At 31.0% G+C, this 139,386-nt stretch overlaps 3 protein-coding genes across 5 annotated transcripts; 1 reads left to right on the top strand and 2 right to left on the bottom strand.

The window, feature by feature from the left end:
• Window positions 1-3,636: 3,636 nt before the first annotated feature.
• LOC130891823 (DE-cadherin) lies at window positions 3,637-63,637 on the bottom strand. Its single transcript, XM_057796848.1, has 11 exons — window positions 63,222-63,637; window positions 14,442-14,596; window positions 14,026-14,301; window positions 13,689-13,880; window positions 13,414-13,628; window positions 11,153-13,052; window positions 10,655-10,855; window positions 9,990-10,431; window positions 9,652-9,791; window positions 9,169-9,517; window positions 3,637-8,927 (listed from the first exon to the last, which is right to left on the bottom strand). Exons 1-11 carry the CDS (start codon window positions 63,295-63,297, stop codon window positions 8,461-8,463), a joined length of 4,413 nt encoding a protein of 1,470 aa, XP_057652831.1. The 5' UTR covers window positions 63,298-63,637; the 3' UTR covers window positions 3,637-8,460.
• A 1,661-nt stretch (window positions 63,638-65,298) lies between these two features.
• LOC130891872 (dentin sialophosphoprotein-like) lies at window positions 65,299-90,347 on the bottom strand. 3 transcript variants are annotated; one of them, XM_057796951.1, is made up of 7 exons: window positions 89,992-90,347; window positions 80,047-80,086; window positions 77,136-78,853; window positions 74,305-74,639; window positions 74,044-74,172; window positions 73,831-73,980; window positions 65,299-70,809 (listed from the first exon to the last, which is right to left on the bottom strand). In XM_057796951.1, exons 1-7 carry the CDS (start codon window positions 89,992-89,994, stop codon window positions 70,629-70,631), a joined length of 2,556 nt encoding a protein of 851 aa, XP_057652934.1. In that variant the 5' UTR covers window positions 89,995-90,347; the 3' UTR covers window positions 65,299-70,628. The 3 variants fall into 3 exon arrangements, with proteins under 3 accessions (XP_057652934.1, XP_057652926.1, XP_057652918.1); XM_057796943.1 differs by lacking the exon at window positions 89,992-90,347 and adding an exon at window positions 86,326-86,670; XM_057796935.1 differs by lacking the exon at window positions 89,992-90,347 and adding an exon at window positions 86,183-86,576.
• Window positions 90,348-91,917: 1,570 nt separating this feature from the next.
• On the top strand, window positions 91,918-131,863 carry LOC130894731 (uncharacterized). Its single transcript, XM_057801702.1, has 6 exons — window positions 91,918-91,939; window positions 127,695-127,872; window positions 128,396-128,656; window positions 128,725-128,808; window positions 130,842-131,146; window positions 131,522-131,863. Coding segments are annotated over exons 1-6 (1,011 nt in total). The 5' UTR covers window positions 91,918-91,937; the 3' UTR covers window positions 131,703-131,863.
• The last annotated feature ends 7,523 nt before the right edge of the window (window positions 131,864-139,386 follow it).

Here is a 139,386-nt window from a genome sequence, read left to right as displayed (position 1 = left end):
AGCCCTAATAAGTACTATACGAAGGCTTGTTTCTTCACGTTGAAGAAACCGGCAAAAGTTATTTAGACAGTTCTGGTTAAATATTAAATTCTCAAGGAACCCAAATCGATTGAGCAAATTTAGTTACAGATTTTTGAAGAGTATTAAAATTAAGTTTGGCACCTTTGTTTGTAAAATCGGGAATCTATTATTTGAGAGTTTGGAGATCTTTGGAAACCAATTTGAAAAATTAGCTGTAGAAGGAATAAAGTGAACAATACATAGGGATAATCTCAGTTTATTGATCATTGAAACCAAAAATCAGCTGGATTCAAGTATTTTTGAGAATGAGCACTGGATATTATAGAAAATGATGATGGGTCACTAGGTACTGCAATGAAGGAATAATGCGATCAACATTAATTTTAGTTGTAAATATTGAGTAAATTTAGTTTAGTTATTTTACTTAGTCGTTATGCAACCTTTGATTTTCTATCGATTAATTCTGTCTTGTTACTCAAATATACAAAATTTTCAAATTATATACCAAGAAAGGAAAATACTACTTATAATGGATTGTATTCGTATGGCACTGGCAGCCTTATTCTTCTGAGTTGTGGAACGTTTGAAGACAATTCTATTTGCTGTTTTATCAAAGACTTACATGTCTCAACCTTTTACAACTTGCCAAAAAAGTTATTTGCATGGAAAATTTAATGTTTAAAATATAAAGTAACCCTGTTTTGTTGATGTTTTCAAATGTAGATGCTAGTTTTTCTGCTGACACTTTATATATTCCTATGGAAACGACGCATACACTTTTTTCTCACACTAAAGTTGACACAATGAAGCTCTGACGATACAATATTAACACCACTAAAATCTTGAAATGTTAAAAAAAATATTATTTTAATATATTTGAAGAAGTTCTAAATTTTTGATAACGTTTTCATAAAACAATTGCTATTGGAAGAATATTTTATAAAAATGTAGTAGGACTTTTACTCCTACTGTACTAAATAAAAATCATATTTCTAAAATCCAACGATAACTCTTCAGTGACTGAATCCAAAAAATTGTTGTTGTAGATTAGAACCTTAGATAAAGAAAATTCTGTACCAATCCAAATAAATATTATGAACAATGGGCTAATTTAAATTGAAATACCTAATTATAAAAAAATAAAACCAAACTCCATTACAAAATTTTTCATAAAGTTTTACCAATAATAAAAAAATTTGTAATTCCAGATCTGCAAAAGGTTGATGATTTCAAAATATATTGTTACAAACTGGTATAATATGCAAATTTATATAATTTCATAATAATGTATAGAGTTTCAGCTGAAATATGGAAAATTGTTTAATCTCGTCATTCGACATGCTATAGATGTATCATAATTGTGTGAAATTAATACATACCAGATATTTGCCGGTTTTCGTTGTGTTTTATATTACCTTTCAAACACATCCAAAAAAATGTATTTAAAACATTCCAGTGGTTCTCTATTCAAATCATAATTTACTCATAGGGATGGACACTGAAATGAGGGTAACAAAGATGAAAAGTGATAAAATACCTGCATCTCAAATATTTTTGCTGAAAATTTTAAAATACTTATTAATAATAACAATAAAATTATTGATGAGCAGATGTTCATCCCTTCTTGTTATGATAACCGCAAATGAGAAATTTATTCAATTTCATTTTCATAATTCTATTAGATACAAGAAAATTCATATTTATTTTAATGAAAGATATCACTGCATCTTTGTTGATATTGCTTCTGTGTAGATTATCAAGTAAGTATAATATATGCAGTTCATGGTTTTAATTAGTTTCCTCAGGATATTTGTAAGGCTTCCACAATATGTATCCTTCCAAACAAGTCTTCCTTTTCCAAAAATGTTACTCCTGATTTTTTAATCATATTGTACTATTAGTGAAAATATAAAATTGGAATTATTACCAGAGCCTGCAATATACATGTTTGTTGATTTTGTATCACTACTTTCTAGTTTGAATCATTATATTAACTGTGTTTACTCATTACATAATTTTTAGAATATCAGTTTAATGTTATAATTAACATTTTACCAGAATTTTAATAGTTTTCAGTTTTTTTCTAGTATGTTATTTGATTCTAAATAGTGTTGTTTCATACTTGCAATTTTGAACCTTGGTTTTGAGTCCGAGCGCTACAGCCTTACAAGGGAGCCTCGACTTTCCATCTTTGTAGCATCTTCAGAGGCCCAGTGTCTCCATCCTAGCCTTGATCTCCCTCTGCCTTTACTGCCCGTTTGTATGACTTTAAGTTCTTTTTTGTGGGCACGCTGTTGTCGATGTAAATTCAATTTATATTTACATCACTAATTTTTATTCACGTTAATCTGCATTTTCTTACTATAGAGGGTTAGCACAACACATATATTTCCTATATGAAAAGAAGCCAGTATTTTTAAAGTTTGTTTCCTTTTTTGGCATCAGAAACTTTTTTAGTTTAGAAGTTTACTGTGTTGAATTTTTAATTGACATCAAATATTCAGGTGCAGTAAAGGCAAAGTTATTATTTAATTGATTGCACTTCAATTTTATTCGTAATATCGACAGATATGCAGGATGTTGAGTTTAGCCTGTAATATAAAAAGGAGCAATATATATTCATATCAATATACCCCTAACTATTTTTATTCATAGTCTATGAAGTATATATTTACTCTCTATTTCGATATTAGTTTTTATTACTCTTTCTCAGACTATAATAAAGTTGCAATATAAAAATTTTATGAATTGTTAAAATATGTGTATAAAAGTATGTAATATAATTGTAAATAAAAAAATGCTTAATTTTGCATATGTTTTTAAGACCGTTAATTTCACTAAAATTTATTAGTAGAAAAAATTAAACTCTCCTTTGGACAGTGTTGTATAATATAAAACACACTTAACCTCGTTGAAAATGTACTTATTTATATCTGGTTCATGACAATACTTTAGATATAAAATTATATTAAGAAAACATTTAATAATAATGTATAAGTCGTATGTAATATAATGTTTTCATTGTATCCATATTAGTGAAAAATATGTTAACAGAACAGAATATTTTAATGGTCATGCGCGTCTTTTACAATTAATTACATATTATTACCAAACTGAAACATTGGACTGCCTGGTATATCTGAAAAATTTATAAATTTAAAAGGTTATAACAATTATCTATGAAGAGTGTAAAAAACATATTTGATGTTTTACACTTTAAAAATATTCAATATTCTCTTGATCTATCATTTTAGTAGTTTTAGAAGTAATAAATTATTTCTTTATCGTATTTTCTTGCATTAAAATAATCTGTACCGGCTTACCTTTTGATGTCTTTTTAATTTAAAGCCTTGTTCACGGTCGGGGCGACAATTTTACGTTAAAATGTAATTTTAATTACATCTCCAGAATTTAAAATTTTATTGAGCCATGTTTTTGTAGCAAGTTACCATTTAAAATAATGTTAATATAAATGTATACAATTTAAATGTTACCTACTGTATTTGTGCATTAATAAAAAATGTGTCACATTAATTATTATCTTTCATTTCATCCTTTGGACCTAAAATATATGTTGGAATAAGGAAATAAGATGAAATGGGCAACAAAATATCATTTTCTTCCATGTTGTTTATTAAAAATCGAAGTTACACATTTTAACAAATGGCAGTGAGCAAAAATTCTATGTCTATAATTCTAAACTATCTTTTATTGGAGCTCAGTTAAAGGCACATTTAAAAAATTATACTGAATACTCAAACTGATCCATGAAATATATATTTACATTGGAAAGTGTTTAGTTTTGCTAATACTTTTTCAAGAATATATCTAAATTAATCAGTACTTTCATACAATGCAAAACAACTACCCTAAAATATTGGATCCATAACTAATAAATAAGTTTTAAATGCAGAGATAAAAATACTGATCAATAAAAAAAAAGGAATGACAAAAATTTTAATAGATTATCAAAATAAAAATTTCATCTATGGCTGCCATATAGATCACAAATTATTAAAGGAATGTTCCATATATCGAATACTATAAAATAGTTTTTTTAATAATATTTATTTGTATAAAATAAACGAAACAAATTCAGATGGAGATCACATTTCTAGTAGTGGCCTTCCCAGTGACATTGTATCAACTTTTTAATTGAGAAAATATTTCAATTGTCATTAAAAATTTGGCACAACACTAAAATGGTTTAAACAGATTCTGATAACTGTCAGAATAACCTATAATTTCACAAAAATTCTTCATGTACAGATATTCACCATTTTGAATGTTACCTCATAAATACCATTTTAGACACTGTTCAATGTGAGCCATTGAAAAATTAGCACTAAATTAATTTTTTAATACCCATCAAAGATCTACTTTTCCTCACAGTATTAACCATTAGATAGTAATAATCATCGGTTATCTATAAATGACCACCGAAATGAAACAAGTAATTTCTCAGAAAAAATTTAAAAAGTTGAAAAAGCGAAAAATAGATGACACTTGTCAAAATGAATTAGTAAGATTTAAAGTTATATTTTATGAAAAATATATGTTTTAATACCTTAATAAAAATGAATCACATTGATTATTTTGATTTTTACCACAGCCGTATTATCTCCATCATATTCTGTTTGTAAACTGTTTCAAGCACAACCCAGTACAAATAGTGAAAATAAAATATATCCATCTAGAATAGAAATTGCATCATAAGACAGTCTGTACAGATCAATATGTTGCTCAAAATTTACTATTATGGCAATATCTCAATGACATATATTAAGAAGTTATCACGTCAACATGCCAAAACATATGGAAAATATAACTTATAGTACAAGTAGATAAATTGTTATGTACTAATATCATCCAAAGCAAACAATATTTGAGGCAATATTTAATATCGATTTTACTTTACCAATTTTGGGACTCTCAGCATTCAAAATTTGTAGACTAGCCCACAGAAAGAAAATGTTAATCTAATATTAAAAACGAACATTACCCAAGTCACCTTATTACTACCCAGATCAACGCCCAGGTTCTAAAATGGTATGGAGAGTGAATCATTGAAGTTTACTTAAACACACATAAGGAAAATACGAAGTTTTGTAAAGTATTAAATAAATCTCTTTCAAGAGAACAATGTGTGAATTATTTAACAATTAGTGCATATTACTCAATTAAAATTATCTACAAATTCGAAACATTTCAAAATAAACTTAGTTTTTGAACAATTAAATCATACTTTTCAAGTTCTCTCTACAGACTGTATTTTGTGACACAAGCTATATAATGAAAACCAGGAAATCCTTCTGACATGAAGATAAACTCTAACTATAGTATTTCCTGATTTTCAGAGAAAAATTGCGATAATAAATATTAAATAGTCAATGAAATGAAATATATACTATGAAAACCGAGTCAATATTTGAGGAAAAAAATCAATTTTAATACTGAAAAAATTGTAGACGGTTTGTCATTTCAACTAATCCAAACGTAAAATAGCGACAGTGAACATTTTATGTCCATTCACAATATATTTTCCCAAAAATTATTTATCTCATTATAAATCACTAGTTTTCAAATTAGTTAACAAGAACTATCTTTGATCAAGCTAATAAAACAACACGACAATTATCACATTGCTCTTTATTAAGAGATTTGTCAATTTTCAAATGATATTTTATTATAGGTCGTAAAATTTTTACAAATTCTAAATAATTAATACTGAGATAATGTTTTAACTAATTCTTTTGTACCACTAAAAAACATGACATTTTTGGTAAAAATATAAACTGTAGAAACCTGTACCTATCAATAGTATAACAATTGTTTTAAAGGAACTTGATTTCAACATAACTTCAACTAAGTTACTGAAGCAGTCTGATGAAAATACGAGATGATTTCGTTAAGTAAATTGACGCAATTTTGAGCTTGTTTATTTTGTGCACATATAATTAAATGGTTGTGGATTAGAAATCCCGTCGTTTATGATATACAAGATACATTAAGCTTAATGATCATCGACAAATCTGTGAAGTATACAAAGAATCCGCGATTTTATGTAGAGAAGACTCCACAAGATTTAAGCTGGAATGTTTTCGAGCATCCTCCATACAGACCCAAATTCTTTCGGAGCAACTTCAAGTTTTTTGGCGTACGCAGTCTTTCCTTGGATATCAGAGATACAAACAGCGTTAAAAAATACGGTATAACAAATTTCCGGTAAAGATTATTTTTGTGCAAAAAATTTCTTCACTGTATTTATACATGCTTTTTTTATTTTAACATGAAATTCACTTCACGAACATCCTTTGTAGTACAACTAGTAATAATATCTACTATGTTATGTTACAACCTTACTTTTTATAGAAAGTTTTCGTAACATATTTTTTGTACAATAATCGATTCTAGCCTGGATGATCATAGCTTTGTAAGATTGGTTTCAAAATAAATTAATGCCGAATATACCACCGAATAGTGTATTGTGATGGATAATGCATCCTACCATAGTTGCCAAAAGAATAAGATACCAGGTTACATTAAAAGAAAAAGTTAAATACTAGACTTTTTATGCGAATGTGACATATTTTGTTAGTGACAAAATTTCAAAAAAAGCAGATCACGAAGTAATTCTGCTTCCACCATATTATTGTATTTTCAATCTAATCGAGTTGATATAGTATGAATTAAAGTCTAATGTACGTGCTAACAATAATATATCTACTTTAAACAGTTGTAGGATCGAGTTGATAAACACGAAAATTAAAAATATAACTGCTGAAAGATGGAGAAACTGTATTCAATATGTGAAAATAATTGAGAACCCATATTGATGTATGGACACAAACATATAGATAACAGATAAATGCATATTATTTATTCTATTAGTGTAAAATAGTGCTAAATAGATGCCGCAGCAATACTGATTCAGTTTTCAAGTGCGATTATAGAATATATGTATAATATATTTATATAACCTAAATACATGCCAAATTACAACATAACTAACAAAAAAACTTAGTAAAAAATAGAAAAAATATATATATAAAAAATGGTTTCTTATTGTATTGCTGAACCACGCTATTTTGATATTGGTATTTGTGCCTAACCTGATAAGGCAACTCTATACAAGGCCTCTAGAATTCCCAATAACAATATTATTTTGTGGAGAAATAATATCCACAATTTAAGCATTTTTATAAACTTCATTGGTTGATGTACAACTCAAGATCAATCTTATTATACATTAATTTAACAATTGTACAATAATAATTTTGACCTAGAAGTACAAAGCAGCATAATGATATTCGAACTAATAATTGTAAAAATAACGAAATTAGAAAATTCCAAATATGTATACATTATATACAGGTATAATGTATACATATGTGATACTCCAAACTTGAAATAATAATTGAAACAAAATTTAAGATTCAAAAAATTAAATTAACCAACTTTATTGAAGTACTAGACCTGAAAACCTAAGGTTGTGCTAAGAGCTAAATAATTTGGAAGTTTTTTTTATATCACTTGTTTAATCCACTAAGAAAAAATATTTGATATAATAAAAATAGTTCTGAACAAAGTTTTGCAGAAAACTTTGAAGTCCTATGTATGGAGTTGATAAAGACAATTAGAAGTACCTTCAAAAGTTTTTGCTATCTTTTAATTATATGAATATCAAATGCTTATTTAAAAATTATACAAGTAATATGAAAATTCATCCAAATACAAACTATATTACTATTCCCAATAACAATGCATCTAAGAAGACATTATATAATATATAAAATCAAAAGAATTTGTGTACCTCAGAAACTAATGATAGTTCTGAACACACTATTTACACTAACAATTACTACGCGTGTTTTGATAACTTGGTTATCGAAGCGCCCGTCGGACAGTGTAATTGTTGGTGTTGGTAAAGTGGTATTGTAAACAGTGTGTTCAATGCGAATATCACCAGCGGTTCCAGAAATCCCAACTTAGAAATGGTCGTTCATTTGTTCCCCACCTACCATGTGTTTATTCAAATCCGAAACAAGTAGTCCTAGCTGACAGAATTTAAAAATTCCAAAAAAAAAACAGAACGAACATCAATATGCTGTATGAAACATAGTCAATGTGAAGTTTCTTATTCTAACTTTGTTCAAATCACAGTAGCCTAGTAAAAGGCCATTAAAAACTAACCATCAAATATAACTTATGACGGAAAAGTTTAGTTATTCTTAAAGCAAACTGCCTGTCACTTCTTGAAAAAATAGCATTAGCTATGTATCAGTCTAAAGACATCTATCATAGTCTAAATATTTACAAATTTTATTCAGTTCTTTCCAAAAACTTTTGCAATCTTTGGTTAACAATATTAAAAGTTTTAAGTACAAATTAGAAATCAGTTTCTAAAGTTATTTCAAAGGAGTCAGGAAATCGAATTCATCACCAGGATTGTTCTCCTCCGTCGTGGGAATCCTCATCACTCGGATCCTCTCCATACATATCTGCTAACTTCCTGAATCTAGGTCCGAAGCTTGACAAATAGTTGAATTTTAAGTCTCCTTCGTCAGTACACGAAGCAAGAGAGGATAAAGATCCTGTACTATTTCCATCTCCTTCATATGCATAATGGCGGACATCGTCATAGGGTAAATTATCTGGGTCCTTGTCACAATTATCCTTTTTGTTATCAAGGAATCCACTTATATCTGCAGGCACGTCAGGATTGTCTCTCATTAGAGGTTTTTCATCAACAATGTTGGGTCGGAAAACGGAGAGATCGTAGTTCGTATCGCATTCGCCGCCACCTTCGTCTTCATAGTTAATTATATTTGCGCGAGTATCGTCTATTTCTTTTTCATTGAAATTGTCTTGCTTTCTTCTGTGAACCACAACAGCCAGAAGAAGTACTGAAATTACAAAGTCCTTATTAGTTAAATTTGAAATTAATGTGAAAAAAATACTTATTCAATCTATTATACCAAGAATTTCCTATAGAAAAAGGTTTTAAGAGGTAGAAATATGTTGAGAAAAATAAACATCAACTTTAGAGTGCTCTAAGTTTAATTATACTGGGGCATATAACATTAACAGAGAGTATATTTGTAGCAGAGCTAGTAGAATTATAATGACTTCAGGATTTTAACTTACTTATTAATATTGCCACACAGACAAGAATGGCAACCAAGAAATTGGAATCAATTCCAAAAGTAACAGCTTGCATCATACCATAATTACAGTCAGGAAATGCTTGGTACCAATCTGATGGAGCACCTAAATTATAGAAGTAATCATTGTATGTCAAGTTTCTTATACAACCAGTGAAACTGACGTCTGTTGGTGGTAGACGATTCCAAATGGTTTGGAATTCCTGATTAGTGAATTTATTTTTCATGCCTCCAAGTTGTAGAGGACCGTTGGGTCTGAGAACACCTTTAACAGTTTTACTAGTCCAAATTGAACAAGTCGTTCCACAATCGTCAACTTCTAAGGATATATCCTAAAACAAAATTATTAGGGTTTTATATAATGAGAGATACATAAAAAATGGAAATAAACATTTTCTTTGTAGATTTTCGTTATTTATTTCTAAAATTGTAACTATTAATGATAATGATTAATGATAATACTCACATCAATTCCATATCCTATTTTAATTTTGTGCAATGCACCATCATTTAGTTTACGTTGAGTTAAATATATTTCTTGTGGTGTCGAATGTGTACATATTTGTAGAAAAGGATATCCATCTTTGAGTTCCAAAGAAATATAATCTGAAATATATGATAAACAAGTAAATAATGATAGTGAAAAAATTAGTATGTTGATAACTTCTATAACAGTTTATTCTTTTTTCTTAGTCTTTCTTTTACTTGTTCGTTCGTTCTCAAAAGTGAAAAAAGAAGGGATAGTTGTTTTATATTTCCTTACAATAAAAGCCTTTTTCAATTAAAGGATGTACTAATTATTACCTTTGGACAAAGCAGTTTGTCTAACTGTCAAAGGCCCGTTATAAAATATTAATCCATTGTCAGTTTGCGACAAAACATGCAAGATGATTTCAGTTCTATTGGAAGCATCAAATGATGGATACATAGCCCAACCAGTGCCTCTAAATCCTATAGCGAGAATTTCGCAATGTGGTCCTTCAAAACCAGCTGGACAGCTACAAGCAACATCTTCTATAGGAATACCACCATTGAAACATTCAATAATTTCTCTTGGTAATGCAGCACAAACAGGATCAACAACCGCACTTACTCCAACAAAGGATGTTCGATTTGTAAACACCACTGCAGGTTCTCTTGATATGTTCAATTGATTTGTACAGGAATTATCACTACCACAAATTGTTTCGTTGAGACATTCGTTTATATTTATCATAACAAAATCCACATCCAATTTTTTTTCAAGCTAAAACAAAAATTTTATTTATATTAACACAAAAAAATTAATGTAGGTAGGATTAATATTGTTTAATTGTTAGCTTTATTTATTATCCTCACACATAAATAAAGAGGATAGATAATACAGAATTAAAATTACTTATGAACGTTTTAATTACAAACATTGTTTTTCTTAGATTTCTTTTTAAATACACATTAGTTAATGTTAGAAGAAAATAAAATATGCAAACCTCTGTTTGGTGATCCGTTACTTTATTCTGAAGTTTTTCAGGAGCATAATAAGGAGAACCATGAGCAGAAAACCTAACATCAACGTAATTTGAATCTTGGTGTGGTGAATGCAGAACAGTAAATACATCAACATTTGTCATCGATGTATTCAAAATCTTCGATAATTCTTGATGTAGTATATCCTTTTTACTCTTTTCATTCTGAAAATAATTAAACACTTCAAATGTGGTAGCTTCAAAATTTTAAACCAATGCACATTTCAATCATCGAACATGTCAGGTAAATGAAGAATGTAAATTTCTTTGAATAATTACATATAAAGGACAAAAGTTTGTTGCTATGTGTATTAAGAGCATATATATATATATATATATATATATATATATATATATATATATATATATATATATATAATCATAAAATTGACCTGTAAGTCTTATAAATATTTTTATCTGGTTGCATCGATTTTGGATATAGAATTTTTAACATATACTTACGTGAACAGTTTCTACAAATGCTTCCTTAGTGGTTCCATTTATTCTAATTGATCCAGATTTCACTACAGCCTCTTCTGGTAGTTCTTTAACAGTAATAGTTACTATGGCGTTAACAGTGTGTTCCTGTATTTCAGGGTCATGCGTTTCAGTAACTCTGTAATGTAAAACGTAGACATTTTCTTGTGTTGATGGCCGCATTAGAATCATTCCATTATCAGTTAGGTTAAGAGTAAATTCTTCAAAATAATCCTGTTGAACAAAAACTTTGTCGTTAATGTCCCAATCATCAAGATCATCTACAAAGACACGTCCAATTTGAATATCAGTGTCTGGTCCATTGACATATTTATAAACAAAGATTGTGCTGTTCCCATCTTTTGCTTCATTATCATTTACATCACCAATTATAACTCTTAGAGTACTAACTCCATGTTGGGTGGGTTGACCACTGTCTGTAATGTCAATTGGAATATCATAATATTTCTGTTCTTCTCTATCAAATGAAACTAAAGCATATAGTCGATCTCCTTCAATGGAAAATTTTTCGCGAATGTCTTGTTGAGCAGAATCGTCCAGGCGGAAGGAAAATGGTGGACCATTATCCGGGCCATCATAATCATCTGCACTCAGAACACTTATAAAACCAGCAGCTTGATTTTCATACCAAACAATTTCAGTCACATTTAAAAACGGTGCGTTATCGTTAATGTCATTCAAATGGATTGCTATTTCAGCTGTACCTAACAAGGAATTAGTGCCTCCATCATTATCACGGGCATAAATAAAAGCTTGACGAATCGGGCTTCCATATGGTGGATCTCTGTCTAAGGGTTTAATTATTTTCACACATCCATCAGAAGAAACTGTGAGAAAACTTTTTTGTTCTTTTGCTACATCATATACTATATGCTGATCAGCACTTCTATCTTTGATGTCTGGGTCATATGCTTTTACCGTAATTATACAATTCGAATCAACTCTTTCTTCATCAATATATATATCATCAGGATACTGCTCAAAAACTGGTCTTTCATCATTTTCATTTGTTATTAGAATAACAACAATTGCAAAATCTTCATACGCCCCATCATAGGCTCTAACTGTTAAATTATAGTTTTCCTTCCACTCAAAGTCTAGTTTTCTATTTACTTTTATTCTACCAGTTGTATTTTCAATCGTAAATGACTCATTATCATTTCCAGATATAATACTATAACTTATAAGTGAAGCTGTATCATTATCTAGAGCTTTGACTTCTCCAACATTACTTAACATATCAGCAAGTTCAGTAATATTACTGAAGGTATAAATTGGATGTGTAAATACAGGTCTATTGTCATTTTGATCTTCTATACTTATCTGGAAAGTTTGTTTCACATTATTGGGTTCCGAAGTATTGAACAGAGCTGATGGGGAATTATCATAAGCTTTAACATTTACATGGTATAGTGGTACTGTTTCACGGTCAAAAGCAATTTTAGACGTTATGATACCAGTTGATTTATCTATAGCAAAAATATCTGTGTTGTCTAAAAGTTCGTAGCTAACAATATTATTAGCAGCAGTGCCATCTTTGTCGATAGCTCTAACTTGTATTGCTTGAACACCAGGATTATCATTTTCAACAACACTTCCTTTCAAAAATTCTAGGAAATTTGGGATTTCATCGTTAACATCCAAAACTTTAATTGGAATATTTATGGAGGCATCCATAGAATCTTTATTATTCACCCTAATTGTCAAAGTATACTCAGTTACAGTTTCATAATCAAGAGGACGAACTAATTTTATATAAGCTTTGTTCCCATCTGCTTCAAGTAGAAAAGTTTGATCCTTATTTGTCTGGAATGTCTTGCCTTTTACCAACTCAAACGCAAGTTGCGGGTCCTTTAAATTTGATCTAAAATATAAATTTTCATAGATTGATTAATGCTATGCTACTTTATATAGTTATGTATAAGAGATTACATATAAATTGACATTTATCTTATTAACAAATTTTACAATGTGTCACTTTCAAAACATATATTTTAAAAGAAAGAAAAATAATCTAACTGTGTGGTTCTTTTCCTCATTAAGACACTGTTTCACTTAAGATACTACCAAATAAGTAAAGCAAAATTTCTTTAGTGAAACCATGATAAATTTAAAAACTTGGAGGTAAAGATCAAACAGGAATTGTCTTAGGAAAGAGATAAACTCAAAAAAAGACAAAAAAATTGTTAGTGATTATTTTAATTTAAAGTATTATTAATACTTACACAGCTTCAACTGTAACTATGTGTTTTGTAAAATCATTAAAATTTTCTGGAATTTCTAAAACGCCTTCAGGATCTCTTCTTGTAAATCTAGGAGGTTGTTTATCAGATCCAACTACTGTTATAGAAATATTAGCGGATGATTCTTTTTGGCCTTCTTGATCAGCATAACCGTTATCAGATACATACACTACACTGGTAAATCTTGTATTCTTTTTCTAAAAGGAAAATCTCAAGTAATCTAGTCTCAGAAAGTTTCAATGTATAATAACACTTACATCAGTTAAAGGAGTTTTTAAATAAACAACACCTGTGTCTCGGTCTATCGTGAAGTACTGATTAAACTGACTATTCTGATTTGAAAAATTATATGAAAGTCTTGAATTTTCACCATCATCAATATCATAGGCGAATACTCTCATTACTTCACTGTTTATTTTTAAATCTTCAGATACCTGAGTATCGTATTGCTAAAAATTTGTTGAAAAATCTCTTTTAAAAAACAAAAGTAGAATTTTTGATTGTTTATTTGACAAGATTTTTGGTTTTAGAAATAATGTCAAATAGTTTATGGATATATAATAAAAAATTTTTCAAATATATCATTTAACTTACAAGTTTATCAAGTTGGGGTGCATTATCGTTAATGTCAGTTATAGTGACTGTAAATGTACAAACATCTGCCAACGGAGGTCTTCCATTGTCCACAGCTTGTACAGTTACATACAGTTCCTTTTGTCGAACAGGTTCATCACGATCAAATCCTTGGATTGTCGTTAGCTCGCCAGTTCTGTTATTTATTTCAAATAAAACTCGTTCTCCATCTCTGTGGATGAGGGAGTAAGTGATTATTCCCCCTGCATCTTTGGGATCTTCATCATGAGCTTCAACCTAAAATATATATCTCTTTTAAATGGTAAACGTAATTGTTTTCTGAATTCAAGTAGAATACTCACGTTTTCAAATGAATTAAGAAATATTAAATAGGCAAACAAAGATACAAATATTCTTAATAATTTAATAGTACTTACAGTCATAACATATGTCCCACTTCGTTGTTCTTCCTTTACAGACGGTTTATAATCTTGACAACCTATGAATTTTGGTTTGTGGTTATCCACTACCATATTTGCTGCCTTTTCATGTGGTTGTGAAAACGTATCTACTAATAATACATCATTAATTCCTGTAACAGACAAAAAAATAGAATCAAAATACATGATAAATGATATTTTTATGTTCAAAATATATTTTAATTCTGCAACGTTTAGGTAATTATAGAAGGCGTTCAGATAATCGAACAGTGATTTTGAAAAAAATTATTGAAATATATTTTTGAGATAATACAAAATGTTGAATTTGATATGAGAAAATTTATCTAAAGAACCCTCTACAGGAAGAGTCTAAAGAAAGCAGTATAAATGTTAAGTCATCGATCTGATGAGCTTACACTAATTATTATTTATATGAATATGTTGTATTATATGCATTTTAATTCGATTTTTAGAATACTTTTATAATGCATTATTATAACTTAATAATATTTGTTTCCTTTACTCATCTGTGACTTGTTACTAATTTTATTATATGATATTCATCAGTCACTGATAGCGTTTTACATGGTCAATCAACTCGGATGAGAAACCGTAAAATTTATTCAATTAGCTTTTTATTTATTGTATAAATTATGGATGATAACCATAACATTTTATTATTACGTAATATTGTTTATATTGACAGAAGAATAAAACTAATTAGATTATGATAGAAGTTTTGTCATGGGTTCTAAATAAATATTATTGTCTTTATGACCTTTGAATTATATTGTTTTTAAACAATACATCGCCAATAGATATAGGTATAAAATTGACTTAAAATCTAATTTTCGAAAATTTTTTGTGGAGTTAAATATACTGATCATCCTTTTTATTCCCTATAAAATTGTTAAGCAGTGAACTCTGTCAAATGAGCAGATTAGAAACTTTCTCAATTTTTTTTCAATAAAAAGTTTTTGGGTTACTTAGAGAAGAAATATTAAACCATAAGGTGATAAAATAAAAAAAATATATTTATCATAAAAAAGTAATTTTTTCAATTTGTACGTTTGAGGTAGTATGTATAATATATTTTTATCGATTACTACTATGTAAAAAATCTCATACTGTTGTTCAATATCAAATGCATGATATCTAATCTACCCTTTTATTTGTTGAGATAATAATTTTCACAGAACTTTTTAAAAAAATTTGGTAGTACTTGCCATTTCCGAGAATTTGTGATAAAAATAACAAAAAATATAAGTTCGTTTTTAAGTAATACACTGGCCTACAGGATTTTTGTAACACAGTTTCATAGATTATTTTTATAATGCTAATACCTTCCAAGTATTCACAATACGTATCATTTTTCGATGATATTTAGAATCCTTGTTTTTCTCAAGTAGTCACTTTTATTAAATTAGCTTGTCCTAATAAGCGCGCGATTTTATTGTGTAAGTTTTTCATTCTCTTAATTAGTTTATATTTCAGTTTGGAAGTAAATGGTTTTGTGTAGTTTAGAAATTTGTCAACGACCAAAATGGTTTTGTTATATTTGTGACGAATTGATGGTGTAAGTCGTAAGTCATACCATTTACTAAAAACGTCGAAGTCTTGTTTTATGAGTTTGGTGTTGTTATCGGAGATCAAGGCTCCCTATGTATGGTGTGTCAGCTGTAGCGTGTTATTAGTTCAGTGGCTGAGTGAAAAGAAAAGAAAAGTATGCCTTTTGCATTTCCAAAGGTATAGCATGGTATGGTATAATTGGTATATAATATAGTATATAATATAAGTAATGTAATATAATATAATATGGTATAATTTTGTATGACAAAGACTAAAGGTTATTCCAAAAAAGAAAAGTTTTAGATGGAATATTCAAATTTGCAATCTGCCGTAAGACCAGTTCCTCACATTTCAGAATTACCAGTACCGATGAAAAGATATTGTTTGGGGGAATAATGAAGATAATAACAATTGTTCCAGTTGCGGCAAGCCATATTTGATTGTTAAAAAATAGTTAAATGATTTAGAACGTGATTTTGGGTTTTAAATCAACAGTCAGAATTTGGTTACCGTCTTAAGAAGTGGAACTTACTTGTCAAAGAAACGTAAACTTACAACTTTTAGAAAAAGAAATGCCGCGTTTTCCATATTTTAAAATATGAAAAATTCGGTATGTCCCTGTATTTATACCGATGGTTTAATGCAGTAACTGAATATCAAGCATTCTTACTTGTGAATGACGATTGTTCATAGATTTATCAAAATAGATAGTTTAGAAGCTATGTTATTCCACAATACAAATAACCTACGAAAAAATGCGACTCCGTTTAGATAAAATAGTTTACAACCATTTCAAGTGGGAGATATGTGGTGATTTGAAATTTACAGTGATTTTGGTGGGATTTCAAGTAGGATTTACGTAACTCTGCCGTTTTTTGGTCTAAAGACTCGAATTTCAATCGATTTCTCAAAATCCCAGGTATGTAACTCAGAAATGGACCCAAAAATGTCCTTTCACATCTACTTCACATTAAACTTGTCATGAGAAGTTAGATTATAGAGAAACTTACCACGCAAGAACTTAAGAGCTTAGAACTTATTCTTAAGTGTCGTGAAGAGATTGTTGGGCAAAACTATGGATACAAACTATGAACAGCTAGTTAAATAACTAGATTACTTTGTTCAATGTTCGTTTAATATCACAAATATGGTTGTTACACAACATTGAAAAACCTGTAAAGTCATTTATTAAATATTGAACAAAAATTGTTCTGTATGTGGTTTTTTCAATATAACAAAAAACTTCACGTCTTACAGCTTTTCCCTGGCCATCAAATATCTTTTTTGGATAGGTTAAATCTACTCATGTATGCTATTCAGCTAAATGTTACAAATACTGTGATCCATGACATCTTAGCCTAACATAGAAAGAACACGATTTTTAACTGCGATGTTAATTTTGGTTTAACATTGCAATGTTAACTACATCGATCCTCAGCTTTGCAAAAAAAATAGTCGGACGGAACGAGATCAAGACTATATAGTGGGAGTTCATTCTATGTGAAGCCAAATTCATGTACAGTAACCTTGGAAAGCGAAGCAGAATTGACTGGAGCATTGTCATTAAGCCTTTCTTCGATAATTTTTTGATACTACTGCCTTAGTAAGTCAAATTGATATGCCGCATTCACGATTTTACTTGATTCTTCCAAATGAATCGAAAGGATACTCTCGCAGTCCCAAAATATTGTAGCCATCACTTTTTGGGTGCTTTTCGTGACTTTTGCTTTTCTTTTGGCACAGGCTCTCCTTTCCGATGCCTCTCCATGGAGTATCTTTTAGATGTCGGATCATAGTAAAAAAACCATAGTTTCATCATTTGCACTGCGCTGAAAATTCGAGGCACCCATTTTGCATTAATTTTTATAATATTTAAATGCTCATCTAGGATCCTTAGAACACTTGTTTTGGGAAGACCGGTCGGTGCTGTAATTTCCTTTGATTTTAGGCGCCGGTTACTTAGAACAATTTCTTACACTAATTTAATGTTTTCTGGACTAGGACCTCCTGCACATGGGTCAATTTCTAATGATTTTCGTCCCCAGCGAAACAACTTTTAATTGGTGAACATGATGGACACATGTCACCGTAAACAAACTTTGTTCAGTCAAAAATTTATTTGCTATACGAGACCAAGAAATCAAGGACCGCACTATGTATATGGAAAAACTTTCATACTGAAGTGTGTGGTGAATACATTTTAATATAAAAGTTGTCTTAATTTTACTTTGACGTTTGAAACTAACCAGATATTATCAACGAGCTATTTTTAAATATATTTCCAAATTTCAAACCCTATTTATCTCACAGCGAAAGTAATGAAATTCAAGTTGTACTCTAAATATTAGGTCAGATATTTTTCTTGTTTATGTTTTATTGAGGAAACGTAGATTAGTTCGTTAACCTAATTCGACGTTTTATGTTGTAATTTAAACAGTTTTATACAACGTAGCTCAAAGCAGTTTTCTGTTTTACCCTTTGGTTAATAATGTCACTTAATATACTTAATAAATATTCGCGTGTATTAAAGGACATTGGATGAGAGGAATTGAGATGATTAAAAATAAATAATTAATAAAATAATAAATAAGAGAAAAGAATAGAGCATCTTTTTCACACCATGAAAGCGAAATTTATATTTTCAAAGTATTTAGGTTGTTTACAGAGTATTGAAGGGTTCCGACCGCAAAACTGATATACCAGGATGAATTTGAAAGTAGCGACTTTCACTAGTTATTGTATTCTTAGTAACTCCTGTAAGAAATCTAAGGGCCGCCAAAGAAAGAAAAGAGTCAACTGATTATTTGAAAGCAGCTTATCCATTATTTGAATTGAATAAAATATTTCGCTAGTTGTCGACAATGGCGTTTCTTAACGTTGTATTTAATTAATGTTATAATTACTTCAATTTAATATTCAGATGTTAGTTTAGTTTTCAATTTTTATATTTAATTTCAGTGTTTTGTTTTATCATCAACTATTTAAACTCATTGACGCTGATAGATTTTTGGCGAACATTTGAGGTAGAGAATACAGATCTAGTTTACTACATCTTTCCACATTTTTTTGTGGGTAATCGATTTCTTTTTCCATAAGTACTGAAACTTTGTTAAGTTGTAACCGTTGTGAAATGCATAGTTAATATTAATAATGCGATTTTTGCCAGACTCATTCTTTTACATGTCCCTTTACACCATGTAGTATCATTTATTTTTTCATCTGTTTTAATCACTTAAAATTTTCCAAAAAAATTTCTTGTGCTCGATATTCAGCTAAGTTCAATAGAATTTTCTCTTCTAAAAAAGTTTCAACAACTTCTGCTAGTGGATGAATGAATTTTGAATCCCTTATTTGCTCCTCTGCTGTAATTCAGGAATCAAAATGTTAGCGGTAAAATGAATAGGCATTAACGCCATAGCTTTCCTCTTCTTCAAAGATTCAAGTACATAATTCTTTTCATTTTTTAAAACTAGTGCCAATGGGAACAGTTGTAGAGAAAAATTTCATTTCAAAAAATGCCTTCACAATAGGGCGGACCGTAACTTTCAATTTTTTTTGCTACTACGGAAATATTGTTTAAGATGAAAAAAAAATTTTGGTGAAGTTTGAGCTCTTAATATCAATATTTAGGATGTGACGCATGGTGATTTAAATCACTCGAGATTTTTTTTATTTTAATATATACCAACGAGTTATTGTGTGATAGAATAAATATTTTTATAGAAAATTAAACGGACCACAAAAAGGTTGAAATAATTTTTCGCTCGGTTCAAAGTTATTCGTTTTCATTCCAATCGTGCTATATAAGTTTTTCTCAATAAATTTTGGAGGAAAAATGTAGAAAATCACGAAAAATATATTGTCTTATGTTTTTAAAACCTTTTTTTATAGAAAAATATAAAAAATTTTGAGTCATCATATATTATATAGCACGATTGGAATGAAAGCGAATAACTTTGAATCGAGCGAAAAATTATTTCAGACATTTTTTGTAGGACGTTTAATTTCCCACAAAAATATCTATTTCTTTTTACTACACAATAATTCGTTGGAATACATTAAAGTTTCAAAAAGAAAAAAAATGTGTAATTAAAATTCAAATAATTCAAATGGAAAATCAAAAATCACGATGCGACACCTCTAAATATTGATATTAAGAGCTCAAACTTTGCCAGAATTTGTTTTCGTCATCTTGAACCATATTTTCATAGTAGCCAAAAATTCTAATTTTGTTATCCATTTTACAATTGGACTCAACAAGTCGTCAATTTTCTTAACCCGTATAAAATATATTTTCGTTTAAAATGCAGGTTACGCTTTGCTGGATTCTTCTTGAACAGCTAAAGATTTTGAGTTATATTTTGAATCCAACGTGTTTTCACTGGCATCTTTAAAGTTTTCCTTTCTTAAGCAATTAAATGTAACACGTGAGAAATTATTTTTTTCTTCAACAATATGAATACAATTATTTTCCAATATTCTCCTAAGATAATTATTTTACATCTCTTGTTTTAACATAGTCTGGTTTGAAACATTAACTTGATAATATGATGGTTATTATAGAAAACACTCGAATTAAAATTTAAGCCAGTTATCCTAACAAAACTCTACATCCTGTCATCTCTTTAAAACCAAACAAGTTGAGAGTAAAATTTTTTTCAGATTTGTAAAATAATTTTTGAAAAACTATATATAATTATAATTTGAAAATACGATTATAACATTGTGTATTAGAATAAATTTGAATGAAAAATAGACATTTCTTGTTTCATTTCTAGTACAAATCTCCAACATCTAGTTATAAAAAAGTTAGTTATCATTAATGAACAGTTTTTAAAAAAGCCGGTATAATATTCCATCTGATTGCACACGCTGAAAATGCACACAATGTAAATCTGGTTCACTAGTATTGGTCGACAAGGCGAAATGCTTGTGTAATAAGTGAGGCGACTCTGTGGAATTTACAGATAAAATAAAGAAAATCGAAGAAACATCCTGGCGACCCGTATAAAACTGGTTTAACTGATTCATATTCTTTATAAAATATGTACGGAAATAGCGACGTGTTTTAATGATATAGCTTGCGAGACTGTTTCTAAGAATTTATTGTGCATTTTGCTAACATCTTCAGTTTTTTTCTTTCGCATCATTGTTCGCCCAAGGTTTAGAATATAAAATGTGAAATGAACACCGTCTTAATAATTTATTATGAATATTATAAAGAAATTAATATTTTTAACGGAAAGAAAATACTTTTTTCTTCTACCGTGCGTACTTTGAACACACTAGTGCGTAAAGAAACATACCTTAAGCAGTAATGCGTAAAAAAACGTATTATTAAGGTCTTCGTAGTGTAGAGGTGAGAGTACGAGGTTCACATGCGGGAGGTCCTAGATTCAAGTCGCGCATTTTTTATTTTTCTACTTAGGCAGTGATAATTAATTTTAGGTGGAACTATACATGTCGAGGAGAAGAGTTAATGAATAAATTCGTTTGTGGTTTTGTTCATTTGTACTAAACGTGATTAAAATGTTCAAAATAGCAATGAATATATCATATATTTTATTATTACTATTATTATTACTACTACTACTACTATTATTACCATTAAACTTTTGTATTTCTATCAAATTTTCACTACCTAGTAGAAAAAATATTGTATGAAATTTGTGTATAAAGGCCTTTTTATATTATATAAGTTTAGTTTTTCAAACAAAATTCGTAGCATTCACGCGTAAGAAAATAAGAAATGTGTGTAGTTGTACCACAAGCGTTGGTTCGAACTTTGATTCGATGTTGGGTATTCCTTTGATGCGGCTCAAAAAACTGACTTTCCAAAGTCAACGTTGGAAACAAAACATGTCGAATGACATTCGCATTTAGAAAAAAATTTTCTCGAAAATGTAAATACAATGCAGATGTATTGTGTTGTCTGTGGGGTTGATTTATTGAAGTTTGGGATGTTAAATACGAACGAAAGACATCTCACGTTCTTTGTGAAGCTTAGGAAATATATTTTGACAGTCTTGTTCGGCATCAAGACAAACTATGGGCTCCACATGTTGTTTGTAGCTATAATTTTTGAAAGGTAAGGTAATTATTGCATAAAAATAGTTTATCTCTTAGTTCTAATAAAAATGCTAAGAAATTTTCACCTAAACTAGAAAATCAAAAGACCATCTAATTACTGGAGATAAGATATTTAAATTTACCAAAAAAAGAGCTTTCAGAGTTCTGAAAACAGTGGAATTCAGTTGCTGTTCGATGTCATGGATGAGAGAACCAGGCATGTAATATTCTTATTCACAAAAGTAGATAGATTTTGCTGTATGTTCGAAGAAATTGGAATATCTGCGTTCCTAGGGAATGGCGATTATTCATTGACTATAAAAAGCTTGAAAGCTGTTTTATGATTCAACAGATTTATATTCAAATTTCCATCTTTTCTAATCGATTCCATCTTGATGAAAATTATTACTTTGTTGAAATCTTGCTTGAAATCCGGAAAGTATCGCGTATAACTGGCAGCTGATTGGAGGTTTAAAAATGGTGGGATTTTTTATGGAACTACAGTGCGAAAACTAAGTACTATATTCAATGGTAATTGCCTGTAACAACAGAGCTTTGTGTCGAAAAACCAAACGTCAAATTTGAGACAAATTGTTGGAAGTCGAAAAAGGGTTAATGCCACTTCTGCACATCAAGTTAGGATTGTGGAGAAATTTTTTTCAAAAACTGGATGGAACTTCAGAAGCTTTTGCTAAATTGTACTGAAAAAGCGAAATGGAATGGTTTTTAAGCAGTAGGTTTTGGATTTTTTGGAAATAACAAAGCTGAAAGCTAAAATCGGTTAGTTGAAGATATACTAAATTAATGCTTAGGCGATGGGTTACAGGATATCATCAAAAATACATATGCTACATGCTCATTTAGATATATTTAAAAACAACAGGGAATGGAGTGTATTCAGAGAAGCAAGGAGAAAGTTTTTATCAAAATATTGTGAGCTTAGAAAAGCGTTATCAAAGCTAATATAGAAAAGGAAAAGTAAAGTGTGAACTTATAAATTATCGTTCGTTATATATAGTTATTTTGACAGTGAAACTTAATAAAAAAATTATTTGAATGATTTACGGATTTTGATAAATATGGTTTAATCAGACTCATAAATTTCAAAACTTTTTCAGGGCATAAGTTTTTTTTCTGTTTTATTACATAAAATATCAATTTTTAATGCTTCAAAGTCAAAGTCAAATTTTGTATTGACACGTGTAATGTCTGTTGTGTAACCTATATTTTACTAGGTTTTACAACCGTGAAGAAATTAAAATTATTAGAAAATTGTTTATGTAAAAAAACTAAGAAGATTCAATCATCAATTGTGTTGAATGTCATGAATTATTTCTTACAGTTATTAGTAAAAAATGTTTATTGTAATTAGGTACTTTTAAATTTCAATACGTTTACTGAACAAGAAAAAATAACGATTATTTTGATGACGTTGACCGTAAATATAATGATGAGGTAACTCTTATTTAATGTATTCAACTTGCAATAAAATTACAAAAATTGCAGTTTTTATAATTGTGAAGATTTTTGGAGAATCAAAAGTCGTTCTAAAACTTGCATGTATTTGCATTTATTCAGGAAGATATATTAAAACATTACGTTAATGTAGGATCCATCGTATCATTATTGAAAAGAATAAGTTTGGTCCTTACAAAGTAACGCTAGTACTTTACCAATTGGCACTATAGCTTGATGTGACTTTAGCCTTCTCCATAATTCGCATTCATTTAGTAAAGAACTGGTCCGTTCTTTACTAAAATTCCCCATTCTCTCAAATTTATTTTTTGTAAGTTTTCGTGAACTTGATAGATCTTATATGGATCCGCTTCTTTTTCTAATGCTATATATTTTGGGATTCTTAATTCTCTTAAGCACCTACTTATCCTCCATTCTTTGAGTGTGGCCAAACCATCTCAATATCTGGTATTTAATCAATCGGCCGATGTTTTCATTGCTTAGTATTTCATCGCCTTCTCTATGTATCTCTTGGACTTGTTGTGTCATCACCCAACATTCACTGCCATAAGTTACGATTGGTCTTATTAGAGTCCTGCAGATTTTTACCTTCGTCTTTCTTATTATTAATTTGTGAAATCGTAATCTAAAAGGTAGATACAGGCCCTCATTTTACAAGTAATACTTCATTTTTTGAAGTTGAATGGTATGATAATAGTTATAATTTGAAATATTGGAGTCATACCAATCCTAGACGGATGAGGTAAAGTTTTTTGGACCTTTTTTGTAGGCAATTTGAACAGACTGAAATATTTAGATTTTTTGAGAAAGTAAATAAATAAATGAAGTTGCCAACAATTTTAATAATATTCGGTAAATCGCCACACTCTAAATTTTTTTCGAAATTACTTGAATAATGTTTCCCAGGACATGGACAGGTGGTTTGGAATCTCCCGATTTTAGATTTCTTTCAGATTTCTATAATAGACTTGGATATTGTCAAATTGAACAAGGAAGAAAAATTTACCATCTAATCAAATAATATTTGGTTTCTTTTTATGTTTTTTTTTTTCTAAGGAAAACATTCGCTCTTGATAGATGTATTTGTAATTTAACAGATTTTGGAAAACTGACACATACAAGTTGTACAATTAATAGTATATTGAATAACAAGTGTTGAAATTGGATGATTTCATACGAGTTTGTAGAATTGAGCCAGTATGCGAGTGGTTTAAATAAATGAGTGTGAAATCGAATTAACGACGTGTTGGACATGATATTTTTCCGACAACCACAGAAAAACGCAGTATTCATTTTTTTAATTAAAGTTTATTATAAAGTTATTTTGAAAACAAATTGGTGCTTACTGACGTTTGTTAACTATTTTTTGTTCGTCAGTTGATACAAAATTTTGCATTTTATGTGTATCAGATTGACAATTCTTTTCTGGTGTTGCAAATGTAGTTTCACAAAGTGGCATCCGAAGAGGATCCTTCAGCTACTACAATACGTTGAGAGATTTCTTACTGATCGCATCGTATACATAACCGTCAGCAGTTACACTGGATTGCCATCTACAATGTCGTTTCGGAGCTAGAAGATCGCCAGTTTTGTTGGTACTCTGTATGAATGCCCTGTGTAAGTTTCTGGGTTAGGTAACTTCAAATATTTAGTGGTGTCTTTAACTAATCTACCAAATTTATTGATGCCTACAAATTGCTTGCTTTGGGCATTTTCCTTTTTGATAATTGACAAAGAATCTTCTATCTTTTCAGATATTCCTGTAGGTTAGCAATAACAAATTGTCGAGATTTCTTAGTTTTAGTAATCGACGATTAAAGCTGAGTTCACGTCTTTGATATCACCAAGTTTAATATTGTAAAGTTCACCTTTCGCATACATCTATAAATTCCAAAAATAAAGGAGGTCTAAAAACGTAAATTTTAGTTTGAAGAACTAGAGTTGGACGTCATGTTTATAAACCTTAGCATAGAATATATGGACCACAAGGTACTGGATTAGTATTTGGTACAGAGATCACCAAAATAGGTTATGAACACATTCGCTGAAAAGGATTCCACTTTTTCTCCATTTGTCAGTCCATGATTTGTCTATATGTATGTTCGTATCGTTCCCTTGACATCAATGGCAATACATTTCCACTGATTTCTATAATTTCAGGACGTTGGGTCAAAAGCCTAGAATACGATGGGCTATACTCCGAATATTACTTCCTATTTGTATGATTATTTTATAAACAAAGTGAACATTGGAAACCGACATTATTTATAAAACACACTCATATTATCTCAGAGACAACAAAGAAATTATGGTATTTTAGTTATTTAAATGTCACAAATCCGGTTCTGTTTTCGCTTCGTAGATTAGTAAACTGGTGACGACATGTAAACCTCAAATCAAACTAGTGATTCACTGAATATTTGTGCTGAGTGTATCGGACCGAATTATTAATAAAAAATCTATGCACTCTATAAATCTGTGAAAGGATGTTTACCACTTAGAAAAAGATGCGATAATTAAGAGACATAAATAGGATAAACAAGAAGAAAAAATGTTTGAATAACGTGCACACAAAGATAAATTTGTATGATGCAATTTGGTCTTTAAGTAAGACAATAAACACATTTTGTTTGCGCAGAGAAACTTCCGGATCGGCGTACAGCCGGCTAGTACAAGCTACCATGTATACAGGATGAATCTAACAAAAATCAAAAGGAAAAGGACACAACAAGACCATTGAGTAGACTTGTTGAAGAAATAGCTGAACGTCGCTTCCCCAGGAGGTATTAATCGACTTAATGCTATATGATCCAATTTAAGGATTGTTAAAAATAAAATACTTAAGACTACTTTATATCTCTAAAAGAATGTTCGTATATAAGATTATGCCAATTTCTCAAACATGCCTCAATTGCCTAATTAAAATTAGATCAAAAATACTATTTTGATACTGATTATAGCCAGTAGTTCGGTCTGCATAACAGAAACGTTTTTCTTTAGGTAAAAAATATTGATTTCACTACTTTGCGCGTGCATACTCTTACTCTTGCCAGCTCGCCTTCGGATCTATACGTGTAGTAGATGTCACATATGAAGACAAACTAGAGAATCGTAAGACAGTATGAGTTTACGGATTTCTTTGATTGTATACGTAGTAGCAGCTACATGGTTGTCTTAAGACCTCAGTGAACCTCCTTTTCCATGAGTATTTACTTTCCAAAATAACTTGTAAAGACCACAATCTCAGTCTTCTTGTGATTGACTTTCAACAGTAGGTCCCCACTACTTCCAGAGCTCTCAGAATTGATTTGTAGTGTAGTGTGGAGAAAGGTTACACGAGTGATGCTCAAAAAATCATCGTTGTTGACCACCACAGTGCATTTTCCATTGACTTTATTTCCTCCAGTAGCTCTCTTACGACCAGATACCATGGTAGTTTCACCCTTGTCTGCCACGATCGTTTGGCTGGCAAAATGGTTTATCCATTTTCTGATCGAGAGAGCTATTACTGCAATAGTCAGCCCCCAGCATCTAGCTGGTTTTCGAACATTGCGGGTTCCGTTGATTTTTCGGTTCAGTAGGCCGTGTCATCTTTTTGGACTGTGTCGATTCAAAAGTCTCTCTATGGTCTTTAGATTGAAGAATGTTGAACTCCAGTTTTCAGGTACATGGCAAAGGGCTGTACTAGCTTGGACAATTTTGTCCAGTGCTCCAATTATCTCTGTAGTTGAGCAGGGACATTAAGATTTGTAAAGACAGAATGCCCAACATTGTTGACTGAATCACACTGAAAACTTTAAAGGCTTTATTTGATCAATTTCCGAAAATTTTCATTTGAAATAATTTTGTTCATTGCAGCCGTTCTCTGATATATGTAAATAACTGTAGACGTTCGTCAATAATCGAATTAGACAAATATATATTGTTAGTAACAAATAAAAAAAGTATAATAAACAATTGCCGATTTCAAAGAATTGATTAGGTAAACGTCTGTTCAAGTACAAGAGCTCGACTGGGTTCCGGAAATAACAAAATTAATAATGAATTATTGAAAAAATCAATTTTAAACTTAAAAGTATAATACAGAGAATTTCAATTTAAACACATTAACCAAATACCAATATAATAGACTCCACTGTTCTATTAGAAATCCATTCTTTAAGGACACTACATATTAGAATTGAAATTGATAGGTATCAAAACAAAAAGTGTATGTCGAGTCCACAAAAATAAGAATTAGGAACAATGATTCATTGAATCAGGATGTTTTGTGTTAGATATGCATGTTACTAATATGGTTAGGTATTTATGTGGCTTGTAATAGATTCCGAAAAATGAACAAAAATAACTAAACGATGATTCAAAAAAATAAAGGTAAAAAACAATATTAAACAAAATTTTATCGTGATAACAGATAAAATAATCCACTTCTTCCAGCTAATACCCACATATATTATACAAAGATAAACTCATATCTTACAGCTGTTTAGCTGTAATTCTACTACAAAGTTGGATTATATTTTCCGTTAATACGTTAATATTTTCGGCTCTTTAAACGACGTGTCCAAAAATATTTCAAATAACCCCTCCAAAGAAAACATTTGGAGCTAAATTTCTAAACTCCAAGTATAAATAATTTGCTTTTGTAGGATTTCCAAAAATTTTCATTAATCCAGATGGGGCATATGATGGAATCCGTTCCAAACGTTAAGTTTTGGGGATTATTGAGTCCGTACAGGTTATTCCCGAAACTAATTTCTTATAGTGGACGGATTATGATTACGACGCATCGAAAACATAGTTCCGTAAACAATGTTTTACAAAAAATTTTCTTCTTTTGATTCCCATTCATGATTTTTTAATTTCATCATCAGGAAAAATTTCTTGTATTATTTGTACTTCAAAGATATCGTTTTCAAAGTATTCGAAGCAGCAGGTCTCGATGTACACATCCCCCTTCTATTTAATATCGATTTGAATTCTATTACTCAGAACGAAGTGAAAGTGAAGTTAACAGTAAACACAAAATTTCAAGCGAAGTCAATAACGTCAAACAAACTTCTTGCATCGTAAAGAAACAGTTGACAAACACACATTAATTGAGATATGGCGCTTAAACTTCACACGAATATCAATAAAGTTGTATAACTTTACATGAAAAAATATTACCGATACGATTTACGCGCGCAATTTTTGATCAGACCATGTATGTCAAATTGTAGAATGATTGTTCATGGTATTTTAAATACACACCTTGTAAGTAATTGTTTACAGGAAATAAATATCAATAATACGTTGACAACCAAATCCAATTCTGGAAATTATTTAAAGTCGTTCAGAGAAAAATAATAGACTTGAATCATCAGAGGTCAAAACGAAATTTTAAAATTGATTAGTTAATACACCTACGTGAAAGTAAGTAGTCCACATAACTGCCAATTATAAAAAATATTTGATTAAGTTAATTGTAGTTATTATTGGAGAAAAAATATGCTTAATAGAGAATTTGCTATTTGTTGGAATTCCATACTTTCTTAGCATAGATTTGCGATTATAATAATTCATAATTTGTTGTGTTACCCCGTAGTCATCTGACGAAAGTTTTCCAATAGCATGACTCATCTACTTCTAAGAATCAGTGACTCATAGACCCGATGAATCTAATACTGCTTTTACGAGATTCGGAATTTCCCGGTTTTCCGTTTCATTTGAAATCTGGAAGGTAATGAACTTCCGAATGGAAGGCTTACAAATTTCCAATTTGTCTGGAGAATTTAGCTCTAATGACTCATTATTGATTGAATGAGTTAACACGGTTAAAAACTACGTAAAGAATATTAAAGCATATTATTAGTTTATATTGTTTGATTATATGTATCATCACTGACATGCTCTGCTCATCTTTCTAACGTATGTCCCAATAGTTTTGGCACAAAACATTTATTTTTTCATTTTTTCTTTAATGAAACTTTTTTTATTTCTATAATTAACGGTTTAACGTAACTAACAAAGATAATAACTTAAACTGAATGAAGGGGCCCGTGCTTCTCTACGACTTTACATCTATTTCGCGTATTTTTTCAAAAATTGTACGCCGTAATTGTTCCTCCTCCATCAAGCAAAAGCGCCTGATCGGCTTCTCAAAGGACATCGGCCTTTAGTAACGTCAAGTGGGGCACGACGAGCCTATCTGAAGGGCTATGTGCTCAACGGCCTCTCGGCCGCCCACAATTAACCCTAAACCCTCCTCATCATACACTATGCGAGATAAAAGTGCCCAAAATACTTCCAATTTTGATTTGCTCTGGCGTAATGGTAGTCCGGCCAAAACATTATATCGTTTCTAACGTGAGGTGGACGTATAAAATCAACTAATTTCGTGAGGCATTCTATAGCTTCTCCTTTACTCGACTTACATAGGGTCTAGATATCTCTCTTATCGGCATCACATACCAGACCAGAATTTAATCAGCGTATTTTGCTTTTTCTTCATATTTTACTATGTTAGGGCACTCATCTATATTGTCCCTATAAAAATCGTTCCCTTTGATTTCAAAATTGCCAAGCGTGAAGTATTTTTATAATAATGACTCTCATTCGCAAAATGTATCCACCTTAGTTGACTTGGTATCGGTGCCAATACCCGCTATCTTAGATATTTGGTATTCACGCGCTAATTTTCTTACAAAAACCCCTAATCTGTCTTTTGCTTTTCTTACAAGTCTTTCTGGTATTTCTTGTTTTCCACATTTTGGGAGGTTCAAACATGGTATTACTTCTTCACATTCAGCTATTGCACGATAATTGCTTCTTCATGAAATATTTTGGTTTTGCAAAATGCGAACTATGTCTAAGGTTTAGGGATCTGTCGAACCAAATTTTAAATGCTTTTCCTTATTTACAACTTCTAAGACATTTTGATGTAACTAACAAAAAAACTAATGTCAGGAAAATAAACAATGTTATCGTGTATTGTATTGTTATAATCTATTTTTAAACTCCTAAATTATGTGCCAAAACTATCGCCACATACGATAAGTACAGAAAAGTCGCGCTGGGATTTTAAGGATCTGCTATACAAGCAAACATCCCATGATACAATACCTTGCAACTTCAAATTCTTACACTGGAATTATTAAGTCATAAATTAAATAATAATAAAATATAATCTAATATACACTACCGGCCAAACATTTTGCCTACCCCAATGCATTCATTAAATTTCAAAATAATACACTTTAACAAACGAAGGTTGAAACGCTGTATTGCAAACCAAAAATCATAGTGTCCGTTATCCGTTTATAGGAGCGCATGTTTATATTTTGTTGGTGAAAACTTACAAGTACCGACTGATTTGTTTATTATTCTTTGATTGTGAATTATTTATTCGGTGTTTATGATTGTAGTTTAGTCCCAGTAAGCTCTGTGAGATGCAATAATGTGCTGTGATTAATACTTATCAACTTTAGACTTTTTTTTGTGACGTTCGCTTACGAATTGTTCTCGTTTTTGCAAAATCAGAGTTGTAAGTTTTAAAATGGACAGAACATAAACATTGGCCGCATAAAGAGTGGGAGAGAGATTTATGAATTGATGGGCCAAAGTCTGAGGTTTTTGGGTCTAAGAGAAAAGTGTTTGTGTGTAGATCAAAGAAAGAACGGGTGTTAGATCTAAGTGTAATCCCGACTGTAAAACACGGCGGAGGCTCGGTGATGGCCAGCGTCTAATCGGCTGAAAATCTATCTTCCAACATAACAACGATCCCTGAAAGCTTTCCAAAGAGTATTTGGTTGTCACAGTAGCTAGATCTCAATCCGATTGAGTTTTTGTGGAACAAATTAAACAGGGAAGTCAGCAAGCAGTGCCCTACTTCTATTTCACATCTTTGGAATATCCTGGAAACCAAATGAAACGACGGTTTTGTCGAATTGTTACAGAAAATGCTGAAATTGTTCACCGAAATAAAAAAAACCAAAGGGGTTTACATCGATGAATATTTAACAATTACAGACTGTTGTTATTATTATAATATCGATATATGTTCTATGAAATATAAATGTCGAGATCAATCGGATTGTTTTTATTTGTTGCGTATCACACAAACTAGGGTGGACAAAAATTTTTTATCGGTAGTGTAACACAAAAGAGTAAGTCGACAGAGAATTGATAGGAAATTAAAGTTCATTGAGAGTTTAAATTTCTTAATGAGATTTGATATTCAATTATTTAATGATTTTTTTAGTTTAAAGGCAGACGGTTAAACACTTTTGGAACCAAGTACTCATGGCATCTTCAACCAATATTTTTTGATCTTTGACGTTTTTTCTTTAATGTAACATGCATATACTATACGTAGAGCAATTCAGTCGAAATTTATTTTTGTACCATAAACAAACTTGAAAGTATAATATTTGTCTTATCTCTAAAACTGAATTCTTTGTGTAGTAGATCTGATGGTTACTAATAGTTTTTAAAGTGAATTATTTTCAATATTCCTTGTGAATAATTTTTACTTTATTTAAGTGATTATCGTATGCTCCCCTACAAGACAAAAATCTATACAATATTCGACTTTCCACGACAGAGTAGCATATTTTCGATTGATCAATGTCTGTTTAATTTTTTTGAGGTACTTAAACCTAAATAGCATTATAATTTTGTTTATTACTTTTTTAGTGTGATGATTCCATCTTAGATAAGTATCAAAGTAGAATTCTACGTATTTAATATTACGAATGAATTTTATTTCAAATATTTCAAAAAGAAATTTAAGTTTGTTTCTGATGATATTTTGAGTTCCTACAAATTCTAATAATGTTTATAAGAAGGGTAAAGGGGATGGGACCAATCACCGTTTTGTTTTGTTTGTTAAATAGGAATGAAGCAATCTACAGAACGCTCCCCGGAATCCAAAATCCCCCAAATACTCCAAAAATTGCGAATCACTCACAATGGCAAAAACCTTCGCGAGACCAAGAAAACAAAGAGTGAGGATTTACCCACTTCAAGCGAGTTATAAATTTTTGAAACATCTTGAGTAATCAATTTTTTTAAACCACATTCTTTCTCGAAGATAATTGAGTATTTCAGAATTCTTCCATTATGTGCCTTCTAAAAAATTTTCGCAAAGTGGGAAAGAAGGGAAATCGGCACATAATTTGACATAAAGTTTTTGTATCCTGACTTGTAAACTGTTTTAGACTGGCTATTTGAAATTTTTTTACTTTAAATGGATCGATTTTTTACTCTATATAGAGCGGGAGCATAGTTATTTTTAAGATTTGTTTCGGTTTGATTTGTGTGTTTTAGAATATTTATTTAGTTTTTTCTCTGTTTTATATGTGATTGGAATAATTAAACTAGTTCGTAGCAAACTTTATATGGACCGTCATGAGCATAGATCATTGTTAGATATTATACACATGCTATGGAGACGAAAAAAATGTCTAGGCCAACACAATTAGTAGGTCAATATAGAGGAAATCGAATAGCTCGTTAAGAGTTATTCATTTTAATTTAAATTCCTAATGTAATAGCAGTATAACAATTCATACGGTATTTTAGTTAAACTTTAAAACGTTTGTGTCAACATTTAACAGTTTGTCGTATATACAGTGCGGCTCAATGTGATGATAAATAAAGTTTTACTCTGTTACACATAGAATATGGTTCCAAAAATATTAGAATTTCATTGTATTATGTTTGAAAATTTTCGAAACCACAATTACAATATACAGTATGTACAAGATGTGGCGGTTATCAAATAACGAGACTAGTGTATGGAATATTTTATTTTGATATTATGTATATCTATAACCTTCAATATATACCCTAGATCGCTCTATGCGAATTTTTCATTGTTTGAAACAGTCTTTCTGACAGTTCCTTGAGGACGCGCGCCGCTTTTCAGCTTCAATAGACTCTTATCTTATTTCTTTCAATGTAGATTTGATTCGTCATTTTTCTAATAAGTTTGAGTCATTCGAAGTGTCAATACAAATATTTTTGCGATCTCCTTGTTGTTGAAATGTGTTGTTGATTTTAGGTACCATTTATGCACATACTTCTCGCATAATAAAAGATCGATCAGATCGAACAAGATTACCGATTCTTTCGATATTTTCATCCGTTTTTGACGTGGAAGGTCGCCAAACGTCAATCATCTTCCACATTTTTTTGGTCATCTTGAAAACGTTCAAACCACTCAAAAACATGTAGACACGACAAATATTCATTGCCATACACTTGTTTCAGTTGCAGTTTTTCCAAGTTTCGTAACAATTCGTTGCTCTACTTACGTGATCATATTTACGGCAAAACAAACGAAACAGCCCCTATAGAAACGTAAGCAAAGGCTAAACTGGTTTGTCTACACTCACGGTAGACATCGCATTCGAAAGAGTAGGTTTCAGGCTAAACAGCTGACAGTCCTAACCGAAAACTAAATCGAAGACAACAAATATCAACACAAATTTATTTTTGTATACGATGCAAGTAAAAAAATATATAGTAATAGAATCTAATGAGACTTCCGAATAAACTGATAAATTTGATAAGTTTATTCAATAGGCTACTTGATAACAGAGATGCGAAGTTATAGGCTCAGCAACTAAATGTTTCTACATTTCAATTTTTTCTTATGTAAGTAACACGATGTTTGACAGTATGCAGTTCAATTAGAAATGTGGTTAAACGCTACTAATTACAATTTATGATAATTTTCTTCAGAATACCTCTTTATGGCGAACGGTTTCCCCTAAGTTTGAGAATTTATAATTTGGCCAATTCGATTGAAATAATTGGAGGTTGGCAATATTTGATTATAAACATTTGTCTCAACATATCTTGGACAAAAAACACAGAAAAGTAAAACGAACACGAACACGAACATGAACAGTAAAAAGAACAATATAAAAAAATTGGTATTGCACATTAAATAGAATTTGAAGATCAGTTATAATTAGGCAATAGAACAAACCAGAAACTCTAGTATAGAGTACTGAAAGATCTTAAAGGCAACAAAGAGGTAGAAAACATATCAATTAACCACCAGGAACGCTGGAGAGAACAGAACAGAATAAAAAACGAAACAAAGCAGCAAATAGGGGAAGAAGATGGAAAAACTCAAGAAGAAGAAGAAGAAGAAGGAAGTGAAGAGCTTATAACTAAAGAAGAAATGGTCGCAGAAATAGAACAGTTAAAGGATAGGCACCGGGAGAAAATAAAATCACAGCCGAGATGATGAAGAACTAGAGAAAAAAGAAATTTTCAATAGAGTATAAATTGAGGAGAAAAACCTTGAGGATTGGAAAATAAGGTTAATACTACCAGGATACCAAAGGGAAGACAGAAAAATCTGCAATAATTATAGAGGAATATATTTATTCCTGTTATGTACACCGTTAAGGCTTTTTCAACAAGTAATCGAAAAGAAACTGAGAGCTAATATAGAACCAAGAGAAGTAAAGTGAATTTCGGGAACGAAGAAGCGCACAAGATTAGGATCCAATCCAGTATACATTGCAATCCTAGACATGGAAAAAGCTTTAGATAAAGTTCCACGAAACAAACAATATCGAAAAACCTGCAAAGAAGAAATGTTAGCAGCAAATCATTGGGAGTCGCTAAATGCCTGTATATAGAAACGAGAAATAAGGTGATAAGCAAAAACATGAAATCGGAGATGTTCACAACGCAAGAAGGAAATCTGAGCTCATTACTATTCATAGCTTTCATAGATGACTTCACATTGGATTCCGATTAGACTAGAGCATATTAATGTATCGGAATGCGTCTTTGCAGATGATATAATGATCATAGCAGAAAATCGGAAGGGTTTACAAGAAAATTTAGAGAAATGGAATAAAATATTGAGAGAAAACGGAATGAAAATGAATAAAAAGAAAACGAAAGTTATGGTAGTGACAAAGATACAAGAAAAGATTAAAATAAGGATTGAAGAGGAACTTACAGAATAAGTTTGTAGCTCTCAATAGTTAGGAATTATGTTGGAAGAAACGGGAAGAACGCGAGCAACATGAGACAACACGAAAAGAAGGTCATGGGTCGAAGCGAAAAATTTCGCTCAAGATAGAGAGGACTGGAAACTTTTAATACTTAATTAGCTAAAAAGTAAAATTAAACCCCTATACCCTATAGGGTAAAATCGGAACAGATATTATATGTAAATATGTTTGTCTCGTTAAACAATTACTATAGTAACCAAGTAAACGTTTATGTTTATTGCTTTTAATATTCTGTTTGTTACATACCTTTAGCAATATGTGTATAACAAATTGGAATTGGATGTGAGAGGTTAATGCTTTCTACAGCGGATATTTGGTATAATTACTAATCAATTAGTTTTGAATAGTATTTAATAGTGATGCTATTATGAAATATTTCTGTTACGAGCCAAGTTGAAAAAAATTAATTACATAAACATTGTTACAATTTTAAAAACATTGTAAAAATTTCAACAGCCTCAACTTTTTGATGTATAACTACTCTAGAAATGACAGAAGGTATTTAGAGAAGACGTACAATCAAAAAACTAATAATTATATATTACAACCCGGAACTAACATAAATAGTTAGAGTACAAAGAGTAAGATGTGTAAAATTCCCATTGCTACGTCTATGAAAGCTATTGAGATCTTAAAACATATTTTCTATTATCAATTATCACTAACAGATCCATTTTGTATTTCGTCAAATCAAGACGTTGTTCTATGCAAAAGCATAGAAGCATTGAAGAAAAATAGTAAATCAAAACATATTTACGCATAGTGCACGTGATCAGTGTTGAAAACGCGAACGCCGAACATGTAACAGAACCGCATTTAGCACTTAAGAAATAATCGATGTATTGGAATATTTAAATAAAATCTTCATTTTCTACCTGAAAAAATACGTTTTCTTAATCTTAATCAGATGACATTGATCTTCCACTATCGTCAACATTTATATTGAGTGTATTGTATACACTCCTTCCACTTATAAGGTGTAATTCGTGGAAAATATTTTCAACGTCAAAAAATTTAAATGTTTATTTTCTGCTGCAATATATTGTTTCACATTTGCCCAGATCAACTTAATAGGATTGAGTTCACAATGGTAGGGCGGTAATCATGATGTTTTTTGACCATTTCACCAATAATTTTTGGGTTAAATTTATTCTAATGATCTTTGACAATTTCTAAAAGCTCTGCCTTAACAATCGTTTCATCAAAATCGATATTTTTGTCAGAATTTTCTCAAGTTTCCTCGTGTGATACGAAGCATTGTCTAATACGACAGCACAATTCTCGAAAGAGACCCGTCGATTTCCTCGTGATAATCTTCGGTTTTCTTTGATTCAAATACTTGTAAAGCTGGTAGCTGGCAGGAAACCATCTTCACTACCGATGTGACAAATTATGAGTCACTGTCCATTTCCTAAAATTGAGTTTTCCTTATTACCTATAAACTACTCTTTTCACAATTCTTCTGATGGCGCTCCTGTCAAAATCATTAATTGAATTGTTAATTTTTTTTGGTGGATTCTTTTTGTGTCCGCCACTGAATGATTAGCTCTGTACTCACAAATGATTCGGTACTCACTTGAAGAAGATACTCCTGAAATACTTGCCGTATTGGAAACAACGTCATCAAAAGTCTGGACCAATAACGATGCGGCGCCCCGTTTCGCCTGGAATGTTCATGCGATGATTATGCACTAATCATTGTTTTGGTTCACTATTTTTCTTCGATAAATACACTTTAGACGTCTGTTAGTATGTAAAAATCTTCATAATTTTGATTAAATAAATGAACAAATGAAGTGTTGTCTTTCCCGGCACACAACAGATGGTTAAGATACACTGCCAAAACTTCACGACCGATAATTATGAGAATGTTGCTGAATGAAGGTGAAGGTGGGAAAAGAGACAGAGGACCACCAGAGAAAAAATGGTTACAAGAAGTCAATCCGGATATAGATGATGTAGGAATAATATAATAAAAGATGGAAGCTCACGGTCTAAAGAGTTGAACTATATATAACTACTCTATAATCAAACGGAGTTTGAGGAGTTATCATTTACTCACGGTTCTTCAAAAGAACATGAACAATGTGTTCAGAAGCGATCGATATGTGATGGATGGAATTCGTTTTATGAATGGATTATCCATTAGCGTCTATACAATAAATTTTAATGAATATTTTTCATTTCATTGAGCGATTTTCAGTAATTTTTTGGTGTATAATCATTTCTTGTATAAAAATTAATAACTAAAGAGGTTGGAGACCAAATAAACAATTTTTTTTCTTTTTTCTAAAATATTAAATAAAGAACAAAATGCTTTCATAGATTCTTGACAAACTTAATATATCATTAATAGAGCACTTGTCTTATATTTAAGAATAAATCACTAATTTTAAAACTTAAAAAGGTTTATTGAGAGGTTTGACAGACGAGATACCCAATAGTTATTTATAAAGAAATAAAGAAACGTCATTTGAGACGGTTTGCCCTTTCGATTAGGGATCGAGTTTCATTTTCTCATTAGACAAAAGTCCTTTATTAAGAGTAAGCATAGAAATGAGTTATTTATTGTGCTCGAATAACGTCCATATTTCTTGAAAAAATTCAATTACTTTTTCTGTTTCACCCAACTTTTTCTATAATCAAGGAACTGACACATTTTCCTACTATTTAATTAAATCGCAGTGAAAATATAATTGCTAATAAAGCTATATAACAAAGTAGAGTCAAAATATGTTTTAGAATTTCATTATCAGTAATTTCAAGTTTTTTCATCGTCAGTTGTGAATCCAAAGTAAACTCTATAATGAATATGTCTGACTATACCTATAAAATTGTATAAATGTAGACACCATAATAACAAAAATATTCATTACTTGTATTGTAATAAATGCCATTCTCTAGAAGTTGGATATATACAGTGTGTACAAGCCGTATGGAATAATATATAATATAATTGGAAACATCGTCATAGTGTGTATGTAATTCGACGAATGTTTTGTTTCCATGGTTGGCATTGGAATGTTGGACGTGGAAAGTCGGTTTGTTTGAGCCGCTTCAAAGGAGTTGGAACGGAGTTGAAACTAACACACACCTCTTGTATGTGAATGCTACATATTTTTTATGGAAAACAAAGTTGCCACTATAAAACAGCCATAAGGCTCCAGCATTCTTCCAATGTTCTGCCAACGTTAGAATGTTAAAAAAATCGGTTATTTCATTCGCAATCTTTTATTCAATCTCAAACCGTAAATATAAATCGGAAGCTAAAAAAATAATAGTAGATAATTTATGTTATCATCCATATTCCACAATCTGAGTCACTGATATATGAGTACTAGGAAAACCATGATAAATGAGACAATTATTAGCAATACTCATTTGTTTAGACTTTTCTCTCTGTGGTAGATATTAATCATACTTCTAACTGAATCTTCAATTTTATCAGTTCTCAACTGAATTAAGTTTATTTATAAATGTGAGTAACCGCCAACATTCATTCACATTTTTTAATACAGGGTGGGCCATACATTTTTACAATTTTGACATTGCCTTGCAGAAAGTAAAAAGAAAATATTGTATTCCAATAAATTTTTATTCAGAATAAAGAGCTTGGCCTGTAGATTTTTTAAATTTCTTATAAACATAGAGTATGTTATCGAATCTTTAATTTTAGTAATGTTCTGACCGCTTATACAAAAAATGGCTCGATCTGTAAAATTATTTCTGCAGTACTTTAACAAAAATAAATGTAGATATTTTAATGTAAAAAAGGGAAATAAACACGTCTAAAACATACAATCGTGAGCAAAAAATCGACTCAAGTCACACGCTCGCGATGAAAAGTCTATAGCGGAAAATCTGTAGTTTCCATTTTTTTTTATTTTAGCATCTCAAAGCCGATAGCTTTCTAATGACTGGTCTATGTTGTTGAGTAATTTTTGGTGAGGTAAAAACATCTAGCAAAAAGTAACCTTAAATAATTAAAAACATATTCATCAACTCATCGAGACAACTGGAAAGAAAACAAGATCCCAGAGGAGTGGAATACTGGTGTAATTATACCAATGCACAAAAAATGCGATAAAGAGGACTGTAAAAACTATGGATTCATTACACTTCTTAGCATTACAAGTAAAATGCTCGTCAACTTATAATAGAAAACACAAATCATATGCAAATAGCATACTGGGAGACTACCAAAATGGGTTCAGATCAGGACAATCCACAATCAACGCAATCCACACAATAGACCGAATAGTCCAAAAAACAATGGAACTCAATAGAGAGCTACACACAATCTTTATAGATTTGAAAAAATAGACAAAATATTATGGGGGATTTAGAAACAAAAAAGGCTCACAAAAAATTAAAGATATTAATAAAAGTTATATTACAAAACACGAAAGCCAAAGTAAGATATCTGCAAACACTAACAGAAGAAATAAAAATAAACAAAGGAGTCAAACAAAGCGACTCGATATCTCCAATCCTGATTAATATGATTTTAAAGAACGTAATGAGAAAAGCAAAATTAAATAACAAAAATAATATAAGAAATCAAATACAAAAAGTAGCATACGCAGACGGTGTAAAAATATTGGCTAATACAAGAGAAGATCTAATAAAGGCAATCAACAAACTGGAAATTGGAGTGGGAAAAGTCGGTTTAGAAGTAAACCAAGAAGAAACCAAATACATGATAATAGCAAGACAAGACGAAAGAGGAATGGACCACCTAAAGACACTGAAATACATATTTGAAACTGTATCCTCATTCAATTACCTAAGACACATACCTAATGAAATAATAAGAGAGATAAGACAAAAGGATATCCAACATTTAGAAAAAATGAAAAGTTACTTAAAAGCAAGAATATTAATAATATAAACAAAATAAAAATATATAAAAGACCAGTTGCGTACGCCATGGAAACAGCTATCATAAATAAAAAGGAAGATCTGAAGATAATCGAGAGAAAAACTATACCCGGATGAAATAATACAGGAGATGGAGAGAGACGAAGGAAGAAAAAGGAAGAAATAAATAAGTGGGAGAAGAGAATATAATAAGGTATATAAAAGCAAATCATGAGAAGGAAACCCACAGAAATGGTGAGGAGGATAACACAATGGGTACCTTTATGGACAAGAAGCAGAGGAAGACCAACAAATATCTGGAGAAACCAAATTGAAGAAAATACCAGAATCCTAGAAGTATAGATTGGAAAGCAAAATGCAGACGAGACCAGGAAAAACAAAAAACTGTAACCAAAAAAAGCAATGGGAGTAATTCACCCCAATAAAGAATTTTGTAGGCGTACTAAGAGCTAGCCATAATCCAAGAGATTGAACGGCATAATTATAATTAACAGTAAAGATAATACAAGCTTAAATTCGTCAAAATAATTGATTTGAAATTAACCTATCAATATTTAGTGTTCCCTCCCGTGGCCCTACTGACAGCTTCAAATCGCTTTTTCATGGATTGAAAAAGTTTATTTACTCAAACTAGTTCGATGCTATCCCATTCTTCAGTGAGTGCCGTATTGAGGTTCGATTTCTTGGCTGGTGTAGGATTTCTATTCCGAACAAATGGTGTAACGTGGTTCTAAGATTTAATAAATAATTCCTGAAATTTTCAAAATCTTTCTCAAAGATGCGGACAATTTCATTCATTACACAATAATTCCATGCTGATTTCATTAAAAACAAGGTGTGAAAGCAGCAAAATGTATTCGTTAATATCCTTCAAAGTAATGTCTTGGTAGCATTTCTAGAAGTTTTTTTCAATGTTGAATTCTTCTCCAGTACTTTTTTACTTCCAAAGTAAATGAAGTCATATGGCGCTAAATCTGGTGAATAAGGCGAGAAAAGTTTTAACAACCAAAAACTCGTGAAAAAAAAAGCGAGTTGTGGCACAGGGCGTTGTCGTATTAGAAAGACGTTAACTTATTTTCGGGGTCTTTTTACTCGCATATCGTTTTGCAAACTACTTCCCTTAGAACGAATCGCCCTACGTCCTCAAAATAGAAAAAAACAATTATCAAGATCGTAATGTTTGACTTTGATTGTCGGGTCTTTTAGAGCGAGGTGATTGGTTTCCGAGACATATTTCTAATAGGAAATTGTTTGCCCAAATGGAAGAGTTTGGCATTTTATATCTATTCCTGTCAGTACATTTTGTGAAGTTCAAATTGTGAAAAGTGTATTATATAATAGAAAATCCTGCCACTAATACGGATGGGTCGGATTAAATACGTGTGTGAATAAAGCGTGTGGGTATTTTTTAGGAACGTGGTATAACCGGTTCTTCTTCTTAATGTCCACCGCGGCAATCAATTGTCGATTTTTGTTTTGTTTTGGAAAAAATCTGTATTTTTGTTGTTTATTTCCGGAATTTGGTTTTAATTCTATCGTTTAATTTTTCCTTATTTAATTTCAAGAAGAAAAGTTATTTTATAGTAGCGCCTACGATCTTAAATTTTCAGCCTATAGCGACAGTTTCTAAATCACTGTATTTTTCTGGTTGCTACGGTTGCGCTGCTTCTACATAACTGGTATTCACGTCTAGGTAAAATTATGTAACAAATTTTAAGGTGAAAATCGTGAAATATATTTGGCTTGAAGACGAAAAAAATGGTGAATCGCCGTTAAAATCATGACTTGGAAGGAAGCCCTAGTATTTTTCAACCAAGTATTATTCAGGACCGGATTACATTCGTCAAAATCACATTCATTCATCAATATAATCAAAATTTATGTTACCCACCAAGTTGAAATGACAATAGATGGTCCCACTGCAGGTATCTGTTTTTTATAGAAATAAGTGTAAATGAATGTTTAGGGAGTATGCAAAGTAACAGCGATGGGATCATAAATTAGCGGCAATTAATTTTAATTGAGTTTAATGTAATCAACTTTTTTTTATATTTTGCAATTATATAATGTTTTAATAAATGTTACGTCAATTTGAAGAAAATGGTGTAAAGAGAACAAAAATATGGTTGCCAGTTCGAAACAAAGTGTTTGTTGCTAATTGAAATATTCGCCTTTGAGGTCTAAATATTTTTGCAAACGTTCAAACCAATTCTTGAAATGGCTTCTTGGGGTGATTAAAATTGCTAAAATTGGATATTATTCTGCTTCAAATATTCAAGAATGATGCGATGTTTTTTGTATTGCAATCTGCGATACCTTAAGAAACGACTCTATCTGACTGTAAGTGGCTTCGCAGTAACAAACGTTAATTTAACAAAAAGAAATGGTCAGCCTTTAGAAATTTTCTTAAATAACCAAATATTTTAAAGAGTTTTCGCGTCGTTGACAGTTGCAGCTGGGCAAAAAATTTCTGTTCACCCCGTCAAAAAATACACAAGTGTTAATAAGGCTAAATACCAAATAATTTAAAAACAATATTCAGCGACAAAAATAAATGAAAAAGCTTTCAAAAAAACTTGTTAGTTTTGACCCAAAATCAATTCCACCTCGTTGGAAAACAGAAGAATTTGCGAATTTATTAATAAATATAGCAAAATGCCATTGAGCCATGTTTTATTCAATTCAGATTACGGTTGGTCAGTAATTTAAAACCAATGTAGTTCAGTGACCAAACTCCAATAACAGTTGGAGACACTTGTTGGCATCAAATGATTTGTCTTCATATGAACAACAACAAAATTTAGATAAAAATATAGATATGATGATTCAGATAGTATTAACAGTGTTAGAGAAACTCTAAAAACTACTGGAACTTCATTTACACTCATGTTTATTGTACAAAACGATCAGATAATCTTTTCTCTTGCAATGAATTGATCTTTGCAATCATGACAACCTCTTCTTGTGGAAATTTTTCAACCGGCAACCATAGATAACAACAGTAGATATTAAACTTGAAATTTTGGAATAGAGTTGTTTCAAAAAACAGATGGCTGTATATAATTAACAATGATACAACTGTTTATACTTTACAACTCGTTGCGACTCACTAAGAGCTGGTAACCATACACTACTACACTATTTTCTTCGTAATGACGTAAAATGGATTGAAAAATTGTCATTTATATAAAAAGTTAATTGCACTGAATTCAATTACAGGTAATTGCGGCTAATTTATGATAGGTTGCTATTACAAAGTATACTTCCTAAACACTTAAAGAAACATACCTGCAGAATATAGTGGGATTCTGTACTATAACAAAATTTCAATTTGATCAACATCGGAAAATATATTAAATTGACGTTACACTCATTCATTTTATTTATAATTATTTCTATAGAATTTCAAACTAGTAACAGGTCCTGCTAAAAAAATAGCATGCTTCATTTTAAATCATATTGTATGGATTGTAGTGAAGTTTTGTGTCATGATTCTGTTTTTATAAAGTTTTAGTTGACTCACGTAGATAACAATGCGTCTACTTCAAAATAACAGTTTTTTTGTGGTTCTTCAATTCTTTTTTTATCTTGTGAATACAATGGTTTAATAACCCACAGTAAACACATAATTTTCTGTAAATTTTGTGCTTACTGTAACTATAGACCTTAATCAATTTGGTGTATTAAGTTTTATTCAAAACATTTTCAGTCGTCAATGGTGTTCATTCATTTGATTAGCTCAGACTGAATATATCTTACCCATACTTAATTGAAACCTATAATTGCAATTACAAAGTTAATAATTGACGTAGTAAATTGAAACAATGGATAATAAATTATAGTGAATATACAGGATGTATAAAACGTTTATTAATCAATACCTAACTATTGGGAATTAAATATTACAAGCTAGCGCCAAAGTGGCGAAAGTTTAAACTTGACATTAATGTAAATTGGAGGTTATACTATTTCAAAGTTAAAATCATCAAAGATTATATATTTGAGTTGATGAGTGTGCGAATTTTTTCTAAAAACCATAAAAGAACAAATTAGTGACAAGAAAAAATTTTGGTTTGTTCTTTCTTGTTTATATTCCCGTAGAAAATAATAAAAGCTTTATAAAGTTTTTTTGCCAAAACATCACATAACGAGAGAGAAAAAAAAAAAATAAAAAGAGGTACTAAAACTAGCTGTATAAAACGTTTTGGTTAAGAGAATCTTCACCAAAAAGACTCGCTAAAGTAGTTGCAAACAAACCCTTCATAGGATCTCAACCCTTTTGTTGTATCAGCTACAGAACAATAGAGAAAGCATTGAAAAACCAGTTGCTGGGACAATCTACAGGGGTTGAGACAGGCGCACACTCTAGAGAAGATCTGCTGAATGTATCGGCCTAAGTAAGAACAATCCTCGAATACTATCAAGAGCTCTGTAGTGACCTCAATGGACACCCTAAGACGCTACACTTAGCAGATAATGCAGCGTGCAGATTATGTGGCGCACACCTGGTAGCGTATGAAATAGAAGAAGGCGATTTCTGGCAGCTACAGACAACTTACATTCTGAACTTTCTAAGAGAAGTGGGATTAGTAGATCAGCTGTTAACATACAGTATCTCAACAAGAAAGGGGGACAAATGGTACTCTAATATAGATACATACAAGAGACGAAACACCAAAAATCCGAACGTTTTCTAAACTTCTTAATGTCCATATATGTAGCTTTGAAAATCGACACCAGGGGAACTAAAGGAGGTTGGTAATGTTTGAAACCTCGTGATTTAATTTCATAAGATTCACAACAAGAAATTGATTTTCCACCAAAACAACATAACCTGAGTTTCAGCAGGAGTTTGACTTAGATAATCCTATACAAGTGAATTTACCCTGACAAGTCCGGATTTTCCAATTCAATTTTAACATAAATTACATTTTAGAGAGAATTAGGGTAATTATTGAGAATAACAATTTCGTATAGCAGTTTACTCTACCTTAACATTGTTTCCAACCATTAGATTCATTGTTTCGTTTGATATATTTAACTTTAAATTTGTATTTCAACATTTGGGTGATTCAGAATTTTTCTCATAAATCTAATTATTGTAGCTTATTGAGACCAATTTCAAAATATAATAGATATAGCATACAATAATTTGAAGATATATTATTGTATCCCCTCTGTAGATAAAATAAGTATTGTTGAAGGGTATTTTAGTACAAAGCAGAGATTATTTTAATTAATCTCGCTACGGTCAATACGCTGTATAAAACAGGAATAGAACAGAGCAATGCACTTTCAAATACCCGCATCTCTGCAGTTAAGTCATTTCAATTTATTTATTAATATTGGTTATAGATGGGTGGCTCGATTAAAGAATACAAAACATAATTTGAATTTACTAAAGTTCTTCAAAATATTAAATTACAGTGTAGTATGAATTTTTTCTCAACTGTTTTAATAATATAGTGAAATAAACTAAACAAATTTTTTTCATGTTATATTCAATACAGTGGATTCAAAAACTCGAGAAAAGGTCGAGAATATTATTTTATTGTTTTATGCTAATACAAGAGAGTTGGAAAGTTGGCACAAACTTTTTAAAAACGTTAAAAAAAAGAGGGCTTCCAGAGATATGTTTTTATAACTTCATATTATACAGGGTGTCTCGAATAAGATGCGATACAAAGCAAAAGCGTATAGGGAAGTCCAAAATATGGATTGGTAATTTACTTATATACCAAAAGTTGCATCCCTAAGCCTCGATGTAGAGTCCCAAATTTCCAGAAAAATTAATTTCTTTGTCGCCCTTAAACTTAAAAATACCAAATTTCGTACACGGTATGAGACTGTTAAGGGCATTGGGGGGTCAGCTTATCTAAATATTCGGTGAATTAAATTTAAAATTAGAAAAATTGAATAAGTTGTCTTTGTCGTTAAGTGGATTACTTTGGGTCGTTTAACTATAACTGGGCAGTGAAAACTAACTTCACTTTACTCTTCACTATGAACTTAACTAAAAGGGAGAAATTACCACAATCAGCGTAAATGTTGAAATTATTAAATCCACTTGGTATATTGCTTAACACTTTGACTGCACTTCTGCTGATGTTGAAAACATATCTATTACGCACGGAAATAAAAAAAAATTTCCCATTTCCTGAATCCTTCTGTATTTTTTCTGAGAACATTTAATTTCGCTCGTTTTTTATATATCGAATCCATATTTGTGGTCTTAATAAATTTGAGAATAAACTTACCAACATTTGCATGACTGAGTTCAATACAATAAAATGGGTGATCGACAGCTCTGGTTGATAAAATTTGAGCAATTGAGTTAAACGGATAGGTATTTTTAGTGTAATAATGAACATTTTCAAATAAAATGGCATATGTTACACAAACTAAGATTGTTAGTTAAGTTTTAAGATAGACAAATAAAACCGAGTATTCCTAACTGGATATGGCTTTATTATTTTTCAAAATATTCTCCATTGAACCAATTGTCAAAGTATTTTTTCCATTCCGATTGAGGAAATTCCAAAACATTTAATTTGAACGCATTAACAGCTTCATCAGGTGTAGAAAAACGTTGACCTCACAAGTCATATTGATCTGCGGGAATAAGAAGTAGTCATGATATTTTGACTGTTTAAAAACGTTTTTGTTTGAACTGATGTGTAAGAGCTCGCATTGTCGTGGTGGAGAAAGATTCGCCTTCTGCGATTGGTTTCCCTGATTTTTCGCATACTTCTAGCAAACAAATACTGGTATACCATTCAGAATTGACCGTTCTGCGTTGCTCTAATGGAACGGTTACGACATGTTCGAAAATTATTTATTCCGAAAAAGCAGGCTACCATTTGCGTCGAAGTGCTTGACATGAGCTTTTTTTGGACAATTGTCAAATTATGCGGTATCCAACGCGAACAAATCTTTTTGATAGCCTATTTGCATGCTCACGGTTTGTCACATGACGATTTATGGCATTATCTAGTTTTTTTGTCAATTTTCATTCAGTTCACACAACTTTTCCCATTTCAAATTCTTATTTCACCCCTTTCTATTTTTGGATTCTTCCCATATATTTTTAACAAATTCTATTATTCCTTATATTTATTGCACTTTGCTTATTATCACCTTGTCTAAGGATTCGATTTCGAAAAGAATCTAGATATTCGCTTTTTGGGCTCCTACTAAATTTGCTTAATATATCCTGCAAGATAATGATAAAAATCACAGAAAATGAGAGAGGATGGACGGTTTTTCTTAATCTTCAAGTAAAATTACGAAATGAGTTTACTTCGTTTTAATTGTAAATTATTCTGCACAAAACTCTAGACAAAAAAGATCTTTCTTCAGAAATCCTTATTAATTATACGATTCAACGTTTTTAGTTTTTCACTAGGAGCCGGTTTGTACGTACAATAGCAATGTTAAATCTAATGACAGGCGATTATCAAAAAAGTGGAACTAATGCTAAAATCATGTCGGTATGTCACATGACGATATTGCATTATCAGTTTACGCACAGCATCGGTGTTTTTTGGCACAACAGCCGATTTTAGATGACGTCAATTCAATTTTTCAACCAAGATAAAAGTTTCAAGTATCTGTAAACGTAAACTCAAAAAGCACACGGTCTGAGTACTTTCACCATTAAAAATGTTAAACTGTCAGATTTGACAAATTCACACCAGTGTTGTCATATCTTAAAAATTAAAAGTAGCAACCCTCGTAGCATTTAATCTGACTTCACGTGACATCTAGATTACAAACTTCTAAGCATTTACAATGAAGCGAAAATATTGATCAATACATTAGTTTTACGTATTATTTCATTTTATTGATTAATTTCAAAAAATATTTATCTTATTAAATTATTTTAAAAAGCCAACTGAAAACTAGTCCACAATTCGACTATGTCAATGAAGAAATAATACAGTTCTAAACCTTTCACTATTGTTTATCATGTAAAAGCGTTTAATGGGTTATTGCCGATCCACACTCGCACGCTAATCACGGCGTGAATAGCAGCTCAAGTCGCGGATAAGATTGCCAACAGTCTACAATCGCAGGTTCGCGTTGGGCTCAAAGTATACTTCACGCTCTTGACGCGTATGGACGTCTTGTAATTTTCTCAATCAAAGTTTATTTGTAGTAGGTATGGACAGTGAAAACACTGCAGCAGGTGTTTTTCTACTTTGCGCTTAGGCAATTTATAATTACACCGTGGCAACTGCTACTGAGCGACTGGGCAACCTTTATCGCGGGATAAAAACCGACAATTTTCGAGGAACAAGTCTCTTAGAATATGCGAATAGGAACCATAATCATGCTTCGCACATACGCGCGAGTGCGGATTTAATAATTTAATTAAATGTTTCGATAATTAATCCGTTTCAGTAACTATCACAGTCGCTGATACCTCTAGTTTATTCGTGTTTTATCTAAATATATAAGAAATTGACTTTCTAAACTATTTCTAAATAAACTGCACGTGGGAAATGAGATATTTAATATGAATAGACATTTACATTATTAATATCAATAGAAATTTATATGGTGAGATACGAGTAATATGAAATATCTTTGAGTATAATATGGGTCAAAAAGGTTAATTTTCATGTGGTAAACCGCCGTTTATTCATATTACGAGGGTTGTATAAAAAATTTTGTACGTAACAAAAAAACAAAACGTTTTGTTCCATAATTATTTTTATTTTTCACCAAAGGCTCTTGTTCAAATCTGCACACGATTTCCAGGAATGCTCTAATATTTTTAACCATTACAAATAATACTAGGCATGTCCATAAAATAAGGTTCCTAACGAATTTTCACAATGTAAAACGTCTTAATTAGCAATGAAAAAATACATGTTTGGAAAGCTTAGACCTCCAACTATTTTTCGACATAATCACCGTTAAGATCAATGTATATTGCATGCGGTGCACCATCTTCTTCATGCCTGGGTCGTAGAAGTCTTTAGATGCGCTGTAAAGATATGGTAATCACTGGGGGTCAAGTCTGAGATGTAAGGGGTGTGTGAAACACTATTCTATCCAATATGTAAGTCCGTCTTTGAATTCACTGCATCATTTGCACATATGTTGCACATTCATACACTTTTTTCCATACACCTCATATTGTTAAGAATGAATGTCCACTAAAGAAACATTTTTTGCACAAAAAGAACGAATCACCAAGACAAAAATAAAACCTTTTTTCAGATCGCGCCAAATCAAGTGTCTCTTTCTGAAAACTATATCTCAAGGGGTTGCAACATCTTGTAGATGAAGGTGGGCCAATTTCCCCAATCTATACATTTTGATCAACATCAAATGGGATTTTTATCTTCAGAAGAACTATTGACGTTATGACTAAATTAGAGTCACTTTGGCCTGAGGCACAGTCGAATTCCCATTTCGTCGTCAATATTAATTCATGATTATTTAATTTTTATTCTGGAGGCTTTGTTTCCAGAATTCATTTAGCAGTATGGTCAAGCCAATTCAGCAAAGGAACTATTGCGAATGTTTCACTACTTGATATGTTTTCAAGGTAGCACTCTTTCTTTAAGAAGATTTTTTTATAACTTGGAAATACATGGCACTGTTTTAGCTTTTGTCGAATCACCTCGTATTGATATTTTGTCAGTTTGGCCTAGAAAAATATAGTAATGACTGATTACATCTACATGTGTTGCAGCTGCATTGTTGGTACGATGCTTGAAGGGTGCATATTTGATTCCTCTTGCTTCTTTCTGCACAATCAGTCTTTACACATCCTCTGGATTCGCTGCCTGATACGTTGAAAACATATTCATTTTCCATCCATTCGCCAAATATGTTCTCGGTCCCCATTTTATTTATGTTTTTTTTTAATTAGGCAAAACATTCTTGTTTAGAGGTGTAGGCATTGAAAAAATGACTGGACAATATAACGTTAGTAATTAGACTGAACTCCAATAAACGTGATTAGACAAGGAAAAATGTACTATGTAAGCTAATTGGGTAGGCAGGCGTACTCTAATCCTTTCCTTTCTTTGCAGTATTATATCGGATAGGCAGATGACTTTTGTTCTAATTTTTACTATAACACATCTAGATTGAAAAGTGACCTTCCACATTTCGGAGGAAGTTGGACCTTTCTTTGTAATCATAGCTATTCTCAATGCTTATTTCAAATTCGGAACTTACAACGTTGTAAAGCACTCTAATTTCTTTGTTGGCCAGTTAAGTTGATGTGTAGCTTAGTTGACCATCGTAGAGTAGAGAAAAAATTTGATAATTTTCCCCCTCTCATACAATTATATATCAATCATTTAAAGTAATGTGTAAATTAGTCAAACTTTCATTATTCTCACATGGGGCCTAAATTATTGGTACAAGTACCAACAATAATCTGTAGCTCATATAGTGGGAGAATCGAAATCAGCGCATGGGAACCTCATTTTATAGACAATCCATATAATTGCAGACTTCTCCTCGAAATAGGCGTTTACGTATGCTATCACGTCTTCATTTCCTCAAAATCTCTCTCCTGCCAGAGAAACTTGCAAGTTAGGAAACGTGAGAAAATCGTTGGGCGCCAAATATGATAAATATGGTGGATGGTCAACCATATCTAAGTGCAATTCATGAATTTTTGCCATTGAGATCACTGAAATGTAAAAATGTTGATTGTCCTAATGGAAAGGCACTCACTTTTTCTTCAAATGCTGTCGCTTTTCTGTAATTTCTCCTATCACCTTATCAAGCAATGATGCGTAATACACTCCTGTTATTGTTTGGTATTTTTCAAGATAGTCCATGATTACTATCACATGGCTATCCCAAAAAACAGCTGCCCGGCCGATGAAATCGTTTTTGTCTTTTTCGGAGCAGGTTCGCCCTGTGTCTTGCGTGTTTTTTCGTTTCAGGAGTGTAGTAATAGATCCAGATTTCATCTGCAGTTATGAATCGAAGCTAAATTCGACTTATTTTAATTGAATTGCCTCAATAAGGCCTGAGAAATGTTTTTTGTTCAAAGGTAGTAATTGTCTTCTATTTTTTATTAACATGTGAAAGTGGATTAGTAAATAAATTGATCATAAATATTTCTATACATAAAATTGCCCTGCTCTAAATTTTTTTTTATATTATTTAGTATGTAGTAAATGAATTTACAGTTACGTCAACACCCATTGTTTAATTCCATAGTAAATATATTAATAATTGGTGACATTGATTAAGAATCGATTGAAAAGAAACAGTTATAATGTTGGGAATTATATCCGTTTACAATTTTTAATTTGAAGAGTCATCGAAATAGCACGTGTCATTATTTGAAACAAAAAAGCACGATTTCATACCTTTGGTGGGTGTCATAATATGAGACATGATGTTTACAATTTTTTTTAATCATAAACCTTTGTGGTTTTAATTATTTCATTGATGTTTAGCTGATTATAAGCATGTGTTGTACGCCTGTTAAGAATAAGAAATTCTCCAAACAGATGGTACTTGCTGCAATTCCATGGAATACGATATTAGTTGCGAAACCCTTTTCTTCCATCTCAATCTCAATTTCGAAAAGTTTTTATACAGTCAGACTTCAGCGAAGCACTTTCTCTAAATAGATTTTAAAAATAAGATGTTGATTGGTTTACTTTTTTATTTTTGTCAAAACCAAATTATGAAGATTATGTAAATCATTAGGTGGAACGCATATTTTGAGCGCTATAGACATTATTTCAATTGGACTAGGGTAAAATTCAAATCAACATGGATTTCCGTGAATTTTGACAAAACTGACTGCACTTCTACTGCAATAATTTCTGAATAACTTGTTTCGTTCCCATCGCTGTATAACCTCCACGTTCTAATGTTAAGTCTATTCTGACCCACCGAGATTTTATGAGGGAAGCAGGCGTGACGTGTTCGCAAACAATGACGACCACAGACCTTGGGTGAAACGATATAGACTATAGAGGGTTTCAGCATTTTTGTAAACGTTAGTGGATCGTGATATATATGTTATAGTTCACAAAGTATGAGAGAGATATAGAAATTCAAGTTTGTTTTAAAATTAGTTTACCCGCAGATAAACTGATAACAGATCGATAAAATTGAATTTATCACATCAAATATTCGGGTTTAGTAATAACAAAAGAAAATTCTTATTTCTATAAATAATAAATTAAAATTATTATAAAAAAGTAAATAAATGGCCTATAAACAGAAGTCTAAATATTATAGGAAACTGAAAATTGTTTTTAGACCGGGAGCGGTCAATGCTGCCGTGTGTAATCATAAGGCCAAGGATTATTCTTATGTATTTTGAGCCGCTGAATCCAAACATGCCCGGAGTTTCTACGAAAAACTGGTATGTTTTGTTTAAATTGCAATTATTTAAACAAATTATGAATAAATGGTTTTTGCGGTTCGGACAAGTTTTTTATGCAAAAACCATAGGTCTCTTATCATTTTTCCGTATAATGCATATTTAAAAATTAATCAATTTTTGAAAGTCGAAAAATTGACGATTTTTACTAACTTTCGATGTTAATAACTTTTGGCCAACTGAACATTTTTTAAAATTGGAAAATCGTAATTGTTCTTTAAACCTTACTCTACAAATTACTTCGATATTAGTGCATATCCGGCGTTTGGCACTTATCACGATTGACAATTAAGCGCTTTCTCAACGTTGCAGTGCGTTGCGACAAGCCTCGATCCATGCGCGCCGAACGCAGGCGGCTCTGTTCTGGCTCGCATTTTATGTCGCTAATTTACTATCGGCCTTAGAAAAAGATCAACAACAAAACTTTGGCATTAACATTAACAATATCATTCCATTACATAAGCTCTCCAATTACACGACTAAATAAATTACAACCTGAATTATTGTAACATTTGAACGAAATGTAATAGCTTTCTTAATAAAATGAAGTACTAGTGTCATACGAGGTCTGACTATTGTGACGAAAAACAGTAGCAACGTATCAATCTCAAATTTCTCGTTAAATTAAAAAAAAACTCTGAGTGCTATAAATTGTTGCCGCCGATAAAGGAACGGTTAGAAAAACTTTAGACGATGAATGACACACATGACAAAAGTCTGTGCGAAGTTGGTGCCAAAAAATCCTGACCAAAAGCTCTTGCATCAACGGGTCTGCTCAGATTTCCTTGAAAGGTTAGGAAAATATCTGCTTTGAATGGGATCCGATTTGAGTCGATGGAAGCGGTAAAGCAAAAAAAGCGCAGAGCTCCTAAAGGCCCACATCAAAGAAGACCTCCAACACTGCTTCGATTAATGGAAAAAACGTATGGAAAGGTGTGTAGTGTGGGGAGGGGAGTATATTGAAGGGGAGCATTCAAATGTGGAATAATTGGCCTTATTTGCATAAAAAAATTGTTCGAACCGAAAAAACTATTTGTTTAAACAATTGTGATTCAAACAAAACCAGTTTTTCGCAAAAAAGCCGGGCATATTTGGACGGAGCGGCTCAAAACACATTAGAATATCACTGTTTTAACCTTGGCCCTATGATTGCACACAACAGCATTGACCGCTCCCGGACTTATTGAAATATAAGATTGTGAGTTTGTATGAAGCAATAAATAAATATAACTGTTGTAAATTACAATTTATCTCTCAACTGATGATAAGTTCAGACCGGTTTTACAACTTAATTATAAATTAGAGAAAAAATTTCTTTAAGAGTAATAGCAGAGTTACTATAAAAGTCATTATGGCCTGAACGGTTTGCTCTAGGCCTGTGCTGGAATGCAAAAAAGTTCTACGAGAACTGTTGATCGATGGCTGCAAAGTACCAATTCGTTTTGGTGCCCGATCAGTCTGACAATAAAGAGAACGACGAGGCCTATTTGCTTGCCACACGGAAATCAGCAAACCAACCAGTGGATGCAAAGCCCTTTCAGAACTCAGCGGAGACCGATGGGAGCATTTGGCATGATACAAGCACAAACACACATGAATGAGCCTGTCTTACCAAGTAACTACTACACTTAAATATGACTGTGGACTGACTGTTTAACCGGATAGGCATCAGGGACGATTTGAAAAGCTTTTAATATATTAAAAAAGAAGAAACAGCAGATCACTTAATATGTTAGTACCCAGCACTAACACGTTCAATGTTAAAATACTTGGGCATGTCTTACAGTTTGCCTAGCTACGTTGAAAGGTTCAAGTCAAAGTACCTGATTTTTCAAAGGACATCGATCTTTGGTAGTTTTAAGTGAAGCACGACAGGCCTAAGTCCGCAAGGTCCCCGACCGCCCACTAACCTAATTATGAAAAGTAATTTATAAAACAACAAAATTTAAAAATGTGTACTTTCGAAAAATATTTACTACGTCAAACATTACCATTAATCGTTTAAACAAATTTAAATTGTATTATCCACAAATTACCATTTATCTTTACAATAAGATTTGCTGAATTTGTTGAAAATTCTACAGTTGAGCTAATATTTAAGATAATACGCCGCTACCGCCTTAAGATTAATAGATTAGAGGTCAGTCACATAATTTAAGTCCCTAACCAAATTTTTGTACATGTTACAGTTGTTATAAGGATTGAATAGCATCAATAAACTATACTGATTTATAATATACAAAAACTTTGACTAGGAAATAGATCTAATCTCTTTTATACACAATCTCTTAAGCGCTTTCACGCTAGACCCATTATTTAGATTTGAAATACTTGTCAGCTTTCCTCGCTTAATATCTTAAAAGGATATTTTTGTTATTAGTCATTCCATCATTTCTGACTGAAGCATACAAATCACAAGATTTTAGAGGCCGTTTGTTGGTTCCAAGAATAGCAATACATACCACCGTCAATATCTGTTTCGTTTCTGACGTAGTTTATTTATAATAAAATGTGGGATCGATTCTGTTAACTCTTGTTATATAATAGGTCATAAATCGAAGTACTTTATAGCAAGACCTGTTAAATGTTCTTGTTGCTTACTTATTACCGAATATACAGTAGCTAACATTGAAGATTATGTTGTAGATTAGAATGAAATGGTTAAAACAAATTCCAAACTTACGAAAAGTGATTTAAAACTTAAAAAAACAAATGCTCGTTAGGGAATAGTGTGTTTTTTGTAACTTATAGAAAAAAAGGATATAAATCCTTGAGAAAAGGATTCTAAGTGAAAAATACTGTGTTGATCATATACATTATAGTGTACCTTTCCGATAAATCAGTATTGTACAATAATATTGTACAAATAATGCAAAAAATCGTCCAAAATAAGTGAAGACATAGATATTTACATAAACTGGAAGATTTTCTGTAAGTCCAAGTACCTACTATATCACAAAATAATCAAATATACTAATAAATAAATAAATATATTTTACAATATTATAAATAAAAATGATCAATTTTTTATATGAAATATTAATCTCATTTGTATATGAGTTTCATATTAGGAATGACGATCTGAAATCGATTTGTTTTACTGAATCGATATTTTACCCTTGAATATACACATTCGATTTTTTGTATTTGGGTAAGAAAAACTTAACATTATTCATCTCTGACAATTGTGCACTTAAAGTATGATCCTATACATTACTGGCAAGAACCAAAAGACTATTTATCAGCATTTTCACTCAATATCCTTGATGTATATGAGTATCGTGGGATCATCTATTCCTTATGAGGGCCTTTGTTCAATTGACAACGACATCGCAAGAGATGAGAGTAGACTTGACAGACTGTTTTTTAATTTTGATAAGAAGCATTGGGAACTATAAGCTATATCATATATTTTCTCAACTTTTTAATGTTACAAATACATTTAGAAAATAAATGTCTTCTTTTATACCTGATCTAATATTTTGATATGGTAATAAATAGAATTGTTATTATCGAATTCCCTTTAATAAAAAATCCCTAATTTTACTGATAAGAGATTCCAGGGATTGTTTTATATGGTATCCTTCTTGTTTTTCATAAAATGGATTTATATTTGTTTGTAAATACAAATTTGAAAAAAAAAACGATTTCTTAGAAATCGATCTTTTAGATCTCGATTTTTTTATGAATCGATTCATCAGGTATGTTTATATAGATTTGGAGTCTCTTATACACTGTGACACAAAGGATCTATTGTGTCCCCCTTTCTTGCTGCTATACTGGGGAGCCCAGTGTTTACAGTTGATCCATTTATCCCATTCTTTTTAAAAAATCTAGAATGTGGCATGGTTTTAATTGCCAGAGATCTTCGTCTTCTATTTCAAGGGCTCCCACGTGTACTGCTCTGGAGTTCCTTAGTGTTTCACACTGTGAGAGATTGTGGATAGAGGTTTCGTCCTCTGAGCAACAAAATCTGCAAGCCGCATTATCTGCTAGGTCTAACGTCTTCAGGTGTTTATTGAGGCGACCGTGCCCCGATAGATCTCCTGTTAGTATTCGTGAATTGTTCTTACTCGAGAATGTGGGATGGCTGTAGCTGCCAAAGATCTTCGTCTTCTATTTCATACGCTCCCAGGTGTAGTGCTTTCGTGTTACGTACTGTTTCACATGAGAGAATATGGATAGAGGTTTCATACTTTGTGCAAAAAAAATCTGCACGCCGAAAGTTTAGTCTTTAGGTGTCGTTGAGACGATAGTGCTGCGATAGGACTTCTGTTAGTATTCGTAGATTGTTCTTACTTAGGTTGATACATTCAGCAGATCTACTCTGGTTATAGTTTCCCAGAAGAGTATTTGCCTGTCTCAGCCCCTGTAGGTTGTCCCAACAATTGGTTTTGCTCCTATCTACCTTCTTTTCCATTCATCAGGTGGCGATCCTAATCAATTCAAAGATAAATCTTTTTTGGAAAGAATCGCCATACCTATTTCATATACTCGTAAATTCATTATTTATAATTTTGAATAAACGACAGGTAGGTACGCTTTTCTGATCATTTTTAAGAAACTTTACTTATTTAAACTTTGTCTATGTGTTATATTAAAAACACAAAAAACAGATCTTGGAAAAATATATAAGAACATAACATAAAACTGAAACTTCAATGTGAAAGAAACAATAAAGCAGAATTAAGTAATTGCCAAAAAACAAAAAAAAAATATAATAACATAATTTTATTTTACGCACTCGTGCATGAAAAACATACTTTAAGCAGTAGTGCGTAAAAAAACGTATTATTAAGGTCTCCGTAGTGTAGTAGCTAGAGTACGGGTTCACATGCGGGAGGTCCCAGATTCAAGTCGTGCTGATGCCATTTTTTATTTTTCTACTTTTGTATAAATAATTATTTTTAGGTGGCTCTATACATGCCGAAGAGAAGAGTTGAGAAATTTAATAACACAAATTCGTCTGTTGTTTTGTTAATTTGTTCTAAACTTGATTAAAATGTCCAAAATAGCAATGAATATATCATATAAGGAAAATTACTTAAACTTCTGAATTTTCTCAAGAAGAAAAGATATTGTTTACAATTCATGTGTAAAGGCCTTTTTTCAACTCATTATTATGGTATTCGCCTGCGTTTCCTGCGATAATATTCGGTAAGTAATATGTATGAATGGAATTTTGTTCGGAAGATCTTTCCACTACCTGCTTGTAGTATTCTATAACTTCTAAAGTTTTCCACTCCTTGCCTAATAGGTTATCCACATCCCTAAATTTTGAATTTACTCCAATAGGAATTGGCTTCTGTTGAATATTAATATATGACTGGCCTTTTCTGCAAACCCCTTTAAATACTTCTGTATCTGATCAATATGACAGCTCACCTCGGATCGTACTAATGGAGTTCTTTATATTATGTTATATAATACTTTTTGCATTCGTTGAATTCAAAATGCCACTGTGAAACTGGTGTCAGAATTTGTTGACATGCAATTTTCCAATCACTGCTAGGAACTTCATTTCCTAATTTAAAAACTGTACCATGTTGTTTAAAATCATCTAGATAATTTTACATTGGGATTGGGCCGTTTTGAGGCTAAATGAATGAATACGTCGAACGAAAGTATAAATTTCCACAGTCAATCCATAATCAATCAACTGGGGTGTGATCATTCCAGGTAGAATATATAAAAAATAAACTTCTGTCGATCGGCAGTACATGCTTTCATTTCTTCCAGATTTTTCACTTTATTCTGTCCAAGTCAATCCACTATATTCTCAGTTTACTATCTTTATTACTTTATGACTATTCTTTTTGCTTCATTTTCATTATATTCATACAAATTTAACTGTTTCTTACTTATTTTATTGATTATTGATGTTTGACCTATCATGTGTACATTTCTGATTATTTCCCATTTTGTTTTCCCTTTTTTTCTCAAATGTTTTATTTCAGCTTTTCAATTTTTGTGATGTCTTTAAATTACCAAATTCTCTGTTATATATGTTAGTGTAGGAATAATTATTCTATTTTATATTCTTCCTCTTGGTTGAATATCTGTTTGTTGCCTAAAGTCTTGTATTTATCCTATGTATTTGGGTTTATTTCTATCTTCAGTCTACCAACATCTGTGTTCCATATATTTATTAATTTCTGAAAATTTCATATACCTATTAGTTTTTGAATCAATACTGTCTCATCTGCACATAACAAATAACTGAAGCTAACTGGTTCTAAAATATTAAAGCCTTTTATTGTATCGAGTTGTCTCTTCTTTTTTCAAATCTTATCTACTTATTTTAGTCCTTATGAGAAGTTCATCTAATCTTCTTCTTTCTATCTATACCTAGCAACTTACTGTTTAATTACTTTCAATATTGTTATCAGTATTTGCATTTCTAACAGTCCAAAAGCTGCCTGCTCTACTTCTAACCTATGGTCTCTTTTATTCTTGTTTTTAAAATTCTGGTAGAAATTTTTTTGAAAACATTACTATAATTTGAAGGCTCAGAGTTTAGGTAACGGAAATATTGTCACCACTCAGATATTACTATTTAATATTAATCTTTAATAGTAACTAATTTTCAAAAAAAAAACTTTCTTTTTCAATACTGAATATAGAAAGTATAATGATTTTATCAAAAATCATGACTTCATGTAGACAATGGAAATAATATTTCAAGGTTATAAAGGAAATTCAACTTATAAAAGGTTTTTTATGGTTTCAATATAATGACTACCCTACTCCAATTTATTTTTTATTGTTCATCTAGTATCCGTTATTTCTATTACCCTTTCATAACATAAATTGGCTCGAAATATATTTATAAAGTTAATAGAACAAATTGATTTTTAGAGAAAGGATTCAACCATACAATGAAACATTTTATTTCAAGTGTAATTGGCCATTGTTTCACAAAACAACACTTGATCTACCATATTGTTATTATTTTATCGAAAAACCTAATAGTAAATTTCTTTTTTGATTGATTAAATATAATTCTCAGTAATTTGAAACAACTTTATTGGATTTGAAAACACTACTATTCAAAAGTTGGGACACATATGTTGTTAAACAAAATATGCACTAAAAATTAGGTATAAAAGCAATTGTTTATATACAAACAAAAAGATTAAATTTTATAACCACATTGTATGCATTGGTGTGATTGTTGTACCTTATTTCGATATTTTTTGGTTGTACCAGAGCATTACAATATGATTTAAAAGATTTCTGCTTCTGAGAATGGTGCCTCTAATTTTTACTAAAAGAGAACAAATTGGAATAAATGAAGACCTAAATTCAAAACTCTGTAAATGGAATGAACGCTTGAATGTACCACAAATGGAGTTGAGATGCTAAAAAAAATAAAATTAACCATTTAACTTGAAAAGAATATGCTACAATGGATAATAATTGACACCCATTCTTATCATTTCAGAATTATTAAATCAGAATAGAAAGTGATTTGAAAATACTTCCAAAATATTTTATGCCCAGAGGTCTAAATCTCAGTGGTTTTAGGTTTGTGTTTCATGATAATGGATCTAAAAATTTACCATCTATGTTCCACCAAATTTTTGGAATGTAAAAATTGTCATGTAAAGTGAAGAGAACTTACAAAATGTATCAAACAGAAAATTATTTTTAGTTATTGAAGTGAGTTTTCATTTATATTTATTTACCTGTACTATATATTGGTACTGTTTTATTTTTAAAAATTATCTGTTCAATACTTTATGTGAACTTTGGTAATAGACTGATAGCATAAAAATAAATATTTGCTTTTTATAATTCCATCATATTTCTATTGAAAGTGATAAGTATTATTATTCAGATGAGTTATATATGCACCATGAAGAAAATTAATGTATTATTGTTTTATATTGCAAAATAATGTCATTCAAATATCCTAATATATAATTTAAAGAACTTGAATGTGGAATTAAATCAAACTTTTATTAATACTCCAACTGAAACTTAGAAAACTGCATACATGAACAACTAAGGTTAGGTTATTGTTTTGGAAAGAAATCAACTTCTTGTAGCCAACCTTACAAAATCAAAACATGATATCCCAAACTCCACATTCTTATGTATTTAGGAAATGACACAAAATTGTCCACAATTGGTAGATGAAGCTATAATTCTTTTGGTAGTTTGAAAGCAGTTTCTTCTCAACTGAATAATTATTCCATAAAAAAAATTGACTAAAGTCTACAAAGATGCATAAAATTTGTAAGGAATACCTTTATAAAAAGAGTATGAATACTATATGTTTTTAATGACTTGAATATTTAACCTCTCATACCTTTAATATAATTTGTTACTTCGACAAAGAACTCACATCAAAATAAAAACCATTTTAATTTAATAGGTTCAGATTAATTATTAAATCAAAACACTTTACATTAACTTAATAAAAGCCCTCATAAAAGGAATGATAAATGAAATTACAAAACGCTTCTGTGTTTTCTTTATTTAATAGGGGCTTTTAATTGAATGACTACCTAAGACTGAACTTATTTGAAATAAAATATTTTATTTTAGTATCATATGAAGAATACAAATATCCAATAGTATTGATTTTAATTGAGTATTTACATACTTTTGTAACTAAAATTGTGTGCTCGTAATTTATAGGTATGGCAATATCTGACATATGACCTCATATTTGTATTGAGTCCTATACCATTCTAAATCAAGTTTATTATTATATGGTCAAAAGATCTAATATTAATGTGCTAACCCCTCACAACTCGCTATGATTGATAAATTGCACAATTTATTAAATAATTTTAGCTTTAAAGGTATACCTCCTCCATATGCAAGCAAATATTTTACATGATAGACAATCAGTCACCCTTAAATGAAAGTTATAGGAGTCATAAGTAATTATTGAATAAAAAAATGTAAGTAATGGATATCTTATATTATCCTCTAAAGACACTGATGTATTAGCTTAAAAAGACCAACCACACATTACTATATTTATATTCAATTGCTTTTGTGTACAATTCTAGTTCATTCACTTTTATTTTTTCTTAATTAAAAACACTATTATTTATGATTAATGAATAATCGCCTATAAAACTGTCTCCATTTATTTCAGAGCGTCTGGTTATCTAGAAAACAGTTATTTTAAACAAACAATTGAATTTCACAAGTTTATTTTTCTGGGTGTGGCAAAACGAGTGTGTAGATTTAAGAAATAAGTGAAGATTCATTGAATGCATTATCGGACACTAAAAAAGTAAAGATAATATATTTTATAGGAAGGGTAAAAACCAAACAAATAAGGAAATCATTTTGTAAACGATAATTCTTCCCAGTTAAAGTTCAATTACACTTACATGTAATGTGATTTTCTTAATTAAGCAACAATTAATAATAATAATAATAATGTTAATAGAGATAGTAACAGCGAATTTTATATAATAAACAACCAGGCCAATTAAAAATTGTCGTGTTTTTAACCATTGTTCAGTAGACCCACTTTTATAACAACTACATAGGTACTGTTATTAGCTGAATTGTTGACAATTAGTAAAATTAAACCATTTACCAATGTGTGATAACAGTTATGAAGAAAGAGGAACCCATGTCAACATGGCTAGAATTTACAGCACCTAATTCCACATATCAAACAATGGTTTCTATAAACATCTCAACAGGGACAACATTGATAAGAATATAAAACTGTTTGTCTAGTGATAAATAGACAGATTATATTAATAGAAAAATGTTTAGAAGTATACTTTTATATTTTTCACATAAAAAGTCCACCTCAATGAATAATGAGAAGGGAAACTAACTAATTAGTATAAATTTAAAATTCCAAAAGCTTTTTAACACAGGATTTCTTATTTTCCTACAATCCTTTATAATATGCTATAGCACCATTTTTTTTTCCAATAACAAAATCAATTTTATTTGAGGTGCTTTAATACTTAAATTACTTTTTTCTTTAACTATTATGAATGAATCAATTAATACTACCTATACGAATTTTATTTTATGAATCATTTTACCTGAGAAGTATGATTCACCAAAAATAAATCTTAGGAATTTAACAAAGCAAGTATGTATAATGTTAATTAACTACTTTAGATTTATAATTTACATACTTTTAATATTATATTCAATATAGGTTTTATCACTAAAATCATTTTTTACATAAAGCAACAAGTGGATTTCAAATTAAAGCAACAGTTTAACTATGAACGAGTACTACTTGTAAACTTTAAGGGCATTAGCACGTGATACCTGTTATTAGTACATACCTTATACCTAAACGTTGCAGTTCGAATAGAGTAACTGTATAAAGGTTATTTAAAACTGAATAAAACAGATTGTAAGTTATGTACTTACCTCGAAAATTCGTTGTCTGACTACTGCTAACAGTAAAATATAAAAATGTATAAAATAAGCAGCCCAATCGTTCCATTCTAGCTACCAACTCTTATCACAGAACTTTTGGTTTGAAATTGCAATACATTAGAATTGATATTCGTTGTGTATATGAAAGTACCTCGTTTTTATAATAATCCACATTAAGAGCATTTGTTGAAACCGCTATTCGTTAGTTTTTAAACACCAACACCGTGATTGTAAAAACTCAATTCAGAAATAAACAAAATACACACAACTAACTCAACTCACAAAGAACTGGAAGCCATTTTACATATTATGCCTCAGTTAAACGTAACGCCAAGCGGCTACAGAGACCTGCCTACTCGCGGAAGAGCGAAAACTAAATGACTTTTGACGTACGCTACACGACTGGAGTGGGAAGTAGTTACTCATTGGTACTTACGTTGAACTTGGAGATAAATGTTGGTAGGAGAATTTCCAGGGAATTTTAAATCAAAATTGTAAAAGAAATTTAATTACATCCTGATTAATATTTTCCTAAGAAAACTTAAGGCCCAATTCAGATACTAAACATTGTAACATGGGTTGGAGTTTATTTGAAACGATTTTCAAGAGAAAATCGTTTCGCCACTAAGACTAACTACATTGAAATAAATTAAAGAGCTGGATAGGAATTATTAATTAAAGAATTGTATCATTCAATTAAATTTTCCGCTACAGTGTTGTAAAGAAATTGTGGAAAGATTAGGCAACACAGAAAACATCTTGACCAAAATGATATGAGTTTGTACTGCAAGACTAAATCAAATCACTCCCACATACATTAAAATATCACTTTTCGTTAAAAGATGTGAATCTTATCTGAAAATATAATCATGGAAGATAAAATAAATTTTGAAAATATCCGGGGACTAATCGCTCTAAAGCAATAACTTATGAAGAGGATGCAGAAGGCATTAATTTATTATTATGTATAGTTCAAAATCTTGAGTAATCATAACTACTATTAATATTTATAATAAAGTATATTAATAATCAGAACAAAGAGATAGTAACCTGGGACTCTTTCTTACTTGTATGTTGTCCCAGTGATTTTTTTTACCCCTATCTACCTTCTTTTCAAAAACTTTTTATATTGTTCTGCAGCTGATACCACAGAAAGCTTCAGTTCCCATGAAGAGTTTGTCTGCCCCTAGTTTAACAAGTGTGTCAGTTATTTCGTTTCTCTCCACTCCTGTGTGTTTGAGAATCCACAACTGAAAGATTTTATTTTTCTGGCTTCGCTTATTTAACTTGTCCAGGTATTCTCAAACTACTTTGGATTTTGATACTGTAATTTAAAGCTCTAATGGCTGCTTGTCTGCCATACAAGATGATCTATTGTTTCGATAATCTCTTTCTAGACTGAACTACAGACATTATTCAAATGCATAAATTTCTGCTTGAAAAATGCTTGGTGTGTTGCCCAGGCTTTCGAGAGTGTTTGGTTCTAGTCCCGTACACTCCTTCTCCAGTTCTGTCTGCTGTCGCGTGCCATTTGATGCCAATTCTCTTCATTCCTCATATTGTGTTTTGATCCCAATTACTTCTACTACTTTGGAGGTTTTTTTTCTCAAAGCTAAACTTATTTGGTATTTCTTCCTGAGGCATGTCCCAGGATTGGTTATTTTCTAAGTACGGTTTTTCCTTGGTACTTCCCTCTCTGAACGAGTGATGTTTTTTCCGCTACGTTTTTCAGAACTATTAGGAGAGGTGGGAGATTTAGAATCACTTAGTGCAGCTGTCGAGCATAATTTCATGGCTCCGGTTGTCCATATGCAAGCCAATCTTTGTACCTTAGAGAGATTGTTGCATGTGGTATTCAGATTAGTTCTAATTTTATTCTAACCCTGGATGTGTTCGTTAATTTGGAATATAAAGATTCTCTAAAAATCAAAATGAAGAATAAAGTTATATTTTTGTTTCTAAGGAAGACAATTAGGTTGATTTTTTTCAAACTTGCATATGTATCTGTACCTTGGGATAAAAAGGATATACGAGGAGAGAGGCAATATTGTATAAATAAAAGAAAAAATAGTTACAGAATTTAATGAAAATATTTCAAGTGCAGATAATATTTACACATTATGATTCACAATATATCTAAGATCTGAAGGAGAAATTGAGGATTTCCATTCATTATTTAGTCTTTCTGCCAATTGAATGAAATTTTTAAATACATACCAACAATTCTTTAATATTGTTATTTTACATTAGTAGCAAAAGCCAAAAAAATATTTGGATTATTTATATAAGCTCTTCTAGACATATGGACAGAATTTTCAAACTTTGAATCGTTTTTTAAATAAATTGAGAACAATTTGATATTATTGTATTTGGAGATTAAGAGTATAAATTTTGTCAAAAAATTATCCACATCCGTTATCCTGAAAAAGTATATCTTGCGTTGAAGATTTCTTGTCACTGGGGCAACCCTGTTAAGACAATTTAAAAAAAAATAAGTCACTAGAAAATTACCAACTACCTAATTTTAATGGACAATTTTTTTGTATACATTTATTCACCTAAAATATATTTTCCAGTAAATCGTTAAGGATATTTTACGCCTTCCGGTATCGATCATTCTATTTTTTTATTCGGCGCTTTGATAATAAAATTTTAAATCACCAAAATCGGAATTCTCCTACAAATCAGTCCTAAATAGAACATTCAATATAAATAGTTCCTGTAAGTGTAAGTAAAATAAGAATCACGTTGGGATATACACATATTTAATAAATATTAGAGTAACTTTTTATCAGTGCAGTATTTAGTATACAATTCCTTATTATTCTGTCAACAAGTCTCAACCAGTAAGACATCCCGTATAGCGCGAAAACATTTTTTTTATTTCAAATAATACAACAAATACCACGAAAAATTTTTTTAATATTCAACATGTGAATGCTCATTTTGCAAACATAAATATGTAATGCTAGATCAATTACATTATAAATAACGTTTCACTGTTGGGAGATAGGTTAACACAGATATACATTGGTTATAAAAAGTCGAACATATGCAAATTATTGTAATAAAGTTCAGAGAGATTTCCGTTTTCTTGCTCTGATTTGTGAGTTTTGGTCCCCTTGATCCCCTTACCGATATATTTTTTAAAATACCGCTATTTGAAATGAGGATTTCAAGAATGGGTTTGGAAAATTTAAAAAAACAGTATATTCTTTTCTAATGACAATAAATAAAACTTAATTTCACAAAAATAAAGGTGCTTATTTCGATAGGATTTCTATTGACAAACGTACGAAGCTTAGAAGTCTGGATACATTTGATATCGCCCAGATCCGTTCCAAATACTAGTGGTACTACGTCAACAGCGCCGATTTTGTAAGAGAACAGCCGGTTTGACAAAATGCTACTGGCTAAAGCGCTATTTTGACGACAGAATTGATTTGTTGATCAAAATGGAGCAGGGGTTTTTTCGTGGTTATTCAGGCTTGCCCCAAATAGACTCCGTTGCAATGGCTACTTATTTTGCTACAAATGAGCAAATTCGGCTTCGATTTTGTTGGACTTATGGTGTTAGAGTAAAAAAGTGTCGAATTTTCATCACAAAATAAAATGAGGTATGGAAAAACTATTTTTTTGTTATGTTTGAAATGTTAGTACCCCTAGATTTTATTAATTTAATTTAGTTAATGCCTCATAACTAGCAAAAGGTGTCTCCAACTTACCTTCCATACCACATTTTGACGATTTTATTTTTTACTTATAAAAATACTCTAGGGATCAAATTTGCTCCATGTTAAACGTGAATTCTAAAGATTATTAGTTCTGAAAAACCGGTGGTGATTCTTTTTTTCCTTAAGAATATTCACGCAAATACAAAAAAACAAAAAAACTCAAATCATAAGTAACACCTTAAAACTACTACATTAATTATTGTTACAAAAATAAGTAACATAACCTGTATCGTAAGTTTTGAGTTTTGAATATGCTATGAAAAAAATGAAAGTACCTATTTACCTCGAAATGATCTTCACAACAAAACCGATCACTTGTACTTTATAAAACAGTATAACTTTTACTGTCCTTTTTCATTACATCACACCATTTTTTCCGCAATTTTTCTCCCTTAGGGATATTTAAAATTACTTTAATTAGTGGTGTTGGTACATATTTATAACGAACCTTTGTCGATCTAGGCTTAACTTGACTTAACAAAAATACAACTAATACTACGGGATAGGATGGTAAAACAAAACAACGTGGTGTGGATGCTGCTTGTCGGGCGAAACTCGATCGGCGCTGGTGACGTAAGCAAGCGATTGGCGCGTTGCATGAAGAAATGAGGAAAGAGTAAAAATATTACTTTTAAAAATTTATATCAGCGCTATTATGAGTACCAGATACGTGCGTTAAATTGCAAAATTTATATTACGGCGTGACCAATCATTTAAAAACTTAAACCCGACATCGTTCCAGACCCATTGGGGAAAGTAGTAATGACAAAGTATGTAAGAACGAGTGTAAATTTATTCAACGGGAAAAGTATGGAAAATACAAAATGGTAGATAAAATAGAAGATAACTACTGGGAAATCAAACTTGATACAAGATACTTAATATAAATTTGGAAAAAAAATTTCATTGAATAAACAAAAATTAATTGGCAAAGACATTCTTTCAAAGAGGATCAACTATTTTATGGAAAACAAAAGTTGGACGGAAATGTATTGCAATCAAATTCTGTACCTTCATAGATCTACATATGATAGGAAGAAATTACAATGGCACAATACCTTAGCATGAGTATGAACCCCAACTTTAAAGTGAAATCAATTGCATCAGAATGATTATGGCAGTACAGATTACATCAACTAAAAGAGTAGAAAAGTTATTGGTAACGGGAAGTGATGTGTAGCAATTCATGGGAAATGCACTACGCGAATCTGCATTTATAGATCACTAAAAACGGAAATTTACGAAAAAAACGTCATCTTCCTAAACTCCTACAACTACTTAATTTGTATTTGGCTCTAATACTCTCTTAGTATAAAATTTTGACATTGGATATTTGTCAAGTTTCTAGATTTCATATTTTTCTATATTCCTTTTTGTAAACAAGTCTTATTCTTTTACTTATTACATAGTTCTTTGGTATCATACATTCTGTACAAATTTTACGGGAGTAGTCTTATTCCAAGTTAATGATTTCAAGAGACTTGAGAGCTGAGAAGAATTCCAAATACTACACCAAATCAATTAAATCTACACGTCCTATATAACATTTATATTATAATTATGGCCGCATACCAAAAATATAAATAAATATTCTAATATCACTAGCATTTAAAACTACATGAGAATTGGAACATTCATATATTAGAGTGATTATAATACAACTGGTATCTTAAACATTTTAAGTAACTGAAGACCAGCCAAAACGGAGAGCAAACGTTCTGTCAACAATGGCATCTCTTCGTAACGCTAAAAAACGAAAACACAACAAACATCCCTAGATGAATGTTGAAACAACAATTAATACTGAAAATTAATAAAAAATATGGTGTTACAATAGTTTATATCTAATTTTACAGTCTATAAATTCAAATTTTGCGAATAAGAATTTCCTAGCAATTAGTAATGAAGTACCAGAAGAAAGATTATGATCTTCGAAATTGTTACTTTGCTACAATAAAGAGTTTTATACAGTCTAAATTATAGCTATGGACTATGAACAAAAAAGAAAACAACGGAGAAGAAGAACGAACACAGAAATCAAAGCACGTATGGTCAAGATGAGATGGAATATGTGGTCATTAGGAAATGGCTCCATTGGTTGGGGCATATAGCCAGAATGGACGAAGATAGTTGGGTGAAAATATCCTTATTGAGGTGAGGAGCGATAAAGAAGTCCACGAAAACAATGGATAGAAGCATGTAGAGAAGATCTAGAAAGGATAGAAAAGAGAACTGGCATGAAGCAGCCATGAACAAAAATAAATGGAGGAAAACAGTAGATCGACTCCAAGCCATGTACCTTTAGGGCCTGTTGAGTTTTTCTATAATTTATAAAATTGATACATAACACAATATTACTAATGTATCAAATAACCAAAATATGAAAGTGACGAAAGAAGAATCATTAAAATAAAATAAAATTGTAGTAAGGAAGTTCTTTTATCATAACAGGGTTTGATCTCAGAGTCCAGGATATTCACGTTGGGATAAAAATGATAGTTAACGTTTTTATGATGTTGAAACACGTCGCTCATATCTCGCAAATTTCAGTTCATTACACGTGCTTCACTGCTAAAAGATAAATATGGAAAGTAATCTGAAGATTATAAACATAAAATTTATTATTTACCGTCACCTCTTTTCATGTCGATCAATAAAGTTTCCTAGAGTAACTATTTAATCTCAAAATAAAATGTTATTGTAATTAAATTATTCTATATTCTTACACCTTGTCGATACAAATAATACTATAACAACACTATAACCGCTGTTGGTTACATGTACGACCAAAGTTTTGATTATAGAATACGAAAAATGGTTATACACTGTGGTTAAATATAACCACTGGTTGGTTAAAGAATAGACCCCTATATATTCATAAAATAACTGATGATTGGTAGTCGCAATGCTGTAGAAATTAGCCAACTAGTAACACCGAACAAATAAAATAAAATCAGCGTTTCAAGTATACAGATTGCAATATATATATATTAAATGTGGTTTAAAATTTGTGTTAAGTTTAATATTATTAATAATTCATTAGACAGTTTCTATTAATACTTAATTCAATCTCAATCCACTAATAAACCAAATGGAAGAGAGCTTTAAGTAGTTTTCAAGGTTGTTAGGTGACGTTTCCACTTGGTTATATCACGCAGAAGTTAAATATGAAATTGCAATTAGTAAAGACATAGATATGGGTTATTGAACCATTTCAAACTAATATGCCATCAAAAAATATATTTTATAAGCAACTCTGCTGAGCAAAAAGTTAATCACCTTTTCTATTTTAATGGAATTATATAAAAAATTATTTAAGTAATATCTGCAATATATTACACTTGAATAGATAAATCTGCATATAGAAAATCTTCCCGCCATTCAAGTTAGAGATATAAGCCAGAATGATAAATATATTATAATCTAAGTTATAAATGTTTATACGTTAACCTAAATATATAGCATCTAAAGGACCAATAATATTTTCAATCTAGTCGTTTTAGCAAATAATTACATTAGAATTGAAAGTAGCGATAGTATACACGTCGATAATAAATTTTCCATATACAGATTATTAATAAAAAATTCAACACAACTAACAAGTTCTTGAAATAAAAAATGTTGACTGGGTTCACTCACTAACAAGAAAATTAACTCAATTCGATTACACTTTCTTCCCTGTAACTTCATCACAAAGGTTAGAGAGCTGTTCACATTCTGCTGACTTTTGTTTTAGGGATACTTCTAAAGAGCTGACTTTAATTTCTAATCTTCGGACAAATGCTTTTAATTTGCTGATTTCCTGTTCGTGCTGTTCTTTAGCATCATGAATCTCTTTATTTGATCTGCAACAATCAATTGATTTAAAACTCAAGCTTACATACTTGTCAATAACATGTCAAACAATAATATATTCTGATGGATCTAAGACTAGGGATGGACTTGGACGTGCAGTATACATTCAGAATACAAACCAATCTTTTTGTATCAGATTACCAGATATGTCTAGTATACCTGTTACAGTTGTAAAAATGATAAATCGGTGATTAAATAAAATTCTTGGTGATTATAAATAATTACAACTGAATTTGGTATATATGATAAATTATTTGATATTTATTAAATTTACCGATTAGTTTATAAAATTTCCAACTCGTAATGGGGGATGTGATAGAGAGAGGGAGAGAGAGAGAGAAAGAGAAAGAGAAAGAGAAAGAGAAAGAGAAAGAGAGAGAGAGAGAGAAAGAGAGAGAGAGAGAGAAAGAGAGAGAGAGAAATGCTTTATTATCAAAAAATTGTTACAATTTGTAGAAACTAAAACAAACATAAATGAAAATACAAATAACATAAAAATTCAATATACTGAAGAAAACCACAATAAATAAAAAATTTATAGGTAATAATTAGTATATAAGTCTACAGCAAAATTAAGCCAGTTTGCCCGAAATTCAATATTATTCTTAGAATAGAAGTCGTTTAACGTAGAAGGCACTTTCTAGTAAATATGTCTTCAAATTATTGCGGAACGCGGGAAAAGATGATAACAATTTGATTTCAATTGGCAAGTGATTATGCATTTTTTTGCATTGTAAGATATTGAATAAGGGAGGAAGAGTTAGATTTGTAGATTTGCTCAAATTGAGTCGCACCACACGTACCCCAGAAGGGAAGGGCATATCGAAGATGCGACTTAATAGAGGCATAATAAACCGTTGAGGAGGTAGATAAGTTCAGTTCTTTGAAAACTGATCTCAGCGCAAAACAGAAGCAAACTGAACGAATTTTCGTAAAGTAAGGGAATTTATCACATTACCCATTGCGAGTTGGGGATTCCATAAATTAACTGGCAAATTTGATAAATGTGAAATAATCTATCATATTTACCAAATTCAGTGGTGATTATGTATAATCACAGGTAATTTTATGTAATCACTGAATTTATTATTTTTACCTACATATACGCTACCGGTTAAAAGTTTATTTCCACCCCATAATGCATTCATTAAATTTCAAAACAATACACTTGTAACAAATTTCACTTTCATATTGAGAAGTGAAGGTCGAAACAGTGTCTTACAAACCAAAAATAAAAGTGTTCGTTATTTATCTACTTTATACCAGATATGTTTATATTTTGTTGGTAAATGCGACATGTTAAAACTTACTATAAACATATTCTTCTTTTCAGTTACAAACCACAAACTTACTAGATCTTAAGACGTTTCATACATAAATCGAAGTCAAATCAGTCCAAAAAAATACCTACTATGAATAAATGTATTTTTACAGTGTATTTGGAAATATAATTCTTTGTATATTTAAATTTTGATTCTTAATAATTATGAGGGGTTTATGTTATTTAAACTTTCTAAATAATTTTACCAATTAATTTTCAGATTACTAGATTTAACAATAAAGAATTCACGTCTTAATGTTTCAAGTGTAATATTTTGAACATCTACTTTTATAACTTGACTGTTATTTAAAAATATACACTTGCCTTTGCTACTATTTTTTATAATGTAAAAGAAATTACATAGGTAGTAGTTAATATTTTTACATTTAGATATGTAGTAGAAAGAATAATATTGTCGTGTGGTATCGTAAGTAAATTTGTTCAGTGCAATTTCGCACTAATAGTTATGCAACCAAATATACGTCTCACACTTTTTTTAAATATATTGTTTATTGATTTGTTTATTATTCTTTTTGTGAAGTTCATATACTAATTGTTATAGTTTTCGCAAATTTGGACTTGTAAGTTTTGAAATGGGTAAATCCGATGAACTATCTGTTAAAACTCTTGCAACAAAACCAACCGTACCATTTCCGCCGAATTAAAAATACCTCGAAGTGAAAAATATACATCCAACATCTTTGGCGACAGAAAACATTCATGGCGGCCTCGCAAAACATTGATCTATTAGCAAAAGATTCAGTACTTAATGGAGTTTTTTCTACATGTACAGGAAAATGCGATTAATTCAATAAAAGATAAAACGTACGCATACTAGCAGAAACATTGGGATAACACTTCACGATCTTCAAATAACACCTATTGCCAAATATATCATAACTTATCCTCATCTCTATCCTATATTTTTAATTACACGACTCCGAAATTTTATCCATTTTATTTGGAAATAAGAATAGTCATGATACACTTAGATTTTTTTAATAACAGATACTGTGTCTGATTCATCAGAAGTTGGTGTAGAATCTGAACTTAGTGATTGTTGATTAATTCGAATTGTAGGCACTTCCACTATAGGAATTTATGACTTTTTTCCGAACTCATATCTTTTTTCTCTTGTTCACTTTTATTTTTCATTTGTTCAAATTTATTTTCAGTCTTTGTTTGTTATATGAGTTGCATATTGATTATATGGCACAACTACTCTGGGCACATGTTTAGTGGGTTTATCGTCGCTAAGCTTTCGATTTATTGTTTTATAATCACTTTAGGACCAAGTCTTTTAACGTTGGGAGTTGTTTTTTGTTTCATATCATACAATCATCAGCTTATACCTGATCTAAATCAGATTTTCTTTGGATGCAGCAATTGCTTTCAAAAAACAAACAATTTAATACAGCACAATTTAATACAGCTACTTGTTGAACAAAACTACTCCCTACCTTTAAACCTCACACATCTTTTAAGCATAGATAACTATCATACTTAAGATCTGTTGGCAAAGCAAAGATCAAGGATATTAAAATTAATATTGAGGTAGTCAAATTAAAATATTCTGTGGCTAATGGACTTGCTTTCAAGCCATCTTTTTTCACTAACACAATAACATGTTAATAACAAGTATCACTATAATGTTGGATGTATTTTTCTATATATTAATTCAATTACTCACTTTTCTATTTGGATTCTGGCATGGGCTTTAAGTGATTCATATCGTTCTTCATGCTGAATGTTTGTTGACTGAGCTACCTCCAAGTTGTGAAGTAAGCTTTCTTCATTTGCTTTTACACCTAGAAGCGCAGCCTTGGTTTTTTCATATTTGCTATTATTCAACATAAAAAAGAGTTATTAACAGTATACTTTATGATAATTTTGTTCAACTTACGAATGCACATCAGAGAAAGCCAGTTCCAAATTTGTCAAATGAGTCCTCGTAGTATCATGTTCTTCCTGTAATTTCTTAAGTTCGGCAATCCTGTTCTTTAAAGTAATTTCATATTGGTTCATGATTTTCCTATAATTGATAATATGTTATAAGATACAGTATTAAAAGATAATTTTAATAAAAGTATGAGCTAAATTAAATGTAAAAATGTTTTAACTTTAGTAGAGATTCAGGTGAAATTATTTTTACAATTTTACTTACTGATAATTCACATCATCTTTGGTTTTTTGAGAAAGTTCAGCTAAAAGTTTTGCTTCCCTTGCTTTAGCTTCTTTCAACTGTTCCTCCAATTCCTGAATCCTATCTTTCTCAATTATTTTGGAATTTTCATTTATTTTTTGTTTAAGCTGCTTGACTTCTTGTTGATACGTTTGTTCAGTTCTTATTGCTTCTGCTTGTGCCTTAATAACAATTTCTTCATTTTGTCGAATTTGCAATTCTAAAGAAGCATTGTGTTGTTGAGCTGCATTCAGTTTAAGTTTCAAGTCTGATATTTCAGCCTGTTGCTGATTTAATTTTTCAACCATATCAGACATCTAGAAAAAAAGACTTTGGGTATTTCTCGTTCTTGACACTAAATAATTAATTTAAAACAGTTGTGCTCATAAAAAAATAGAAGTAAGATTGTAGATTATTTGGGGAGTCTTTTTGGTATTCCAGCAACTTTACACCTATACCTAGAAGATATTTTGTATAAAACTACACATTTGATTGTTATGCTTCTAAACTAAGTAGACTCCTCCCAAAGAATGCTAGTTTTAGGGGGTTTTTATAATCCACTTCTCAAGATGTTTGCCCTACTCCTGCCATTTTGTTGAAATGGATAGGATATACACAAAGTAGATACTCTGTTGTTCCTATGGCTTGCTCATAGAATATGCAGTTGAGGTATTATATCATACCTATTGTCTTGTGGTGATATTTAACAGGACAATGAACTTGTCAGAAGACAGAATCACAGTTCAATGTCATTTATAGATATCGTAAGAAATTTTGTGAACTTCTTAGCTGATATGGATTGTGTTAGACCTGGAGTATTTTCTGATAAGACTCCATTTGATTATTTAGACATATATTCAGTTCGTTATTGATGTAACATCTCATGAGGCCACAGAAGGGCTCTCATCCAAAATATGGAGTCGCCCCTTTTTGGCAAGGTTGTTTGCTTCTTCATTGCCTGGTATATCCTGGTAAAAACAATATGTTTACTATGTTTCTATTCACATGAGAGAAATAAGAGCAAGCACATTTTTCATACTTCAAAGTGTAAATAAATAACATTTGAGTATTTAGGGACACGAAAATAGTTTTGGAGAAGTAACTGTATAATTTATAAATGTGTAAATGGCTGTTGTTCAAGCAATTAATATCATGCAGTTCAATTTGTATATTCTGTACATTCATTTCAAGGATATACAAAGAATCTGGCCTAAAATGATTTCCCACCGTCAATTAATTTTCTCTATATGGAATTAATCTCATAAATCTTGTTAAGTATTGGTATGGCCTTCTTTAAAAAATATATAAAGTAAAAGTTTTCTGAAAATTCAACCTTCCTAGTTTGGTATTTGCAATAAAAATATCACATAGCACCTATTCAATTATTTCATCATTGAAATTATTATTTTATGCTAAAATGACTTGATGTCTGATTCATCACAGGAAAAATTTTAGCAGCAAGTACTTTCAACAAAAAACAATAATGAGATATTGTTGAATTACTAGTACATTAATGAGAAGTTTGCATTACTTTTTCTCGATTATTTTGAATCATCATCTTATCAAGTTTAATAATACTGTGATAATATTTATCTTTTATACTATATATATGTATGATTTACTTCAAAGGTCATGAATGAAAAATAAAATATAGATCTAGCAATAAAAGTATTACATTTATATGACATTTATTTATAATTAAAAACTAAATAGCACCAAAATGATCAACATATCGCACTCCTATTTCAATAGTGTCATATCCCTAAAAAAAATTAAAATTCCGTCCACTGTATACTTTAAGCTAATTTTAAGATTTCAACGGATTCCTCGTGAAGCACAAAGTGTCAATATTAATAATATTACAATGAGCTTCTCCCGACTGTATAAACCATGAACAGTGCATAGCCAGTATACCATCTCATTTTGTCGAGAAATATTATAAAAATCAAAGCTGTAGTGCCATAATCACTGATTTTTATAACAACGAATCTTCAGACGCAGATCGGCAACAACTTTGACAGAGACATAAATGGAATAAGAGAAGGAAAAACCTTTTTCCTTTCAAGTGAAAACCTCCTGTGAGAATGAAAATTTCCTAGAAAAAAAGGAGGGAAAAGAAAGATATGTATCTTTATTGAAGCCAGTGTGATTCCCAAGTTGTATCTATTTATTTATCAGGCTATGTTGGATTTGAGAAATTAATTTTAATTCAAAAGCCTCGCGTCACGTTGCTCAATATTATTTTGTTTTTTAATGTTCTTTCTTACAATAAACAGAGATTTACTTAAGTTCAAACACAACTTTGGTGGGCGAGTTTTAGTTTAAACATTTTTGTGTTTGATATTTTGGTCTTACATTGAACTAACATTCAAATCGAATCATATTTCGTTTTATTCACCCTAAGTCCTAACTCAACAAGTCTAGATTAAACTAACGTCAACAGTAGTGCCATATCAATTTTTTAAAGCTGTCTGTAGATTTTACATTACATTTTATATCACTAAATATCTTCAAACTGTGTATGCACCAAACAATCATTTTTATTTTGGCTTCCCTGTAAAATAAGCATTAATGAGCTTATAGCACCGTTGAAATAGGGTGCGATATGAAGGTCGAAAAACCAAATGAAATGATAAACAGTAGTCAACAAAAAGTGTAAAAACAAGGTTAAGATAAATCCTAGAAGGTCAATAAAAGGATATATCTAATGGTTATTATTGATTAAAATAAAAATTACAAAACAAAATTAAAGCAACATGTATACTACTACTTTTACACATTTATAATAGCTAAATATTTTATAAAATACTTACTTTGAAATTACTATTGGAGTCTGGACCAAATGTATCTTCAGATTCACTATTTATATTGTCATCAGTGTTAGTACTTTGTGAAACAGTAATTATATTGGGAGAGTTAGATGAGTCATCAGTGTTAGTACTTTGTGAAACAGTAATTATATTGGGAGAGTTAGTTGAGTCCTCAGTATTAGTTCCTTGAGAAAAAATAGCAATCTGGGTACATTTAGTGCTCTTCTCACTGTTTGTTTCCACAAGTACTTCAGAAGTAGCTTTATCTCTGTCTTCAGTGTTCAAACATTCAGGGACAGCTGCTTTTGGAGACCCAGTTATTGATACACATTTATTATTACTATTAAATGTTGTATTTGGAGATTGATCATCAATTTTTATTGGAATGGTGTCACTAAAACTAGTGAATGAAGCACTAGAATCAGTTTCAGCTACAAAAGTTGGGCCAAGATTATCAGTTTCTCCATTTGATGAAACACCACTTGACGATATTTGTGTAGCCGATGAACATTTGAAACTTAAATCTGCAGAATCTGAATCTTTGGGTTCACCAGAACTATCATGGTAGCTTAGATCATCTTCAAGTAAACATGATGTGGTTTTCTCAAGCTCATTTGGACTAACATTTACAGAAATGCTCAAAAGTTTATAAGGTGAAGCTTCAGGAGTTTTGGTAGTGTCAGCCTCTATATCATGGATTTTTTCACTTTCAATAAAATTAAGTTCTTCACTCTCTTTTAGATTGATTTTGATACTGTCAGGTTCAATTGATAAGCCTGGAGAAGTTTCTTCAATATTTTTTTTAGCTTGTACTTTCACTAGTTTCTCCCCACTTTCATTAATATTAATAGTTTTATCTAATTTTTGTTTAGAAGCACATTCAATGTTTCCAGTGGAATCTACAGCTGATTTAATTTCATCACTAAATTCTTTGTCAGATGAAATTTGATTACCACTATCTACTGTTTTAATACCGTCAGCTTTAAAAAGTTCAGGAGCCTTTACTGATTGGTCTGTCAATGCATCCTCAGTACTTTCTATTTTTTTTGTTAATTCATTAATGTTATCAGCTACTGAAGCGTTTTCTTCAAATTTTTTTATAGTTTCTGAATTTTTAATATTCAAGTCTTTGATCAAGTAGGAATCTTTAGCACTACTGTCATCTAAATTTATATTCGACCCTTTAGAAGATATTTGTTGTTCACTGTCTTCACATTTAGTTGAATTAGTTTCTTCTGAGGTTTCATCAAATTTAACTGTAGACACGGCAGGTAGAAATTCACCACTACTTTCTTCAGAATTTATAATATATGCTGGAAAATACTCTTCATTATCTTCATATTTATTATCTTCACTAATTTTTCCATCAGTATTGCTTTCAAAAGAATCCTCGTCTTGAAGATTAAGAAGATTAATACGGTCACAAAGCGATGTTAAGGATGAGGGCCTTCTATCCGTTTGTATAATAAACTCGAGATTCTTATTTTTAATAGAAAAATTACTCTCAAAAGACTCTTCTGCAACAGAACAATCAGACAATCCTTCGTAAAATTCTCTAGTATTATATGTGTTAATGTATTGGCGTTCCGAATCAACAGATTGGCGCTGGGTTTCTGTATATACAGCAACAGTTTCCTCTAATACTTCAATTGATTCTTGAAAGTCTGGTTTTTGTTCACTGTTTCCAGGATTCAAGTTGTGTGATTCATGGGAGAGAATATCTATAAACAAAATATTCATCAGTTAGAAATTGTAAAAATAATTGCCCCATTATATACTAGACATGAGTTGAAAAATCTGTAAGTATTGTATCAACTTGTAGTTATGATAGCTGAAAATAATTAATATTTGAATCATCTTAAAATGAAACATCATAGAAAGCCCACGTATGGCTATAAAAGTAACAATTACGAATTCTACACATGTAAATATTAAAGTTTAATCGCAATATGGAAATAACATGTCAATAATCATATACATACCAGTTTTACTTTTGACGAGAATGTATAAAATTTGTTAAATAAATATTTTTCTTCTGAAACACTACATCACCATAATAACATGTGTTATACTGGGCGTTCAAATCTATAGTAAACCTTAACAAAAAGTAAACGTCATTGAACTATTTGTCACTGTCAATAATGACACATTTGACATAGCGTTTAAGAGAAAATCGAGTATTATTTCAATTCTACTGGATTTAAAATAGTCACTACCTCATATCATTCTGAATTTATATTAATGTTATCTTAAGTTAATAAATAATATGACATGTTGAATTTTAATTATTTACAATTACAAATCATAATCGTTACTCTCTAAAATAATATGTAGTTTACACAACATTCCACTCGTTGGACAATGGAGTCGAAAGATATTCGAATGTTACGTTCATTCGATACTAGATGACTCAAAGGGCAGGACCGTCCTAAGATAATAGTTTAATGTTTAGTTTTAACATAAAAGTCTTAAAAAAGTATAGTAAACTATAATAAAATTCATCGACGCGTTGTAATAATGAAGATTTTAATTAATAAATATTAATTTCGCCAACATTATGCAACCAGTAATACAATCTAATAAACTAGTCCCTCGTAAGATAATTGGAAATGAATGAGATAAAATTAATTTCAACATGGATTCTCTTAATTTATGGTTGCATTTATGATACCGCAAGTGACTTTTTTGAATTGTTGTTACTTTCTTATGAAAGCCCGCCCTGATCTATCAATAAAAGGGCGTGATGCTGTCGGAAAAGGTCGGCGATTGCTCACGACTATCACCGCCCCGGTTCAACTATATAAAGGATCTACAACCGTTGTGTGCTTTAAGTGAAATGTACCCATAGAGATATAATTTAAATTGATTATCTTTTTTATTATCTCAAAAAGTTCATGTCAACATATAAACTTACCCTCTTTCGGTTTAGGATCCATTTTATGCGATGAATCAGCCTGCAACAAATAATACATGATAATAAACATGAAATATAATTTATTTAAGTTAATTATTTATGAATTTCTATTAAATAAAATTATTAAAGCCTTTAATTAAATATTGGAAACGAAAGTTGAAAATAATTTGATAATGACTAATTTGATTTTAGTAATTGTAGAAATTTGAAATTCTGTAATTTTCCTGCACTCGCAAAGGACTGACCACGAGTATTTTTTAAATATTTCTATTAGATTATACGGGTTGAAACTAGCAACCTCAAATCATTAGTCTACACGACACCCACAGTTGATTCCAACGATTCGAAGAATCGTAATCAAATAGCGTGTGACACAATAAGAAATACTCCTCAAATCTTTGAACGTGTACGTCAATCTATGACACGTTATGTATTTTGGCTAGAGCTGGTCATTTTCGAAATTTATTATGAATCGTATTACATTTTCCATCTTTACTGTTTTCCACTCAATTTATTAAAAAAATTATACATTAGGGAGTTTATTTTTTTTTCTCTGCAGCTATTTGTTTTGGAAAAAAAATAATAAAAAATATTTTTAAACAAAACAAGAATTTTGAGTTATAATTTTATTTCGAAAAACTTCATATTGAAAAAAACTTTTGACATGAAATACAGGGATGCTAATCTTACCCCCGTATAATGTAACAGGAATATTGAAAAAAGACCCGTGGTAAGTCCTTTGCTTGAAAATTACAGAATTTCAAATTTCTAGCTTTACTAAAATTTAAAAACTCGATTTTAGTCGCTACTTTTAGGGGTGATATCTCGGAAAGGGGTGGACTGAGGAAATTTTGTTATAGGAAAGATCCATCTAAATTTCATAAGAGCAATCACCTCCTAAATTTTGTCGCATGAATTTAGATATAACGTGTGTGACCAGTAAAAGCAAGGGATGTCAACACTAAAGAAACCTTATAGAATTATTGGTTAGCGACAAAGTAATTTCAGTTTTGTAGTATAAAATGAAACACCGTTTTTAAACAAATAATCATTTTTAATTAATTACGTATTTTCCATTTTACTCGCTAACCTTTTGACATCTTTCTTTCAGCTTCATGATTCTGTGCTCATAAAATTTCTGTTATTTATCAGCAAAAAACTGAACCAGGTGAGATTGAAGGTCATAGTCATTTGTGAAAGTTTGTCCATTCAAAAAATTCTGCAAACTTCGAAATAAATGATAATCAAATTGTGCCAGATCAGGGCTGTATGGGGGATGTGTATCACTTCCCATCCAAGCTCCAATAGTTTCCCACAAGTTGCCAAAGATGTGTGAGGAGCATTATCATGGTGGAACACTAAACCTTTCCGATTTGAAAATTCTGGCAGTTTTTCTTAACTTATTAACTAGCCCAAAACATTTTAAGTATTTTTGAATTGTTGTGTCGATACATGTAGCCTCTTCGCAACCGCTCAACAGTTATATGACGATCCTCTTTAATTACGACTTTGATTTGGTCATCAACTTCAGTAGGCCGACCAGAACGTTGCTCATCTTTGAGGGAAATATCTCTAGAACGAAATTTTTTATACCAATTCTTAAACGTGCTCTCTGTTAAGTAATCAGCACCATAAACTTAACGAAAGTGTTCGTTTCTGCACTTCATTTAAAATTAACACACAATTAATAGCTTTAATAAAAATCACGCACTACTTGCTTCTAAAGTTACGTCAATGTGACCAGTATCACGTGACAAACGGCAAAGTACAACACTAACATAAGTTATTCAAAAAATAAAACAAGGCTCTCTATCAGTAAAAAGCGAAAGTACTTAGTTGCCAACCTTATAGATTGCTTAGATTCACGAATGATTCCTTTAATTGAAATGCAAGGTTCTTTCAACTATATCAGTAGATAATATAAGGAAATGGACGTTCTATAAAACAACTAGGCTAGGAGTTACAACCGAATATTGAAATTAAACATATCAAAATCTTTGACGGAAAAGTGAGAATATCCTGTAGTTACTATCAACAGCACATTAACATTGATAAAAATGAATTTTCTCATGGAAATATAATGTCGGAACGTTTATTTTATACTAGGCCATTCATCTTTTAACTGTTTTGGCCGATTAGTATTCCATGTCCAACAATAATGGTAAGTATGTGTAAATTGCGTTTAAGTAATACCAATGTTATTGTTGATATACTTGGATGTCGCAAGTAGACAGTAATATTAAATATATATTCCAGAAGCTGTTATTCTAAAAAGGCCCTTAATACCGTTCATGTCATTTTTTTATGAAAATTAATAGTCCAAAAATAGAAGGATTGAAAACGTGAGGTTTGCGTGGATTTGCAAAACCGGAAAAATGTTTAGAAAAATTAAAAAAATCTCTCTCATGGTATGAAATGGTTTGCCTAAAGTGTATTCGATAGAAAATTTCATTCTCTTTTAGAAAAAATTTACACAAACCAATTTTTCTGGCCGGGAGAGTTAGGCAAACCTTTTTTTAAAGTGTGCGATGAGGGAATAAATGTCTACCTCATTACGTGATTTTTTTTATTTTATATGTGTTAATGTCTACTTAAAGTTTATCTTGGTTCACGTGCTCAGACACGGCCGAAAATATCCAGCAAACCAGCTCAAAATCCATAGACTCCGAACTCATTTTGGATAAAAAGAATTACAGTCAATGAATATAATCTAGAAATATTGTTCCATAATGATTATAATTTTAATTACGGTTTGCGCCCACGACTCATATTCTTCTCGATGATTAACAGGTATTGGTTATAGCACGAAAGATGTTACCCAGTATCACTAAAAATTTAAATTCGCATATTTTGAGTTTTTCAATTATCTGAAGAGTAAAACGGATTGACGAAAAAGGGTTTTATTATTAAAATTATTCTACATTCGAATGCTCCCCTCCAATATACTCCCATCCCCTCACCACACACCTTTTCATACGTTTTTCCATTGATCGAAGCAGTGCTGGAGGTCTTCTTTTATGAGGGCCTTTAGGAGCTCTGCCGTTTTTTGCTTTACCGCTTCCATCGACTCAAATCGGATCCCTTTCAAAGCAGATCTTTTTCTAACCTTTCAAGGAAATCTGAGCAGACCCGTGGATGCAAGAGCTTTCGGTCAGGATTTGGTGGCGTCAACTTCGCACAGACTTTTGTCATGTGTAATTCCTCGTGTAAAATTTTTCTAACCGTTTCTTTATCGGCGTTTACAGTATCGGCAATCATCCGGATGCTCATTCGACGATCTATACGCACAATTTGGTTGATTTTGGTCACTTTTTCCGGAGTTAGAAACAGTCACAGTGCGACCTGGGCTCTGGTCATCTTCTGTTCTCTATCGGCCTTCACTATAGCACTTACACCACTCAAAAACACGCGCACGAGATAGAGAATTGTCCCCATAGGCCTCTCGCAACAATTTATAGCACTCAGTCTGAGTTTTTTTTTTCAATTTAACGAGATTCGTTGCTCCCATTCTCCGTCACACATGGTTTTCGGCATGAGAAAAAAACCCGTTCGTTTCAAACCGCTACTGCATAAATACTATAATAGTGTCGGAAACGTGTTTTGGGACGTGCATAGACAAGATATCTAGATACCCAACGCATTACTTGTTTTTTACCCCACCCGAATAGGGCGCCCTCTAGGCGCGCAGTCTCGTTATTTTATAGCCCGACCTCGTATTTGTAATAATTTGTGAAAATTGAGTAGAAATATTTATTACAGTTATAAAAACTACAAAAAGTATAGAAACTATCGTAGTTCTAGAACCTCTTACCTACAGCACCTTTATTATGTGTTTAAAAAAATATAAAAAAATAATTTTATAAAAAAAAATTATTAATATTAATCATTATGGAACAATAGCTAGTTTGCCGGCCGTTCTGACCCCCAAACCAAGATAATCTTAAAACAGATATTGGAACGAACAAAATAAAAAAAATAATCTTACGTAATGAGGGAGAAATTTCCTCCCTCATCACACACTTTAAAAAAAGGTTTCCCTGACGCTCCCGGTCAAAAAAATTGGTTTGCGTAAATTTTTTCTGAAAGAGAATGAAATTTTCTATCGAATACACTTTAGGCAAACCATTTCATAGCATGAGAGAGAAACATTTATCGATTTTTTCAATAATTAATATTTTTAAATACTTTTCCGGCTTTGCAGATCCACGCAAATCTCGCCTTTTCAAGTCCTAAAGTTTTGATTGAAAAGAATTACATACAGGCTTTTTAGATTGACAGCTCCTGGACTAATATGACACTATAAAATTTGCTTGTTTTATAAATTTCGAGATAGGTAAACAGAAGGTGTTAAATATTTATTTTCTTTAGATAAAATACCATTATCAGTAGTCACAACTCGATTTGCCACAAGCGATATTTTAATTTAGAGTAAAACCAGAGGCGGCTGCCAAAAATTCAAGGACATTACATTATTATTTCTTTCACACAAAGCTGACAGAAATAAATGAGAGAAATGAAAACATTTTTAAAATGAAATAAAAACAAAACTATTCGATTACAAAATGTGCGAAATATGTCGACGAAAAAGTTAAATATTAATTAACCATACATCAATTGATACATATTTCAGAAACCGTTTAGTACATAAATGTGCACATATTGAGGAATCAATATTATACCAATGGCATTTACATTGAAAAAAAATCAATTTTGCATTTATCATTTTTCTTATTTACAGCTAGTTAGATCTAAAACTTTTAGCATTTAATAACTCAGAAATGAGGGAAGGTAACATTATATTATTATATTTTTGAAATTAGGAATTTCAAAAAAGGTTAGGCAACTATAATCATCTTGTTACCCCTAGAGGCAATAAAAACGATGACTAGGGGTGGGTAATTTATAGTAATTTGTTATATTCATAAATTAATCTATCAATAAATACAATTAACATTCGAAAAAAATTTATAATAGAGTTTAACTAAAACAAAAATAAGTGGTTTAGATAATTTTCCCAACAACTATTCTACCTATTTATAAAAACTAACTATGTTTAGTCTCGAGATACAAAAAAGGATGCAATCCATTTCTCTTATATAAGTAATCAAACACCTACTTACAACTATTTAAAATACTAATATTGGTGACTTCAAATATTTGTTTTGAATTTTAATTCTTTATTTCAAATATTACTCCTTGGAAATTCCTAACAAATGAGGGAGTTCATAATTTATTTATTTTTTTTTTTGAAAAAGGATATTTTATAGTGACGCCTAGCTTCTTATAATTCACAAGAAAACACTATATGATGCACCTGGGTTTAAAGGTTCACGAAAACAAAACCAAAGTCATTCCAGCATGCAATAAAACTAGAAAGATTGGACAAAAAATAACAGTAGACAACTAGAATCTTTAGGTGGTCTATCTGGGCTCTTTCTTGAATAGTAGCAATAACATCAGTTAAGAAATGAAAAGCAAATAACTTTCTCATCCTTACACGTGAATCTGAAACCTAGAGACTAATGAAAAACTATTATTGACTTTTGAATAGATAATTGGAGCTATCTGTGACAGTAGATTATCGCTCCATGGATATAACTTTGATATCTTCCGAAAATACCAACAAGTATTGAGTACTAAAGACATAGTGACAACTATTGAAGTTGTACGGCTTATGCGGAGTTGACACGTCAACAAAGAACATGTAAAAGATTATGACATCACAACAAATGAGCACAGAAGCAGAGGCGAACAAAAACTAGGAAAGAATGAAGGAATTGTAGAAAATACCCTTAAGATAAGACAACTGAGAAGTGGAATCGATGTACAGATGTCAGTGACGGAAGATGCTCAAGGAATTAGGGAATCACAAGGGGTTGTCGAATTTATAATGATGAATAAGTGAGGCATAGCCATTTCAAACAATATCTAACCCAAATACCATGGTCATCAAACCTGAAGATATTTATAAACGTATCACAAAATATATTATGATCAAATTAAAAAATATATTAGATTTATTATTGTTCAGTTCAAAATTTATGAACAGTAGAATTCATATTTCAGAGAATTTATAAAATTGTCTAAATAATATCATTCAAGAGCAAATAATAAATTGTAAAATAGGAAAAATTACCTGTATATATTTCTTTATGATATTTGTAACAAAGTTCATCTTCGGAGTAAGAATAAAGAAGTATAAATCGCAATTTTGTTGGCTCACATATGGCAAAACAACTAACTAAATATAAACCGAAAGATTCCGTCAAAGCAACTCACATTATCAATGAATCCGCACATTTTCAAGAGTTTCCCAAAATTTAACAAACTCGTTGGGCGCGAGGAAAAAGACTGTAGACAATACAAGTTGGGAATATTGAACAGTATTTTGGAAGCGCACTAATCTATTTATATCCATAAAAACTGTATGCCTTAAATTTAAAAGCAAGGGACTCAATCACAGTTATCCTCACCCCGCCGAATCTTCAAATAATTTATTTGACCGAACAGTTGGGAGGACGTACTGAAATAGTCCAGTTAGACTAGATAATAAACATTAAAAATAAAAACATAACAGTGAATATTATCAATTGTGTTTGACGCAAGGTCAAGTCTACACTTTTTATGTTTATGATTAAAATAATATTTGAACAGAGCATTCATTGCATAATAAAAAATGTATGGTGAGTATTAAAATAGCTTCAACTTTGGGGAATATAAATTTTAACTACAGTTACGTATTTAAATATAGATTGAAAACATCTTTTCAATAAATTTCATTTAGTGTAGATGCATAATTAAAAATAATTATTTCATCATTCATTCTATTGAGCTAAAAATAAATAAAATGTTACTGAAATAGGAAAGTAAGAGGAACTATGTAAGTGAAACTTTTATTAGAATTCTCTCTTGGAAATGATGTTACTTTTTTAATTACTATATTTGAAAACCAATACTAGTTGAGATTTAGTGTAACCAAAACGTTGCAATTGAAATTTCTCAATTTTGTTAGATTATCATCTCTTTCTTTACCCTTACAATAGCACCACTCAGGTGTAAGTTTACAATAATTTCAATTGAAACCTGGGAGCTGTTAGCTAACCAGTACGTACTAAAAATATGACTGAATATGAAAGTTAGCAGAGCAATATGAGCAGACATAAAAAACAATAAACAGAAAATTAAGTGCTAATTATGTGCCATATGAAATATTCCGCTGTGCAAGTTTTTGAGAAATTGGCTCTGCTTCTGCTCTGTTTAGAAAAAAATTTTCCTATTCTTGGACATCACGGACCAACTGACTTTTTCCGAGTTTTCCCAGTAGTTAGTTCGTTAGTGCCTATATAATTAAATGCTGCGGAAAAATGAATTTTTCGGAGATGTCACGAAAAACATGACCGTTTTCGAGTTTTTTCGGCAGAGCACTATCATTGGTGAAGAAGTAGAGACTCGTGTAGCCTCGTTGGGGCCTATACAACTAAATACTCGACTAATGCTAATTAAATGGTGCAGAAAAAATGAATTTTTCGGAGCCTTCACGAAAAAATTAATTTTTCAGTTTCCTCAGCAGAACACTATCTTTGGTGAAGAATTATAGGCTCCTGTGGCATCGTTAGGGCCTATATAATTAAATGCCTGCCACAGGAGTCAATAATTCTTCACCAATAATAGTGTTCTGTTGAAAAAACTGAGAAAAAGTCCTGTTTTTCGTGACGTCTCCAAAAAATCATTGATTTCTCAGCTTTTTATTAGCATTAGTCGAGGATTTAATTATATAATCCCTAACGAGGCCACACAAGTATATAATTCCTCGCCAATGATAGTGTTTTGGTGAGACAGTTCGAAAATGTAATTTTTTTTCATTAAATCTCTGAAAAAAAATTTTATCATTGAGCAATGGAGCATTTAAGTATGGAAGCATTCTAATTCAATTATCATTTGATTTCGAACATTTAATTATATAGCTCTGCTAACTATTTTATAAAGCTAGCAGGAAAGCCAATTTCTTAAAAACTTGCACAGCGAAAAATTTCGTAATATGACACTTTTCCCCCTATTGTTTTTTCTGTAGGCTCATATAAAAAAATCTATTTCAAGACCTTGTTTTATATGCTTTTCCTAGCAACTTCCAGTATTATCCTATTTCCATTTTTTTACAATTCAAATATTTGATATGCGAATTGAATTGAAATCACTAGCCTGTACTTATCAGTATAAAATGTCTTTCAATCTACCTTATACATTAAGGTCATGTTTATAATTCCATTGTTGACAATATGATTTTTCATTCTATTCTTTTATACCCTAAAAATAGCTGTGGTGAATGAAATTACTGAAAACATGCTGTTCTATTCCTGTATGTGCTTCATAGAGGAAGTGGTTTCTTCAAAACTGGTATTTTATTGTTTTATTATCATTGCATTGAAGTAATAAACAGAGGATTATTTTGGCATTGGTTACTAACAGGGTGACTCTAGCATTCCATTATTGTATTGAATGTAATATACCACTAGAATATATACCTTTCAAAAACTTATTATTCAAATATTCAGAAGTAACTGAAGGTTATAATTAAAGAATTGAAATGAAATAGAATTTTCTAATGTTAAATATCGCGAGGTGCTCTATGAATGGAATTCAATTTACCTAGTTATTGAATTGTAATTTATTATGGTACTCATACATACCTATACTTTTGAAATAATAATAAAATTTCTATATTGTATAAAAAAAACAATTCATACACTATGTATAACATTGATTCTAATACACCAATTGCACTACGGCTACTGTTTATAGTAATTCAATATATGTTCATATATGTTCGTTTGGGATTATAATCACTTTTGATAAGATAATCTGCGTCTTGTACTTATTAAACATCATTGCAATTAGCAGTGTGGCTAACAACAATGATATAAAATAAAACTTATCTCAATTGACATAATTTAAATTTAAAAATGTTGAACTTATGTATTTTCGAAAAGGAAAAAAATGATTAAAACAATAAATACATTTTGACAATATAGAAATATTGTAGAGAAATCTGTCATAATTTTGTAACTATTCATTCTATCTTTATTGATTTTAATTACATATTTGTAAAATGGGATTCAAAGTTTTGTTTGATGGAATAAAATGAAATATATAGAATCAGTGATAACCAAGATAGATAGGAAATATATTCTCTTTCTCAAGGCATTAAAGTTTTCTTTGTGACTATTAATAAAGAGATAATGTTTAGTAGAAACTTCTTTTTTTGGTTGATGTTAAGTATTGAATGAGTATGCTCATTGCAGACTTAATCAAGGACCTTATGGACCCATAAAATCAGATCTTCTTTGTTATATATATTCAATGCAAAATTGCGAAAACATGTTCAAAAATAAAAGAAAATATGTAATAATTGTGAACAACACACTTATTCACATTTTTTTTATCAAAAGTTGGAAACTGCAAATTTATTTATGAATGGATATCAACTAGATATTGAATAATTGATTATATTGCTAAATAATTTATGTGAAAGGATATAATGAGGCTTATTAATATTGACTTTTACTATTCTTAAATTTTAATTAAAGTTACCTTATCAGCACTTTCTATTAAAAAATTGCAGTAAATATTTCCTGTGGTTGATAACAATAAAGGAAAATGTTTGAAGGTGGTATATGTACTTGATAATAGTTACCTACATGAATAATTCTGTTAATCAAATTGGTTTGCCAAAAAACATATTTTCTAATAACTTTAGTCTATTATATGGTTTATTAATAGTCCAACCCATTCAAGTACCTTTAGTATATATTTGCATCAATTAAAATTAAAAATGTAACTCGTTCAAGGCTTGATATTACAGTAACGAATAACAGTGGCCCTTAAAACATACTATAATCATAGTTAATCAATAGAAAAATGAAATGATGTAAAATAAGTAATTCTTACCATACTGGAAAACGGCAATGCAGAAATTTAACGATGAATTACTATAACTATGTACCAAACACGACTTGTAAGTGAACTATTAGCAAAATGATTATAACAAATCAGTCCAAAAAACTTGTTTCACTTTGGCAAAATGACAATTAACGACAAATATTTAAAAATCAATTGTAACTATTGCAAATCTTAATATATCATAAGTACCATACCTAATATTAATATTCAATATACTTATGCACGTACAAAACTTTAAATATCATCGAAATCACAAGTTACAAATGTTCAATAGTTCAAAAACTTTGAAAACTATAAATCCGTTAACATGGCCAGTTTGAAAACGACAAATGAAGTAAGACTACAAAAAATTAGAAAGTGTGCATTTGAAAATATACATATTGGATACGTTTTGTAGTATGCTATTGATAGTTATTAATCACAAATCTTGGAAATACTTACTAGGGATTCTAGTTTGGATCAGACTAGAGTTGAAAACTCAATAGATACATATTTTTGTATTTTCAAACGAATGAAGATTTACATTTTCAGTATTTAAAAATAAATGAGAATAGTCTGGGTAACATGATTTACGCATTGCCGAACGTATTACCCGTAGAGTAACTACCAATAGTTGAAACAAAAATTACTAATATTATCCAAGGGACAGTAAGGTTTACATATAGGAATAGTAATATTAAATAAGTTATTAAAAAAGTACGATATCGATCAATAATAGGCGCTGCAAATAACAAACTTTTTTTTGTTTTACGTTGCTTAGGGAAAACGTTACAGGGATAATTATTATTAAATAAATATATGTACCGTTTGAATTTAGGCAACACACAATACAATTTTTTATCTATAACATGATGTTCTCATTTCATTGTAAACAAGCCATAACTACATAATAATTTATCTACCATAATCAAGTTTTATATGATAATTATCTAAACTAAAAGTGTGCATGCTATATTCGTGGTGCCAGAGAAAATAAAGAAAAGTCAATTTTTTAAAATGTTCGGGAAATTACTTGAAATATGAATATAAACTATAAATACGGCCTTATAATAATGAAAATTTCATAATCAGATGCAAATACACTCTTCTTTTTATATTGAGTAACGAAGATCCAAAGACCAAATTTTTATAAAAAATAATTGAAAGAAAGGGGCATAACCATTTTTGAATTTACAAAAAATAGAATTACCTATCTCATTATTCACATCTTAAACAGTATTTAATATAAATATCAAAGTTCCCGAAACAAAAACTCCATTTTTCTAAAAAAAGAAAGACAAAATGCAATATAAAATGCAAAATAAATGGAGATCTGAGACAGTATACTGTAGTTCAGGAACAAAAGTGAGCAGGGGACCTCGCTTTCTGAATGAAACTCTTCTGTAATATTTACTTACGTTTGTTTTAAAATTTCCATCTTATTTTTTCTACTTTTATTTCACGAACATTGTGCCAATGAAATGTATTTCCCGATTTATTTATATATTTTTGGAAGTCATTTCTATTATTTTGATACAGTTGTAACAAGGATGATGAATAGAAACTTCCATTACACTCCATATGAGTATACCCGGGGACCAAAAATTTGCTTTATTACTTTAAGTGATGGATGGGATCTCGATATAGAGAAATACACTTCTGTTAAGTGAAATAGCTTACAAGTTTTGGGACGGATTTTTGAAATTTTTTAGATGTGTAAATTTACTTGTTATTTGTTGCCATGTTTACCAATATTAAGTTATCAGGTAAGTATTTACATAAAAAATTCATTATACTATAATTATTAACTTTTTCATTCCAGCAATCTTCCAATTTGACAATAATCGCAGCTTTCTGAATTTCAGTTAACTGAGGAGAGATTAAGTACACTTTTACTGCAACGGAACTCAAATTAATGATTGAATTATCTGTCTGGTCTGATTTACGCAGGCAAAATGTAAGTGTATTCCTTTTCAGTGTACATTGTAATAATATGGGCATTCTTATTTTCACTCGTACAAGAGTTTGAAAACAGTATAATCTACTCGGCGTTATTGAGAAGGATATTGAAGAACTTGTATAAACTTGACGCGATTTGCTTTGCCCATACGCTAGCTATAGCTTCGTGCCACATAAATCAGTGATCTTGATCCACATCACAGTCATGGACTTAATGTCCATAACTGGTTCAGTTTCATGTTTAGTTTGTCTCAATTCATACTGGATTATTGAATCAAGAGGGGACAGAGAGGGATATGTAAATGTAAACAAACGAAAATATTTCGAAAAGGAGATATGCTGACTTTTCGTGTTATGACTGATTTCATTTAAGATTAAAAATTTTGTTTAGCATATAAGGACGACTTTTCATAAACAATAATAAGAAAATCTGGAAATTTTTTAAGGAAAGCGCTAAATATTATTTATGCCCTGGACAATTTTTCACACTTTTGTACAGCGCAAGTTATTGAAGTTTTGAAGTTTTTAAAAATGATCTAGGAACTCAAATTTTTAAACTCGGCCTACTTTAATTCGTCTACAATTACTACATTCCTACCTTACCCTTCGTCTACGTCAGTGATATTCTGGAAATTTTATGAAATGTTATTTATCGTATACACTTTTTCAAGTTTTCTCCCATATGAGATACTCCTTCGCTCTATCGTCCATAGTTTGACTTCGGCTATTCTATAGTCGTCCAAGCCGGGCTGAACACTGGGTAACCTGATCTCGGCCATCCTCTAGTCAGCCAGGCTTGGCAGAACTCTGTTTTTTTCTAATATCTTATACATAATAGATATCTTAACATTAAAAGTAATAATGCATAAAAGACAATAAAGAATAGATTAATAAAAAATAGTATTACTACTTTATATGTTTAATTATTTAACTAATATTTTTATGTACATTAATTAATAGAGTGCATTAATAGAAATTTGTCATAAAACTATAATTTTATTAACAATAAAAAAATCTATTTTTTCAACCAATCAGACCCGTTCCAGGCTTGCAAAACAACCGAGGGACATTGTCATCATTCCAGAGTCCACCAAGTCTGGGCTAATAATGGCTTCCAAGGTAAGGCCAAAGTTATATATACTTGGCCTAAGTCTGGGCCTATACTGTGCCCATAGTAAAATCCTATATGTGCAGTTCCCAATGACACAAATCTTGAGAGTAGCCCAAAATTATTGCAAACACTGAAAAGGTAATTGTACAATGTTATCTGTAGGATTTCAGTCTATCGGTCTAGCGTGTTGTCTACGAGTTTACGTTAGCTTACGAACACTGTGTTGAGTCCAGTACCAGTACTTTGAAGCCCACGTCTAGAATCCGTAGCTATAAGTTCTCGTTGTGGTACTTAGTTTAATGCCTATTCTGGTCCCACTTCTAAACATCATCTATACGTACGATGCCCTAGTACCTCAAGACCCCGTAGTAAAGGTCCAATTGTATGCGGACGACACCACACTTATCGCTTCCTCCCAAAATATGCGCTCTCTCAATATTAAATCCAAAATCTTCTAAATCAATTTTTGGATTGGTGCGGTTAAAGAAGGGTGACTCTCAATTCCCTCAAGCCATCGTCTTCAAACATCCGAATTCCTTGCGCAAACATAAACCACAAAACTTCCACTTGAGACCTCGGGAATAAAGGCTCGAGATCCACAGAGAAGCCGTTTATCTGGGAGTAAAATTCACTCACACTCACACTGTTAAACTCAAACATTCATTAACTAAACAGTTAAATACGTGTAAAAGTATTACTGGTGGTCATGTTAAATTTGATTAATTCAACTTAAAGTTATATTAGTTTTAGATAAAATTGAAGTCAGTTATTGCTTTTTTCTTATTAACTAGCGTATAGTATTTCATAAATTTGTAATATACTTTTTTTTCTATAGAAATTATGAGGCTATATACGTTAAATAAGTGAAATGTAAATTGTAACTATTTTATCTAATTCGTATGGCGACATCTCCTCTCACATAACTATTTGTCCTTGCTAAAACTAGTTCATACCTAATCATTATCTCAAAAAATAACTGTTCTAGTAACAAAAATATATTTCATTTTTTTCAATTTAAATATCTAGGTATGGATTAGATTTAAAATTATTGTTGTTAATGGAAATATTATTTTTTTCTTGATAAATTTTCTTGAGTTTAAGTCTCTTTTTATAAAAAGCAATCTATTCATTAATACAAATCATACAAATTGTTAACGTCAATGCATAATTTGATCTGCGTACCATCTTTTCCTTGGTATTCCTTTTATTCTTGTTCCTCCTTGTTCTATGTCCATCATTTTTTTTTGTTGCTCGAAAATCTGGAATTCTCTGTATTTGACCCACCCATTCTTTTGGATCTTATTATTTTGATTAGTTTTGTTTCCTTATTATATATATATATATATAATATATATATGCTTTTTATTGCTTAGTATCCTTCTAAGTATTTTTCTTTTCCATATATCTAACTTCTATTCCTCTGCTTTGTTAAGAATCCACGTTTCGCCTCCGTAGCTTACTGTTGGTGTTATTATTGTTTTGTATAGATGCAGCTTCGCCTTTCTGGAGATTTTTGGGATCTTATTATAGCATCAGAGCTCCCAACGTTTACTTCACCTCGTCATCCTTGCTTTTAGTTTTCCTCCCTCGTCACCGTCGTCCTTGATAACCACCCCGAGATATATATAACTTTGAACGTGTTCTAAGATCATTGCCTTTTCTCTGTTCAGTTGTATTGACGAACTGAGATTTATCTTCGTTGACTCGTAGGCTCTGCATGTTTCCTTAAGTTCGTTTTCGGATGTTCAAAGGATTACTATATCGTCTGCCTTGTTTTTAGTGCCTCTGTTCAAACCAATTTCAGGTACTATCCATTCTAATACTATAATGCTATATTGAACTGCGTAGTATAAAGGATTTCCCTGTTTTTATCTATAATTTGATCAATTTGATGGGATCATAATTTGATTGAGACTAAAATAGATCGAAACGTCAATTTTAACCTATTTCTATACCGTGTTCAAGTGAGACCTAAAATCAAAAGATTAATCAAGAAAAACATATAAAAAGGTGTAAGAAGTAAAAACTTGATGCAAATACTATTTTTCCCTACACGATTCACCCTGTATAACTCAACCGATTGAATTGTTATAACTAATATAATTAATATTTAGGGAATTGTTATAATTAACTGTAAAAGTGGAAGGGTTGATCGATTAAAAAAAATTGTGTGAAGTAGGATAAAAAAACCAGTTCTTTTTAATATTATAAATATCCTTGTTATTTTTACTAATTGCAGCCGGTTCATATTTTAGTTATATATGTTTAAATAATGTATATTCGATTTGAATACCTCGACGTGTTCTATTACATGTCATTCTTATTTAGGTGTTTTTTAAACCAATTTTTTTCAACACGGATGTTGGTCATTAAATGACTGGAGGCAATGGGTATTCTTCAACAAACTACTTGCTCGTTCTTCGTCTTATAAGGTACCTCATATATTTCTGCAATGGTTGCAGTTGTTTCCAGTAAGTATTCAGCTCTCTTGCGTAAATGAGATGAGCGAAACTCCGTGAAGCAAGTGTCGATTTTTGCCAAAAATACGAGGTGCGCGCGGATTTGAAATCAGTCACACTTTTTGCGGAATATTTGTTTATTTTATGATAAACAGGATTTAAAGTGAGATTAAGTACGTTTATTTTAACCGGGTTATAAGCTAGAACTTGATTTGGAGTATTCAATAATAATATTCTTATGTACTCATTTGAAATACGAGAAAGTAAGTAGGTATTTTTATTTTTTTATTTAGTTCGCACTTTTTTTATATCATATCTACAGAAGGTATGAACAGTTATATATTGGTACTTGTAAAATGAATCTTTATACAACGAGAGATCAATGGAGATTTTAAATAATAATGAAAAATACTTGGTAATCAATAAACGCAATTTTGAGTTATAGAAGAGCTTCAGTTAGAAACTCGAAATCTATTATGTTATAATATATAGATCATACAAAGTATTTTAAATCTAAAATGTGGTTACTTGATTTTGTTGCATTTTCAAAGGAAATATTCAATTTTTTTTGGATCATATTAAGCGGATGGGATAACAGGTTTTTCGACATGAAAGTGAAACATCTAAAGAAACGATTACAGCGTACCTAGTAAAAGGAAAATGAAGTAATCCTTAGTAGGAAGTACATACAGAAGTTTGAAGGACACTAGACTTTTCCGTATTTTGTGTAATTTACATTTGAGTTTTCCGATTTCAACAAACTGTAACAAGTTTTCTAAACACTTCTCCAGCTTTCTGGCGTTTTATTATGTAATTTAATATATTGACAGTTTTTTTTCATTCATTATTCATACTAGTAGTAGTGAATGCATTATCAGCAAAATTATTTTTTCGTAACCAATGAGTTAATTAAATTAGCAAGTACTTGTTTCGGCATACATATATTTTGAAGGTTTATTCTGTAGTTTTTGTATAGTTTTATTTTTGATTTTATTTTGAGTTGCACTACTAGTGTTTAGTGCTCTCGTTTTGCTTCAAAATGATACTTTAAGTTGTAAAAGTCCAATAAGTAAGACAGGGTTGCATATTATCACCAATACTTTTTAATATATATTCGGAAGTAATTATCCAGAAAGCACAAGCACAAGCAAAAGAGGAAGCGGGGTTAATAACATAAGATATGCTGAAGACACTGAAGACCTTTAAAGAATTACAGAAAAGATAAGAAGAGTCAGCGAGCAGTATGGGATACACATTTCTTGAAAATGCAAGATCATAATACACAGTTAAAAATTGGTACAGAAATACAAATATCTGGGGACTTGTATTAATTCGAGAAATGACAGCACTGAAGAGATAAAAGTAAGAAGTGAAATTGCTCGCAGTGCATTTTATAAATGCTACTTTAAACAAAGCAATCATGAAAAAACTAGAAGCCTTTGAAATGTAGATATTGGGAAGAACACTACGAATATCATGGTCAGATAGAATCGCAAATGAATATGTTTTACGCAAAATGGCAAAACAAAGAGAATTATTGACTACCATAAAAGCTCGCAAATTAAAGTACTTCAAACTTTAAACTACATCAAACTAATTGTTTGGAGCAGCTGTGAATAAAATACAAATAGTCATGATGGTTGCCGTCCTTCGTCCGAAGATGAAACTTTAAGAAGAAAAGGATTCAAAACGTAAGCCCTCATTTTTTATTGTAGAATTTCGGATAAATTTTGCATTTGGCGGGTAGAAAATAATTGAAAACTACCCCAAAACTTATTTTTGTGAAAAAATCTCAAAAATTTGGAGAACGTTTTATACGCAAACTATATGGAATGACATTTTCCATAAAATTGTCTTGAATTATTTTTTGGCCTAAAAAAATTATAACTGTTGTACGGCATATTAAACAAATTATAAAACCAAGGAGAAATATCAATTTTTTAACTTTTTCTTAATCGTATTTACAAAGAGTAACAAGTAATCACAAGAAAGTTACTTTTTTGAATAAATTGATTGTTACTGATTGTAACATTTATATTGTATAAGTAGTTTTTACTAGTAGTAGAAGCAGCTTATTAAGCCTAGGCGTTTACTGCCTAGGCAATGTAATGAGATCAAAAAAACATATATATATATATATATATATATATATATATATATATCCCCTTTTATAGCGTTATACGCCTTTGGGTTCCTAATCTCCAGGCCTGTTTATCTTGCCAGTCGTCGACTGCTAGGTTCCTTTCGGACATTGCTCTAGTGATTCCTTGTAGCCATGTTCTAGGTGGTCTTCCCCTCTTCCTTTTTTCTGTGGGGGTCCATTCTAATATTATTCTTGGTAGTCGTTCTCTTCCCATTCTCTTAACGTGTCCGTACCAAATCAACTGTTTCTTTTCTATATCTTCTACTAAAGTTCTTTCTACTTTCAATTGTCTTCTTATTTCCTCGTTTCTTATATGTTCCGTTCTAGATATTCTTACTGCTCTCCTCCAGAAATCCATTTCCACTGCATTTAAGTTATTTTTTTGCTTTTCTGTAAGTTGCCAAACCTCGGAGCTATATGTAATTATTGGTTGTAAAATGGCGTTGTATATTCTCTTTTTTGTTTCTGGTCTAATATTCTTTTGCCACAGCACTGAGTTCAGGGCTCTTATTACTTTTCTTCCTTTGGTTATTCTGTCCCTAATTGTTTCCTCGTTTCGTCCTGTTGTTGTTAGTTTTACACCTAGGTATATGCATTCCTTACAGTTTTTAATTATTTTTCCCTCTAGATCTAAATCCCCAGGTGAATCTTCTGATCCTATACATATGTATTGTGTCTTCTCCGTGCTAACCTGTAGACCCCATTTTTGGTATTCTTCTATAAGTTTTCTAGACATGTACTCCAGATCTTCTTTTTCCTGTGCTACCACTACCTGGTCATCGGCATAGTGCAGTGTATACAAGGTGCTCTCCCCAATAGTTAGTCCCATTCCTTTACATTTTTTCTTCCAAACTCTTAGGGCTTCATCTATGTATATGTTGAACAGAGTTGGGGATAAACAACACCCTTGTCGCAAGCCTTTGGTTGTTTTGAAGCCGTCTGTCACCTTGTTACCTATTTTTATTTTTGCTGTTGTGTCTCTGTATAGTTCTTTTATAGCCTTTATTAGAGTGGTATTTATGCTCGTTCTTTCCAGAACCTCCCATAATTTTGAGACAGGTACTGTGTCATACGCTTTCTTCAAGTCTACCAATAGTAGGTGCACTTCTTGTGATCTTACGGTTCTCTTTTCGATTATTTGTGATAGACAGAAAATACTATCTATCGTCGATCGACCTGCTCTGAAGCCGTTTTGTTCCTCGGATTCGTATGGGTGATATTCTTCACAAATGATCTCCTTTATTATTTTTCCGTATAACCTACTGAGCGTACTAGTCACTGTAATGCCCCTATAATTATTGCAGTCTTCCTTATTTCCTTTCTTGTATATGGACGTGATCCATCCTTCTTTCCACGTTTGCGGTATTGGTTCTCCATTTAGATGTCTATTGATAATTTCTGTTAGGATATTAAACAGCCTATTTGTTCCTGCTTTTATTAATTCTGCAGGTATTCCCTCTGGACCAGGAGCGCGCCCATTTTTAAGTAGTGTTATAGCTTTCTTTGTTTTTTCTACGTTGATTTTTATTGGTTCACCTGTAATCCGTATGTCTTCAGCCGGCATGTTACTATATTCAGATCTCTGTTCTCTGAGTAATGAGCGGTAATAGTCTTGCCATTTATTTGGTGATATGGTGCCTATTGGGATATTTTCTTTTCTGCCAGATCTAACATTATCTATAAATCTCCACGATTCCCTGGATTGGCGTCTTCCTAAATAGGTATCCAATTCCTTGCATTTATTTTCCCAGCTGAGGTTTTTGGCCTCTATCGCAGCGGTTTTAAATTTTGATACAGCTTCACTATATTGTTCCCTATGTTCTGCTTTTTTAGTGCTTAGCCAGGTATGATACAATCGTTGTTTTTGTTCTTTTAAATTTTGCAGTTGTTCAGTCCACCAATAATTTCGTGTTCTCTTTCTCATTTCTTTATATCCTAAGGCTTCTTTGGCTGCTTTGTGTATGCTGTCAATTACTACTTTGGTAAGATTGTCTGTTGGTTCTTGTTCGTACTCCTGTGGGAGGTTTTGGTCCAGTCTTTGTTGGTATAATAATTTTGTGCTCTCGTTCATAAGGCTTTCTATATTATAGTTTGGTATATCTATATCTGTTAAATCTTTACTGTTTTGCAGTTGATTCTTTTGTTTGTTGTCTTTGATTATTGGCATTATTAACTTAGCTTTTATCAGATGATGGTCACTTCCACATTCTGCGGATCGATATACTCTGACATTGTGCACTTTTATCTTCGTTTTTTGTTTCATTATAAGATAGTCGATTATTGATCTTAGATTTCTAGTTATTTGCGTCCATGTATATGTGTGTATTTCCTTATGTTTAAAATACCCATTCATTATTCTTAGTAAGTTATGTTGACAGACATCTATCAACCTGGAGCCATTATCATTCCTGGTATTTTCACCGTAGGGCCCTATTATCTCATGCTTCGTTTCTTTGCCAGTTCTAGCATTTAGGTCTCCCAGTATTATGATTTCTCGATCGTTACCTGTCTGAGATATTAGCTCATTTAGCGTTTCATAATACTTTTCTTTTTCATCTACCCGTGCGTCTTCATTAGGTCCATAAGTAGCAATTATTGTTATTTTGCAGCCTTTTAAATTGACATTAACTTTTATTGTTCTATCGCTTATTGCTTCCCAGCTGGAGACGTTCTTCTTATACTTCTCATGTATAAGGAGCGATATACCCCTTTTTGCATGTTCTTCTTTGTTAACGCCGCTGTATATGTGGATATATTCCCCGAGTGTTTGTGTACCTTGTCCTTTTTTCTTTGTTTCAGAGAGAGCAATAAAGTCCAGTTTATGTTTTTTAATTTCTTGTAAAATGTCATCTACCTTCGTTCTAATTCCCTGTATATTCCATGTTCCACAAATCATAGTCCGTTTTCGTTGCCATTGTCGTTTTCCATTTTGATCATCCATATTCCGAGGCCTAGTTTTCGGATTTTTAGCCAAAAGAAGTTTTTTCCAAGTGATAGGGGGCTGGCCTATCGACTTGACCCTCCTCCTTTACCCGGGCTTGGGACCGGCAGTTGTGTCCAGTGGGCTACTCAATCCACCACACCGAAACACACCAGGCGGAGTGTTTCCTATATATACATAATAAAGCCTATTACTCCAACATATTTTTCCCTGAGCTCTAAACATAATACAAAAATTCATTTGATGAAACGTTGTATATTTATGTTTATAATTTTCAAATAATTGAAAAGCGATAGACTGCAAATATCTCAGTTTTTATTGCATATACGTTGAAAGTAATTCCAAGCAAGTTTTATTCTCTACATTAGGGTTTCTCAGAAACTTTGAATTAAGATCATCTATCAGCGGATTGTGGATCCTAACCATAATTAATTTTTTTTTTTTTTTTCATAAAAACGTTGGAATGAGATTTTTTTCAATTTTCAGTTATCAGCTCAGACAATTTCTGCCCAGGCGTTGTAATCTAGTTAAAACAAATAATGAAGCCTTCTACTCCAATAAAATATATTTTTCCTTCAGGTGTGAACATAATACGGAAATTCAGTTAATGAAACTTTATATATTTATGTTTATAATTTTCAAATAGTTTAAAATCCATGTACATTCGAGATTATTCGTTAGACTGCAAATATCTCAGTTTTTATTGTAAATTCTTTAAAAGTGATTCCAAGTAATTTGGATAAAGTTTTATTCTCTACATTAGGGCTTCTCTTAAACTTTGAACTGAGATCAGGTAGATCATCTATCAGTTGAGTGTGGATCCTAACCTAGAATCAAATTAGATCACAGTTTCCTAACGTTGAGCTCAATTTTTGGTGCTAATTTAAAACATGATTTTTATTACTTTTTTGTGTGTTAATTTTACCATGATATTTATGTAGTTTTATTGTAGATTCTAGATGTTTAATTATTGTTAATGATCAGTTATCAACGATTTACCCACACACGGATTTTGAACTAAAGTTGGAATTTAAATTATAAACTGAACTAGGCTATTGAACAGTTTCCATTTGGAATATAACTGAAAAAAGGAATATAACTGAATACGTTTTCCAAATATTTCTAGAAGTCTTTACGATTGTGATGTTGAGTTTTTTAGGTTTTCTGTGGTTATTCATATTAAGTACTAAGCACTACATCATACCCACAATTTTCCCTTTCTTAGTGCTCCCTACTGTTCTGTCGAATTTTTCCATATGTTAACTAGAAATCAGGATAATTTAATTATTCTAAAAAGTAAAACACTGGATCGAGTATATGGAACAAACCTGCTAATGGATCGTCTTTGTGGATCATTTTTCCTAGAGCTGTACCCAACTACTTAGATAAGGAAAAATTAATTGCACTTTTCGAAAAGCTGTTTTTTTTAGTCGAATGATTTTTTTTTATATTTTCATTTCATTCCATACCACCCTATCCCCTAAATCCAACACAATTCCAAACCTCCAGCGAAAAATTTTCCCTTCCTCCCTTATCAGGGCCAAAACCTAGAATATTCCTCATTCTACATGTATAGAAACAATCCAACGATCTTTCCATCTATCCTTTGAAACCTTATCTTCCAAACTGGAGACTTTTCCTCAGGAAGTGGTAGTTGGCCTCAATTAAAGTATACATAAATGGAACTCTGTTGGGTTGAACAATTAATATTAAATTAATATTGAATTGGTGAATAAAAGAAAAGGTGAAAAAGCTTGGAACATCTTATGAATTAAATTAATAGTAACTAAACCAACTATCCCCAAAATGATATTTATTGCCGAGAACAGTTTACCTTCAGTCTCTGACGACGATAACTTGGTTATCGAAACGCGCGTCAGACAATGTAATCGTGAGGGTTGGTGTAGTGGTGGTGTAAACAGTGTATTCAGTATGAATATCGCCAGAAATACCATTTTAGTAAAGGTTTCAGCAAATAATAAATAAATTTCAAGAAGAAATAAAATTCGTATTAACTGCGTATCCAAGAAAGTATAACGAATAAAAACATTTATCAATTGAAAACAAATCAGATTTATTTATATATTAAAGATAAGGTTGGGATTTATGTATGGAAATCCGGGATGGTTGCAGCTCTCAACTGAATTCCCAGTTGTTGAAGATGGTTTTGATGTAGTGGTGCACGGGTTCGTTCCTTGATTGAAGCTAATTCCAACCTGGTAGCTGTAGAACTACGAAAAAAAAAATAATAAGGAAATTACTTAAGAATGAATGCATATAACCGTGTAGAAATATATATTATTCTACCGTTCTGTTTCCTAAAATTAATAGAAAATACGGGAACTAAGGTAATTATGAAAGAATTAAAATTTTGTAAGCACTTTCTTTATATAAAAATCACAGTTGAGAATATATTAGAAAAACTAGCAACGAATATAAGAAACAGTGTCACTACAAATTTACAGAAATTTACTATGATTTTAACCTTAATTGGACGTTATAAAATGTAGATAGAAGACGTTTTAGAATCGACATGAAATTTTATCGATTTTTTTTTAATAGGAGTGACTATTGAGCCACAATAAGTGAACAAAGGAATATTCGAAATATTTGAAGAAAAACGTGACAGGCTGAATGGCGTGTTATACCTTCTTTAGTAAATTTGTAATAATATTCTAAAGTTCACCGCGGTTGTTTAGCTTGTTTTACTTTTTTATTAATATTGTTATCAATTTCAAACTTTACTGCTACAACATTAATTTAAAATCAAAGAAAAAACCGGAATACTTGAATTTGGAACGGGTTAGGCGCCAACATTTGACATACTGGTCCACATATAAATTACACGAAGGTATCTCCAAGAATAATAGATGTGATATTAACGTTGCCTTAATTTTTTTTTAATTTTTAGTTTCCTGCTAGTTCACACGTAAATTTATTTCGTATGATTCCAACTGTACTTAATATGTAATAATATGTTTTTATTTTCTTTATTCATGAATAATTAAAGTACCAAATTATCAATCAGAAATCAATTGATAAGCATTCTGAAATACAAAATGGCCACATTCATCCAAGGTAATATAAAATATTGCTAAGGGCGATTCCCTATTTGAGTTAATGATAAGAAAATAATTATAAGACGTTAATACATTATAGTGCGTTGAATTTTTTCTAATAAACGAGTTAGGATGTTCTTTATTTTGATAGAACCTTTGCATTATTATGAATGGATACAAAAACTAGTATCTTTTAGAGCAGTTAAAACCTATAGTGATGAGCGAGACAAGTTGGGGCTTTGATCTTGATCTTGCAGAAAATACTAAACCAAGACCAAGACCACTAAGGTCTACAAGATCAACATCGAGCATACGTAAACTTGAAAACGTAAGTGAAAAATATGGTTAGATATAAACCAAGAAAAAACACAAATAATAATTGTCTACAGGAAAATAACAATCTGGAACTAACAAAGACAGGATAGTGTCAAGTAGTGCTTCATCTTTTGTGCCTGGGTAAACTATTGATAATTGAAAGGGGTTACATACACCAAAATAAAATAGTTCAAATACTAGTATTTCTCATAGCAGAGAAAATTAGTTCGAGTCCCTTGGACTGCAACTAAGATTAGTTTGTATTTAGTGAATAGTAAAATTAAGCAACAAGATAGGAGCATAATATTATACTTGCCAGCAATAAGATAAAGCTCGTATTTCTGATAACCTTGTATGGAGCAGAATTGCAAACGATGAAAGCAGAAGATTAGATGAAAGTGGATGAGTTTGAGATGTACCGCTGGAGAGACACATAGAGTACACGCTATATTAAAAGGCGCAAGCGGTTAGGGATGTATATGAACATGGAAGGTGGATCAAAAGAAGGTACTAAACCAAACAGTGAAGCTGCTCTTACTACCTTCTCCTTAAGAAAGTAGAATAAAATATCATATTTGCTTATTTTTTATAAGCGAATCTTCTTACAAAAAATCTCTTTACTTCCCCTTTCATAGTGGATAACCTAAACCTACTTACAAAATATTGTTATTAAAAAAATTTCTAAAATATCATATATGGCATAAAATTGTCGCGGACCGTGCGTTCGGGTAAAATGTTTGTTTACGCTTTAATAAACGAATAAATGTCTGTAATTTGTTTATACATAACGGTATGAATTTAAAATGCGGTTCGACAAAAAAAAACAGTCCAATGCAGAGTTCTTTAGTTCAAGTTCGCGATCTTATCGGGTGTTTTGTCCTCTCTTCAGCTTTCTTCAACATGTGCTCGGTTTACTTGAATTATAAATGAATTACATGCGGCGAAGTTACTGTTCATAGTTCGGTGTCGGTTCAATTTTGTGGACGATTAGCAGTAAATGTGTTTTAATAATTTTACTTTTTCATACTGAATGATACAAAGGTAATTTTCACTCATTATATATATTTTTATTCAATCCTGATGAATTTTTTCTCAGGAGTTTCCGAATGTAGCAAATTCGTGAATTTTCAAACAACGATGAATTATTTTAATTGTGGTAAATCCCTTTGTTTCCTTTCAATTCAAAAGTGAGCAATCAACCATCTAATGTAGACGCTGTCTACATAGGGCAGACCTCTCAATATTTAGCAAATAGACTAAAAGGTCTTCGATACGATAAAAATAATAAAACTGCATTAACAAACCGAGAAATATCAAAAAAACATAAGCTCAATTATGAAGATTCAAAAATTGTTGGAATGGAATCTAATACACGAAAAAGAGAATTTTTAGAAATGGTTCACATTCATAAGAACGAAAAAGCTATAAATGATAAAAAAGACCTAAATTATTTAAGTAGAATTTATAACTCCATTTTGTAAATTCTAATAAACCTACAAATAATTTGATTGATTAAGTACTGCTACATATTTGAGATGTAAGGACTGAAGAAAAAATTAATTCTTCTTATTAGAACAAATTCCTATTTTGACTTTATTCTTATTTTGATGTTCATGATGTAGGTAATTTATTGATTAAGATACGCAAATTATCCTTGTCAATATCATATTTTGATAAAGATTAGTCGAAACATCAATTTATATCTATCTTTTAAAAATTATAAGAAAAACTAATTTTGAAACAGAAAAGGCCTAAAATCAAGAACATCTAGAAACAGAAAAACATCAAAAGGTCTAAGAACTAAGAAATTGAAGAAATATCCTATAAATATATATCTGATAAATAGTCTTACTTTTAAATCTGATTAAAAATCAGATTTTAAAAAAGGGGAAAATATAGACGGTTCGACCTATTTAGGTCTTTATTTAATTAGAAGACACCTCAACCAAGGCGATTAATCAATACAAACCTATAGAAAGGTCTAATAAGTGAAAATTTAACGAAGCGTAAATCTATTTTGAATAACCATTTTTGTTGATATGGTGTTTCTTATGTGGAACGTTTTTTTTTGTAATGAGCTTAACACCAAAACGAAAGTAAAATATGAAAAAATAGCTGCAGCTATTAAAGTTTTTATTACAATATTGGACATAACAATCAGAAAATTAGTTCTTTTTAACTGTTATACTCTGTTTTTCTCTTATTCATTGTAAGCAGTACCAAGCAATTTAGAAAATATCATATAAGCTTGAAGTATAATTGTTTTTTTCGTGTCTTTAATAAGAACAGACAATTTTTCAGTTTTAAAATATGATCACACTATCTTGGCAATTCACATTAAAAATTTTATTCGAAGGATTAAAATCTCTTCAATCCACTGACTGTGTTGTCCACAATATTAATGTTTCCACAAATGTTTTTAAAAACGATCTTTTCTTTTCCTGAAGTCATTATACCGTTTCTATTGTGCCCAAAATTAGTAAAATAAAACACCTGCTTCTTACTTTATCTATGTTGCTATAATCTATAGTTTTGATATATAACTATCGGTTAATGAATTAGACTTCTTTCTATTAGTTTTCCAAATAGAATCTCCTATAGTGATGTAAAAGATCAAGATCAAGATTGTATTTACTACACTAGTTCAATACTAATGATGCTAATAATCCAATGGATTATATAATCTACCGATTCTTGAACGGGTCATTTTTGGGCCTTGCAAACATGAGGATGTTATATCACGTTTAGAAAAACGCAGCTTTGGAAAAGTCTGCTTAACAGGATTAAAGATAAAAGTTCATCAAAAGAAGTCATACTTATATGAAAGTACCACCACATTTTCTGTCTTCTCTGCCTCGCTTTGTAACTATGATATAACAACCAAAAACAAGTTAACTCTTTAGACTTGATTGTTTCACTGAATTTGAACGAGTAAAACCGCAACATTTAACGCCCTCGTGTGTACATAGCCTTATCTACCAAACTACATTCTCATTTTGAAAGTAACTTTGGCCAACCAGCCTACGTTGTAATTATTTTGTTACCAATATATTAAGAGTAAAATAGTAGTGATGGAACTTTTGCATTATCATGAATGGATACTAAGTACAACTAGTGAATTTTTGAGCAGCTAAATTTCAATTTGCCATACACTGACGGATACGTTCGTAAAAAGGCCTATAGTGATAAGTGAAACAAGTTGGGGTTTTGATCTTGATCTTGAGACAAAGACCAAGACCAAGACCAAGATCAACTTCAAGTATACGTAAACTTGAAACCGTAAATGAAAATATGGTTAGATATTAACGAAGAGAAAACAAAAAAAAAATAATTGTCTGCAGGAAAATAACAATCTATAACTAACAAAGACACGAGAGTGTCAAATAGTGTTTCATGTTATGTGCCTGGGTAAACTAATGATAATTGAAAGGGGTTACATACATAAAAAGTCTGCTTGACAGGATTCAAGATAATAGTTCATCAAAAGAAGTTCACTACATTTTCTATCTTTGCTACCTCGTTTTGTATCTACGATATAACCACAATACACAAGTTAACTGTTCAAACTTCATTGTTTGATTGAATTTGGTCTAACAAAACCGCAACATCTAACGCCCTCGTGTGTACATAGCCTTATCTACCAAACCGCATTGTCATTTTGAAAGTTTGAAAGTAACCAACCTACGTTTTTGTTACCAACCTATTACGAGTAAAATAGTAGTTATTGTTTTGTTTCAAATTTATCAATAAATTTCTAATGGTTCCTCTTAAAAAATGCTTTTAACGCCAAGTAAATTATATAGAAATAAAATTTGATGCCGTTAAATATATTTGAATAATCAGGAACCGTTACGTAAGAAGTGAAGTATAATTAGTTATACTTATTAATTATGCAGGTATCATTGTTTTTATGTTAGTTAGTTATCAAAAATAATTTTGGTAAATTCATATCACACCGTAAAGACGATTGATGCACTGATTACTACACGAAGTAAAAACGGCAAAAAGTCCAACAGAAAGTTGACGCTTCCGTTGAATACTTGGGAAATAACTTTGAACAAAATCCCGATGAAATGCATGTAGATGGTAAACAAGAAGCTACTAAATCCGAGAAAATATTATTGGCTACAACAAAAGAAGTTTATAAATACAACAAAAATAACATATAAAATAAGCTTCTGGCTTGATAAGAAGTTACATAATAAACAAATTAACTAGGAAAAATATAGTAAATCTTTACTACTCTAATTCATCATTAGGCTAAAACATATTTCTATCTTTGGGAAAAAGAAATACCCGGAATCACAAAGGTATTTGAGAACGTGTTGGTAGGAAGAATAAACCATATAATTTCCCAAAAAAACATTATCCCTTTCATCTCATAAAAATTGCAATGGAGAAATTATTCAGCGAAATTTTCTCAACTATATTTTTGGACATCGATAAAGCGTTACAAAAGGTGTGGTCCAAAGGTCTGGTAATGAAACTCTAAGAGAATATATTTTCTGCAGTAGCTAAAATCCGCTAGTCATAGTTATACCAGCGAATACTCAAAGTTAAAATGGAAAATGATTACTCGAGCTCAAAGTCATAAACGCAGTGGTCCTATAAGGTAGTGTTCTTGAGCTACTACTATACCTATAAGATTCCAGTATGAGAAAACATAATATTAGTTATATTTGCTGTTGACACAATGGTTTTAGTAGTAAAGGCAATTATAGAAGAAACTACAGCAAAGCCACAAAATTAAGTTAATAATATATTCTTCAATGCTTAATGTGATGCGCAACCTTGCACAATACAATATTATTCACTTGGTAATGCAAGGCAAAATAATAGGTAGGAGAAGCATAGGTTGGCACGCAACGTCGTGGTCAAAAAATCTCCTTCAATGGTTCGGGAAAATTACAACTATTCCGCGCAGTAGTAAATGAAGTAATGATAATCAAAAATGATGGCCAACATAGGAGTTAACAATCGATACAATTACGACACTCGAAGAAGAAGACAACGCTAAAAAAGTGACGCATGAAATTAAATGGAAATAAATCAGTACACATTAACTTAAACCCTAATAAGAAGAATAGCAGGATATTTGGGTTTGGATTATGTTAAAAGTAAAAATAGGTACACACTCGCCGCTTGCCATTAACAAAGAATTGATCAATGTTCAGTGTTTGGAACTGCTGAGGTCGTAAGGCGTGTAACGATGGTATTATTCGAACAAGATCACCTGAAATTATTCAGAACCAAATATTAAGAAAAATTTCAGGTGGTATATTTAGAATGATAAATTAAGAAAGTAGCGCCTAGAGACATTTCAGCTTCGAAGTGCTTCAGCTTCTAGATCCAGACAATCAATTCTAGATACTGAGGATCAAAATAACTAAACTATTCAAGCCTGTGTATACGGAAATGTATTGCAAAGCCGAATTAGTTCTGTGTTATGTATATTTAGAAACTTAGATCGCTAGCAATTTATTTCCATCAAATAATTTGATAGGGCTTAACAAGAAAACTGTTGATTTTGAAATAAGACCATTTGCTTGTTTGCTTTATTTGGTTGTTTGATACTAGTCTTTATACTTACACTTAATAACATGTCGGGAGCTTGAAGACTGAACTGAGATAACGTGACTTAAGAGACTGACTCTAAAAGGAACCAAACTATTGGCAGGTTTTACCTTAAGGTAACATTGTTCTTTGTTGGAAAAACTGGAATTATGAGAATGGGAGAATGAGAAATGTTTTTGTAGTGAATACAGAATTGTCTTGAGGAAATATTATTATATATATTACATTACAATCTTCTCCACTGGCCTCCTTTAATTATTTTGGCACACTACTAAATTTCCCATATGTGTTTCATGTTTATTCATGTCAATTTCATAGTTGTAAGAAGCTAGTTAATAATGAGCAGATATATCTATTAACTAGGTACTCCAGGATATCAGCTTACAAAAATTATTCATTTTGAAGCACATGTGACTAATTCATCAAATGTGCTTATAATAAGAAGATTGAAGGAAGTATTTCTTAAAAAAATGTTACAAAAAATAATGAATACCAGAGACTATGAACGTCGACATTAAAACCCAATGCAGGACCGGTTTATACGCCTGATCGTGTGTGATCGACTTAATTAAAGATTTTAAATTTGGAAAAAGTAAATTTGTCACTTCATCATGCATTGTTAATAATTGGTGATATAATATTGACATAAATAATTCGATATTTATTCAAAAATATGTTTAATACCCCTGATTATATAATGGATATGAACATTGAAACTGAAACTCTAAGATAAAAAAAGTAAAGTAAGTAGTAAATCTCATGAATACATATACACTACCGATCAAAAGTTTTTGTGCGCCCTATAGTTTACGGCCAAATCATTACTTTCAGTACATTCTTCCTTTTCAATTCTTTGAAATTCTCTTCGCACAGCATCGAAGAATACTCGGGATCGTTAAGTGCTGGAAGATGAATTTTATATCAATCAGGCGCTGCCCAGAACGTGCTACATTTTCCTTCAATATTTTTTATAGCCTTCTTTCTCCAAAATGCCTCCAATTTTCTCCAGGTCTCCAGTTACCCTTCCTCCAAAACATCCCCAAATCATCAGCGAACCTCCACCGTGTTTTACAGTCGGGATTACAGATGGATTTGTCATCCGTTCTTCAATTGACCTGCGCACAAACACTTTTATCTTAAATCCAAAAACCTCAAAATTTAAGTCTTCACTTCATAAAACTCTCTTCCACTCTTTGTGCGTCCAATTTTTATGTTCTTTAGCCCACTGTAATATCTTAATTTTATTTTGACGTTTCAAAAGAGGCAGATCACTGAGCTGCTATCATTGAGCTCGTGAGTCGTCGATCATTTACTGATCAATACAGTACATTTATCTTTAGCAATTGTGGTTTCTCGAAGTCACCATGAACGTTTTCTATCGTCAAAGCTCCTGGTGGATGCATATTTTTCCATATTGTAGTCCACAGTACATCGAGGTACTTTTAATTTGATGGCAACGGTACGGTTACCTTTGTTTAGACTATTGAGACTTGCAATTAATGCACGAGTTTCAACCGATAGCCTATTGGTTTAACCCATTTAAAAACTGACGTCTGAATTTGGGAGGACGAGAAAAAGTATGAATCAAAGTATATTCTTGCGCCTCACAGGTCTAACTATGACTAAACTACAATCATAAACACCTAAGAAAGAATAATTCACAGTCTAATAATAATCAATTCAGGTACTTGAAAAAGTTTTAGGTGTCGCACCGCCGATAAAATATAAAAATGCACTCGTTTAAACAAATAAAGGACACTATTATTTTTGGTTTATAAGACATCCTTTCTTTTCACAATGTAAAAGAGAAATTTGTTAAAGTATTTTATTTCGAAATTTAATGAATGGATTATGGGGTGGGAAAAAACTTTTGATCAGTAGTGTATGTTTGTAGCAATCATTAATTAATTAATTAATATATATATATATATATATATATATATATATATATATATATATATATATATATATATATATTTGGGTTTGCTGACAAAAATTTATGCTTATTTTCTAGTACTAGGTAGAAACTAACTTATTTAATGTACCCAAGGTCTTAATAGACAATGAACAAAAAACTATGTTTAAAAGGAATTTAAAAAAATGAACAAAAATATATTTTTGGGTGCTAAGCAATATCCCAAATTAGACTCAGTCCAAACTTTCTTTAGGTATGTCATTATGTGAAAAGTACATGTTTGGAAATAGACCGATATCGATTTTTTGTAACCAAAATAATTCAAGGAATATTAAAGTTATTGGACAACATTGGATATTATTAGAAAAACCTGAAGGGTTATACTTGAACACTTAAAAAAATGAGATATGTAAAACTCATTTACTGGTACGTATCTCTAATGATTCGTTGATTGTTACGGTCTTTTTTATTCGGCAGATACGCACCCAATTGTTCACCATTTTGTATTTGAGAAGCCAATTGTACATAACAAAATGATTTACTTCATGTCATTATCACCTGGGGCTTCATGTTTCCCGAAGTATCTAAAAGTGACTCATTTTTATTGTTTCTTTTTGGAATAATTGACAAACAGTATTGTATAGTGTATTTTAAAAAGTTGTTTAAAATAGAAGTTGATAAATAATTTACTGACTGGAGGCAGCCAAGAGAGTATTTATAAATAATTTTTCGTCTGCTTGCCTGGGTATCATAGGGACAATAACAACCTGCTCCACCACAACATTAGAGGCTCTACTAATCTTGCCTCTACTTCACATTATAGTGAATAAGCAAGCAAACAAGCAAACAGCTACCCCCACAGGCTGATTTAGATAGAAAAATTAGAGTCAGGAAATCTGACTGGTCACCTGAGACAAACCATTGGGCCAAATACATGATGGATATAGACATCCCATTCTAATTGGTAATCAATGACCGCCAATCATGGGTCAATAAAGATCTTCCGTAAGCTCGAAATTTATCTTTCTGGTATACAGATGGTTCGAAGCTAGCACAAGGAGATGAATTTGGTATTTTTAGGCAAAAATGTAAGCGCTCCATACAACAAGGAAAAACTACTCACCATTTTTCAGGTAGAGTTTCTAGCAAAAAACAAATTTGCTCTGAAGTGTTTGTATAGAAACCTCTCTAAAAAGTACTCTCTAAAAGCACAGAAACAAAGTAACTTTATCATGACTAACAGGCTATCAGGGTATGCTTGATAATAAGAAAACAGACAGACTTGCCAAAAAGGGGCAAAGACTCCATACTTAAGACGAGAGCCCTACTGTGGCCTCAGGAGATGCCACATCAATAACGATCTAAACGGATGGCTAATGAATCAGATAGAGTCTCACTAGAGAAGCACTTTATGCCTAAGACAATCCTAGATATACATATTAGCTAAGAAGTCTGAGGAACTTCGGGTGATGACTAGAAACGACTTCAAACTGGGTGTCTTCTGACAAGTGACTGCTCCGTCAGAGACCGATAACTTCTTTTTTTGGTAACTTTTACTTCTTTTTAGATATCTCTTTTTAGATAATTATAAAACTGCAGTCCAAATCTGATTTTTTTTTGGTACCCAGGGTGTATCAAATTTGGGTGTGTCATTAATCATATTATACTACCTGGGGCTCGAGAAAGAACATTTTACAGAAAAGTCTTTTCTTACATCATTACCTAATCCATAATCTCAACAGTGTGTATAAGAATTTTTTTGGTTAAGAATTTTCCGATTCGAAATTTGTTAACTATTCGATAAAACGAACTACTAACATGAAATATTTGGGATTTATAACTAGTATCGGATTGGACATATTTTCTTATCCTACTCCACTTTCCAATATGTTAAATACGTATTCTCGTGTACTGCAACAATCATATAAACATTTGCCGTCTACTTTCAGATAAGAAATAAATGTGACGACGTTTCTTATTCAGTACAACATTAAGAGTTTTTCTCGTTTTTGCAAGATTCTAACTTGTCGCCATATTTTTCCTGTCACGTTTCTTGAAAGTCTACAATTTACATATAATTTCGTTTAATGGTTCTGATTTTTCTGTGTAATATTTATTAGATTATCATATCCTGCATTGGCTTAAAGTAGAATAAGTATATTAAAAATTATATCGGTTTTAATGAAGCTATAAAAATGTATTGATATGATGATACAGAACATGGCGACTTACATTTAACCTCCCTTAAAAGGTAATATACGACAAATATTCCTCGAAATAACGAAAAAAGTCAAAACAATACATATATACAGCTTCAATAGTGTCAACTTTCAACTCTTTAATGTTTAATGTGTAATCGCTAAAAAGATGTATGTAACGGAGTCATGAATAGTCATAAATGATTTAAAAATCTGGACTACGACCTTTAGCAGAAGCAGTACAGGTACAAGTTTTCTGTTTACTATATTTGATTTTTTAATATACAAAGAATTAACAAACTTACAACGACATATAAAACAAAGAATCAGGCAAATTTAGATAAAGCGTTAGAATTGAAATATTTTTGAAAAATAGTAACAAAAACGAAATAGCAAAAAATCAGAAACGAATATATATGAGAGATGACGAGGTAAACATCAATAATTAATAAAATATGAAAGAAGCAATTAAATTAGTGAGGGAATGAGAATGAGTTAACAAGGAATGACCAAGAAAATGATGGAGATAGGTAAACTGAGGAAAAAGCAAAGAGGAAAACTGTAAATTGGCTAGATAGTGCAACTAGAACATTATGAAAGCATAACTAGAAAATTGAAGCATTCACCAGGAACAAAAAAGTTAGGTAAAACAGGACGGTGAATTCCAATTCGATGCCTACTATGTTATAGATTACTAGAATAATCAAAAAACTAGAATTTAACCACGGATCTTGACATTTTTCTAGAAGGATCGAAAATAGAGAAAAGAGAAAATTTGTTAGAAGATGTTTTGCAATTGCGACACGTTTGACTCGACATTTTCGTCTTTTAATCAGTTTTGCACTATGAAGTGAGAACCACTTACTATGAAACTCAAAGAATACTAATTTTTAATGTTATTTTTATGTTAAATAATACAGTTCAGGTATTTTTTCGGCCATAAAATTTACCGATATTAATTGCCCCTTTATAAAATTACCTACCTGCTAATGTAAACAAGGATAATTAGGCTATTGAAAAGTGGTACTTGCTAGGGCTTAATTATAAATATTTTTTCTATTATTGGACGGGTATATCCATTTAAAAAATTAAGGTCTCGCCTGTGTTACAAAAATCTCGTCGGCCAGTGAATTAACTGCTAGGGATTTATTATGAAGTTCAAGTGATAAAATTAGGTCTAATTACTGAATATGTAACATTTTAATTAGGTATTTAGATTTATTTTTACCTTACTTATTAATAAACAATAACAGGTTTTGTTCACGTTATTATTATAAATAAAAATATTACCATATTACTATTAACCCGTTTTTGTATATTTCATTTGAGTAAGGAAATAAGTGATCTTAAAATAACTTATACTGATATTTTTATCCCATTAAAATTACAATTAATAAATTTACAAATTTATTTGTTTCCATAATTATTCTCAAAATTTCATCTTTTGTGACATTATATCTTGAAAATATCCCATTTTGAGAAATAATATAAACAAAAACATAAATTTTAAAGTTAATTAGTGCTGAGGTAGCATCAGTATGAATTATCATGAAATAATTTTAATTACGCACATTTTAAATTCGCCAGTATGTTTATATTAGTATTTCAGGTTCAGACCCCCAATCGACGTCAATTTGGTCGTGATCCATCTAAATATAGGTAATCTGTGGGAACCGCCACTGATTACGTTTAGTTTATGATACTCAATACAAGAGAAACTAGATGAAGGGAGGGGATTTGATAAGAACAATCATAAAGAGCAAATAAATGACGAATTATATGTGTAAGAAGAACGCTATTGGAAACTTATTTAAATAAAGATGCAATTAATCAGAAGAAAGTTTTCTAATAAATTATTTGGAGAAGATAATCATCATTTTGTCATTAGAAATAATATTGAAGCGATCATTACAAAAACGTTACCTTAGAGTTCGTCATCTGCTTTCTTCAATGTAATACATCATTATAATTAATGTTCATTGTGTTTGAATTTTAAAGAAGGTATACATCAAAAGAATAACTTTTTTCTTGTGAGGAACAGATACAAAGTTCATATTGCTATTATCACAATAGTGCCCGTAACGCAAGGCAAGCAGATATATAATTCCGAAGGTTTGGAGTAGTATCATCAAGGAGAAAGGTCCGAAGGCCCATTACTGAAAAATGTTTAAAGATAAATCGCTGTCTAAAAGCCAGAATCGAAATGTTCACTATTTACCCATTATTTTAATGTTTACAATATATTATGCAGTTTTTCAACTGAAATATTAATAAAAAACAATAGTCAAAATTATTTTGTTGTAATATTTTTATAAGTCAGATATAACAAAATCTGATATTATGATGGAAATAAAAAAAAATACTCGTTCATTATTATGTTTTTACAATCGAACAATAGGTGGCGTTGATGAGTTGTGGCCCTACAGTGGCTTATTGGAGACTGTGTGGCCACAAGGTTTAACCCAAACTACAACACAAAATAAAGCGTTTCGGAGCGTCAAGTAACCTTTCTTAGAATTCGTTTATGAAAATGAGAAAACTGAATTGGAACTCTTTAATTTGGTTTTGAATTGTAAAAACACAATTTATATACATAAAGTGGATGAGTGGTCAATACACCTCGTAATTGTTTGAAAAGGAACTAGACAAAGTACCTCTAAATGTAACACTTGTAAAGTTTAATAAAAGCAACCAAAACTGCCTCTGTTTCGAAAATATACCTATCATAAACTAACACACAAAAAAGTGTTGACAGCGAACGCTCAACGTGTTCCCAATCGTTACCGTCACTGATAGAAGGTAGCAGTAGCGCTACGCGCTACGCGCTACGCCGCTGGATGCGACCGTAGAATGAGTAAGTTGTTGATAGTGAACGTTCAAAAGAAGCAAGTTTCTGCAATAATCGAAATCACTTGTGAATGCTTACGTTATGTGATTTTTTATGAGTTTTACTTGGTTTTACTCGACTAATTCGGGCATTTTTTGATAATGAAGCACCATCAGAGAAGACTGTTTACAATTGGTTTTGTCATGATTGTGCGTCCGTCAGTAATAAATTTCGGCCAAAGTCGGTTATTATTCCGAGAAACATCAATGCTGTGCGCAACATGATTAAAGTAGATCGACATGTAACTCACAGACAGATAAACGCATCTCTTAAGATATCATAGACTGCAGTACAATCAATGTTGCATTAACATGAACAAAAAGCTTCAAAAAAATCAAATTAGAATAGAATTAATGTCTTGTAACCTTAATTTCTCCGGCAGGAGACTCTTCCTCAGGAAGTGGTTTTTCGGCTTCAGCTAAAGAATTAATATTAAATTGAACGCCACCAGCTTTCTAACGAACGATGTTAGAAATTAATAAAAAATTCATGTTACAGTCTCATTGCCCGTATTTACCCGATTTATCGCCTAGTGACTTTTTCTTTTTTCTCTGTCAAACAAAAGATTCGCGGACAGCGAGTTTCTTTACTTCAAGAAGCTGTTGATTTCGAAACAATGTTTCTAAGATATCAGCTTCAAAGTGAAACAAAATTGTTCCAGAATTGGTTCGACCGTATAGATCTCAAGATCGAATACTTTGAATAACAAAAAAACGCTTTTGCTTTTTCCTATCAACTGGTTGCTTTTTTATAATTAAATACTTATGCTCTGGTTGTTTATTAATTTTTTTAACATTACCTTATCCTGGCATCTATTTGGATTGATTGATTTTAGAGATATTTAGTTTTTTTCAAAAACCATACAATTCTTGATAGAGATTTTTATTTTGCTCCGTTTTCAAGCTGGCATATCGAAGGGCTAAAGTATAAATTAGTGAGAGGATTATTTTTAGAAACTAGAAAACTTTTCAGTACAATTTTGTAGGCTGAAGAATGTCTGAAAACATTAGGATTTGAAACCTAAGAGTTTATTTACGTATACATTGTGCTCAAAAATGCTGTACAGAAATAAGGAAAAATTAATTTTACATTATGCAAACTAATTTTAGTCATGAAAATCTCTGCATATTACAAAAATCAATATAAAGTTAAAAAAATTCAAAATAATGATTATTATAAAGAGAAAATAGGAAAAATGATGTTGACTAAAGAATAAAGTATGTTAAAATTAAAATATACATTGAAATAGCAACCAAAAAAGTATCTTTAATTCTTTATATAGCATTTTCAAAAAATTATATATGAATAGAACAAGTGAAATACGTCCAAACTCTAGGAAAGATGGAAATTGTTTTGAATTTGTTTCACTTTCTCACCACACTTTATTCAACTCTTTTTGTTTGTATGGTAATTTATTGAATACTGTGGCTTGTAATTTTGCATATGTACTTACGTATATACCGAATATTAACATTATTCGGTGCTCCTATTCACAATTACACGAATTAATTAAAAAATTCACTTATCAACTAGTTATTTATAATTAATAATTTCAATCACAAGTTTTCATACTTCATTATTTTCGTTCAAATATCTGTTTGTCTGTTATAAATTTGTCTGGGAAAGTTTGTGTGTAATTGAAATATAATTTCTTCCAAATTGAAAATTGGAAAACAATATATACTGAACACACAGTTTACACTACCACTATAATAACACTCATCATTTTACTCTCTGATGCGAGTTTCAATAACCTAAGCTTACCTTTAGTCTCTGAAGGCGATAACTTGGTTATCGAAAGGCATGTTCAGTATGAATATTATCAACGGTTTCAGAATTTCAACATTAATGTAAATATACTTCAGTCTCTGTAGACGATGTAATATATAACAAACTTTTTTAAAAACCATAATATATAAATATTTAAGAAAATGTTAAAAAATATTGATAGAATAAGGGTCAAGGTAATCAAGGTTGGTTTGACATATGAATTTGAAAAAAATTGGAACTTTGTTATAACAATACAGAAAGTTTGGGAGCCTGAATTCTATATAAATTGTATATATTTTAAGAATAATATATATTTTTTTGTTATATTATATCGTTAATTGCCCATACTTTTAATTGTAATGAATTTTTAATTGATTATATATATATATATATATATATATATATATATATAAACTTTATTATTACTAACTTCTCCTTGTCCACCACGACGATGCTCGAAAAGTACTCAGAAGTCAGTTTCTTGGCTTGTTTATTAACGTAAAAAATATTTATATGGACTGACTATAATTTGCAAAATAAAAAAAAATATTTCAGGCACCAACAGTAAAACAATAATTTTTCCAAATATCTATTTTTAATGATTTTATAGCATTTTATGAATATTAATGTTATAGGAAAAAAAGTAATATTCTTAATCAGAATATATTTAATTGTTTTTTTGTTGAATATCCTTTATAATGTAATTAAACCACAGACTAATAAAATGAAATTTTTTATTTCAAATATATGTACTGAATACGCTCTTAGACCGCCTCTGTCCCGTACAAGCAGGCATTGAATTATTTGATCAGAAATCAAAAGTTGTTAGATAATAGGGACGGACAAATCAAAAAATACATCGATAAATATTGTATCGATATTTTTTAACAATATCGATTTATGCAGAACAAAAAATATCTATATTTTGTATTATCGAAATTTTTAGTTCAAAGTCAAATTATTCCAACGTTATAAAATATGAACATTTAGTTAGTTCCGATAGTAAGTGGAATATGTAATTAGTTTAAAATATTATAAAGATTTTGAAAAAAGCGAATTTGATGAATAAATAAATATCTATTATCGATACTTCAAGATAATCGACGATATTTATCGATTATTTAAAAAAATATAACTATAGTTTAATACAGGGTGTTTCTATATTCGACCGACAACGCTCTACCACAAAGAGATATACGGTGTTCAAAATTTTGAATCAAAATTTTTCTTAAATCAAGAACGGCTTCAAATTATTTTTCAAATTCGGTGACCAATATGCTTCTTAATGAAGTAATATTTTGACATAAACAAACTTTACCCAGTGGCGCACTGTCAGGGTTAGTTGTCACTTTTATCCCCTTATTTTTTACGCCACTGGAGCAAATTTTGTTTCAATTGTGTTTTAAATTGCTTGATTATTTTTAGTTAAAAAACTAATAACCTTTTATAGAGCTAGAATGAACGGTGTTGACAAAAGTCTGCTAACACGTAAGTAATTTACAAATTAATTAATTATTCATTCAATTTCGAATAATGATTAAGGGTAAGTAGTTCAAAACAAATAAAAATTATTCATTATCTCAATTTCAAACAAAAATGTATTACAATAATAACAAAATTGGCAATGAAACTAAAAATAATAATAGCACAAATTAAATTAAAACAATAATAACAAAATTGACAAAGTTAGAGTAGTTGTTCAAACTGTTGGCCGCTGACTTCAATACACTTATCACATCGTTTTGTCATCGAAAAACGTGTCTTTAAGAATAAATCTGGATGGGATCGAATGATTTCTGCCGCATCTTGAATTCTAGCTATTAGACCAGGTTCAGATTCGATGATTGTTTCGTACACTAAGGACTTCATTTAGCCCCACATAAAAAAATTGTTAGGATTAAGATAGGCCAACTTGGAAGCCAACAGTTGGGTCCATCCCAACCAATCCATTTTTCTCTAAAACATCTGTTCAAGTAATTTCTTGCCGCTGCAGCAAAATGAACAGATGCCCCATCGTGTTGAAACTACATGTGTTGTCTAATATTTAACGGTACCTTCTCTAACAATTCATCCAGCATTTCTTCCAGAAAGCGCATATAAATTGCTCTATTTAATTTATTTGGTAAAATGTAAGGCCCGATTAAGCAATTTCCAACCATACCCACCCACACATTTACCGAATATTTATGCTGAAATCCCCTTTCACAAACAAAGTGCGGATTTTCTTCATCCCAAACGTGACCATTTCTAGAGTTGACTTCCCTAGTAAATCTAACCTCGTTGATATACAACACATATTTTGGAAAATCTTATCAAATACATAAAGTGTCACGAACTATCAAAAATATGACACGTGCCTACTAGATTATAATTTAGAAATATTGAGTAGAATTTAATAACCTGTAGACTTTTATTTAGAGACAAATTTCTGCAACACCGTTCATTTTAGCTTTTTGACTAAAAATAATCAGGCAATTTAAAACAAAATTAAAAAAAGAATTTGATCCAGTGGCGTAAATAGGAGGATAATAGTGATAACTAACCCTGACAGCACGCCACTGGCTAAATTTTTCCAAAGTTTGTTATATCAAAATATAACTTTATTAAGGAGTATATTGGTCTACAAATTTGAAAAAAAATTTAATGCGTGCTTGATTTATGGCAAATTTTTGATTTTGATTTAAAATTTTGAATATCTCTCAGCAACTAGGCCTCGTAAAGGTTCGTATTCTTATATCAAAATGAATCATTTATTGAGATTCTCCCTGCGGTAGACCGTTGTCGGTCGAATAGAGACACACCCTGTATATCGATATTTAGGCCTTTACCTATAAGACAAAAAAGATTTTCACAATATATACTTTTGATTTATAATTAAAATGAGTGTCAAAAAGAGTCAGAACTGTCCCTTTGTATTTAAAATTGTCAAAACAAGAAAAATTCATAATTATCTCATAACATTAAAATATGTGATATTTTTTAAAGAAATATTATTCTGTCACATCATTCCAAATGCGATTTCTGTTGAACTTATTTGTGTTATTTAAGTAGATAAGTAGGCTCGAAGCGTATAACAATAGTTGGATCAACCACATGTCTTTGGACCATACAAAGGTGTAAAACAGTTTCAACCAATTATATTGATCATTACTTTTGAGGAAAAGTTGATTTAATACAGATATATGCCAACCTAAAATATATTGAAAGTAGGTAACCAGAACTGCAACTAGAAAAACCACTAAATAATAAATGAAGGACGAACCATAATGTTTAACAAACTAACATAAACAGTATCGTAAATTATTTACCATATCCGTATTTATATTGTGCTCAAATTATAAATCTGTAGTTCGAAAGTACATAAATTAGTGGATAGACAATAAGCAGGGTCCCTTAAGTAGCAATTCTAACATTTAAAGTGTGTTCAAAAGAACGGATATTGTTTGAGCAATTGTTTTTATTTTTTATTGTTGAATTAATTACTGTACATACAATTAAATATACGAGGATGTATTGGAGTATCTAACCATCATCAAATACCTGTATTTAAAATGTCCTTCGTATGCGACCGTGAAAAATTGGAAGCTTCAAAAGAGGTAAATTTTTCATTGAAGATGATGACCGATCGGGAAGGCCAATTTCTGTGTCAGTCCCCGAAAATATCGATGCAGTTCATGACATGATTTTATCAGACCGTTGAATTGGGCTGAAACGGATATCTGCAGCACAGAATATTTCATACGAACGCCTTCTTCATATAGTTCACGTCAATTTGGACATGAGAAAAATTGCTGCAAAATGGATCCCCAAATAATTGAATGTTGACCAAAAGCGTACAAGAGTAGAAGCATCGCGTTCGATCTGGGCTCGATTTGAAAACGATGTAGACTTCTTAAACCGAATTGTTACTATGGATGAGACTTGGGTACATTTTTCCTATACAGAAACAAAGCAGCAATTGATGGCATGACGACACTCTGGTTCTCCAAGATCTAAGAAGTTTCCTGATCAAAAATCTGCTGACATTACTGACCACTCTACGGGAAAAAATTTAAGAGAAAAGACGCGGAAAGCTATTCAAAGGTGTTTGTTTTTGCAGGACAACGCCCCTGCATTTGAATTACTAGAACACCTCCCTTATTCACCAGATTTGACTCCGACCGACTATCATCGCTTTCCTCAACTGAAGAAGTTCAAAAGGTCGTAAATTTTCTTCCAATGAGGAGGTAATAAAAGCTGCAGAGGTCTGATTTGCAGAGCAAGAAGAAACGTTTTTTTTGAAAGGTCTAGAGACGTTGCAGGTTCGCTGTAATAAATGTATCGAAGAGGAAAATATGTTGAGTAATAAAATATTTTGACATTGAAATTTTGTTTGGTTCTATAGTATGTTAAGAATTTTTCAATATATCCTCGTATAATAGCGTATTATTGTAATTTGAAACACTTTTAATTTATTTTTAGGTCATTGAATCTATTCTAATACACTTCACTAAAAAAGTGTCACGTCACCCATAAAAATAGCCAAATTGCCTACGAAATAGCGTTAGAGGAATTTTATTATTATTACACCCCTTTGCATTTCAGACTATATTTGATAGAGTAATGAGGTTACATATAATTTCCAAGGTTTTCAGGTCGCTGATCATGATTTTTATATCAAATTTGAAAAAACTTACCCCTTCGTACCCTAATAAAATTAGGGCAGCTCATGATTTTTATATTGTCATCAATATATGACTTGTAAACCTTTTCTATTATAAGGAATGATTTTCGTCTATAAATGATTATAACTTTTCAAATACCCTGTATAACATGTAACTTATTGTAGCCTTTTATTGTTGTAACAGTGGCGTGAAGGCGGTTTTATATTTGTATAAAAATGTCTTTATATAAAAAAGGATGTTCGATTAAACAACAGGTTTTGTGTGGTACAATGTTATGGAAGACTGTATCTATTTTAAAATGTGTATCTTGAAGCTGGTTACTATATATGTGAATAACTTTTTGATACCTCGTTTAATAACAGATATTACGAATTTTGTCACATCACTCTGTATATACTTTTCAAAAAAATTAGGTTATGAAATTTAATTCACATCCCAATAGTGAATTGAACTCAGAATCAAATATTCTAAATATATTTATTGTCCTATTAAATAACGAGTCTACGTATCTAGAAGGCGCCCTGGTCGGGTAGGGTAAAAAACGAGGAGTGCGTTGGATATTTAGATATCTTGTCTATGCACGTCCCAAAACACGTTTCCGTTACTACAATAGTATTTGTGTAGTAGCGGTTTGAAAGGAACGTGTTTTTTTCTCGTGCCGAAAACCATGTGTGACGAAAAACAGGAGCGAGTTATAAATCTCAAATTTCTCGTTAAATTGAAAAAAACTCCTACTGAGTGCTAAACATTGTTGCAAGAGGCCTAAGGGGACAATTCTCTATCTCGTGCGCGTGTTTTTTAGTGGTGTAAGCGCTATAGTGAAGGCCGATAGAGCACAGAAAATGACCAGTGCCCAGGTCGCACTGTGACTGTTTCTAAGTCCGGAAAAAGTGACCAAAATCAACCAAATTGTGCGTGTAGATAATCGAATGAGTATCCGGATGATTGCCGATACTGTAAACGCCGATAAAGAAACGGTTAGAAAAATTTTACACGAGGAATTACACATGACAAAAGTCTGTGCGAAGTTGACTTCTGACCAAAAGCTCTCGTGTTAACGGGTCTGCTCAGATTTCCTTAGAAGGTTAGAAGGGTTAGAAAAAAATCTGCATTGAAAGGGACCCGATTTGAGTCGATGGAAGCGGTAAAGCAAAAAATGGCAGAGCTCCTAAAGGCCATCACCAAAGAAGACTTCCGGCACTGCTTCGATCAATGGAAAAAACGTATGGAAAGGTGTGTGGCGAGGGGAGGGGAGTATATTGAAAGGGAGCATTCGAATGTAAAATAATTTTTATAATAAAACCCTTTTTTTGTAACTAGTCTCGTTATTTAATAGCCAGACCTCGTATACTTGGTTTCAGAATTCTTTTTATATTCTTTTATTGTTTTCGATGTATTGATTTTTTATGCTCGGGTTATTTTAATAACTTTAATGATATGCTGGTGATATGTTATTTTACTCTCTATGCCCTATTTATGCCAAACAATAATGTCGCAGTCGCAGATTTATAACGATTGACATGATGAATTTCACAATTTTTGTGTTAACACAATATTAATAGTTTACTACTTAAGCAAACATTTTGTCACTTTTATGATATCAAGCCTTTTACTTTTGACACTTGTCTTCTCAGTAAATTTAATTAAATTCCTTTCGACTACGAAAAAAAAAATCACACAATACATAAAAATAGCGTAAAATGTGTGATTGTTAAAAATATTGATAATTCAAATATTCTCGAGCAGCCCATATTTTTTCGAACAAATGCGGAGATGTTGTACATCCGATATTAAAGGTACATCATTTTGAGGTATTTTGGCCGTCGTTAATAACGAAGCAGAATGATCATTTTATGTAGATTGCGCAATTGTCTGAACGTAATTATTTTAGTTTGGAAGGAGATTAATTCTTTGAATAGAAATCCTATCTGTGTTATGATGAGAATAAATCTGTTTAATAATACAGAATCATCAATCAATTTTCTAGTATTCAATGCACTTAATTGACGTATTGAATGAAAAAAATTCTTAAAAAATCTTTTTCATAGTGTTATTTCTCATACTTAGTGTTAACAAATGTAAAAAAACGCTAAATCCCAAATTTCGAAATGTGACATTGATTTCAATCCCAAATTCCAAATTTACAGTTGGCTGCCAAATAATGTGGTCCACATTATTTGTTAGTATGTTGTTTGTTTACATATTGTTATAAAGATTTAGTTAAGTAGACCATGCCAATCTTTGTGGATTGCAAGGATTCGTTCCATTTATAAGTAATTTCATAACTGGCTTCAAAAACTGTATATTTAGCCTTTATGTGTTTTTAAAACATCAGATCCTATTCTTTATTTCTGTTTTTAATGAATAATTAAAAGTTATAAGCTAGAAGCAATCAAATTTGACAAATAAATCATACAATGAATACGGCCTTTTCAAGTAATTTATTTTTTACTATGTTGGGCGTCTATAAAGTACGACCCAGAATCCTTCTTAATAGCCTATGTTAATTTGCTAATGAAATTTAACTATTCATAATACCAGTATCCTCCATTAGTAAATTTCACTGTAGTATCAAGGTCAAACTTATATTTTTCGGATGATCATTACACTAATTAGCTTATTTGATCATTTTAACATCTATAAAAGACCACATCCAATAGTTTCTATTTGATTGAGCATGTGATCATTAATCATTGTTAAAAACTTTACAATGCAAAAAAGGCATTTATTTCAATCACAGTTTAGTCGTAATAGAAGTAACCCTCGAGGTACCTATACTAATTGAGAAAATTTTGAGGCCATAATTACTATCTAAATTCAATAAATCGTTTCCTATTTATTGTGCTTGAATATTAAGAATCGTTCTTGCAATGACTTGTTTGAATACAATTATTAAAATTATTTTGTTACCATATTTTCTGATTCGCCATAGGAGATTATTCATAATTTCGTTTCGAATAGAAGAACTATAATTAAGTTGTTGAATAACCTACTTTGAATTAAAATGACTATTGACCACCAATATTTTAATAACGTTATTATACGGAGAATTTCCAAATTTTTGAGACCCAATTATATGAATTGTTTGATTTAACAGCTGTTTGACGTTTTGCATGTTCAACCAGATTATTCTTTCTCTCTTTGACATACTGTATTTAGGAAGGTGCTAGATTTTATTTATATTAGAAACAGAATTTAATTGATTTAAATAGTCTTTTTCATTTTTATCTCGATTAACTACGAAATAATAAAAACAATTTGAATGCCATTCTAATTACAATTAGGGATTCACATGACCTTGCGACACATTTACGAGGGCTTTTCAGAAACTCGGGTTAATCCATCATAATCTGAATATTCGGACAGTAATTCGAATCACTTTCACTGTTAAAACTCAAAAGTTTTTTTGTTGTTGAAAACTTATTAATTCCTTCATGAATTTATGAATAACTTTGACGAGTAATTAACAAGTTTCTAGTGCTTGTGACTTTTGTAATTTGCAGTAAAGCTTATTAGTATTGAAATTTATTGCAAAATTCCTGTAAGGAAGTAATTCGCTAATATCTGCTCAATTAACATTGAAGACCCAAAATCTATTATATAACTGAATAAAGGGCTGGAAATTTAGAAAATATTTTAGCATGAAATATAAAGTGACACATGCAATTAAACTAATACATATAGAAGGTTTTTGGGTCTCAAATTTGAAATTTTCATCGGAACGTTCGGAATCTCATGTTCCGAGCGGGCACATTCTACGAGGGTTGCCTGGAAAATTTCCGATCTAACAAAGAAACATGACATTTTTTACCATATTTTCATTTTTGAATATAGTAACCTTCACCGTATATACGCGATGCGATTTTTTTAAATCTTCTAAATAACAATTGTCGTCTTTGGTCAAAATAGACAAATCACTCCTCCGAAATTTTGAGGTTAGGAAACAAGAAGAAGTCAGAGAGTGTGATTGTGGGTGTTGGTGTAGTGGTAATTCACTATTACCACCAAAGGTTCCAGAAATTACAACTGACTTTTAGGTAGTGGTGGATCCAGGTTTCATCTACAGCTATGAATTGATACAGAAAAGTTCTTTTGTTGTGCTGATAACCTTTTCTATCTTTCTAACCCTGATCCGATGCTCGCTGAGTATTTGGTAAGTTTTTCGATAATATCGCTGGTTGTCGCAGTTTTTTAGCCGTACCGATCGACTCGTCGTCAGTCAAGTCGAAACGGCCATGTTTGGATTATTCAGTTTCATAACGACTCACTTATACGATTGTCAAGCAGAAACTGAGCATACAAAATGGCTGAAATTTTACTCATGGGCAAATATTTTCCTAACTAACTAACTAATATTGATAAGTCCTAACACTAAGGAAAAACTCGAACTTATCGTTCAATTTTTTTCAAAATGAGCTCACGAGAAAAAAATACATTTTTTACTGTATCTCTGATTTACAAATATTAAATCTGGTAACAATCTGAGATATATTTTTGCTTTTATATAAAATTTTTGACCTTTTAGTTTTAGGAATATAAACTAGTTAACAATCATTTTTGAAGCAACTTTACACGAGTTTGAAAATAGTTATAAATAGTTTCTGGTAATTTCGTAACTTGAACTAGAGGGGACAAATTTTGTTTGAAATATGTATAAATATATCTTTTTAAAACAAGGGTCATTTCAATTTTTAATAAATTTGACTTTTTATTGCAGGATGTGTCGAATATTAATGTTTATACTGTTACTATGCAGTATCAATTGTCAAGAAAGTTCTCTCTATCTTCAAACTGCTGTGAGGGATCTACGAAGAATGAATTACAGACAAACATTGCGAAGAGCAGATACATTGATAACGAAAAGTACACCTAGACAGGAAACACCACCATCAGAGGTGAACATATTATATTTCGGCATAATTGAGATTTTAAGTTTTCCAATGTTATTTATTCCTTACCCTTTGGAGGAATCTATATCTGGAGAAACCCTATATCAGGGCCAAATCTAATATATCTCTCTCTCCATACAAATCACAAACAACCCAACGAATCTCTCTCTTTAAAACGCTCATTTTTTACAAAATAGTACTCAATAATTGTTCTCTTCTATCATGTTTATAACATGTTTTTTAGTCATTTCATTAAAGCATTTTTGAAATTTGGCTGTAGTATTGTTATTGCAGAAGAATTCATTTTATAAACAATGATTTTAAACTAGAATTTATTTAAGTATGAATAGGCAGTTCTAAAAGACTTTAGAAATTATGATTACATAAAGAAAGAGGAGATATATCATAAAAATCTAGAAACCTATATAAGAAATCAATAGAAATGTGGAAACCTTTCAATATTAAGTAAAATGATTTCTATGTAGAGAATTTCATTTTTTCATTATATTGAGTTCTTACGATTTTTTAGGGCGTGGTAATTCCACCTTTGAGTTTAACAAAAGGAGAATTAGCAGCGCTTTACGAAAGTGCTATAGCAAAAGGAGAGACCTTGAAACTAGACACTGGAGACAACGGATACTTACATGCGGCTGTCCATGAATTGGACCATGAAATGTCTGATTCCAACCACGAGCATCCTCCGGGTGGGGAAGAGTCTAAACATGAAGACGGATATTACTATTATTATTATCCCGTTAAAAGTTTTATGGATGAAATGGCCAGCGGCAGTGTAAGTATATATTTATAGTTTTTGAGAGTACATAATATTGTTTACAATTAATTTATTTTTACTTTTAGTCTACTCGAGAAGAATCCAAACCATGGAAATATTCAACTACAACTCACCGTCCACCTTATCAGTACCATTCACATCATCACGAGGTACTCTTATCAGTATATTATTACCTAATTATAGATTACATCTATGAATTATTTCGTTACATTATTTATACTTTCTTCCATACGTCAAATGTTCCAAATTCACACATCTTCTTCAATGTCTTTAACTGCTCTATGTTATTCTTCAAACTGTTTTTCATTTTTGATATTTTGAATGTTTTATTCAAGAGCTTGATACATAACCATTTTCCTAGATGTTCTTGCCACTTCCAGCTACAGTCAAAAACCCGATTTTCGTTTGTCAAAACTACTAATTTTCTCTGCAACAATGGAATCTGAAAATTCATTTGAAAACTCCAATGGCTCTTCTATAGGTAAATTACCAGATGTTATGTTATCAGTGTCTACTATATCTGTATTTATGTAATATGAATGTTCTTGGTTTAGTATACAGTCATGAACTTTGGCATAACTATGATTTTCATAATGGAATTAGACAATGAAGGCATATGAGAGATAGGAATAAATGAGATAGCTTGATACTCCAAATGTTTTCTATTGCAATTTGAAAAATCACTTTCCAGAAAATGATTTTCACACAAGCGATAATTTGGTGTTGAGTATTGTTTTACAAAAATTTTCTCAACTAGAAACAAACAAACAAGCATAAGGAAAGCATTTGAGAAATCGAAAAAAATGTTTATTAATCTTCCTTCCATATATTCACTATTGTAGCCTGGATATTTATATCTAAATTTTACTCTGTCACCTACCTTCAAGTCCATTCTGAAATATTCAACGGAAAATTACAGAAAAGGATATTTAGCTGTTAATTTTTCAGTTATTTCTAATAAGATCTTCAGCTCTAAAACAAATTCTCATCAATATAAAGTTGCAACCTGACTATATGTAGAGAATGTATATTCTCCAATCAAACCGATTTCAACGAGAACTCATAATTATAAATTACATATCTGATAAGATATGTAAGATAAGAAGAAGAAGAACAAACGTTAAGGACAATATTGAAATTATAGCCCAAAAGAAATGGAAATGGGCAGGCCATGTAGCCCGAATGACGGATAATAGATGGACGAAAAGAATATTGGAGTGGAGGCCAAGAATGGATAAGAGAAGTAGAGGCAGGCCGCCAACAAGATGGAGTGACGATGTAAAGAAAATTGTAGGAAATTGGATACATACAGCTCAAGATAGAGATAGATGGTTTAAACTAGAGGAGGCCTATATCCAGCAGTGGATGGAAGATGGCTGATAGATGATGATGATGATCTGATAATATCACCTACCTGTGTACCTAAATCAGAAGGAAATGTGGCGCCAATTCAGAAATTGATGACGAATGACATATTGAAATTGACTGTAATGACACATTTTTATTACTCTAGAGTCACGATTGGCAGGTGGCGGAGCTAAATTTGTGTTGCCAAGATTTACATACAAGTCTACCGTTTTTTTGGTTAGTTCTGTGAAAAAGCCTAACAAAAGCCAGACATCGTTTATATTGTCCGGACACGCCTATATCTGGTTTTATCCGAACGCTGGCAACGCTAAGTATGTAGAGCATATATGTAATTCTCCTATATGGACAATTGGTATGGGAAAAAACGTCCCTACGATACTGTGCCGACAATATTCATTTTCTCTCTTGTTTGAGACACTTTATCTATACTGCGCATGCTTGAGAATGCGCAGAACCGAGCTGGAACCTTGGAGGACAGAGAAATCGTTGCCATTCTTCCTAAGATGGAACAGCTTCAATTTATCGAAACTGTCCATATAGAAGTATTACATATTATATGGTGTACAGTCAAAAGGTAGTTATGTTGAAAGTTCCACTTCCGTTAAATCGCCTTTGTGAAACTGATGCTTCACATAATACAGATTAACTATTTCTCACTAAATTAGAAAATTTGATAGAAAAGTATATATAGTAACAGAATTTATTGCATTATTTTGTAATTAATCTTCAATTTTACATGGATTACTTCTAATAAAATTGAATGGTTACTGATTCGAAGAGAATTTACATAAATGTTTCTAATGAAAACTTTTAGGTTACAATTAAAAAGGAGAGTGAACCAAAGGAAAACAAGGAAAAGAAAGGACTAGAACCACTTTTTATGGCAATATCTGGATTTGTAGGCATGGCAGTTATGTTTGTGATATCCATGTTAATATTACCAAAATTTGAAAATAAAAAACCGAAGAAAGCATCATTGTGGCATAAAAATGAGGACATGGATGAACTTGCTAGATTAGCTTTGAACGCAATAGAAGGAAAGGATTGCAGAGAAAGATTTGCGTGTGAATTGAGGAAAACAGCAAGAAATTTCAATTTACAGGACAACCGATTTATAAAGTAAGAAATTTTGTATTATTTTAATATAGGTTTGAGTATTAAGATAATCTATTTCCACGTTATTATGTCCTATATGGATAGAAGAAACAAATTGGAAAAAAAGTGAGGAAAATATGGAATACTAGATGGAATTTCATCAAAATAAACGCCATAGAAAGTGATAATCAAGAATTAAAAATACAATAATGAGCAAACAACATTCACAGGAATAGATAAACTAATGTATCAAATCTATCAAAGTCTAATCGTTATTCGAATATAGTAATACAAATATTTTGATAACCTGAGTGGAATCAATAAAAGCGTTTTGGCATTAGATAAATTATTTCTAGCTAGTACAAATAATTCTTACTTTTTTGTTATTTTATGTTTTAGGTTATTGAAACGTATAGCCCCTGGTACATTTGGAAGCCAGCTTGATAGGATATCTAAATATGGAGATAGGCAACTTCAATGTACTCTTATACCGTGTACAAAGAGAGTTGTTAAAATCCAAAAAACGAATATAAAAAAGACTCCCGTGAAGAAAAAGAACGTTGCTCAAAAAAAGAACTAGTTGCCACCAAAGTTATTAGTTTGTAGTAATTTATTCATATATTTATTTTATTTATTGCATTAGTTTAAGGGTTTAGAAAGCAATTCTTTAGATGCAAAAGTCCGTATATACAGGAATAGACATGTGGTAGAATCCCTCTCGAAAATAATTATAATTTTCAAATGCAAATCTATAACTTTCAAAATATTTTTTATATTTCTGCAAAACATACATCTTATACAATACACAGCAGTTGGGCAACAATGCGCTGACCTCTATATATTTACGGGTGCATTTCACTAGGCACTCACGACAATTACAAGATCTTTCCCACTTAGTCCAGCGCGTTATAATCGTAAACTCAAGTAAGTGGAATGGCTTACGAGGCATTTTGAGCGTTAAGATAGTTATTAACTAATAGAAAAAGAGAAAAAAATAAAGCGAAAGCGGTATAGGTTATGTTATAATTTGTAGGTTATTGAATTTTTAAGTGGAGTTTCAAAAGTACTTTAATATCATATATCGCATTAAATAATGAGATACATTCTCATAATCTGCCTTGCTTGAGTTTTGAAGATTTCGCTAATTCTTCCAACGATCACTTCGAACCACCTCTTGACAAGGGTCGTCGTGAACGTTAGTCATGACGTCATTAGTGTACATGACAATCATTAACTTTCCAGGGCATCCAACAAGAACTGTGATTCGTATTTCGAGTTAAATATATTAATTTTAGCTCTATGACTGAGAACCATAGGTGTTTATAAAATATCTAGCATTTATCTCTATCATCACCATACAATTTTCAGAAATTTTGATTATTTCTCTCAAATTCTCTCAAAAAATTTAACTACATTATAATTTATTTATTAGGAAAATGTTACAATTACAGTAAAATTAAAATAAATTATCAAGTTCAAATATATTGGGAGGTCTATATTTATATGTAACAGAGGCCTAGCAGCCACTATAGGAAAAAGATCACAACAAGTGAATGATTGACATGTTACAAATTTTTCCAAATATTTGTAAATTATAACAAACATAAAACTATTACAATTACAACATATGAACCCGGTACTAGAAAAAGTTTTACAGATATTAGGAAGAGTACAGTCCTTTATTCGCCACTATAAAATGTTTCTTTCTCCCTTATTTCATTCTTTAATACTATACTTATTAACACAATGAGGAAAAGTCCTTGACATAGTGGAAAAACTTTGCTTTAAAGCTAGCAACGATTGGAGCAATCCTTTAGAGACATCAAGGGCTAAGGCGACAAAGGGGACTGCAAAAGAACTATATAGACAAGGCTTTTCTATTAATGCATCTAAATGTTCTTGATTTTAGGTCTCTTCTGTTTTAAAATTAGTTTTTTTGAAAGAAAGATAAATTTTGACGTTTCGACTTTTCTTTAAGTCTTTATCAAAATATTTTGAGTATTATTCAACGTAAGAAAAAAGTTTACATGAAGAAGTATATCGGCAATTTTTGACATACTATCAGTTCTGGACATTGATCTGTATAATTCTGGGCCATCGTGTATTGTAATTTTATGTATATCAATTAATAGTATTATTTACACTAATATCGTTAGAATATTATTCACATTATGAAGATGGATGAATATTAACTATACTATTAAAAAATCACATAACAGCGCGATGCTACCGATTATTTAAAAAAATTAGGGCTGTTAGAAATCGGAAGATCTTACTACTAATTCATCGAAAATTAAACTGAACTGTTTTTCAGAAAACCACCTTCACGAGAAATTATATAAAGAATCAGTATCAGTATCAGTTAATAATAACCTACGGTAAAGATATTTTTATTTCAATTATCTCTCTAGTGTCACTTTTTTTCATGTAACCAAAATTGCATTTAAAATTTGAATTTAGTCTAAGATCCGAACCTAAATCGACCTAATAATAGAATGAGACTTATTTCATGATAAATTTCCCATATTAGAAAAAATATTAAAAATGGGTTGACAGAATATTTTTAATTATTTTTTAAAAAATGATTTTTCATTAAATATTGCAACATCAAGATAATAAGAAAATTTTATACTGAACTTAAAGTATGAAACATGTAGAATGTGCAGAGGTAGGGTTGTCTATTATTTCCCTGGACGAACTACCTGGTTGTCAGGTACCAGGACTGAACATTGCAGTCGTGTCTGATGGGACCCTGAATATAAGAAAGTGCGCATGCTCAGCACATAGTTAGGTAGAAGTACCCTTACTACCCTCCATATTGTAAACAGTACGGTGTTATTTTGGAGCAACTGACATTTAAATTGAAAACGAAATAATTAAATACATAACAATTTAATGTATTTAATATAATACAAAAATATACTACAACAACTTATAAGTATAATAAAACTAATAAATATTAATATTTAACAAAATAACATAAGTTAAACAAATGTATAAACTTAAAAGTATGATAATATATTGTATAAGATATCGTAATAAATCAAAATATCAATAACTTACTTTTTTTGGCTCTTTCTGAGAAAAATTAAAGGGAAGCAATGTGGACTGCCGAAAAGTCAAATAATAAAATAACAAAATAGATAGACTGTAGATCTTGAATTATACTTAGAAATTTTAATGGAGAACAGCAAAAGTACAAAAATAATGTTAATGAATAAGATAAATGTTAAATTCATGTGGGTTTCAACCCACACCGAAATAAAGGAAAAGAAAATAGTAGATGGGTTAACAAAAAATGCATACAACAACGAGCAATCAGAAAAAGTAACTATATAGTACATACCGATTTCAAAGCATTTTTTGAGAAGAAAATCCAAGGAAAAATGGCAAGGAAAAGCAAATCAGAACCATCACGAACCATACGAAACCGCTAAAAATTATGACGACTATAACTCCTACAATATAAGTAGAAGTGAACAAGTAATCCTCTTCCGTCTAAGAATCGGACATACTCATATCCACACATCACTACCTACTAACGGGAAATCACAAATCAATGTGCGGCATGTGAAATAGTGAGTTAACTGTAAAACATCTCTTGACTGTTTAAAATATGAAAAGGAACGAAAACAAATCAATTATTCATTATTCACTGGAATAGCTACTTCAAGAAGACCCAAAGAAACTTATGAACTACCTGAAATACTGCAAACTAAGTAGTAAAATCTAGATTTAACGATCGAATGTAATAGGGCCGTTTTTTCAACCTCCGATAGGCTATAAATAAAAAACAATAATTTTATTACTAAAAGATTGGTACACTTACGGTTACTTTTCGACATAATCACCGAAGAGATTGAGACATTTGTCATACCTGTGGACAAGCTTTTCAATACCCTCTTCAAAGAAAGTTGCCGTCAATAAATTCAAGTAGAGTACAAGACAGACCCTGAAACTTCTGGAAATTCCGTAGACAAAGCAGTTATGATGAATCTGCGGTTTTGTTTAACCATTCTGTCAACTCGTTGAACCAGGTCATCAGATTTACGTGCTTGGCTCCCTTTATTATGCATATCATTACGGCCATCTTTAAACTTTCGACACCATTTAACACCATCACTCATGAAGTTTTCCCCATACAAAGGACTCATTCTCCGATGAATTTCTGCAGCACTATGGCCTTCAGCTTGTAGGAAACGAATCATACTTGGATGGAGCTTCAATAATGGCGGACATGATTACGTGGATGTAGCACAACGCCAACGGACGCCGGAAAGTCAACAATGTCAGAGTGTGTAATGTGAGAGCTTCGCAGTCGCCTACAGAGCATGCCCGCATAGCGTCTGCACGGAGCGATCGGAGGTTGAAAAAAAACGGCACTCGTATCAAACATTAATTACTCACTAATAACCCTGCGTGGTTGATACATAAAAAAATGTAATGAATGTTCGGTCCTTTATTATTTTATTATTACACTGTATACTTGCCTCGGATCACTCTGTCATCGATTTCTATACGCGTTGAAATTTGAATCTTTAAAGCTCGCAAACCTCTATCAGGATCAAATTTTTTGCAAACAACCTATATCAACGTGTTCACAATAAAATATAATGCTGTTATAAAATATTTTCTATTATCATATAAAGTGAAAGTAACTGGTATCGATATACCTGTTTATTCCTTGGCAACCTAGTAGTTCGTCCAGGTAAATAATAGACAAACCTATGTCTGCAAATTCTACATGCTTCTTAGTTTAAGTTCAGTATAAAATTTTCTTATTATTCGATGTTGCAAAATTTAATGAAAAATCATTTTTTTTTAATAATTGAATATATTATGTACAGGATTTTTTCAGACAAACCATTTTTAATATATTTTCTAATATACGAAATTTATTATAAAATAAATCTCGTTCTATTATCGGCTCGGTGAAGGTGGCTTTAGGTTCGGACCTTCTACTAATAGTAAACATTCAAACTTAATGTTTAGTACATATCTTTTTACTAACAGTTTTCCTGTATGTTAAAAAATCAGTTTCTGTAAAAAAAAAATATCAACTAATTGATAAATAAGATGCGAATAAAGTTTAATATCATCCTCGTGACAATAAATAAACTATTTAACATCGTAATTATAATTTTTTTGTATTAGAAAACTGACAAAATACAGAGTTTTGCATCTATGGGACTTTCGTAGGTTACTTATTTGTTGCCAATATAAGGTTTGAATAAAGTGAAATAAAATACTTATAATGATGTTTTATTATGTGTAAAAAATGTTAGCAATATAAAATAAATGAGAATGGTTCATAAATAAATATTTAACTGCAATAAATGCATATACAGTCTTAATTTTGTATCTGAAATGACAAACAACCATGAATACTAGTGGAAAATGATCCTAAAAACTTTTAAATTGGCACAACTGTTTAGTAGGATTTGAATAAATAGAATATACATCCAAATGTTTACAATAATTAAAAAGTGGATATCACAATACGTTAAACTATTGAAATAATGATGTCCATAACTACAATAAAAAAATAGTGCTAATGTGAAATAAATAGTATGCATTACTCTTTTTACATATATTCCAAGGATTCTACAATATGTACTTACCAATAAGTTTGCCACTCTCAATGTCTTACAAATTTAAAATTCTTTTAAATGAGTGAAATATTTAGAAAAATAAAAAATAATGACGATCATCCAGCAAACTGCGGTAAATTCTAAATGTGTTCTTTAGGAGCCAGAAATTTTCAAGACTTATAAAGAGATGTGCTTAGGATCACTTTATACTAGTACTGTTTGATAGATAAAAAAATGCTATATATACACATATCTAGTATACAAAGTGACATTCACAATAATTAATTAAAAAAATTTATACATGATACAGTAAGCAACTTAGAGCATTACATCATTAAGCACGTTAGGTTCCGAGTATTGTTCTAATCTACTACATCAAAACTCATTTTATACAAAATAATGATATTGAGAACCTTATTAAACGATTGTCTTCTAACATGTCATCATGTGATGGAAAGGAATACAACAGGAAACAATCGTCTTCAAAGGTTCTGAGTATTCTGTGGTCACTTGTAGCACAGCATTGAGCATCATTTATAAAATCAGTAGTCTGTTCAAAATACAAAAATAAATTTTGTACTTGAAAAAATATTGCGCTTGTTTGTGTATCCAAAATGTACTGTGACTGGATTGGATGTTACTGTGGAAAACAGACTATTTGTGGATGTTTATAGCAAAAGTTGTAGAAATGTGTAGAAAGTTATCTTCAGTCTCAACATTTTCTATAGCACGTAACTTAATTCGAATCTAAAGTGAAGTTAAATGAATAAAAACGTATTACATCTATTCTGGATCAGACACTGCTACCGTTTTTATATCACTAGTGGGCGTCACCGGCGAGTGAGGTCTTTAAGCATAACTGTCCACATTTGTGAAAACGGAATTTAGAATTTAAATATAAATCATTTTCTAATAACATAGAGCTAAATAATGCATTATTATCCAATACAGTTTTGGTATGAGAAACAAAACAGTATAAGGTAGAAGTTGGTGATTATTCGTAGGAATAATACGTTTGACGTGACATTTCGGAAATCTCACTACACCAGCGCCTCTAGTGACAAATAAAAACGCGATAGCCCCGTTCTGACACACGGGTTTAAGAATAAAACTAAAAGCAGAGTATCGTTATAGTAAAAAATTGTTTTGTTGGTATAAATTTGAGATTCTATTATCACATATGGTTGGTTTTTGAATTATCACATATACACTGTTATCTATGTTAATATATACGGTCGTTTAGAATTAAATATTAATTGAATCATTTAAAATACTTATTGTCCCATAGTAAATTGTGTCATGGTGAAAAGCTTTGACTTAAAGCTTGATTTTCTGTTTTAAAAATAAAGTTTGATTGTAGTTGACTTTAATATTAAAAATCGTGTTTTCTGTACGTAGTTCTCATTTATATTATTGTTCTAAATTTTTCCTAATAAGATGTAACAACTTCCACAAATAATCCGTCAATACGGTGCATTAGTGTCATGTTGGAAGTTAGTGTAACTCAGTGTCTAGGTTCCAAACGAATAATTTCTGGTAAATATACAAGAATGAGACTCGTTATATTCCCTTCATGAAATTAGGTCGTTTAAAATAAGTAAAACCAAAATTATTTTACATACTTTGAAACAAGCAGTAAGCACCCGATTTTAAAATATATATTTTGATTTTATTTACATTTAAAATTATACGAGTCCATTTCAAAAGATAATCTGAATCCAATAACAGTTGTCAACTTGAATATGCCCTTAGAAATTCAAGTGTAAAAGTATATTTTGTTTGGAACATGGTTACCCGGAATGGTCCACACATTATACGATTTATAAAGTTACTGGCTTTGTAGTGCAATTTGTAGTAACACGGGGTCGTATTTTACGAAAATAAATCATGCATAAAATCTGTAGTACGATAGCTTTGATAGCGCTAATGTGTTGAAGATAGGTTGTTTACAAGTCAATCCATTTGAAGTGATCCAATGAGGGTTGCTTAACTATTTTATATATTGATAATGTTATTATACTTATAATTAGGATCTCACAACAATGTTTTATCTAGCTCTTTCTGAGAGAGACTATCAATTTTATTAAGCCGCGCACGATATTTTTGAGCTTTGCAAGCATTAGCGGTAAATTGAATATCTTTGTACAGAATAGAATTTCCTACAAAATATTTTATGTCGTTTGACTTAGGAGACGCTCCCCTGTTGAAATATATCTACGGTTCCTAAAAATATTTGTGCGACTAAGCCGTAGTCTTAACTAAAAACCAAAGAGTAGTTTAAGTTAGTAGACAAAGGCGAATCTGATTTGTCGTTACATCGGTAGTATTAAGTTGCTGTCGTAGGACATGTAGTACAATGAATCGTATAATGTGTGGTGGCCCCTTTAAAAATGACAATGCGATGTCACAACTAATGCGGCATATTGAATAGTACTCACCTCTGAAACGTTATATAAATAATGTTTTTATTAGCACGATTCAATTATAAACTATATTAAACTCACTGAAACTACAAAAATATAAAGCTGCACTGGTATGAATTGTTAACCGGATAAAATTATGTAAATCACAAAAACAAATACTTAAAATATTATCTGCACAACATACAATAATTAAAAGGTCATAAACCAGTGAATTTCACTCATTAAAAAATAATATAAAGCAAGATTTATT

The sequence above is a fragment of the Diorhabda carinulata genome, chromosome 1, assembly GCF_026250575.1.
Source record: "Diorhabda carinulata isolate Delta chromosome 1, icDioCari1.1, whole genome shotgun sequence".
NCBI lineage: Eukaryota > Metazoa > Arthropoda > Insecta > Coleoptera > Chrysomelidae > Diorhabda > Diorhabda carinulata.
Note: the sequence above shows the minus strand (reverse complement) of the source record. Positions and strands in the feature narration are given on the sequence as shown.

Excerpts from the sequence above, each read along its gene's own strand:
- LOC130891823 (XM_057796848.1), bottom strand. The coding sequence starts at position 63,297 with ATGGAACGATTGGGCTGCTTATTTTATACATTTTTATATTTTACTGTT. Across the intron at positions 10,856-11,152 it reads CATTTGTAGAAACTGTTCAC|AATGAAAAGAGTAAAAAGGA; the intron begins GTAAGTATATGT and ends AATTATTTTCAG. Across the intron at positions 8,928-9,168 it reads CTGTGTGGCAATATTAATAA|TACTTCTTCTGGCTGTTGTG; the intron begins GTAAGTTAAAAT and ends TTGTAATTTCAG.
- LOC130891872 (XM_057796935.1), bottom strand. The coding sequence starts at position 86,221 with ATGAACTTTGTTACAAATATCATAAAGAAATATATACAG. Across the intron at positions 74,640-77,135 it reads ACTCCAATAGTAATTTCAAA|ATGTCTGATATGGTTGAAAA; the intron begins GTAAGTATTTTA and ends CTTTTTTTCTAG. Across the intron at positions 74,173-74,304 it reads AAAGATGATGTGAATTATCA|GAAAATCATGAACCAATATG; the intron begins GTAAGTAAAATT and ends TATCAATTATAG.
- LOC130894731 (XM_057801702.1), top strand. Across the intron at positions 127,873-128,395 it reads AGGAAACACCACCATCAGAG|GGCGTGGTAATTCCACCTTT; the intron begins GTGAACATATTA and ends ACGATTTTTTAG. Across the intron at positions 128,809-130,841 it reads ACCATTCACATCATCACGAG|GTTACAATTAAAAAGGAGAG; the intron begins GTACTCTTATCA and ends GAAAACTTTTAG.